Below are 143,426 nucleotides of genomic sequence, written 5' to 3'. Positions count from 1 at the left end.
CGTTGACCTCGTCTTCTGTCTAAGGTGGCACGACTGAGCTTCATCTGTGGTCAGAAGAAATTCTCCGTTCATGTGAGGTCCGTTTATTATGAGATGAAAACACATTGTCAGTGTGAACAGGGAGGGCTTTCTCTCTCTGACTGGACTCTGCAGGGTGCTCCAGGCTTTTCTTTAGCTGCTGTTCATTCATGAATCACAGCAGAGAGCCAGTTTATTACTACATGTTTGGACCAGATGTTGAAATTCATCTGCTAAATAGCTGAATAACATCCAACCATCCAACGATTACATTTAATTTTTTGGACAGCAAATCGATTATTGATCACACTTGAATTCAATAAGTTATTTTAAAATGTTATTTTATTTAAACCTGTACGAGGAGTCACATCTGAAGCAAAGAATCTCTGTGTGTCTGTTCGTTCATCACACACCTCCAGAACTGTTCTTCTGACCCACTTCACACTCGGCACGTTTGTTGATGAGGACTGAAGGAAGTGCAGCGTCCAATTTGGTGCAATTTGGACTCGAGACACATTCAGTATTTCAGCGGGGGTGTTGATGCTCAACCACCGAGCTCTTGTGTTTTAACTTGAAAAGCTCGACTTCCTGCCAAACTGTTTAATATTAATCAGCCGTAGCAAGATGAACTTTATACAGACTGTGACTGACTTGGTAAATCTTTCTCCTTCATCAACTGTAAATAAAAACACTTCTCATGGTTCACAGTAACTCATCCGCCAAACAAACTCAAATGCAGCCCCTCCCTCGTCCTCTTTTGCTGTTTCAGACACGCTGGACTGGAGCAGGTATTCCCTGGATTTGCCAAAAAAATAGGAAACCTAGCTGTTAACAAACAGAGGCTGATTGAATGAATACAGTGTGACACCAGCCTGTTCCCATCAGGAAAACAATCAAGTAAGAAGCTTATTGTGACTCAGTGTTTATTGTCTGGCGGCGACGGAGACCACTCGTGTTTATGTCCTGTGTGAAAACCAAAAATCAACGGTGAGAAATTTCAACTTGGCAACATATTTACCTTTATATAAAGTAGTTAGGCTAACGAAAATACTTGGTCAGGTTTAGGAAAAGTTCATGCTTTAGGTTAAAACTACCGTGTTCGCTGTTTTAACTTGTATAACGTCAGTTTTTGCTCGTTGGAAATTAAGAAAATTAGAAAGAAAACAAGACAGTTGTACGTAGTCTCCTGGGCATGATGGTAAAAACTATGTAGCCACATGAGAGGTGAAAAAGGATTGCAGTGTTCACTTTAGCTCAACATGTAGAAAGCCAGAATGCACTGCGCCTGCTGGTGGGTGTCATACTGCGAGTTTGGTGAGACTTGGTCAGCATGGTCACAAGATCTCCGTCTCAATCCCACTTCTATACTCTGTTCGGTGCTGGATAAAAATCAGCATAGCTTCCCTCCAGAGACCAGATCAGTGGGAGCATGTGAATGATTCATTGGAATAAAAGAGCCACATTAAGACATTGTCCTTTGACCCTGTGTTGCTGCCTGCCTGGTGGTTTACCATGGAAGGCTGCCATGATCACCAGTCTGTCCAAAGCTCAAACTTCAGCACACACGTCCTGACAGAACGGGTTGATGGGTAAAAGCCTAACTGTTGAGCCACACAGCCTGAGGAAGTAAGTGAGCCATTTCATCTCTTTCACGCCTTTTTGGTTCGTTTTGAATGTTTCAAACTTGTGACTGTTGGAATTTTTAACATTAATCACAGACTGTGATGAACACTGAGAAGATATTCTGCCCCGTGAAATGTCAAACCAGAATGTCGGCAATTAGTTTTATTATGATTATTTCTATTATTGTGCATCTTGCGTTTATTTTCTGTAACAGCTTTAATTTCCCGACATGCAGCCAAGTCGTTGTAGGAGCATCAACCTTTCTGCTGTGTCGATACGTCATCCTCGATCTGGCTAGATTTAGCTCTAACAGTTGAAACAGAGTGTGAGTAGACAAAATACCCCTGCGTGATCGTTGTGTGAAGAGGTTTTATTGTGCGTTTTAGAGCCACAGCACTGACCGTGACATGTGCAACGACTTTTAGTGGAAAACATTAAAAAAATTATTTAAAAAATAATCCACAGAATGCAAAGAAACAACGGTTTAGACATTATCATGTCTGTGTGTCATGTTGAAGACATGCTAAACAGCTAGCCTTGGCACGTCCCACTCCAAAGCTCCTGTGCTCACAGTAGGGACTGCTAGCTGCACGGCTAACTGAGCTAACAAGCTAACGGCATCTGGTGCTGCCGTCCCATATTTGTTTTGAGTTTGAACTCCACTGAACTCTGAAAGACGGGCGGACAGAGGCTGCTGCCCTCAGAATAGACACCGGAACGAGTTGCATGACACCTGAGTTTACAGTACAAGCTGTGATATTTAACATCAACACATGCTGGATAACTTACAAATAGGCTACTAGGTTAATTACAAATAGAGTGCGTCTGTAATTCAGTGCGATTAGAAACATGTTCAAGCTGGTTTTGTGGACGGTGCGGCCGTGTGACCGGAGCACAAGGACATGTGGGACACCGCAAAAAAAAGACGTGCTCGGCGTCCTGTAAAAGAAGGATGTGAGGCTGCAGGGTGAACAGGTAAGGGTGCATTGTTATGCTCCAGGCCACTTTGACCTGACATGGGTGAGACACATGTTGACTGTTGATTCGACCGACCTTGTGACTGTTTGGCATGATGTGTCCTGTCCACTCTGCAGCCGCTTCACAGCTACTGAAAGCTTCAGAATAACAATATCTGAGCGCTTTGCTGCCAGTGCTGTGCAGGAAAGTATCAGGAGACATTTAAAACTGCACAAAGAAGCATTTTTTTTTTAGCAGTCAGTACTTGTGTTTGACAAGTGTTAGTTGGTTATGTGATGCGTGTTTATCTGCTACATCTTGGGGCCACTTTAATTCATTGTCTATATTTGTTTTTGTCGTTTTGCTCTCTAGTTGTTGTTGGTTCCTCTGACGCTGATCTCCTGCTCGGCAAAGAGAATCATGCGTCATGAACGCCTCATGTTCTCGGTGCTGTTGGCGGGCTCACCTACATAAAAGGAGACGATGCAACTTTTGAAAGAAGAAATTAAACAATCTATTTAAATTCATATGCCATAAAATGCGTCCCTGCTCAATTCAACACACTCGTATCGAGGGAAATGATCAGCGGTGCTGTGTCGCAGTTTTGTCCCCGTCCCCCAGATTTGCAGAGACATTTATAAGTCCTCTTCATGATCAAATTTGGTCATTTACATTTCACGACTTTGGCCCAATAAGTTCCCCCTGGACCCCCAAAACCCCTCTCTATGACCAGCATATAATGTAATAAATAAAGTATCAGCTAACGTCTTCATTGTATCTCAGCTGCTGGGAGGGTTTTCTCTAGTTGTGACCTGGACGTCAGCTGAAACAAAGGATTTCATCGGTCAAGTGTATATTACCGCTGGCAGAAATCTGCTGACATCGAGGTCCGTCTGAATATTTTCTTCTTTTCTTATAGTTTTTTTTTTTTTTTTTAATTTCCATGCAAATTGTTTGGACAAGAATTTGTGCTCGGTGTAAACGGCGTTTAAGCTACTATTTAGCATTCATCATCACCCTGCAGTTGTGATATGTGGCCAAGTTTGTCTCTATTTAGCTAAACTATAGGCACTTACTTGAAATGAACTCTAGCTCGCCCTGCATGCTCTGTTCTTCTTCTCTCTTTGTGTTGGGGAGAAGGAAATTATAGCAAAACACCCAAAGACACACTTACTGTATGTACGCTGGCACCTTTCTTCTCGCTGCTGTGATGTTGATTCTAGCACTGATTAACTGAGCTGGTGTCTCTGGTGAAGTGTCGGTTTGGTTGCTGCACACACCGGCTCATCAGTCTTTGTTCTCCATATTGCTTCTTCAACAAGCGTTCAGTATGTGAGTACATACGTACGTAAGCTGCTGAATGGTTTGACCTGGGTCATCACACATCAGACACGAAGAGGTAGAACAGAGGAATGAAGAAATCAATAACGATGCCTGCAGAGTGTTTTCGGGTTACTCGGCTGCGTTAGTGCGTTTCTTCAAATTTGGCACAAATATGCACTTGGACTGATTTTAGGTTTTTGTGGTCAAAGGTTAATGTCACTGTGACCTCACGTCTGTCACACTTTTATTGGCACTTTAAGGATGATCTGATAAGAATAATCTTGAAACTAGTCTTGAATTGTAGAGATCTCCTGTGCAGCTGAGTCCAACGTGTGTGTGCAGCATCCACGTTTTTTTTTGCCCCACGTCCAGTCTTCAACGAAAGGATTTGCTGCTTTTATTGTGTATGAATTTGAAGAACATCATGTTTGGCTCTGGGAAAGTGTGATAACCTTTTTTTTTGACTAAACGATTAATACAAACTTGGTGTTTAAATGCATGTAAACCTCCTCCGGGAACAGTTCTTGCAGGGGAAAGGTCCATAAATGTGTTTTTTCTTGTCCACACGTGCAGCAGCAGGATCTCAGTTTGCCCTCTAACTGTGAGTCACTCAGTAAAGAAAACATCCCATTATCTTTTGTTTTCATGTGGACTCTTGAGTGCCCTTGAACGAAAGCATCATCACTGGCGATAGGAGGATCCCTGTTAACTCCCAATCAACTGCACTGAGTCACAACAGCAGAATATTGGTAGAGAGCCTCATGCAGACAACATTGAGGCGAAGCAATAATAAATGGACTTGACTCTACGTCTGCTCATTTTGAAGATAAACTTGAATTCATCATTTCCAGGAAAAGATGCGTTACCTCATCGTATTCATAAACTATCTCGGTAAATGTTTTTGTCAATAATGTCTGCCTCCACTCCAACGGAAATAGCAAGGGGACATTTCTTAATCTGTTATTGAGGGAAAAATCTGCACTTAAATGTTTTGACAGATATTAAAAATACACAACAATGAAGTGAATTATAAAGTGACAGGCTACAGTTACTTTACTGCGCAGGCAAAGAACAGACCAGGGTCTATCTTGGTCTAACTTAAAAAAATCTTTAATTCTTTAAAGAACAAGAAGTGCTTGCTAACATCAGCATGCTAACATTGCCACAATGACAATGCTAACATGCTGATGTTTTAACAGGTATGTTTAGCATTTGCCAGTTAGCACGAGGCAGCAGCGACTGTCATCACGTTTGCAGGTGTTTGGTAATAAATCCTGGATTTACAAGATCACGTGATCATTTCATCTCACAAATCCTTCTGCCTTCCGAGCATGTTTCAAACTAAGCGACGAACCACAGTGGTTCAACCGATCAGCGTCCTATGAGGAACTAACTACTGGCAGCTGACGAGCGTGACGACCAATGACGGACGCGACTGTTCATCTTAAAACAACAGTGGCAATAAGCATCATTTATATCAGAACTAGAGAGTAACTTTTATTGAAAGATATATTTGACATCATTTAAGTTTGACATGATGACACTAGACAAAAATGATTGCAGTTGTTCCTTCGGGAAACAGGAAGTTAAACAAATTGCAGCCACACTGCTACTGTAGTATATCAGAAAAAGGCAAGATAGATTTCAACCTGTTGTTAAGATCATTACATTTTCTCCAGTTTAACCAGTGTCTCTCCCCCTCTGCCACAGGACCTGTCCACACTAGAATATGCAATAGAGGAACCAGGTGCGTCATCACGTTCATCATCCCCGTCGACAGCAGCCTCCCCGTGACATGGCCTCCTCCCCTGAGCTGGATTCTCACTCCCTGCTTCAGCTCCAGGAGGTGGACTCCAGCAAACCCTCGGAGAAGCCGAGCTCCCCGAGGCAACTCTCCGCCGTGTACAGCCCTCCTCTGGGCATGGACGGCCACACCGTCTGCATCCCGTCTCCGTACACCGACAGCAGCCAGGAGTACAACCACAGCCACGGACCCCTGAACTTTTACAGCCAGTCCGTGCTGAGCTACACCCGGCAGCCCATCACCGACAGCCCGTCTTATCTGTGCCCCTCCATCAGCCCGTCAGCCTTCTGGCCCTCCCACGGACACCACAGCATGTCCTCGCTGACTCTGCACTGCCCTCAGCCTCGCGTCTACAATGAACCCAGCCCACATGCGCCCTGGCTGGAGCCCAAAGCCCACGGTGTCACCACCAGCAGGTAGGTGTACTGAGACTGGTGCATGGATGGAAATAGCATCAATGATACAGTTTTGTTTGGTAAGTGCCAGGGAAGCTAAACGCCTGAGCTCGAGGGGAAATTGTCTTTGACACTAGAAATTGTTCTGCTTTGAGGCTTTGTCTCACGGCTTTCATCAGACATGTTTTTGGAAAAAGAAAAGTGGCTTCACATTTGGATTGTGCAGACCGGTTACATGGCCTCGCAGTAATCTACAATCATTTCTGCCGTTTTGTTCTCATGGACTTTGACAGCCCAGGGCAGCAAAAATGTTTCCCTATAGACTCTCCTCTTCAATACACGACAAGCCAGACACAAAGTCAAGAGGAAGAGTGTTTTTCAGTGTAAGAATGATAGAAAATGGGATGAGAGAACGAGGGGATGACATGCAGCAAAGACCACAGGTCCAGTTTGAACCCTGGGCTGCTGTGGCCTCTGTACATGATGCTGTGTATGCTCCACCAGCTGAGCTACAGGGAGCACAAGCTGACCTCTGACGGGTCGCCAGGTCTGTTCCTGGCGTGGATCAGCTAGTTGGAGCTGAGAGGTTGAACCCATGTGATGACACATGTTGTGGTTCCTTATCTGTGCCACCAGTTGATGACAGTCATAACTGCACAGGTCGTGGATGCTGCAGATTTATAAACGCATTATGTTTCAGTGATGAAGGCTGTGAAGTTTCCTGATGCAATTTTCCAGTTGACTGAAATGTAATTGTGGAGAGTCTTTGAACAGAAGAGTACCTGTTGAAGGACTAATGACGGGTGAACGACGGGCTAAAACTCCAAATGTCAAGTTGTCCTCGTTCACACAGTCTGTGTTTCTTCCTGCAGCTCCGTCATCAGCTGTAACAAGCCGCCGGGGAAGAGATCAGAGGAGAGGGGGGAAGGCGTGAACTCCTCCTCGTGTTCCTCGGCGGTGGAGAAAGCCGACATGCACTTCTGCGCCGTGTGCCACGACTACGCCTCGGGCTACCACTACGGCGTGTGGTCCTGCGAGGGCTGCAAGGCTTTTTTCAAGAGGAGCATCCAAGGTATCCGCTCCGTCTTTCTGTCCACGTTTACTCAGCACTTACTCCTTCTCCTCGTCCATCGGAAGAATTCTGCAGCGTGTCGTTTCTTTTCCTTTTTCCTCAGGACACAATGACTACATCTGCCCCGCTACAAATCAATGCACTATCGACAAGAACCGGCGTAAAAGCTGCCAGGCCTGCCGCTTACGTAAATGCTACGAAGTGGGCATGATGAAGTGTGGTAGGTGCTCGCCTTTTATAATAATTGGGGTCTTTGACGTTCTGTCATCTTTAGTGCAGCTCGAAAGTTCAAGCGCTTGGAGAGAAAAAGGTTAAACGTGTTAGCTGCGAGCTCATTATGGCATAAAAACTGAGTCACTTCTGAAAACACAGGCTCAGAATCACATGAATACAGTTTATCGTCCAGTTCTGAGAGCAACATTTCAGGCACGAGTTCACCAGCGAAGGAAGAGCTGAAAATCGGACTCTTTTCCAGAAAAGTTAAAGGAGCAGTTTGAGATTTTTGGGAACTATTTTATTTCCTTTTCTTGTCTTGAATTAGAAGATCCTCATAGCTCGTTACCTTGCAGGTTACGTGCTGCATTAGAGTCAAAGTAGCTCATTTAAAGAAAATGTAAAATGTCTACAAAGCATGCACTGGAGCTGGCATGGACTCCACAAGCTTGTGCAAAACCTGATGACACATGAGTTGTCAAACTTGTGGAGTCCATGCCAGCTCCAGTGCATGCTGTCGGGGACAAACTGAAAGTATTTAGTGGTCTCGTACTTTTTGACCGCACATGTAAATATATGTATGATTTACTTTCACTTGTACTTTTGATACTTTAATGCTATTTTTCAAGTATTCAAGTAACATTTTAACACTATATTTTCCTCAGGTATGATGTGTGGGAACTTTTAGGAACGCTGCTTGTTTTGTTTTCTTTGTACAAAAAGTTGGAGTCTTCCTGCATGATTATGTCGCCTTCAGCCAGGCTAGCTGTTTCCCCTTGCTTCCAGTCTTTATGCTAAGCTAAGCTAACCATCTCCTGGCTGTATGAAAGGACAGATACTGTGAGAGGTTTCAATCTTCTCATCTAACTCTTGGCAAGAAAACGAAAAAAATTGAAGTTAAATTTGACAAAACTCCTCCTGTGATGTCTGGGCGCTGTAACAGACGAGCTCAGCGAGGCTCTCTGGGTACACGCTGTATTTTAAAAACAACTCGAGGCACAAACTCCAGTCCTGGTTTAATTTGGAAAATCTGCAAATGACTTTGCAGATTTGTTCTCATGCTGAAAAGTGGCACTCTGCCTTCTTGAAAGTAGCAATTATGTCTGCAGAGACTTCCAGGAAAATTGTATCTCACTGTTTGTAAGACTGAGGTACTGACCGTGACATCTTTATCCCATGGCTTCATAAAACATGTTTGTTTCAGTCTCTCTATGTTTCTTTTAAGGCTCTCACATTGTAGAAAGTGAGATTTCCTTTGATGATAAAGCAGATCTAGGGGCTATATATTGTTGCCAGCAGGGACATCACTGGTCTGTTTCCCTCGGTGTCTTCATCCACCAGGTGTAAGGCGCGAACGCTGCAGCTATCGAGGGGCCCGACACCGCCGCGGTGGACTCCAGCCTCGGGATCCCACAGGCAGAGGTTTGGTCCGGGTGGGACTGGGTTCTCGGGCCCAGCGGCATCTCCACCTGGAGGCTCCTCTCACCCCGCTCCCTCAGGCCAAACACATTCACCACTCGGCCATGAGCCCGGAGGAGTTCATCTCCCGCATCATGGAGGCCGAGCCCCCGGAGATCTACCTCATGGAGGACATGAACAAGCCCTTCACCGAGTCCAGCATGATGATGTCCCTCACCAACCTGGCAGACAAGGAGCTGGTGCTCATGATCAGCTGGGCCAAAAAGATACCTGGTAGGAAAATAGTGTGTTGTCAAATATTTTGATAAATGATTATTTCTTATTTTCTGTACTCAAACCACCGTGCAATGAGAACAAGGTAAAGCATGAAACAATCATCAATGTGAGTCTTTTACTTTTGTGTGCATCTATTATTGTAGTTGCAGTGAGTGCGTGAGTCTCAGTCTCAGTACAGACTTGAACTTGACTGAGGAATTTCGAATATTAGTCCAGTTTACATGTAATCAAATGAGACGTGGGGACGTGCTGCATGGCCATGCCGAGCACAAGAGCCGTTCAAGGTTAAGGTCAGGGTAAACACTCGCTCACGATAACTCTGGATCAGTGGGAGCAGTTTGTCTTTGTCACCATCAGCAGTGTGTGGAAGTCTTAAAAAACCAGAAGCCTCCTGAAGGTCATAAAGGTAAAAACAAAGCGAGGGTACAGTAAACACATCCTCCGCCCAGCTGTCATTTCCATGATGGTGAAATAAACAAACAAAGTAGATAACGGCTGCGAGGATAGACGGAGAACAGGCGCTCAAATTAATCATTCACCGTTTCTATCTAAAGTTATAGGCTGCGATTAGTGAATTTCATCTCTCCTGTCTGGCTGATCCTCACTTCCCTGTCCAGTTTTTAATGCCTCTTCCTCTCATTTTCTTTCTTCCTGACGCTTCCTGTGCTTTTCTTTCCCTCCTTCGCTCTCCTCCTCTCAGCCAGTGTTCAGCCCAGCAGGTAACTCCCCAGGAGAGGTGTTAATGTGACGGGATCACAAAGAGTCTTTTTTTTTATGAATAAAGACACATTTTCCCAGGTTTTTTCTTTTTCTTTCTTCTGCTCTGACAGAAGTAAAAATGAGAGTGTGCTTTGTCTGCTTTATAAAAGCACAGACAGGTGAGCAAGGTGCTCCGGGCCTCTGACAGCGATGATGTCATTGTTAGAGTTGTTCTCTGGAGGAGTGCTTTCTGAGGTTTGGGGGGTTTGTTTCTGTCAAAGATTTTACTTTTTACAGACTGTCAGAGAGAATTATATGTGGTTTTAGACAAATGTTCTTGGTAAGATTGTAGATTTGCAGTGTTAAAACACAAAGTGAACTTGTGTTGCTGATGGTCCGGCCTCACCTGTGCAGCTGAACCACCTGAGATCAGACCGAACAGAACAGAACCGCAGAGTCCTGATGAAAGTAACTTTGTCTGTTGCACCAAAGCTTCAGTTTGACAACATGTTGTTACTGAGTTCAAATGAATCAGAGCCTCCCCGGCACAGCTGTGTGAATTTCGGGAGGTTCGGACACAAAGTCACATGGGAAACATGTTGTTTCTAGGTGTTGGTTCTGTTGCTCCAGTGTTCATGTACAGAGGCGATTTAAAAATAATGTTGTAAATTAGTTTCTGGGAGAGCGTGTCCGATAACTTCTGTCTTTGTATCCACAGTCAGTCAAACGTCTGTGTGGTATGTCCTTATATCTCTCTGTGTGTCCTCAGGGTTCGTAGAGCTGAGTCTAGCCGATCAGATCCACCTGCTGAAGTGCTGCTGGCTGGAGATCCTGATGTTGGGCCTGATGTGGAGGTCGGTGGATCACCCTGGAAAACTCATCTTCTCTCCAGACTTCAAACTCAACAGGTGAGCAGGCTGGGCGACTCTTCTACCTACACTGACTGCGTGCTCACCAGGAAAGCATAACGCTCTGTGTCTAATAATAGCTGACGGCTGCAGCCTCTATTTAAGATTTTACGGTGCTTGATTCTCCAGAACTGTGAAGAGGTGAACCGCTCTCTCACGTGTGCAGCCTCCATATGCTTGCCACAACAGTGTTGGTGGTTACAGTGTAATCCTCCCACATTGTTACACTGGCGACGAGTTGACATCACACAGTAAACAGGGAGGCCAATCAGGCCTTGAACAGTAAAAAGATATCAGCAGCGTTCGCAGCAGATATATCTCTGGACTGCCGGCTCTTTTTCTTGCCAAACCTCTTTTATCACTCGCTGTTCCCTTTCACACCGACCTTCACCTTCGGCCACACAACAGTCGGCTGTTTCTGGCGCCTCACTTCAGCCTTTGTATTCACGGTAGGCGCGCTGTAATTAGGCTGCCACTTCACCAGCAGCTTGTTTCTCTGGTGAACCACAGTGAATGTGCTGCTGTAATTTGTCAGCGGTAGCTGTAGTTGATGAATATTAAAGTGTTCATTCTGGTGTTCAGAGTGCAGCGAGAGGATGTCATGTTCAGATCATTGGCACTGTTGTCGATGCACTTTGCAGAAAAGTGTGCATCACTGTGTCAAACAGATACAGATGACATCAGGCTTCTTTTGTGGCTGGATTTCCTACGAGGTGACATGTTTTATATTCATTATGGGTTTTTTTTTGCAAAATGCACTTTTTTCTAACGGAAATTTAGAAAAAAATGGTGAAGGAAGTTGTCAGAGGATTAACCCCATTAGATATGGTTAATGCACCGTATGAAGCATCATCTGCGTTTCCTCACAACATCGGCTGTGCTGGAGACTTGGTGACGGGACTAATTAGTGAAGTAACATTCTTGCGGGCCGAACATGCTAGCAATATATATCAGATGATAGATATAAAATGTACAGTTTCTGCATTAAAATGTCTAAAAACGACGAGGATGTTTTCCAAATGCTTTTAGAGTTTTGTTCTTGCATTATCCCAAATGTGTCCAACAATGTTCGATCCAAGAGAAATCCAAAAGTTCAATCGACGTAACGGTGCATGTCGTTTGGTCGCCCGTCGCTGCAGCAGATCCACTTCTTAAAAGTTAAAAATGAATCTTGGAGCTCTCCTCCCGTCGGTAAACGGCTCCAGATCCAGAGTTTTGTTTTGATTGAGAGCCCCCTAGTGGCAGAAATTACACTCTGTGCCTTTAACTTGGAGCGATGCAAGAGTAAATTCATTTGAGGACGATAGAAACAGAAAAAGCTGGAGTCGTTCTTCCGCCTCTGGTAGGTTGAGTTCACTGTTTGACCTTTCTTCCCCTGATCCCTCGGAAACTATCACCACAGGCTTAGGTTAACCTTGATGTGTTTCCATAACACAGCCTTATTTTCCTGCGTGGAGTGGTCCCCGTCAGCCTGTGGGAGCCGTTTCTCCTTGGACCGCTCAGGAAAACATCCTGGATGCAAATCCATCTCAACAAGAGACTCGAGCAAAGCCAGAGAGCAGAGTCGTTTTCTAGTTTCCTCTCTCTCATCGACTCTTTCTGTCCTTTCATTCTCTCTCTCTCACACATCAATCACCTTCACTGTTTCACCTAATTAGCCCTGTTTCTATTAATCACTTTGTCTTATGAAGGACTCAGAAGATTAAACAGGTTTTTTAGAGAGAAGTTGCCACAGTGAGAGTCGCCTGGCTGGAAGCTGTTGGTTGTCAGAATTTCAAAATCAAAGATCGAGGTGCAAACAGGACCGTAGCTGATGTTTCTGAAGCCAATCAACACGTAGGAAATGGTTCTGGGAACAGATGTGAGGAACCTGAGGAAGGCTTGTTCATCTTCAGGTCACCGCATAAATTATCATCACGGCGGTAACGCAAGTTTATTCTGCATCTTTAATGCATTAACAAAACTCCTGGGTTCATGTTGTTGTTAGTTTGCTCTCAGTGTGAAGTTATAAGCTGCAGTGTTATCAGGTGTTTGATAACACACCTGCCAACAAGGAAGTTGGAGACAGTGGAGGTGGGTCGTGTTTAAGATGTTTGGATTCTCGTGCCACGATGATAACCCGACCTTGTCCCAGATCCCAGCAGTAAAACGCCCACATCTCCAATTAATTACAGTGATTCAATCAGCCGACCTTTATTTATGCTCAGGAGATAATTGAGGAATGAGCCTCGTGCACGAAGAATCAAAACAAAGTAAAGAAAAGAAGGAAACAAATGAAAAGGAGACGTACTGACAAAGAAAAGGCGGGCGCAGAGTCGGGGAGTAAAAAGTCATGAAACACTTTGTTTTACATCACAAAATAACACAGTACAGACGATATTTATTTAACATTCAAATGGATAATCTTTTGCTTTTTATAAATATTAACTCACTCTGAATTTTTAAAAAAATTTATTCAACAAACTTGTTCATTTCTCAGGGAATGATGCATGGATCGTGATTTAATACATCTGGCGTATTTATGTGGCTGGTATCTATGAGGGATTGTAATAAAAATGTGGATCCAGCGGATTTAAATATGTTTTATTTGATATTGGATTAGGCTTGATTGAATTTACGGGGGGTCTTGGTGGTGTGGATGCACGGTTTCACTGGACAGGAAGGGTATCAAAAACTTAAAACCTGCATCTGAAAAGTAACTAACTGCATTGTTTCTCCCCCATGATGTCTTCCCCACTCGTCCTCTCTTAAACCTTTTTGTTGTTTTGTTTGTTTGTCTCTTTTTCTTCCATCTGTTTTTCTTTATCTCCTCCTTCTGTCTTCTATTTGTCTTGTTTTGTTCTAAATTATTTCGTCTCTCCGATTCAAATATGTGTTCATTGGCTTCATAAGCTGCTTCAGTCATGTGTTGATGATTATTCTCTCTTACTGTGTCTCTGTAGGGAGGAGGGGCAGTGTGTGGAGGGCATCATGGAGATTTTCGACATGCTGCTGGCGGCCACGTCTCGGTTTCGTGAGCTGAAGCTTCAGAGGGAGGAGTACGTCTGTCTGAAGGCCATGATCCTCCTCAACTCCTGTGAGTGTAACAGACGCAGACGAGATGCAGCTTTGTTCCCTCTGAGCCGGACCAGTTAGTTTGCAGAGAGCAAATAAATCCAGTTCGATCCCGTCCAATCGGTGCAGCGGAGTGTTTGTCGTTCTTGCATATCTCAGATAAGTTTGATTTATTGTGGTTACTTAACAATATCCGGACGCTGCCGTGTGAGTGGCTCAGGAGAGAGGAGGAAGAAGAGGGAGTAGGTCACCGGTCTACACGATCACTCATTGGCTGTTGTAGGATCGAGGGCGGGCGTATGAGCTCCTATCAGCTGTCAATCAAATGGCTGCCATCTCAGCATCTCCGGTGTAGAGGGATGACGGCGTTTTAGCCCCTTTGTTACCATTTAATGATAGAAAACTGTGTTTTGGGCTCGATATGTTACTGAAATGGATCTCGTTGGGGAATAAGAGAAGAGTCTGATGCACGAACACCCAAAACTTTGCACATGCTAATTTGTTAGCTTGTTAGCTTGTTTGTTGATGTGGTTTTATATTGAAATGTTTTGCACGAATAGAATCACGAGAGAATCTTTTTTTGTAGAAAAACAATGAACCTCTTTTCCAGTTTTCACTCCTACCCCTCATGTTCTCGTGTCCCCTTGTCCCTCAGATTAGTTGTCGATGGCCTTTCTGTAGACGTGATTCCCAGGAGTTGAATATTTTAAATTCACACTATCTATCACAATCTTTATTTTCATACAACTCTGATTAAGACATCAGAATATCTCCTGAGTTTGAGACGTGACAGCCTCAGTGGCTCTGAAGTCTCTGTGTGTTTCTTGTATTTCATTGATTTATAGTCGGTATTTGCCTCGTGTGACGCTTCGCTGCTCTTTTTGGATGCGACTCCATTGAACATGGAGGTGAATCCTCCCACAGAGGTCAGATCGGCAGAACCTTCAGCTTGTTTGAAGAAGATTCTGGATGTAACGACCCGTGCAGATGGACTTTTATTGCCGCGCAGCTTTTGTTATTTAACCTTTCGTTTGCTCTGGCGGTCACAGTGTCCTCGCACACCGGCAGCCGCCACTGTACAGGTTTCATCGAGGTGATCGACCTCTCGGCACGTCCTCGCAGAGTTTAACAAAGTTGCTCCCACACACACACACACACACACACACACACACACACACACACACACACACTCTCGGGTCCTCTGCCAGACTCTGTTCCCTCTGTTGACTCTGCTCGGCTGCAGCTGGGCTGAAAAAAGGAACAAATTGTGAAAGAAGTGAAATCGAGTCTGAAAAGTCAAACAGGGAGGGATTTCAGGATTTATGTATTTTGACAGATGGAGCGTGGTGGCGCAACTGCTCAGCCGTGTCCTCTGTTCTGGTGCTGGGCGGACAGGGCGATCCGCAGCTTCTCCTCTCCACTGCCCCCTAGTGTTTCATCCGGAAACGTCCATCACAACGCCATTAGTGGTCTTCGATGAGCTGAATAGCGAGATATGCAAAAGTGGTGGCGACTGTTTGATTGAAGAAATTAAGTTTTCAGAAAAAAAAGCTGAGCGAAAAATAAACGTTTTTGCAGGAGAAAAAAAACGCTCATTTTCTTCACGATGTAATGATTTACAAAAAACAAAAATACATTTTCTCCCGCCAAAAAAACCTCTTTCACACATTAAAAAAAACAAAAAAAAACGTATTTTTCCCCACTCAGTTTAACACATGGACGGAATTTTTTTTTTTTTTTCACTGATGGAAAAAAAACATAAGAAACTTAGAAAGATTATCCTGGCAAAACTTTTTTTTTCCAGTTCTCAAGTCATAAACACAGCAGAGAAAACAATTTAGATCAGACTGAGAAAATGGATCACCAGAATAAAATGTCCTCACTGGCCCCTCTGGGCTTCTGTACTTTGTCCTGCAAAACTTTCAAGGATTAGAAAAACACAGAGAAATATTGATGTTGCTCATAATTTTTTTATTTTATCTAACTGAAAACATTTATGCTTCTCAGAGGATGAACCCTTTTTATTTTCTGAAAATAAAGAATTACAAGTTTTGAATGATTATTACTTTCATCTAAAGCAGCCTTCATTGACTACATACAAAGATTAATAGAAGGTCAATATCTGCCCAGCACTCAGAGATCATTCGTCCACCTCTGATGTAAATATCCTGTTAAAACGTTGCCGTGCTTCGTGTTGCAGATCTGTGTACGAACTCCCCTCAGACCGCCGAGGAGCTGGAGAGCAGGAACAAGCTGCTGCGTCTGCTCGACTCGGTGATCGATGCTCTGGTCTGGGCCATTTCCAAACTGGGCCTGACGACCCAGCAGCAGACTCTGCGCCTGGGACACCTCACCATGCTGCTTTCCCACATCCGTCACGTCAGGTACAGCCAGAAAAAGAGAGGGAAATAGTGCGACTGCAGCAGAATCCAGAGGAGAGGATGGAAAAATACACACACGCAGACATTTTACTCACCAGCCGACTTTACGTCTCATTTATTTTGTAAACTTTCACAAATGCTCGTGTTCAATTAGTTCACTTTGTTTGTCCTCCATCTCTCCACAGTAACAAAGGCATGGACCATCTGTCCACCATGAAGAGGAAGAACGTGGTGCTGGTCTACGACCTCCTCCTGGAGATGTTGGACGCCAACACGTCCGGCAGCGGCAGTCAGGCCTCGTCCTCACCGAGCTCCGAAACGTACCCCGACCAGCACCAGTACCCGCAAGCTCCGTCTCACCTGCAGCCGGGCTCAGACCAGACGGCCGCCGACCACGCCACTGTGCCTCCACTTGGGCCCGCCGAGGCCCAGATACTGGACGGACACCTGCAGGCTCTGCCCCTCCAGTCCTCGCCTCACTTCCAGAGTTTAGAGATGACTCACATGGACAGCAGCGAGTGAGTTAATTCACAGTGGTGATACCAGCAGAGATCCAGAGAGTTTTCAACCATCTTTCAATTAAGTGTCACAGTGGAGAGGAGTTTAGTTTTGGGGAGAAAATTTTGTCATATCAAGAGTTTTGCGTAGTTTCATGCTAACAGATCATTTGAAGGAAGGAAAAAAAGGATAATAAGGGCAGAAGGAAGTAAAGAAAGAAGAGAAAAGTTGCAAAGAAAAAAGAAATGATAGCGGATATGAGAAGGTAAAAAAGAGACAGGATGGTTGTAAGGAAAGACGGGGACAGAGGGACGAAAAAGAAAAGGGAACGTTGGACAGAATTGCAGGAAAAGATGGATGGAGGAGAGAAAAGTAAAGAGAGGATGAGGAAAAGAAGGAAAGAAACTAGAAAAGATGAAACCAAAGTAGCAAGGAAAGAAATGACGGCAGCTGTAAGGAGAGAATTAAAGAAATGAGAGGTAGGAAAAAAAGAGGGTATGAAGGAAAAACTGAGGGAAAAGAAGAGGGAATGCAGAGAATGAAGAAAAAAGATGTGGAAGAGAAAAGTAAGCAGGAGAGAAGATAAATGGAAAGATGAATAGAGTAAAGGAAAGAAATGAAGAAATGTAGGAAGGAAGGGACTGCAGGGAAGAATGATAGAAATGATTACGGGTTGAAGGACGTGAGAAAAGTAAATGCAAGAGACAAATGAGGAAGATTAGAAGAAAAGAAATTAGGACGGATGTAAGGAGGGATGAGGGGATGAGTTAGGGATGAAGGAAGATGGAGCAAAGGAGTGGGGAAAAGGAAATTAGGAAGACGAGAGGAAGAACCGAAATAACATTGAAAAGAAAAGGAAATCAAAGACGGAAGAAATATTTGAGGATTAACTTCACGTGTGGTAATTGACTGTAACATCTTCCCTCCCAGGTTCATCCATCCGGAGCAGTGGTCACTGGATACAAGAGATGCAGGTCCGTCAGTGGATCCAACGGACTACATGAGCCCCGATCGTGTTGTCATGGAAACTGCCTTAGTGACGGGACTGTAAGAGACTCTGAGACTGAACCTTACGGCTCTCCGTCCCCCAAAGATCCACAGACGGAAACAAAAAAAAGGACGATAAACATAGAAAAGCAAAGCGCTGTTGTGAGGTAAAGTTCGTTTCCCTCTTGTTTTTAGTCCTCGGAGAAAAAAGAAAGTTTTTGATCGAATGTATATTTTGTGTGCGTAAAATATTTCTTGTGAATGTGCACTACAGCAGGTGTTCACGGGAACATCGCTGAACCTCTGCCAGTCAGTTTGAGCTCTTTTTTGATATCCAGTATTTGTATCTCTTTTTTCACCTTGGTGTCACATCCAGAACAAGCCGCCTACAGTCCGTCTGCAGGGACTTTACAGGAAGGTGCATGTGGTTAATACAGTTAACACTCATTTCCATAAGCTTTGGTAGTCACATGGCTTTAGAAAGGGCAGATGTTTTCTATCACACTGTGGTGTTTTTTCTCCTTCACAGCTACTGTGTACTTTGGTGTTTCAATCGGTGCCTGTTAATCCGGGATTTTCTACTTTCTATGTGCAAACTTCAAGTGTCAGTGGAGTCAAACAGCAGCAGTTTGTGGCCTTTTAACAAAACGACTGTTAACAGGAGCTTTCTCTTCTCTTCATGTGGTCGCACTAAGGCTGGATTTACACAACACACGTGGCACAGATTTGTTCTTAGTTCACACTCGGCACCAGCAAACCTGAAAAGTTCAAGGCAAATTTAACTCGGTAGACTGTTGATGACCCTAAACTGCCCGGCTAAGCTCTTAAAATCTTACATTACTTAAATTACGGAAAAACTATCTGATTTCACCTAGTGATGATTTACCATGTGTATTTAATATACATGTGTAAAATTCTTGACAACTAAAAAAGAAATTGTTTCACACAAGAAAAAAAAAAATTCAGGTACATTTTTTTTTAATGTCTCAAATTTTGTGTTTTTTTCAGAAAAGTGTAAAACAGTGAAATAAAATGTTTTATGGGAAGAACATAAAAAAAATTGCTAGCGAGAAAAAATACCTCTTTTCATCCATGAAAAAAAATTTCCCAGGATTTTTTTTCATGGGAATTTTTTTTTATGTGTCAAATTTAAAATGTTTTACGGGAAGGAAAAAAAATTCTCCCAGCGAAAAAAATTACTAATTTCACACATGAAATTTTGGGAGAGATCTTTTTTTTTTCATGTCTCAGATTCAATGTTTTTTTTGTTTTGTGTTTTTTTTTTTTCAGGAAAAAAAAACGTGTAAAACTGAGTTTAGTAAAATGTTTTATGGAAAGAAAAAAAAAAATTTCTCCAAATGAAAAAAAATTACTACTTTCGCACATGGAAAAAAAAATCTCCTGAAATTTTTTTTTCTTGTGTGAAACATTTCTTATCATTTCTCAAATTCAGAGGGTTTTTTATTTTATTTTTGTTTGTTTTTTTAAGAAAAAAACTTCAGGAAACTAAAAAATAACGTGTAAAAACTGAGTGAAGTAAATAGTTTAAGGGGGAAGAAAAGAAAATTCCTTGCGAAAAAAAAAACCACTCTTTTCATGCATGAAAAAAATTCCTGGGAAATTTTTTTCAGGGGAATTTTTTTAATGTGCCAAATTTAGTGATTTTTTTTTTAAAGAAAATAATAATTTAAAAAAATTAAGAAAAAAAAAATCAAGTGTAAAACTGAATGAAATGTTTTATGAAAAGAAAAAATAAATTCTCCTAGCAGAACAAAATGTAGTCATTTTCACCCATGAAAAAAAAGGGTTTTTTTGTCAAAATTTGGGTGTTTTTCTTTTCCAGAAAAAATAAATCAAGTGTAAAACTGAGTGAAGAAAAAGTTTTATGGGAAGAAAAAATAAATTCTCCTAGCGAAAAAAACCCCCACTTACTTTCATCCATGGAAAAAAACCCTCAGCAAAAAAATTTCAGGGGAATTTTTAAAATGTTAAAATGTTTTATAGGAAGAAAAAAAAAATCTCCCAACAAATGTGTTTTACTAATTTCACACATGAAAAAAAAATTTCTGGAAAAAACTTTCTTCGGGAGAATTTCTTTTTTTTTTTGTCATGTTCAAATGTTTTCAAATTCAGTGTTTGTTTTGTTTTTCAGGAAATAAAATTACATGTAAAACTGAGTGAAAAAAAAAGTTTTTCTTGTAACCCCCCCCCCCCCCCCCCTTTTCATCCATGAAACAAATTCCCAGGGGAAAAAAATTCAGGGGATTTTTTTTCATGGATGAAAAGAGTGGGGTTTTTTTCACAACTAGCATTGTTTTTTTTGTTTTTTTTTAGAAAATAAAGAAAACTTCAAGAAAAAAAATCAAGTGTAAAACTGAGTGAAATAAAATGTTTTATGGGAAGCAAAATGTTTTCACTAATTTCACACATGAAAAAAAAAAAACATGGAAAATGTTATTTTCAGGAGAAATTCTTTTTTCATGTCTCAAATTCAGTGGGTTTTTTTGTTGTTGTTTTGTTTATAAAATTACATGTAAAACTGAGTGAAATAATATGTTTTATGGGAAGAAAAAATAAATTCTCCTAGTGAAAAACCCCACACTCATTTTCATCCATGAAAAAAAATCCTGGGAAAACTGTTTCAGGGGATTTTCTTTTTAATGTGTCAAATTTAGTGTAAAACTGAATGAAGTAAATAGTTTTACGGGAAGAAAAAAAAATTCCTTGCGAAAAAACCCCCACTCTTTTCATGCATGAAAAAAATTCCTGGGAATTTCTTTTCAGGAAAAAAAAAAAAAAAATCCTGGGAATTTGTTTTAATGTGCCAAATTTAGTGATTTTTCTTTAAAGAAAATAATTTAAAAAATATATTTAAGAAAAAAAAATCAAGTGTAAAACTGAATGAAATGTTTTATGAAAAGAAAAAAGTAATTCTCCTAGCAGAACAAAATGAAGTCATTGTCACCCATGAAAAAAAAGTTTTTTTTGTCAAAATTAGGGTTTTTTTCTTTTCCAGAAAAAATAAATCAAGTGTAAAACTGAGTGAAGAAAAAGTTTTATGGGAAGAAAAAATAAATTCTCCTAGCGAAAAAAAACCCCACTTACTTTCATCCATGGAAAAAAACCCTCAGCAAAAAAATTTCAGGGGAATTTTTTTACGTGTCAACTTTAGTGTAAAACCGAGTGAAATAAAATGTTTTATAGGAAGAAAAAAAAATTCTCCCAACAAATGTTTTTTACTAATTTTTTTTACTAACTAAAAAAAATCCTGGAAAAAACTTTCTTCGGGAGAATTTCTTTTTTTTTCGTGTTCAAATGTTTTCAAATTCAGTGTTTGTTTTGTTTTTCAGGAAATAAAATTACATGTAAAACTGAGTGAAAAAAATGTTTTTCTTGTGAAACCCCCCCCCCCCACTCTTTTCATCAATGAAACAAATTCCCAGGGGAAAAAAATTCAGGGGATTTTTTTCGCAACTAGCATTGTTTTTTTTGTTTTTTTTAAGAAAATAAAGAAAACTTCAAGAAAAAAAATCAAGTGTAAAACTGAGTGAAATAAAATGTTTTATGTGAAGAAAAAATAAATTCTCCTAGTGAAAAACCCCACACTCATTTTCATCCATGAAAAAATTTCCTGGGAAAACTGTTTCAGGGGATTTTCTTTTTAATGTGTCAAATTTAGTGTAAAACTGAATGAAGTAAATAGTTTTATGGGAAGAAAAAAAATTCTCCCAGCTAATTTTTTTTTATAATTTCACATATGAAAAAATATCCTGGAAAAAACTTTCTTCGGGAGAATTTTAAAAAAAAAATGTTCACGTCTCGGATTCAATGTTTTTTTTTTTGTTTTTTGTTTTTTTTCAGGAAAAAAACGTGTAAAACTGAGTAAAAAAAATAGTTTTATGGGAAGAGAAAAAAACTTTCCTTTACCAACCGACTTCTTTCATATTCTTCTTTCAAATATTTCATGGGATTTTTTTTACGTGTCAAATTTATAAAAAAATACATTTCTGAATATTTTTTTTTTTTTACTGAGTCAAATTTTGACACTGAGTGAAATAAAATGTTTTATGGGAATAAAAAATTCTCCCAGCCCAAAAAAATGTACTGATTTCACACATGGGAATAGGTTTTCCTTGAAAAAAGAGAGAAAAAAAAAATTCTCCTGGAGAAAATCTCACAACAAAGAATTGTGTTTCATGTCTCAAATTCAGTGGGGTTTTTTGGTTTTGTTTTGTTTTTTTCAGTAAAAAAAAAATTATGCGTAAAACTGAGTGAAGTAAATAGTTTTGGGGGAAGAAAAAAACATTTCCCTTGCGAAACCCCCCACTCTTTTCATCTATGAAAAAAATTCCTGGGAAAAAAAAAATTTCAGGGGGATTTTTTTTTTCTGTCAAATTTAGTGATTTTTCAGGTGTAAAACCGAGTGAAATAAAATGTTTTATGGGAAGAAAAAAAATTCTCCCAGCCAAAAAAATATACTAATTTCACACAGGGAACATAAATTCTGGAAAACATTTTCTTCGGAGAAATTCTTTGTTTTCATGTCCCCAATTCAGTGGGGTTTTTTTTTTTTGTTTTGTTTTTTCAGGGAAAAAGATAATGTGTAAAACTTAGTGAAGTAAATAGTTTTGGGGGAAGAGAAAATCATTTTCCTTGCAGAAAAAAACCAAACACTTTTTATCCATGAAAAAATCTTCAAGCAAAAAAATTTTGAGGAATTTTTTTTAATTCAAAAATAAAAAATCCAGAGAATCATTTTTTATTGTGTCAAATTTAGTGATGTTTTGGTGTAAAACTGAGTGAAATTAAATGTTTTATGGGAAGAACAAAAATTCCCCTTGCCAATTTTTTTTTACTAATTTCACACATGAATAAAACGTTCCTGGAAATAATTTTATTTGGGATTTTTTTTTTTCATGTTCAAATTCAGTGTTTTTTTTTTCAGGAAAAAAATAAATCACGCGTAAAACTGAGTGAAGTAAATAGTTTTATGGGAAGAAAAAAACATTTTCCTTGTAAAAAAAAAAAAACCTTCTCTCCATCCCTGAAAAAAAATCCTGGGAAAAAAAATTTCAGGAGAATTTTTTTGTGGAAAAAAAACAATCAGGATTAATTATTTTTTTATTGTGTAAAATTTAATGATTTTTTTCTCAAGCATAAAACTGTTAATAGTTTTATGGGAAGAAAAAAACATTTTCCTTGGGACCCCCCCCCCCCCCAAAAAAACGCTTTTTATCAAATTTTGTGTTTTTTTTGTTTGGGTTGCTTTTCAGAAAAAAAAGTGTAAAACTGAGTAAATAAAATGTTTTATGGGAGGAAAAAAAATCCCCTAGCCATAATGTTTTACTAGTTTCACACATAAAAGTTCCTGGAAATAATTTTCTTTGGGAGAATATTTTTTTTTATGTCTCAAATTCAGTGTTTTTTTCAGGAATAAAAGAAATCACGCGTAAAACTGAGTGAAGTAAATAGTTTTATGGGAAGAAAAAAACATTTTCCTTATGGAAAAAACCCCCCCTCTCCATCCATGAAAAAATTCCTGGGGAAAAAAAATTCAGGGGAAAACAAAAATTATGCGTCAAATTTAGTGTATTTTCTGGTGTAAAACTGAGTGAAATAAAATGTTTTATGGTAAGAAAAAAATTCTCACAGCCCAAAAAAATAAACTAATTTCACACATGAAAAAAATTTCTTCGGAGAAATGTTTTTTTTTCCATGTCTCAAATTCAGTGGGTTTTTTCAGGAAAAAAAGAAATCACGTGTAAAACTAAATGAAGTAAATAGTTTTGGGGGAAGAAAAACACATTTTCCTTTTGAAAAAAACCCCCACTCTTTTCATCCATGTAAAAAATTCCTGGCAAAACATTTTTCAGGGGAATTTTTTTTTACGTGTCAAATTATGAAAAAAAAGGAGAAAAAAAAATCAGGAAATTTTTTTACTGTGTTAACTTTAGATATTTTTTTGGTGTAAAACTGAGTGAAATAAAATGTTTTATGGGAAGACATAAAATTCCTCTAGCCAAATTTTTTTTTTACTAATTTCACACGTGAAAAAAAAGTTCTTGGAAATAATTTTATTTGGGATTTTTTTTTTTTTCATGTCTCAAATTCAGTGTTTTTTTTTTCAGGAAAAAAAGAAATCACGCGTAAAACTGAGTGAAGTAAATAGTTTTATGGGAAGAAAAAAACATTTTCCTTGTAAAAAAAAAAACCTTCTCTCCATCCCTGAAAAAAAATCCTGGGAAAAAAAATTTCAGGAGAAATTTTACACAATGAAAAAAAATCAGGATTAATTATTTTTTTATTGTGTAAAATTTAATGATTTTTTTTTCAAGCATAAAACTGTTAATAGTTTTATGGGAAGAGAAAAACATTTTCCTTGGGACCCCCCCCCCCCGAAAACGCTTTTCATCAAATTTTGTGTTTTTTTTGTTTGGGTTGCTTTTCTGAAAAAAAAGTGTAAAACTGAGTAAATAAAATGTTTTATGGGAAGAAAAAAACATTTTCCTTATGGAAAAAACCCCCCCTCTCCATCCATGAAAAAATTCCTGGGGGAAAAAATTTCAGCGGAAAACAAAGATTATGCGTCAAATTTAGTGTATTTTCTGGTGTAAAACTGAGTGAAATAAAATGTTTTATGGTAAGAAAAAAAATTCTCACCGCCCAAAAAAATAAACTAATTTCACACATGGAAAAAATTTCTTCGGAGAAATGTTTTTTTTTCCATGTCTCAAATTCAGTGGGTTTTTTCAGGAAAAAAAGAAATCACGTGTAAAACTAAGTGAAGTAAATAGTTTTGGGGGAAGATAAACACATTTTCCCTTTGAAAAAAAACCAAAAACACTCTTTTCATCCATGACAAAAATTCCTGGCAAAACATTTTTCAGGGGAATTTTTTTTTTAAGTGTCAAATTATGAAAAAAAAAAGGAGAAACAAAATTAGGACAATTTTTTACTGTGTTAACTTTAGTGATTTTTTTGGTGTAAAACTGAGTGAAATAAAATGTTTTATGGGAAGACATAAAATTCCTCTAGCCAAATTTTTTTTTACTAATTTCACACATGAAAAAAAAGTTCCTGGAAATAATTTTCTTCGGGAGAATTTTTTTTTTTTCATGTCTCAAATTCAGTGGGGGGTTTTTTTTCAGGAAAAAGGAATCATGTGTAAAACTGAGTGAAGTAAATAGTTTTGGGTGAAGAAAAAAAAACCCCACTCTTTTCATCCATGAAGAGAGAAATAAGAAATGAGAAATAAATAATAATGTTTCATGGGGAAAACAAATTGCTAGGAAAATAAAATATCAGGGCAATTTCACTCAAAACAAAAAAATGTGTCAAATTTAGTGTTTTTTTGGTCTAAAACTGAGTGAAATAAATTGTTTTATGGGCAGAAAAAAAATTCTCCCTGCCAAAAAAATATACTAATTTCACACATCAAAAAAATTCTGGAAAAAATTTTCTTCGGAGAAATGTTTTTTTTTCATGTTTCAAATTCAGTGGGGTTTTTCTCAGGAAAAAAAGAAATCACGCATAAAACTGAGTGAAGTAAATAGTTTTTGGGGAAGAAAAACACATTTTCCTTTGGAAAACCCCCCCGCTCTTTTCATCCAGGAAAAAAATTCCTGGGATAAAAATTTTCAGGGGAATTTCTTTTTTTTTACTTGTCAAATTATGAAAAAAAGGGAGAAAAAAAAAATCTGGATTTTTTTTTTACTGTGTTAAATTTTGTGATTTTTTTTGGTGTAAAATTCCCCCAGCCAAAAAAATTACTAATTTCACACATGAAACAAAAATTCCTGGAAAAAATTATCTTCGGGAGAAGAAAAAAACATTTTCCTTGTGAACTGAGAGGACTGAACATGATGGAAATGTTCTTTTACATTCTTGTTTAATTTAATGCACGTTGTCAAATGGATAACAAGTGAAGAAAAATATGAACATCGGTCCAGGATTGGCTTGTTTTTGTCCTCGGCTTCAAAAGCAGGATGAACTATTACAACTCTTTGTCTTCTCATGTCAAAAAGCCTCGGACATGTTTCCCGTGGTGTTTTTCATTATGTTCTCATTCATCACGCCACTGGCACGAGAACAGTCGGCCATTTGGTATCATCCCAGTTCAAAATGCTTTGCTGTGACGCGGCCAAACAAACTGAAACAGTGCGTGCTTCAGAATTTTGGATAAAATCCTCCAAACGCCTCATTTAGGTCGATTTGTTTGGACGTCCGGTCGCGAGCTGTGCCACTCTGCTGCCAGTGTAAATTCAACCTTAGTGTCAGATTATCTCACTGCTGCTCATAGACAGATTCATGTTCACTATCCTTTTCTTTCCTGATGTCTGTGGCTTGTACATGCATGCAAACACACACACACACACACGCACATCCCTCCAAAATCATGGTGGTTTGTGCACAACAACACACACACATGTTCAGATTGTTGTCGAAGTTTGTGCCTGTCAAAGCTGTCAGCTCTCTCTAACACAGTGATAGTGAAAAACATACAGCCCCAGCATCATGGCAAACACGGTTTATTGTCATCAAAAAAAAGACAATCTATACATCCCATAAATAAGAGTTCACAAAATAAATCAAACTTTACACACTTTGTCGTTTTGTTTCTGTTCTGCTGTCGCTCTGCGGAGTGTGAGGTCGAGTTTCTGTACAGATCGGTATCAAACACTGAGATTCAAATCAAATCACACACTTTTTAACATTTAGGATCAATAATATTAACAAAAGGTAAAGTACGTACATTTAATGTTCTTTGATTGTGCAGGTACACAGTTTACATTCAATGCCCAGAGGATCACTTACATTCATGTTCTACTCCGAGTGTGGCGTTCAGGTGAATCCCACGTGAACTTTACAGTTAAAACAACAAACTGTATTTTTTATACTTTGTTTTTTAACCTGTCTACTGCATGGGGCCGACTCAGACAGCACTGGGTAAGTTATGAACATCATTAAATCATAAATAAAGGAGTATAATTTAGATATAAAGAACACTTTGCTAAATGGCAGTGAGATATGTTTTTGCTGCTGTTGATCTCTTAACACAGGACTTCCTGCCTAATACATCCCTTTAAAGCTGCCTCAAATCAACTGCGTAACTTTTAGCCTCTTTAACTAACCGTTTTGATTTTACAGCTGCAAATCAAGCCCTCGAAGTGAGCGCGAGGCTTTGACGCCACCCTGCGTAGTGGCTAATCCGTCTAATTACAACATCACATGATGCACTGCCGCCCAAAATGCTTAAGTTGTGAAAGAGGCGTCTGTAAAAATGCTGGGTACATTTCAGTGTTGATTAAAACTTGATCCAGTCCGTCTGGTAACACTTGGAAACATTAAATGACTTTATTCCCAGTCAAATTAGTGGACCAGCCAAAAACAGCAGAACTCCAGTGGCATGGTGATGTTGCTCAGTGTCTGCTGGATGTGTGAACAGGCAGTATTTATGCTATAATGTTGGCTTAAAGCAACTGTTTTATCACTGATGTGCGCCCTCTAGTGGTCGAGAATCGCCTCATGCAGCTTTAATTCAAGGATCTGAGCCTTTTTTTTGCAAAAGTTTTAGGTTTGGTGCTAAAATATTCAAACATGACCTCAAACACTGGCTGTATAGTTTATATCATTAATCATAGGAAAATATCAGTCATTTAATTATATCAGCTCTCACAAAAAGGGAGCGCCAAAATTCAGTGTAATAATCTGGTACAACTTTGAAAAGCCACAAATATACAAATACAAAAGCATTTCAAACTATTTTCCGAGTTAGATTACTTCCTCAGTGCCACACTCACACGCAGAAACAATAATTTACCTAGTATTTTTCTCAGTAGTTTGCCCTTATATACAAAATTCATCCATTAAAAGTACATCATCTGATAAAGTTATTGGCTACAGAAAGGCATGTCTGCAGACGAGTCACTGCCATCATTTAAAAAAAAAAGTCATATCTTACAGACCTTTATATCTTAAATAGCTCTAAAACAGCAAAAACAAAACTTCAACCTTTTTCTTTTCTGTACAAAATGTTCAACACTTGGCTCCTGCTGTGACAAACAGTAAAAATAGCTGCAGTGGTAGAAAAATGGCTCCTCGATCACTGGGTGCTTTGGTAATAACGGTCCTTTGTCCATCGAATTAGATCTCAGACTGTAGCGAAGTACAAAAAATGAAAATATTCTGTCCGTATTAAAATAAATCTTGACTTTTGTGATGTTCTGTGGGGACGTTTGATGGCAAATCTACATATAAAAATGACAAAACTTTAAACTAAATCAGTGATATGGCTTCTTTTTTGTTTTCGAACTGTGGAGCGCCACAAACAATAAATACATTTTTAAATACACCAATAAAATTTAGTCAAAAAACACAGAAGATGAAGCCTTCAGACGTGAAGGGGCGGTGCTGGTCAGGGTCCGTTCAGGATTTCAGCCTCGAGTTTTTTCAGTCCTCCAACTCGGAGACGACCGGGCGGTGTTTTCATGTGGGCGGAGGGCCGTTGGTGTAGCGCAGCATGGGGTAGAAGGAGCGGGCGAAGTTGTTGGACAGGGTACAGCTGTAGTCCTCCTCAGACAGAGGCACCAGGCAGGCCAGAACCAGCAGCACGAAGAAGAGCAGGTGGAGGGGGAAGGCAGCCCGGAGGACCCGGTAGAAGAGGGGTCGGCGTGGGGAAGAATCCCTCCGCTCCTCCCTGGAAGTGGACAGATGAAATCGATCGTCACGACGGTTTATTTTTGACTTTGCAACAATAGTTTAACAACAAAACCTGAACTCATGTCCTCTTAAAAGTTCATTATGAAGAGGAAATCTAAAAACCTGATCTGCATGGCAGGACAACACAATACTGTTTTTTTTGTGTGTGAACTGAGCCCTAAAAAAAAAAAATCAAGCAACACACAAAGTACAGTTTATCTTCAACATACCTTCTGGTTGCTGGTAGTCCAGCTGCAGCTGCTTGTAGACCGGCCTCCTCCTGAAGCAACAAACAAATCAGAGGTGTTAATCACTTCCGTCCTGACGTCTACAACTAAAATCAGTGTTTCCCCACTGCAGTACAGCCACAGGTGAATATTGAGGCGTACTGTACCTTGTGCAGCAGCAGAGGAGAGGTGAGCGTTCCCAGACCGATGCTGTCCATCTCAGCGCTGCTCGGGCAGGTTTCCTGTGACACACACAGACAGCAAACACACCGTCAGATAAACCTGAGCCAGCCGGGTCAAAGGTCACAGTCCATGGCCTATGTTTTGTTTTGAGGAAGGTCGTACACTAGGCTGCATTTCCCTCTGATGCAGATAGACAGATATTTAAACAGCCAATCAGCTATCTTTTAAAAAAAAAAACTTAAATTGTCTTGGCGATGTTTGATTTGACAGGTCTGCAAATTCCCAATGATTTCTTAATAATTTCCAAGAAACTTCCTGGAAAGAACTTTGCAATTTGGCAGTATTTACGGTAAAAAAAATGGGAACGTCTTTGAAAAAAGGCTCCAGTGATTGTTCGCCAGGAGGACGTCTCAGGATTTGGTGACGTGAGAATAAAGATCTTAAGCGTTGTGTCAAAGTTTTGTGTTTTGTGTTGTTTTATTTCACAGCTCTACATTCAACATCAAATAAAATGGTGCATTTGAGAAGTTCGTCTAATTGTTTAAAAAATTAAATAAAGGGTTTTGTAGAAAATGTTCATGAATCTTCTGGTATCTTCACTAAAACTGCCAATGAAATACTGATTTCTAAATTAATTTACTCTCTGGTCGGCTCAATAACTTGTTTTCACGTGCTACTTCTTGACGTGACAACGAGGTCGATCATCAGCTGTGAGAAAACATCTCAGACCGAGATAAAGAGTTAAAGGACGTACCAGCCTCCCGTGCAGCGTGCTCAGGTCAGCCGCCGTCTGTCGCAGCAGCAGACGCAGTTTGTTGCAGATGACGTGGACCTTCTCCTTCGCCTCGATGCTGTCTTCTCCCGTGGCCTCCAGGAGGAGCTGAGAGGAGATCTCCTGCAGCGAGGACACCTGCCGCTGCCGGCCGCACAGCTCCTCCTGCAGAGTCTGCAGCAGGGGGCGACAGAGAGCACACAGTTACTTTATACCCACTGAGATCTATGTAGAGTGTCGATTTTCATCATAATTATGTAATTCTTGCCAATTTAAACACCAAGAGACTGCAAAAAAGATGGTGAAGGGATCGTTTCACATCCAACAATGAGAAATTTTTAGGTTAAATGAGTGTTGGTGTCGATGAAACACCAGATTATGTTGAAAGTCAAGCAGCAAATTTGTATTTACAGACACATTTTCACTAAAACAGACAGCACTAAAGTCTCATGCCGGTGATGAAGTGATCCGTGTTCTCACCGTCAGCGTGTCTCGGTGCTCCAGCAGGACGGAGCGTGGCGTCGACAGGCCGCCGACGTTCACGGCGCTCAGTTTGTTCTCGGCCTGAGCGAGCCACAGCAGCAGAGAGTGCAGCGTCTCGTGAAACTCCTGCAGAAGAAGAACACGGAGGTCAGAGGTCACGGAAGCTGCTCGTCTCTCATCTCCTTCAATTTAAATGTTGGAGTCAGATCACTCTTTTTTCTCTGATGTAAATGTCTCCATGTCTCACCTGACACTGCATGAGCGCAGAGTGCAGCCTCCTCTCCCAGCTCTCCAGGCCGCCGCAGGCCTGCGTCCAGCTGTGATTGGCTGAGCTGAGAGCCTCCTGGAGCTCCTGCAGCTCGGCGCTGTCGCCCCGCAGGAAGTGACGGCTGCTCAGGTTGACGGAGATCATCAGACATTTGTAGCTGTTGAAGGTCTTCTGCATCTCCTGGACAAAGAGACGGAGGAGATGAATGTCAGCATTTCACTGGCTGCAACAGTTGAAGTTGTTTTCATGTCTTCAGTGTCTGAATGTTGTGTTCAATAAATAAATATCTCATGTTTTAAGAGCAGAGAGGACGACATCATGCAGCTGTTGTCATGTTAACTACACATTAAAAACTCCTGCACGAAGAGAGGAAAAATGAAAAAACTTGGCTCCACACTTAAAAAATATTTTCAGGAGAAAAAAATATTTTCTTCATGTCTGAAATTGAGTAAAAAAAAAAAATCAGTAGAATGATTTTTTTTCTCATGTGTGAAACCGAGTGGGGAAAGAAAATCAGGAGAAGAGTTTGATGTGTGAAGCACATCAAACACAGATGAAAAAAATGAAGGAACCTAGAAAGATTATCCGGCAAAATGTTTTTTCAATGTGTGAAACTGAGAAAGGAGAAATTAAAACTCACCTGGATGAAAACATGAATGCTTTTAAAACACGATAGTGGGGCACAAAACCAAAAAAGCCTAAACTTTTAATCACTCGGTTTCACAAAATAATTGTCCTGAAAAGAAAAAATCTGGATGTTTTATTTCCAGTGGACAAAAAAATTTTTCGTAAGATTTTTTTTTTCACTTGGTTTCAAACATGAAAAACAAATCAACCTGAATTGAATTTTTTTTTTTCTTGTAAAAAAAAAGTTTTTTTTTCTCCGCTCAGTTTTACACATAAAGAAGAAAATTAAGAGTTTTTCTCGCCACTTGATTTCAAACATGAAAAAAGTTATTCTCCTGCCAAAACTTTTTTCACAAATGTTTCACTGATGTTTAACAAAAGTTTTTCGCCAACTTGATTACACACATGAAAAAAATAAATATCGTACCATTACAACCAACTGAATTGGAAACATTGAAAAAAGGAAAAGTTTTTGTAGGAAAAAAAAAATTGAAGAAAAAACCCCATTTTTTTAAGAAAAAGAATTTGAGGAGAAAGTTTTTTTCCCCCACTCAGTTTTACACAAAAAAGAAAAAGAAAAATTCAGGGACAAAGATTTTTTCTTAAGGTGCGTTCACACCGGACCTTTTATTTTTGTCGCTGGCGACAAGTTTACATATTAAGTTAATGCAAACGAGCGACTGAGCGATTAATCGCTCAGGCGAAATGTCGCTGGGGCTCTGAGCGACAGCGTCCGAGCGACGGAGCGAAAAAACGCTCTGTCGCTCGAGTTGAGAAACCCCAACTCTCTGGCCGTCAGTCGCTTGTCGCTCAGCGCTGACTGGCTGCCGTAATCTATATGTAGGCCTAATTATGACAACTACTGAAACCATGTCAACGTAATACAACTCCACCGGTCCGGAAGAGCAAAGCCGGCTTTACGTTGACACACACAAACACCGGAGACAAATGGCCAGGCGCTCTGGGATGGAGCGCCTGTAGTTGGTGTCCAACCGGGCAATTCCTGCCTCCGATTCTCGCCAACAGCTCGTCAAACTGGGCCGTTGTCAGCCGCGTATACCGTTGAAAACGGGAAGAAATGAGCGCCTCCGAGCGACGTGAAATTCACTGGAATCGCTTGAATGACGTTATCAGAGCGATCTGTTGAATTGTGCCGACGAGCGACTGCAGCTGAGCAACAGAGCGACTTTTTTGGAGCGACATGAGCGACAGCGACAAAAATAAAAGGTCCGGTGTGAACGCACCTTTACTCAGTTAACACATGAAAAAAATGTCACTTTTATTTTTGTTAAAAAAAAACGAAAGGGCCTCCCCCCTTTCGTTTTTTTTGTCCTGCTCAGTTTTACACATAAAGAAGGAAATTATATTTTTTTTCTTGCCACTCAATTTCAAACATGAAAAAAATAATTCTCCTGCCAAAACTTTTTTCACTCGGTTTCATGCATGAAAAAAATGCCCTGAATTGAATGTAAAAATTCACAAGAAAAAATGTTTCACTGAAGTTTAACACAAAGAAAAAAAATTAGAAAAAAAGTTTTTTGTTTTTTTTTTTGTAAAAAAGGTTTTTTTTAAAGAAAAAGTGTTTTTTTTTTTTTAGAAAAGTGTTTTTTTAAGAAAAAAGTTTTTTTTTAAAGAAAAAAGTGTTTTTTTTTAAAGAAAAAAAGTGTTTTTTTAAGAAAAAAAAGTTGTTTTGTTTTTTTTTAAAAGGGGGGGTTTTCTTAAGAAAAAACTTGTTTTTTTAAGAAAAAAAAGGGTTTTTTGAAGGGAAAAAAGTTTTTTTTAAGAAAAAAAACTGTTTTTTAAAGAAAAAAAAAGGTTGTTTTTGTAGAAAAAAAGTTTTTGTAGAAAAAAATATTTCAAAAAATTGAAAAAAAATATTTCAAGCATGAGAAAACCTGAAAACATTTTCTTCCACTTGGTTTCACACATCTCAAGAAAACATTTGTGGGAGAGAGAGATAGAAAAAGCATTAAGGAACTGAAAAGATTATCCTGGCAAAACTTTTTTCCCTCCAGTTCTCAAGTCATTAATCAGGAGAGAAAAGAATCACCAGAAAACAAAAAATCCTCACTGACTCCTCAGGGCTTCCGTAGTTTCGCCCCTGCAGTGACATGATCTACACTCTACACTATCTTCAGAGTTTGGTGGAGTAGTAAATCATTTCTGGGGCCTTTAAACCGGAAAATGATGCTGATTTTGAATTGGAATTGAAAAAAAAACTACAACCCACACAGCTCCTGTATGGAAGTGAAAGAGCCTGATTTTTCTTTTTAAAGCAACAAGATATGAATTTAAGGCTCCCGGGATATATTTGATGATTTGACGATGACTACCTTTAGTTTCCTGATGTTGACTTCGATGTCTCTGATGCTCGTGGAGGGCGCGATCCGCTGCAGCCTCTCGAGCTCTGGCAGCACTCTGCCCAACCAGGAAGTGACATCACAGAGGTCAGAGTTGAGCTTCTGCCACTGCTCCAGGTCCTGCTTGATGTCCGTGTCGCTGGTGAACTTTGTTGCTTGTAGCAGCTCCCAGCGCTCGATCACACCTGCAGAGGAACGTGAGACAGACTTATGAAACACTGTGGAACTTAATACAGACAAATTTAAAGTGAGAGTGACACCTCCCACTGTTTTTTTTCCATCTCTGTCTGGACCTGTGCTGGTCTGTTTGTCGGCCGTGCTGCTGGTCAGACCCGGATCCTCCAGCTCCTCCTCATCGTTCAGGATCAGTTTGACCCTCTTCACAGAGTTGATGCTGCCGCTGCACTCTGACATCAGCTTCACCTGAACACACAACAAAACACACAACGTTAAACCTAAAACTGACTCAGTTTGAATTCATCACGCTGCATCTGGAAGATCTTCATGTCCTTACGTATCCCCGCTGGTGGAAGGGAGTGCTGGTGGTGTGTGTGGGAGACGAGTTCAGTCCTCGGAGGATTTCTCGGGGAACTCGTTTCCTCTCCGGGGAGCCGGGCTGGTGCCAGCTGGGCGGGTCGGTCACCGACTTCACTGAGGAGAGAGAGAATAGAAATGTTGAATAAAAAAGAAGAGGGATGAAACCAAACTCTGTAAGTGAGGTATCACAATCTAACAAACCACCTGACACATGCATGAGAGTCAAGCATCTGTCAAATACATGCAAAAAAAAAGACAAAAGAAAAACACAAATGGATCGCAGAAGTAAAAATCATCAGCAACATGCAAATTTCACGTTTTTGTGAAAATTTTGAAAATACAAGTTGCAGTGCAGCATATCCACATCTGGAAGTCAAGGTGCAAATGGGTCAAAAACAAGGTGTCTGTGAATGAACTGAGGGATGGGGGTGTTCAGGGCACAGCTGGATGGGTTTGGGATGTGGGTCCATAAGCACACAGTGAGGCAGACGCATGCAGCGGGCAGAGCGCCTACCAGAGGCTGCTTTCACTGCGCTGACCGTCGCTTTAACGAACGACTCTGAGCTCTCTGTGACCTTCACATCTGGAAGAGAGACATCAGCTTAGCCTGAAGAAAATTCTCCTGAACATGTTTTTTCCCGCCACTTGATTTCACACATGAAAAAGAAATTCTCCTGCAAAATCTGTTTTTCACCTGGTTTCATGCATGAAAAGAAAATGTCCTGAAATGAATAAAAAATGTACAAGAAACAATGTTTTTACACTCTGACCATCCGTCTTTATTAACCTTTATATGAAAGTCCTGAGGGGCAATGAGGATTTTTGTTGTTTTCTGTTTGTGTTTACGACTTGGAAAGATTTCCTAATCTTTTTAAGTTCCTTATTGTTTCTTTCATCTTGGAAAACATGAAAAATGATTCAGGAGAAAAAAACCATTTTGTGAAAAAATATCTAGGAGGTTTTTTTTCCATGTGCGATCTGGGCAAAAAAACTTTTCAGGATTTTTTAATTTTTTTTTTTGAATGTTTTGTGGAAAAAAACAAAAATAAATTTCAGGAGAAAAAAGTTTTTTTTAAACTCAGTTTTACACCTAAAGACGAAAAATCAATTGAAATCACTAAAGTTTTTTCCCCCACTTGGTTTCATTCATGAAAAAATGTCCTGAAATCAGTAGAATTTCTTCACCAGTTTACATTAAAAAAAAAAAATCCCCTGAAAAAAAATTTACAGATTTTTTTTTTTATTCTCCTGAAAACATGTTTTATTCACTTGGTTTCACATGAAAAAAAATTGTCCTGAATTGAAAAAAAAAGATTTTTTGTAGGGAAAAAAAAAGAGATCTTTTTTGTAGAAAAAATAAGTTTTTTGTAGAAATAAATATTTTTCTGTAGATTTTTTTTTTGTAGAAAAAAAAGAGATTTCATTGTAGAAAAAATGATTTTTTGTAGAAAAAAAAAATTATTGTAGAAAAAAATAAATTTCAGGAGAAAAAAGTTTTTTTTAAACTCAGTTTTACACCTAAAGACGAAAAATCAATTGAAATCACTAAAGTTTTTTCCCCCACTTGGTTTCATACATGAAAAAATGTCCTGAAATCAGTAGAATTTCTTCACCAGTTTACATTAAAAAAAAAAAATCCCCTGAAAAAAAATTTACAGATTTTTTTTTTTATTCTCCTGAAAACATGTTTTATTCACTTGGTTTCACATGAAAAAAAATTGTCCTGAATTGAAAAAAAAAGATTTTTTGTAGGGAAAAAAAAAGAGATCTTTTTTGTAGAAAAAAGAAGTTTTTTGTAGAAATAAATATTTTTCTGTAGATTTTTTTTTTGTAGAAAAAAAAGAGATTTCATTGTAGAAAAAATGATTTTTTGTAGAAAAAAAAAATTATTGTAGAAAAAAATAAATTTCAGGAGAAAAAAGTTTTTTTTAAACTCAGTTTTACACCTAAAGACGAAAAATCAATTGAAATCACTAAAGTTTTTTCCCCCACTTGGTTTCATACATGAAAAAATGTCCTGAAATCAGTAGAATTTCTTCACCAGTTTACATAAAAAAAAAAAAATCCCCTGAAAAAAAATTTACAGATTTTTTTTTTTATTCTCCTGAAAACATGTTTTATTCACTTGGTTTCACATGAAAAAAAATTGTCCTGAATTGAAAAAAAAGATTTTTTGTAGGGAAAAAAAAAGAGATCTTTTTTGTAGAAAAAAGAAGTTTTTTGTAGAAATAAATATTTTTCTGTAGATTTTTTTTTTGTAGAAAAAAAAGAGATTTCATTGTAGAAAAAATGATTTTTTGTAGAAAAAAAAAATTATTGTAGAAAAAAATAAATTTCAGGAGAAAAAAGTTTTTTTTAAACTCAGTTTTACACCTAAAGACGAAAAATCAATTGAAATCACTAAAGTTTTTTCCCCCACTTGGTTTCATACATGAAAAAATGTCCTGAAATCAGTAGAATTTCTTCACCAGTTTACATTAAAAAAAAAAAATCCCCTGAAAAAAAATTTACAGATTTTTTTTTTTATTCTCCTGAAAACATGTTTTATTCACTTGGTTTCACATGAAAAAAAATTGTCCTGAATTGAAAAAAAAGATTTTTTGTAGGGAAAAAAAAAAGAGATCTTTTTTGTAGAAAAAAGAAGTTTTTTGTAGAAATAATTTTTTTTCTGTAGATTTTTTTTTGTAGAAAAAAAAGAGATTTCATTGTAGAAAAAATGATTTTTTGTAGAAAAAAAAAATTATTGTAGAAAAAAATAAATTTCAGGAGAAAAAAGTTTTTTTTAAACTCAGTTTTACACCTAAAGACGAAAAATCAATTGAAATCACTAAAGTTTTTTCCCCCACTTGGTTTCATACATGAAAAAATGTCCTGAAATCAGTAGAATTTCTTCACCAGTTTACATAAAAAAAAAAAAATCCCCTGAAAAAAAATTTACAGATTTTTTTTTTTATTCTCCTGAAAACATGTTTTATTCACTTGGTTTCACATGAAAAAAAATTGTCCTGAATTGAAAAAAAAGATTTTTTGTAGGGAAAAAAAAAGAGATCTTTTTTGTAGAAAAAAGAAGTTTTTTGTAGAAATAAATATTTTTCTGTAGATTTTTTTTTTGTAGAAAAAAAAGAGATTTCATTGTAGAAAAAATGATTTTTTGTAGAAAAAAAAAATTATTGTAGAAAAAAATAAATTTCAGGAGAAAAAAGTTTTTTTTAAACTCAGTTTTACACCTAAAGACGAAAAATCAATTGAAATCACTAAAGTTTTTTCCCCCACTTGGTTTCATTCATGAAAAAATGTCCTGAAATCAGTAGAATTTCTTCACCAGTTTACATTAAAAAAAAAAAATCCCCTGAAAAAAAATTTACAGATTTTTTTTTTTATTCTCCTGAAAACATGTTTTATTCACTTGGTTTCACATGAAAAAAAATTGTCCTGAATTGAAAAAAAAGATTTTTTGTAGGGAAAAAAAAAGAGATCTTTTTTGTAGAAAAAAGAAGTTTTTTGTAGAAATAATTTTTTTTCTGTAGATTTTTTTTTGTAGAAAAAAAAGAGATTTCATTGTAGAAAAAATGATTTTTTGTAGAAAAAAAAAATTATTGTAGAAAAAAATAAATTTCAGGAGAAAAAAGTTTTTTTTAAACTCAGTTTTACACCTAAAGACGAAAAATCAATTGAAATCACTGAAAAGTTTTTTCCCCCAATTGGTTTCATACATGAAAAAATGTCCTGAAATCAGTAGAATTTCTTCACCAGTTTACATTTAAAAAAAAAATCCCCTGAAAAAAAATTTACAGATTTTTTTTTAAATTCTCCTGAAAACATGTTTTTTTCATTTGGTTTCACATGTGAAGAAAAAAAATTCTCCAGAAAAAGAATGTATTGTATATACATTTTTCTTCTGGAGAATTTCTTTTTGTATGTGTCAATGTGTTTTTAAAGAGGGAGAAGGAATCAAGAAACATGGAGAGATTATCCTGGTAACACTTTTTTTTCCACCAGTTCTCAGGTCATAAACACAGGGAGGTCAGCGGTGTTGTGAAGACTAAATGTTATCAGAAGAGTGGAAGACGAAGAAGACCTGCGAGTAATTTGTGAAACAGTTCACCCAAAAACAAAAATTCAGCTGCTATCCTCATCGTAGTCCATAAAACATCTCTGGAACCTCACAATGTTTTTACACAAATAAATAAAGAACTTAATGTAAAACATTTGCAGAAGTTTTTAAGTTTCTCCTCTCAACAACTCTCAAAATTGCACAATCTTCTGAGGAAGTCTGGGGAGATTGCGGTCGCTAGTTCAACGCTGTGTTCACAAACATCTGCTGCTAATATCGGCGACAGACGCACAGCATGTCTGTAATAACAGTGAATAATGAGCTGATGAGAGTAGTTCCATTATTACCTGACAGAGCGCTGAAGAAGGTGGCGTCCTCGTCGTCCTCGTGCGATGAAGATCCTCCCACGTCGACCGTGTGGTCCCACTCCAGCGGGATGGAGTCCACGCTGACGGGGGTCTCCCGTCCCGACCGCTCCAGAGGGGGCGCCAGGAGGTGACACATGACCTGCCGTCCAGCTGGGACGCCGCCCGCTGCTGGAACCTCCTCCTCCACCTCCTCCTTCTTCTTCCTCGACTCCCTCCAGGAGGTCCCGTTGGTCAGATCGGGCGAGTCTTCCAGGTCTGTGTCGCGGTCTGACAGTTCCCTCTCCTCCTCCAGGACCTTCAGAATATTCAGGGAGAAGAGAAAGACGTTAAGCACCACAAAGTAAAGAAGAACTGTACGGTGGAGGTTTGTCTCTGCAGCACTGACCGGGCGTCTGTTGACGAGGCGGTGGTGGAAGCGAGCCACTCTGCCGAACACTTCCTGGCAGTAGGAGTGAAGCTCCTCCAGCTCGTCTTCGATCAGCACGGCGTCCAGCGGAGCGCTCTTCTGGATCAGGTTCTCCCCGAACACGATGAGGGCGTCGATCTTGTTGGTGTTCAGGGTGATTTCCTGCTGGAAGCCCTGCAGACGGAAGGAAACACATTTTAGTCATGAAGGGAGCCACAGACGAGGATTTTTTCGTTTCTCTGGTCCATTTTCTAATTGTTTTCTCTCCTGTGTTTATGACTTGAGAGCTGATGGGAAAAAAAGTGTTACCAGGATCATGTTTCCATGTTCCTTAATACCTTTTCCATCCCCAAAAACACATGGAGCAAACCCTCTCAGGAGGAAAAATGTGTTTTTCATCTGTAAACGCAGTGGCAAAAATTTTTTCCTGAGATTTTTTTTTCTTCACGTGTGAAACCAAGTGAAAAAAAAATGTTTTCATGAAAATCAAAATATATATTTTAGGGGAATGTTTGTGTAAATTCTCCTGATTTTTTTTTTTTGTTTTCAATTTTTTTTCCCAATTTTTTTTCATGTATGAAACCAGGCGAGAAAAAAATTTGATAGGAGATTTTTTTCCCCAAGTAAAAAAAAAAAAATTCAGGACATTTTTTTTTTTCATGGAGAATTTTTTTTCTTCTTTGAGTGTAAAACCAAGTTAAAAAAAAGTTTCTCATGCATTTTTTAAATTCAATTCGGGATAATTTCTTTTCATGCATGAAACCAAGTGAAAAAAAGATTTTGTGTGAAATCAAGTGGCGTGGAAAAAAAAATCAGGAGAATTTTTTCTTCTTCATGTGTAAAAAATTATTATTTTTTCAATTCAGGACAATTTTTTTTTTCCATGTGAAACCGAAAAAAAAAAAAAAAATTCTCCTGAAACTTTTTTTTACCCAGATTACACATGAATAAAAATCCTCCGGGATATTTTTCACAGAATTTTTTTTTCTCCTGAATCTTTTTTCACGGTTTTGGAGATAAAAAAAAGGGGAACTTAGAAATATAATGAAGTCTTTTCAAGTCATAACCACTGGAGAGAAAACAACAAAAAACTTCCTCACTGCCCCTCAGGACTTTCACATAAAGAGTGTAACCGGGTGTTAACGGGAGCAGACTTACGTTGAGCTGTCTCATCTTGTCTTCGATGTCGCTCTCGGAGAAGTGCTCCACGTTGGTGAGCTGGAGGTCCATCTCTGTGAGCCAGACCAGGATCCCCTCCCGGGTCCCCTCGAAGTCTTCTCTCTGAGAGGTGAAGTGCTGCACGAGCACAGAGCGAGAGGAGGACGTCAGAATTTAAAGGATGTTAGATATTATTTATTTAACAGCAAAACTTATAAAAATACTGCCATCACTTACACTTTATTATTGACTATGACCTTTGTTGATTCATTATGTGAAATCCATTGTGTAACATGAATAAAAACCTTGTTGATATGTCTCAAGTACATATTTTCTTTTACTTTATACTGTATTTAAATCATGCCACGTGCATATTATACTTCCTTATGTGATATTGTACCCCCATCCATATGGTCACTGTAGGGACTAAAAAATGTAGTTGTGTTTTCACCCAGAACTTCAGATCCATGAACTACTTTTCAAGGAGATGTAAGGAACCTTTAGCTCCTTGTTTCTTTGCATTTCCACCGCAAATATCAGGCAAATTAGCTCGCTGAGGTAGGAAAAATCAACGGCTGTTTTTGAACATGACAACGACAAGGCCTGGACTTTTTTTGTTTCAGTTCCTCCAAAGATTCCTTGTATTGCTGGCAGATGAAATTGAACAAATGTTGAGTGAATAAAGTCAGTTGTGAGTTCTGAGTCATTTTTCATCTCCGCTCTGGGTTTTAACCCCTGCGACTGTATATTTCTACTCTCTACAGTCTAAGCACTGTTGACCCTCTGCTGATGTGAATGTGGCTTATAGTGACTGAGCCCTCAGAGGTCAACCTGCACCAATCGGCTGGCTTCCTTGATTACATGAAATCTTTATAAAGCAACATAAACATGCTCCATCTGCTCGCCGCCACATGCCACGATGAAAACAGCTTCCTGCCAACGTGACGCCTCGTGCCTCGTCACGTCTGAGAGGTGACCTAAATCCTGGCGGCTTAGCGAGCAGAGCGGGAAGACAGATCAGCCGGAGAGGTCCGACACACGCTGATGTTTACTCTCTGATTGTGGTTCTGCCCCGCCTCACCTTGAGTCTGCGGAGGACGGCAGCCACCCTCCTCTGCAGGCAGTCCCACCTCTGGTTCCCCTCGTGGACCATGACTTTCAGCTTGCTGGCGGCGTCGGTTCGGTTCTCCCGGGCCAGACGGCGGTACTGTTTGTTGACAAGCTCCAGCTGAGTGAGACGCTCGTGAACCTGCCGCTGGAACGCCTGAGAGGACGACATAAATGAAGAAACAGCAGTGAATATGATGCAAATATTTCATGTACCAAGAACATGTGGAGAAGGATATGTAGGAACAACACAGAGACTGATTCAGTCAAACAAATCATCTGTCTCCTTCATCACAGATGTTAGAATTTACACATTAAGTTGGTCAAAGAGAGGCAGATTTAGAGAAGCTGCTCGTTAACAGAGAAGCTGCTCGTTAACAGAGAAGCATTAAGTATCAAGGTGATGGAAGTTTCTTGTGTTTTAAAAAATGATGTTGAAAGAATAAAAAACGGTGTTTATCAGAGACTACTTGGATTGTGTTGTAGTCACAACCACCAAACATGGATGACAATGATGATGGATGGACGATGGACGGATGGATGGATGAATTGGTTAATGTATGGATGGACTGACGGACGGAGGGACGGACTGATGGACGGATGAGCAGCAGCTCAGGAGGATTAACAACCTTTTCCAGTCACTTTACAGATTTGAACCTTCATCACCATCACGCTCCCACAGCTCCCATTACAGCCACCAGTATGTAGGTCACTGGTCCTCCACAGGATGAAGTGTGTGTTTAGTTAGAAACACCATCTACACACTGAATCCTTGTCGCCATGGAGACCAGATTACCAGATGCTAATCTTAGTTTCTAATCCGGGATGACACATCAGAGGTTACCTCTGTGTCCACGGCAACAGCACACCTGAACCTGACGCTGCACTGAGACACACTGAGCACAGCCCTGTTTACAACTGTCTTAATGATCCACGCCCTCTCCTTTAGCACTGATCAGCAAACATCATATTTTTTAGGTCCAGTGAGGTTCTGACGACCCGACCACTGCCTCAGAAGACAGGACGTGTAACTGATCCTCCTGTTAACTGTCTTTAGTCGTGTTTTTTCCAGCATTCTGAGAGAGAAAGATTTATTTTCTGACCTCGAACTTCTTCAGCTCCTCCTTGGCGCTGGTGTAGAGGACGTCGGCAGAGTCCGGGTTCGCCGCCGTGAGCTCAGCCGTCTTCAGCCAGTCTTCGAAGCGAGAGAAGTCGTCCAGGAACTTGCACCAGAGACGCCAGGTCTCCTCGATCCTGACGACAACAGAAGAGATCAGTTCTCTTAAGAACAAAGATTTTATCGTAAGATTTGTTTGTTATCTTGTATTAATAATAAATCCTTGATAAACAGTTGGTGTCCCTGAGCGCTCACCTCATCCTCCTCTCCATGGACATGGCACAGATGTTCCTCCAGCGTCGGTCCAGGCTGCGGGTCGTCTGCTGGATCGAGTCGTTCTCCGAGTCGCTGCCGCAGGCGTCGGCATCGTGGAGCAGGACGTCGCAGAGCGTCAGCACCGACGCCACGCTCTCCGTGTGCTGCTCGATGTCCCGCTGCAGATCCTGCGGGTCGAACAGAACACAATGATCTTCTTGTGCAGGTTAATTGGCAGTGACATTACAAAGTGAGCGTTTGATCGGCCTCCAAACTTATTACATCTTTTTCTGTTAGAATAAACTCATGTATGGCGCAAAGTCAACCACAGCGTCAGCGTGGAGTTGGGACACGTCTCTGACAATAACCTCCACAGTACGGTCTAAATGGTTTTCACTGTCAGCCACAGAGTCATCCGGAGGGTTTTTTGAAGCCTGACAGCACTTTGTGTCGGCGCTCGTTTGTTCAAAGTTACCACTCTCTGGGTTGCCACGGCGACGGCTGAAAGCTTAAAGAGCCCATCCACACAGGAGCCATTTCAGCCGTCCCTCATCTGCTAATGGTGAGAGCTGCAGCCTTTTTCTGAGGGGACCGTCTCTTTCAGCCGCCGCGGCGCTCCACTCCTTCCTCACTTTTAACAAACTCACTCGTGTTTTCTTTCTTTCTGTCGTCTGTCTCTCGCTTCTCTTTCATCCACTATTTCTTTCTTCAGACTTCGGCTGTTTTCGGGTGCAGCTTCTCACATTGTAAACATTTTGTGATATTAATGCGTCCGCGCTCTGACCGTCATAAATCCAGAACTAACCCAGAGTCTCCTGGAACCTGTGGTGATCAACAAAGGTTCTGGACAACAAAAGTTCACATGCTGCCATTTCTAACTGTCGGGAGTTTTTTGAGGTTTTTTTTTTTTGTGGCGACATGTTTTTGGCAGAGTGGAGCACTTTCAAACTTTAGAAAACCTTGAGCTTCTCAGAAAGGCAAAGACTTTTGGCAACCAGTCAGTGGTCCCCTCTACGGAGAGACGTCAAGAAACCATGTTCATGGTCGCTGTGTTGTTTAAGAGTATCTTAAGAGTTCGTCACCAAAATATTCAGAAGGTCATCCGACTGACGCTAGTACCAACTATTAAGAAATGTCTCCAGAAATCAAAAATTCAAAATCAGAACTTCTCAGGATATTGGGAATTTTGCTAAGTGAGCAGTTACTTGAAAACACTTCTTATAAAGCATGCCAAAAGTCCAAAAACTTGCACAAGTGCTGGCAAATTTGATTTAAATAACAGGGTTGAACTTTCTGTGTCGACAAAATGCTTTTGATGCAACAACTTCGCCCGCATTTCGTGCTGTGCGTCACGTTTAAGGCCTGTTGGTTGATGTGTTTTGACAAAGAAGCTCTCATCAGAGCTCGAGAGATATTTTGGTTTATATTTTTCTTGACTATTGCAAATTCACCCATTTCCTTCCATCCTGTGTCGACACACACTTTGCTTTCTGAGGGTAGTTACTTCCACTGCGCCGAAAAGACTCTGAACCTTTCGATCCTGCCACTTCCTCCCCTGCCAGAAACTTTCCTTGTGTTGGTAAAGTAGCGGTGGAGTGGACTACAGATGGACTAACAGAATAAAATCAATTTCCTCTCCTCGGGGGCCGCTGGCTGAGGCTCGGCTCTCAGTGCATTTACCGTCTCTCAGCCCAGTGTGGCAGCTTCCTCCTTCGTCCAGCAGCTTGCTGAGATTTTACTTTGCGGCGCACATTACTTTACTCTTGTGTTATTATGCTGTTGACCACGGCAGGGTGGCAGCAACATAAAGGCTTTAAAAGCAGGCGAGCGTCACCAGAGAGTGAGTAAGGTACTTCCTCAAAGTGCCCTGCAGTGGTTACCCTCGGAGTGGACTCTCCAGCAGCTTTTTTTAGATGGTTAACTTAACATTCACCAGGTTTGACACTTCATACACACTTTGATGATTAAGTAAAACTTTGCTCAAGCATTTCATTCAGAGCAGAGGTCTTTGCGTCTCGACCCACCTGCTGCTCAACCAGTTTCCTCTGAATCTCGTCGCCGTGGCACACGTTGTAGACCACCGGCTTGGCCAGCTCCGCCTCGATACGAGACAGCCACGTCCGCAGGTTGCTCATGTTCTTATCGAGCTGCTGCACCGTCACCAGCGTCTCCTTCAGCTTCCTCACCCTGCGGAGAGAAAAGACGTTACAGAAGGCGTCGCCGGAGTTTCGAAGGCCAGCAGGTGTATCTGTATGTTCTGGCAGTGAACTTTTGTAGACTGAAGCGAATGTATGTGTGTATTTATCTTCATCGTTGTCTTGTGCAGCTTTTAAAGAGTAAAATTCAAACACTTTTCAAGAACTTTCAAGGCACCTCCACCAACAATTTCCAGACTCAAAGCCTTCATATCATCATCAAAATTATGTTAGTTATGTCATGATCACAATTATTTAATTTCTGCTCATTTCGACACGAGGAAACAACAAGAGTTTCATGATTGTGATGATAAAACACCAGATTATGTTGAGAAATTGACCATTTTTTAAGGACTATATATTTAAATTCAAGCAAAGTCCTAACTTTGAATAAATGAAGGTTAAAACTAAACATTTTCCAAACTTTCAGCACTTTGTCAGAACCTTGTCACACTGCTCAGAAAGACTCAGGTCCCTGTAAACGCTCCTTCTGATTTCAGTATTCAAATAAACTTTTTCCATTATCTCTATCACGTTCCCATCACTGACACTGAAGATCTGCAGCATGCCTCAAAATATTCACCTCCAGATGCAGCGTGAACACAACCGTCACCGAGCAGAAATGTTGAACATGGCCGTCCACACTGAGAATCACACGCACCGCCCTGTTATCGCTGCACTCTGCTCGTCTCTACAGCACAGATCAGCGGCGTGGTGCGACAGTGCTGCCATCGTTCTCACGTGCGACACAACGGGAGCCGTTACAGCGGAGCTGCAGGCTGACCTACATCTGACTGTTGTCTGGGAGAGAGGCTGCATTCCAGTTCAGCTCGCAGGTCGCTGACCTACATCACTTCATTCTCCTGCACACACCAGCACAACGCTGCACCGTCAGCCCGCCAGCATCCACCTCTGAGTGTCAGCGCTCAGTCTGTCGCTGCACTTCAACCAATACGCTTTAGGTTATGTCATTCTGGTATTGATCAGTGCAGTTTGGTTTGTTCTATAAATACAAGACTGGTATAATATTGGTCTTTTGAGGCTGATATTGATCAACTTACATCACACTAAACATCTTTGGTGTTGATCTCAGTGTTGGACTCTTGGTTTTATAACGTTGTCACAAGAATTGTTACCGAGACATGAAGCGACCGAAAGATAAACTTGTCAGCTCCGTTTGGTGAAAAAAACACAGTTTCCATTTATCTCAACAGATCTTTTCAGTTTCAGCAGTGACATTTCTCGTTACAACAGAACAAAAATACACAGATAGCGGTAAATCTGCAGTCAGCGCATATGGGACAAATCGATACCTCCACTCTAAACACCTCAAGTTGGAAAAAAACTGTCAAAGAGGAAGATAAACCTGGTGGTCGTCTGTGTTGAAGACAAAATGCGACACAGATTGTGAAATTTTGGGTCAATATGATGTTTGAAATAACAGTTTGGCTCATAAAGATGTTCTTTTGTTGTTGTTTATTTGTTACTAGTTCTTCCCTTTTTGTCAGAAAATTCAAATTCGATCGTAAAATTGTATAAATCAACCCTTAATATAACTTCTTTTATATGAAATAGATTGTGTTTCAGAAATGAAACTGCTTCAAATGCCTTTTTAAACGTGATACAACTACCTGATGATGATGAGGATTTTTGAGTGCTTACATTGCCTTTCAAATGAATGGCACGGACGTCATGACTCGAGTCAGTAGCTCATGAATGTGCCAGCACTAAAAATAACAGATAAACATCAGAAAAGCAGCCAACAAGGCAAATTCTGGCTGATCAGCTGTTAATCGGCTCATCCCTACATAATGCACAGCTTATCAGCATGATAACGTGTGCAGCTGCGCTTTTTCTGTCAAAGATCTTTCTCTGAAGGTACAGGGGACTTTTTATTTTAATCAATTTTGCTGACAAGTGAAAATCACCCCCCAGAAAAAAACAAATCTTCTGATACTTCTACTGAAAAGACTTTTATCTCTAGTTCAAGAGGTCTTGATGGAGACTTCTGATCCTCCAACAAAGCAGCATGTTTTCCTTTAGCTGCTCTGAAAATCACCAGACTCGGAGAAACACGAGTCTCACAGGACAGAAATATTATGTTGTGTGCATCCTGATGTAGAGGAGGCAGCAGGTTGTGTAAGAAACGACTGCGCCTTAACCAACAGATGTATATTTTCATGGTAATGCTCTATCGATGCTCTTTCCATCTGTGTGTGTGCAGGTTTCATGCCAGTTCAGACACTATTCAAGGTGTCAGCGTGGCTGAATGATGCAACACAGACGCCAAAGCAGCAACAAGCAGCTTTCATCGCTGAAGCTGCGTCCTGGACACTGAAAACTGCTCTGTGATCTCCACAATTATCAACTCGAGATGCTGACGCTGCAGGAGCAGACCGGAGGGGGGAAGCTCCCGTCCTGTTTCTGGCTCCTGACGCAGCTGCATGCACGTTTGTGTCTGTGTGCGTGCAGATGTGAGCTCCAGGTTGCATGTTCCTACAGAACGTGAGGACGCAGCAGTAGATGGAGGGGCGGAGAACAACATCCATGACATGCTGCTGCGATCAGAGACATGTACAGGCTAACTGCACACACACACACATCCACACACACACACACACACACACACACACACACACACACACACACACACACACACCTGCTGTCCGAGCTGCCCCTCGGTTAAATACCATCACACACACACACGAGACGACTGGAGCTGCCGTCTGAATTGAATTAGCTGTGAATGACTCGCCGTGCACCGACAAAGCTCAGCCCATCCCCCCTCTGCTCCTGCTCGCCCCGTCTCCACCACCACCTCCTCCTTCTCCTCCTCGTTCTCATCACAACAAAACACCCCATCTACTCCCCTTGCACCCGTCTGCCTCCTCAGACTCGCACCGGCCGGGTGTGCCGGGACGTGATGAGGTCTCGGGATCAGCACGAGAGGTACTTACGAGCTGGTGAGGAGGCTACTCCATGGCGATGGCTCATCCGCTAGCAAGTACTGCCCCCCCCCCATCCTCTCCTCCTCTTCCTCCATACCTCCCTCCCTCCTCTGTAGTCCCCTCCTCCTCACATCTGGATACAGTAACAGGTTCACTCAAGGATACACAGCAGGAGCTCAACTAACAATTATCATTATTATTGGAAAAATTATTGAAAAATGCACATTACAGGTTCCCAGCGTCCACAGAGACGTCTTCAAGTTGCTTGTTTAGTCGAACAAATTGTCCCAAACCCCAAAATGCAAAACTTTTAATGATATAAAACAGAGAAAAGCAGCAAATGTTCATATTTAAGAGGCTGGAAACAGCACTACTATACTGGAAATATTGCTTAATTAAAGACCGTATCTGAGGCACTTGAGAGTAGAAAAGGAAACAAAACTGTAAGATCACGTTACGACCGTCACAACCAGAGAAAAACAATCAGAGACAAAGCAACAGAAGCCCATTAAAGTTAGTCCAGGTTCTGAGCAGATTACAGGTGCAGCTGTCGGCCGATGTTACTGTTACGAGCTCGGACATTACCGCCGACGGGGCCGGAGCCGCTGACACAGACAGACCCAGCGGGGAACCTCTGTCTGGTAAACCTCCATCTGCCACCTTCTTCCATTTCAAAATAAACCAGCCTGGGGTTCAGGGTGCTAAGAACAAGTAATGTATGACAGGACTGAATGATGGAGACGGATCAACAGGTGAGGAGGAGACGCACAATTACACACAAACAGATCTCAAATCTAAAGCGCTTTTCAGACGTGGAAAACATAAAACTGTGACAGAAACGGCTGCCGACACTGAGACAGGACTGAAAGCAGAATCTGGGCTTTTTGTAAAACAAAGACAATTAATACACAAACACACAGGAATCACAGAATAGCCTGAAAACTAAAGGCCCAAAACCTCAAATCCATCTTATCTGCAATTAAACACACACACACACACACACACACACTTATATTTCAACTTTACTGCCGCACAAACAGAAACACTGACTCGCAGGCGACTCCATCTCCAGTCTCACAATCCCCTTGTTCAAACTTAACAAATCACTGCTGTAACCGAGACAAGCCGGCGGCACAAGGAGTGAGCCATTATCACCATGACGACCACCTGAAAAAAAAACAGCTGAGGGTTGTAATTGAGTCCTGTGTTGATTCTGTGTCGGCATTAAACTGTCAAACAACACGACGCTAAATAAAAAGTGAAAGCTCCACTCGAAATTAACGACTCGACAAACTGCGTTTAACTGTGCGACCATAAAAGACGTACATGAGCTGTAACAGGTGTGAGGAGGAGGACAAGGAGGAAGAGGAGGAGGAGGAGGGGGGAGATTGTATTTTAAAGACAAACATCTGCCCCGGATGCATCTTCTTCAGACAATGAGGAGAGAGGATGGTGGCCCCCAGGCGGCCCCCGAGGCCGAGGGCCCGTTCGGCACAAAGGCTCATGTCAGCAGACGGCAGCTGCTGGGCCGGCTGACGGAGCACCCGGTTTGTTTTGGGGGACAAAGGCGAGCAGCGGGCCAGTGTCAACGAGTCTAATCCCTCGGCAAGTCAAACCCCAGCAGTCATCTGCCGTAAGTTAGTGAGGCGAGATGCGGACAAAGGCCGAGGGACGCTGCGGTCATCACCGACTCTGAGTCAGCTCCTCTCAACTCTTCTACAAACATGTGACACACTGCTGCAGGACTCTGGGCGTGAACGGACCGACCGGTGACGACACTGACTCACTGCATGGCCGTCAAGTAAACTGCTTCTTTTTATGTTGTAGAGAAGAGGGACGTAGAATAAGAAATGCTGATGTAAGAGGTGAAATGTCTGTACGAAGAATTAAGGGACAGACCAACACTTTAGGTTACAGACGTAACCCTGGTTCTCTGAAAACATGAGTGAGGTAGCTCGGATCACTGCTGCAGTCAGGTTGACAAACAGGAGTGAAGATAAATCCACTTTTTAATCCCAAAAGTTAAAAAGTGGCAGAATCTGATGCGACTCTGGGTGTTTATTCCTCCAGAAGGTCTGGCTCTGACCAGCTATCAGTGGGACTGCATGTTTGGACATTTCTTGTTTTGGTTCAACTTTTAACGGTGGCTTGATGGTATAAATGTTTAATATCACTGTGAATCAGACCTGGGAAAACAAAGTGCAGGTGCAATCAGATCCTTAACACTGGTTTCGTTGGCTTAGAGACTTGGGTCTCTCAGCATGTGGAGCCTGGGTGGATTAGTCTCATCTCGGGGGGTTAAGTTGAAGGCTGAAGCCCAACGATCTACAAAGCTATTTTCAGCCCCATCTCTATGTTTTACCCTTCACACCAACACTAACGCTGAATAATCTTATTTCATCCTTGACCTGCACCCCAAACTGCTCCGGTGTCTTCAGTGTTGAAAAGGTTTCCTGATCATGTTAAGCAGCTTGAGGAGAGACACTCCTCATGTTTATCAGCTTAGTTCACCCCTCACTGCAGTCTGCAGCAGGAGATCCTCAGCCTCAAATCCCACAATGGGTTTTGGCTTTCGAGATGATGATTAATATGTCCACAAACTTTGGTCTGTGGCTGTTTGTTCTGAACACAATAATCCTTTAGACCATCGTGTTCTTCCAACTTTGTGTCAACTTTTTTGGAGCGGGTCTCTTCCTGTTTCGACAGTTCAACTCTCCAGTGCACAAACCATAAAGAAACGGTTTCCACAAGCTGGTGCAGAAGAACTGGACTGGACCTGCACTGAGCCCTGCCCTCGACCGCACCCGACATGTTTGGGATGAACTGGCACACACACAGAAACAAGTATTTTCTGTGGCGGTGGTCTAATAAAATCTAAATCAACAATGTGACAACTGCACATTCCACCACAGACACGAGGCTCGTGCCTCAGCAGCGGCTCATTAACGGGCTTAGCCTCGTTATGCTGGTCAGTCCCTGAGGGGACGGGGGTGGGGGGGAGGCAGCTGAGGGGAGGGGAGAGGAGGGCAAATCCACTATTGTGTGTCACGCTCCCTCTGCTCTCTGGACCCCCGTCTATTGTTAAAGACAGAGGGCTCGTCTCTGTACTAACAACCTGTTAGTCATGATAAAGACCCTCACCCTCCACACTGTGGACCACTGGCAACACCTTACTAAGTTCAGTTCTTCTCAGTGTCCATAGATCTTGTGAAACTACCACCAAAATCATATTTTCCAGAGCTGATGATGGAAGAAGCTAACGAGTACGGCATCGTGCTTCTTTCCCATCGCTGTTGAGGCTTGCACATGCGCAGAACTGATCGGGCAGTCGGCAAGGATACAGTAGAAAGATAGAGTTTGTACAAGACTACAGCCGACTAGCATGTACATCATTCAGAAAGATAAACTGAAAGACTCAGGACTGCAGACAAAAAATGCAAATGGCCGGAGTGAAGAGGCGAAGGCAAAGAATAAGGAGAAACCACACTGAATTGGTGAAATCATGGGACTCTGGGCTGCCTCACGCCACACTGCCTAAACTAGAGCCACGGAGGCTCGGGGCTCTTAGAGGCAACGGACTGTCTGCCTGTTTGTGTCTTTATGTGCGAAGCTACCATAAGTGTAGCTGTAGGTGAAATGATCATTCTACAAATCGGGGATTCAGAATCGTGAAGCAAACATTAAGTTAGATGAATCTAATGTGAAAACTTCCCCTTCCAATACAAAAGTGTGAGGAGAAGCGCAGCCCGAGCAGAGACAGAGCAGCCTCGGTCACTGAGCAGTCACCATATGGCAGATCTAAGTCCGTCATTCTCACGGAGGATAAGTCACCTCCACCCCCTCCGCCCGGATTGGTTTAACCCATCTGGCCCTGAGACAACATTCCACCGCTCAGCTTGACTCAGCTCGCCGTATTTCATGAACTTGCCATCGATGAAAACACAGAGTCCTCTAAAGGTCAACAAACAGGTGATTATGAGGAGGCAGAACGCAGCATCAGTTCAAACTCACTGTCCTGTTGTTTGCTGGAGATGTAGCAGTAATTGTTGTGCACTCCCGCCCTGCATCCACTCTGCAGCTCAGCGAGGACACGGACGATCATAATTACCGTTCTGTTTGACGACGGGAAAGCCGAGTTGCTGAGGGTAAAAAAAACCCTCCGCTAATGCATGATACATGTGTCTGAGATCAACCTTGTTAGTGCTGAGGACACATAATTACCCACAAAACCAGAACATTCAAACCAAAACAGACTCCGGTTTGAAGACTGGTACGATGGCATCGGTTCAACAGCGAAGCCATTAGTCACACTGAGATTGACGGGAGTGTGAAGAGATCCAATCTGGAACTTTTTATTGTCGAGTCGTGCTCTCTGCTAATGAGAAGATACAGCCTATTCACACTCGTGACTGTCTTTCCCTCTAAAAACCCTTAAATCACATGGAATTGGACCAGCCATGTTTCCATCTGTCAAGCAAATTTGAAGTTAACTTTTAAAATGTTGCAAAAAAATGTAAATATCCGGGAAACAGCTTCTTCTTCTCCTCTCAGAGTGAAAACAGCTGAAATGCATTAACTCTTTTTTAAAGAAGGGTGTAGAAACTTTTTTGCAAACAAACGGTGCAGCGCTGCTTCATGCAGCTCGGCAGTAAAGAGACACTGAGCGGATGCGTGGACGTTTCAGCAGCTCGCGGCGTGCAGACACCGCTCCTCTGTGTGTCGGAATGAGATTTGCATTTATGGATTAATAACAATATCACTCCATCCTCTGTCGGCTCAGAGGCTTTATACTTTAATCTGCAGCCACAGGAGGAGAACAGCTGTGCTCTCAGAGGGGAAACCAACAACGCTCAGTTAAAGCTGCACATGTTGCTCTGTCAACAACAACAACAACAGTTTGGACTGCCACCCCGCGTTTACATGCTAAATGCTAAAGCTAACACGTCTGTTCCAGTCACATGCGTTCTCGTCTTACCTGGCCTCTATGTGGTCGAACAGATGCTGCCAGCGGTCGTTCACATCCTTCAGCTTGTCGTTGATTTCCGTCTCTTTCGTCTTGTTGCTGGCTGTGATGAGTTGTTCCCCGAGCTGCTTCAGATGGGTTTTATTCTCGCTGAAGAGATTGATCTCTTCCATACAGTCCTGAGTGAGAAACGCATGGAATAAGTAGCTGCATGTTCACATTTCAAACCACAGGAGTGACTCAAATCACATACTGCTTTTATCACAGCTATACGTCTGCCATTAAGGACGGGGTTTCCACTTTAAAGTCTAAAATAGGACAAATAAAAACATTTTAATATTAATCTAAAAACACAAATCAGTTCAACTTTAAAAGTTTTATTTAAAATCCCAGCTTTTCATGGAACATTTTACAACAGATTACTACAATTTCAATCAGAAATGAACCATATTAAAATGTCTGTCAGCTTAAATAAACTCTACACCGAAAACCAAAGAACAAATGTTAACACCTTTCACTTAATTTACCCCTCAGTTTGCCAGAGAGTAACTACTCTCCCGCCAAGAGTCTGTGTTTCAGGGCAGGACACTAAATTTAAAGCTCCAGCAGCCTGAAAGGGTTCAAACCCCCCGCCAGGGCAATAAGTTTGGTTTCTATAGAGCAATCGCCTTCACTCCCCTCCACTCCGCTCTCACACACCGTGACAAATGAAAGGGGCTGCGAGCTCGACACAAAACAAACCCACGTGGTCCTGCTGGGGCTCCAACAGCTGTCCACTCTTTAACAATCAGGAGGGAATTCACAGCTTTTCTGAAAAGCCCAGACCGGCCCTGCACCACCAGCACCAGCACCAGCACCAGCACCACCCAGCCCGGCTCAGAGTGACACGGCAAAACAAACACGACCACAGCAGCGAACACGTTCCTGTGTCAAACTGTTTTCTTCTGTACTTTGCTGATGAAACTTTAAAGGTTTTGTACATATAGAGCTCATACTCTGAATCTTATAAACATATTATTCAACAATACAAAAAAGGAGAAATTTCAAATCTGTATTTGGGTGTTTATTAAAACACACATACTGATATGCAATCATAGGATATATGTGCCTGATTTTTTTTAAATCAAAGCACCAAGAACTGATCAAAATGTTTGTCTGCTCGTATCCTTAAATTCTACCAAAGCCCATTCAAATTTTCTACGTTTTTAAAATCATTCTTCGACCAAAAAGCGCAGGTAAATGGGACACAAACAAAATCTCCTTGAAACTTTCTGGAGCCACTTCTTTCATCAACCAATAAATAAAGTGTCTCATTCACACAGTCAACTTCGATCCTCAGCTCTGCAGGACGCTGGATTTACAGCCATCCAAACGTGTCGAGCAACATTAATCTTCCAGCCGCTGTAACTGGTGCGTTCTCGCCGCAGCCTCCTACCTTCTTGAGTTTCTCCACCATCTCCTCGATGTTGAGGTCGGAGTTGTGCGCCACCTTGTTCTCCATCTGCGTCAGCCACTCGCACAGCTCCTTGTTCTTCTCGTTGAAGATGATCCAGGCGTTCAGACGATCCGCGATCTCTTGTTTACGCAGAGACACCTGAAACAAAGAGGATTCAAGAAAGAAATTAAATAAGCTTTATTTCTTTAAGATGCTTAGTCTGACCTGTGTGTGCATAATCTGCTTCATTAATAATGAAACACAGGCACGCATCAGTTGAATTTCATTTGAGCCGATAGCAACTTGTTGTTGACTTCTTCTTCTGTGCACCTCTTGTTTATAGTCTGATCAGCAACTTAACACGAGAATGGAGCTGGAAATGAGACTGTTTAACTGAATACAACTAAACCCTGCTCAAACTAAAGCGGTCAATATTACTCAGACAGCAAATGGAAACCAGAAATCTTGTCGCTTGGCTTCAGATTCTGCATTCATGTGCAGATATCTGTTCCTAGAGATCAGGTCCTGTAAGTAAGAATGTGTGCTGAACTTCCTGTCTAGAAACTTGTCAGAAGATCAGCAACTCCAGCATGGAAAGTTGGAAAGATGCCGTCTCATGACATGACTAACGTCTGATGAGGGTCGAGCTGAAGTGATTGTTTTCCTTCAGTAAACACAGGATATTTAGAATAAATGTTCACTATTACAAGAGAGGAAGCTCCATTGAAATATATCTCATTTACTTTCCCACCTCCAGTAAAGAACAACAGTTTAACAGGTGTGATTCACCTGTGAGTCAGACACAAACAGTAAGAAGTGAAAGTCAGTGTGATCACTGTGACTCCCCCTCCTCCCCTCCTCCCCTCCCCCCCCAAAACTCATTTCAATACAAAGCTCTTCCTCCTGAAGTCTCTCGGCTCATTACAACATTTCTCTCCTGTCACCATCTGTTCCCCCCGATACCCACAATGCCCCTCACCCCTCCACTCAGACCTGTCGGTCTCTTCAGTCGCCCTAAAAGGACTCACAAGATTTACTAACTTAGCTCCTCATTAAAGGCTTAACAGTCATGAGAGGAGGACGACAAAGAAACCATGAACTCTGTGATGTGAACGCGGATTCGACTGCAGATGTGAGAGCTGCTGCGAACATGTCAGACGACGGCCGCTCGGCTCGGAGACAAACTTTGATTTAATAAAGAAAATGAAGTTCCTGCACCGGCTTCCCTCCACCCTCGCTCTCTTCAGCAGTTGGAGGAGCTGATTCGTGTCAGCTGACCTGCCGCTCTCCCAAAACACACACAGTCACCAACAAAACACAAAGTGTGTGACACATGTTCGCTCTTCAATGATTAACCCTCCACAGCCAGCAGCCCTGCAGCTGGGCTTGTGTGTTTTAGACCCAGAGGAACACAAGAGAAAGATCAGCGACAGTTTCCCACAGAGAAGAAAGTTTGACGAGCAGTCTCTCATCTTTCCTAACACTTAAAATACAAGTTTCTCCTTCTGTCCCACGATCAGGACAGTAAACACCGACTAATGCTGGGCAGCTAGACGCTGTTAAAAGTCACAAAGATTTTATGTTTCCAGAGAAAAATATCAGGCTGAATTTTGGGGAGAGAACTGAATTGAATGGAGCCGCCACAAAAACACCAGTCTTGAGTTAAATAGTTGACTTTGTGCAGCTTCAATGAGAAGCTGGAACAAGCTGATAAAGAATATAAACATGATGCTGTCGCATATAATCAAATAACTTAAAGACAGTTAAAGGAAACTGCACTTCACGGCGTTAGAACTGGATCCCTAAAGAACAAAAAGTTGGGTGACAACACTTAAAATAGGCGATTTTTCAAAAACATATTTAGCAAAGCTGCTGATTGACTCTGTCATGTTTTGCCATACTTCAAAACAATGAGTATGGTTGAAACTAATGATTATCGTCACATTTAATTAATCTGTTGACTGTTTTTTTGATTCAGCGATCAGCTGTTTGGTCTATAAAATGTCAGAAAAAGGTGAAAATCAGTGTGTTTATCAGCGTTTCCCAAAGCTCAAGATGAAGTCCTCAAGTGTTTTGTCCACAACCCAAAAGATATTCAGTTTACTGTCACAGAGGAGGACACCAGCACATATTCACATGTAAGGAGCTGGAATCAGAGACTTTAGACTTTTGTTTCCTTAAAAATGATCAGTCATTTATTAAAATAGTTGCTGATTGATCTAATACTTGAAACCAAATCAAATAACTGCCACAGCTCTACTACAAAGTAAAGTACTTTCAGGCTTTAGACACTCACTTGATGTCACTTTCAATAATAATTTTGTGTTTAAAAGAAGTTTAAGGATTAAAGTCAAATAAAACTCAAAGCAGAGCATCCTGTTTGTGACTGGAGGACAACCTGAGGGACTCCATGTGGAGATGAAGCCCATCAGACTCACCTTGAGGCAGAGTTCCTCCCACTGACAGTGCAGGTGCTCCACCTGCTCCTGCAGCAGCAGGACATCGTCGGCGATGATGTACTGGGACAGGTCCGTCTTCATGGTGCTCAGCTCCGTCAGGCTCTCAGCCCAGTCCTCCAGGGAGTCCTCGTTCTCCTGCATACCATAACACACCGACCGGCACAACAAACCGTCAGGGACCCCCTCAACAGCTCGCTCTCTCACAACTAATGTCTCTCTCTCTCTGCCCGGCCCCTTTCTCTTTCTCTCTCTCTCTCTCTCCCCGCCCAGAGAGGATTATGGGCCACCGGCTGCAGGCCGGGCCGGGGGAGGGGTGACAGTGGAGGGGGGAGGGGAGGGGATTGAGGGAGGGGTGGAGGTTAACGGCTGTGATGGTCAGAGAGGATGAGTCCAGACGAACCCGTTTCAAACTTGGCTTTGCTTTAGAAACTTTAGTTCTGTTTCCTCCTTAAAGTGCCTGAAGGCAACACGTCCGTCTCTGCGACTGTTTCCTGTCTATCAGTGGCACTATGGAAATAACTACAAACTACTTAGATGTGACACAAAACTCCAGCTGAAGTTACTTTGGGGGCAGAAATAAATAATAAACAGTTTGAGGTTCTTTTAAATAAGCAAAGCCAAAGACCCACCTCGCCATTACACAGAATTAGTCCTGGACAAAATGTATGAAAATGTCACAATCAAAGATTTATTCAGTTAGTAAAAGTAACTTATTTAGGCTCCTCCCACTAAGGTTTTTACTCAGCCAATCAGATTACTGCCCTGCGTCCCCACTGAATTACAGATTTAAATTCATAATGTATGTCAGCGCTCAGTGATATTTTGTGTGTTGTGATTCGTACCTTGTTGAACTTCTCAGCGCTCTGCAGCTCCTCGTCGCTGTCCGGCATCGACTGGTTCAGTCTGGTCTTCATGTCCTTCAGCTGCATCATGCTGTCTGCGAGTCCGGCCTCGCAGCGCTCCCAGTTCTGACACACAATGAATAAAACTCAATCAAACAGATCAATGCCGCAGGTTCTTAAAATACACTGAGTGGCTTTAAGAACTCCTCCTCCTTTGTCTTTGACTTCCTAAACGTGTCCACTGTCATTAATTAGAGCTGAGTGGATTAACTCGGCCGCTCTCAGGCAAACACAATCGGTCAGAGGTGACAGGGGCCAGATGGAGGAGGGAGGACTCAGACCTGCAGTCAGACACTCAGGTGTCCGAATAAACAAAAATACACCTCCTGCATCAGGCTGGAGGTAAACCTGCAGAGGATTCAGGCCAGAAGAAACCCTGAGAGGGCGGCAGATGTGGAGAACTATGTTATTTACTAACCCCGTCTAATGAGTCTTTCCTGCAACATCTAGTTATATAAATAACTCTAATACATTTCTAATAGAAACAAAGAACAAGAGAGATGATGTCACTCTCTCGGGGGAGCGACGCTGCAGCGCTCTCACTGTAACTCAGATAATGTTGCTGAAACTGTATTGATTTGGTCTCCACTGGAATCTGACCCTCAGATTTAAATCGACTGGAGGCTGCTGGTTTGGTTACACGCAGCCGAACAGATGATAATTCACAGGCCACACACACGTGGGTAAATAACTGAGCAGGATCTGTTACAAGATTACATTTCTACTGAGAGGAACACTTGATAGCTGCTCTTAGAAAGTGCGACTATGGAGAGGAGCTCAGAGACAAGCCGACAATGATTCTGTACATTTTGGTTAATAAAATAGTGAAAGGATGCCGTGAAGATGTCTCTGAACAGCTGTTCTTGTCTAACCAACTGTCCACAGCCTGAAAACATCTTCAAAGACAGATCATTCAAATTTGATCCCAGGCCAAAACCAAGACCAGAACCTTGGTGTTTGTGTCCAGACAAGATCCAAATAAAGTCAGTTTAAACAAAGACCAAGATAAATCCAGGATAGACGATATTCAGTATCCACAGCGAGGTACATGAACCTGACAGGGAGAGACCGAGTACCTTGACGATGGCCTCGGTGAGGTCCATCCTCCGGCCCAGCAGGCTGTGGAGGTTGTCCCACTCTTCCTGCAGGGTTCCCAGGTCCAACTGCAGCTGAGTCTGGATCTCCTCGTCCCCCATGGAGAAGAGCTGGCGGCCGACGTCCAGAGTGTGGATGAAGCTGGACTGATACCTCTGGAACAGCAGCTCGGTGTGCTGAGGAGCGAGGCGGAGAAGAAGAGTTGTGGTCTGATCTTTGTAGTAAAGAACTGGTGCTTTTAAATGAGAGGCAGCTTTTTGTTCATGGTATCTTCACTGACAATCAATTCAAATCTCATCTCCTCTTCTCATTAAAGGCTTAAAAGAATCAGAATGGAGACTCTGTTCCTCGTCTCTTTTGTCCTCATCGTCTTTTTGATGTAAATCTAATCAGCAGCAGTCGTTTGTCTATCTTACAGCTGTTTGTTCTGCCTGTGGAGATGACTGAGCTCAATCTGAACTAACATCCATTTATCTGGGACTTCATGGTTAATGTTTTTAACTAAAATCCAGCCCCGGCGCTGTCCGTCTCACCTGGAGGTCCTGCAGGGAGCGTCGGAGCTGTTGCAGGCTGCAGCGGGCCGGGCCGGCGGGGGGAAGGAGGGTCTGCGTCTCTGACAGGAACTTCTGCAGCTTCCTCAGGCTGCGGGTGTACAGGTGCCAGTGCTTCACCAGCCCCTCCACCAGGGAGCGCCTCTGATCCGCCCGCTGCACCGCCCCCTGCCAGTGCTCCCGGAGCTGGGCGAGCTTTAGGATGAAGTCGCTCCTGGAGATATAAACACAGTCAGATGTCATTCAAGATGAGATATTTTCCCGTTTTCATACCGGATCCTGTTTAACCATGACAACGATGCACAAAATCCAGGAATGCTTAAAATATTTCAGCTGCTCTGCAGTTTGATCTTCTCACCTGTCCTCCACCTCTCCTTTCTGCAGCAGCTGAAGAGCTTCAGTGACCACTGAATGAAGGATCTGGTGACCGATGGACAGCTCGGCCTGAAAGCGCTGAAAACACCAGGAGACGATTACACATCTCTGCGTGTTCGTATTGAATGTTGAAGTCTGTCAGTGAGTGTGTTTGTCATGTTTCATACCTTGTGCGTGCAGAGCTGCTCTCTGAGGCCGATGTAAGAGCCGGCCACGTCTACAGTCAGACCGTCCTCCATCCGCTGCAGGAACGACATCCAGCTCTCACACTTCTGCTCGAAGCTCTGCCGCCTCAGTGCCTCCGTCTGCAGCTCGCTGCACATCCAGAGACACAAAACAAGACAAAACACACTGTCAGAGGACACTTGTTAACATGATGTTAATATGTAAACGTTTCCTTGGACCTCCTGCCACTTATCGGTTACCAATATTTGATATCAGCACTGTGTTGGACTCAGACCTCTTCTGTGTGAACAGGCACAGCGTGTCACATGATATTGATATCTGAACATGGTATTTATTGAGATCTGTGTTACTGAGAGTGTCTTTCCTGGAGTTTTGTCATAAAACTAGGACCAGAGAGTCAGTTTTCACAGTTTGTTCACACCACAGCAGGTGATCATGAGCCACTGTCACTGATAAATATTCATGTCTTAAACAGATTGATCGACAATGAAAATAATCATGAGATGCAGCCCTCGTATGCATCACCACGTCTGTATCATGACATCATTTAATCACGTAGAGATCTCGGGTCTGACCTGCAGGCCTCCTCAGCTCGGGCGGAGGCGTCGGCCCAGCAGCGGTTGAGGCGTTGCAGGCGGCGTGCTGCAGCGTCGCCCGGCGTCAGGCTGCGGCTCAGCTCGTTCAGCACATCCAGGTCAGCAGACAGGCCGCTCAGCTCCAGGAGGCCAGACTGGAGACATATGGTGGCATCTCAGATCACAGGAGATCACAACGGTCTGGACTAGTTCACACATGACATCACCTACACGCTACACGCATGTCCTGTGATCTTCTGCCCCCGTTTACTTTTCCGTCAATCAAGTCACTGATCACAAAAACCTCGTAGATGCTCTGAAGCTTTCAATATTTTCAAGCTCAACAAAAATGAATATTTAACACCCACAATTTCATGAAAACTGAGCAACCTACATCCAGAATAGCAACAAAATTGACTTGTAGACTGTTTTGAAGAAGATTCAATTATTATTTAGCATCTTTTTACAAGACGGAATAAAACAATGGAATCACTTGAAACATGAAAAATGATATTTGCTTTTTGTAAATTCTTAAATCAAGTTAATTTCTACAAAAATAGTTTGAAAACACTCTAATTTCCAATAAGAAAACCTTTCCAGCTGCAACATATTCAACACAATGCCAATTCTTGTCTCTTGTTCAGATGAAACTGAACTACATTCATTCATAAACTCCTCTCGCTGTCTCACCTGCTCTGCTGTGCGAGCCTCACCCTGCAGACGCTGCTGCCAAAGCTCCAGGTTCCTCTCCAGTGATCCCAGCACGTCTCCGAACTCCTGCAGCCGCCCGAGCTCCTCCTACACACACACACACGACATGAGACCATCTGTGAGTTAATTTATAGGTCACTGTCACACTCGGGTCAGGAAACAGGTAAGCCCGACCCTGACAACAGGGTACCGTCTAAAAATAGGAACTAGAGCATACATGTATTTGACTTTTCCCTTGATAAACAATACAAATGTTATAATATTGTGAATATAATCATTTTGGATCGGCAGTAAGACATCAGCTCTGACTGAGGCAGTCAAACTGAGCAGGTTGCAGTAAAACCAACACATTTAGGTTTGTACACATCAGTTAATCATTCAACAGATCCAGCAGCTGATGTGTTCACTGACAGCTCACATCACAACACTGTCCTCCAGTCAAACACTTCTTTACTTGAACTGTATTTTCAGGAAGCAGTTTCTCTGAGTCACTCTGGATGAAAACAGCTCCAGTCCGACTTCACTCACTCCCACAAACACACTCCTTCGTTCATGAAGTCGTACCTGCAGCTGACCCAGCTTCCCAGCCAGAGTCCTGCTGAGCTGCTGGACCCCACGTGACAACAAGCGGCTCTCCGATTGGACCAGACTGGCAGCTGAAGGTTCCAGGTGGCCAATCAAGTCCTTGGAGGCCTCCAGCACCCCCTCCAGGTCAGACTGCAGAGTGTCAGTCCTCTCCTGGAGACTCTGGAGAAGAAATAAGAGGACTTCAGCATGTTTCCACAGCATGTCGTGTTAGTGTAGAGACTCGTGAGACTGTTCTGCAACTACAGGGTCTGGATTAATTAATTTATTTATATAGTTTTTGCCTGTAGAAGCATTAAAACTCTCCACAAAGGCTAATAAGTGGATCTTTGAGCTCACATCTTCATATCTTGTTAAGGTTTGTACAAAAACAGTGCAGTGGAAAAAGAGGATTCTTCATCAGTGCATCAGTTTTGATGTTGAGAAGTTTCAGAATTAAAAAAAAAAACTCTCCAAAACTTTGAAAATGTGACATGAACGTGTCACTAGAATCTTTAAACTCTGACAGATGGTGAGTTTTGAGAGCGACGGATGATGATGAGTCACTGAGAGTGAAAAACAAACTTAATGGATGTGTTTTTGATGATTTTCACGTCTTTAAATATCCACTTTTACTTTCTGTGATCCACACAGCTTGCTTTTTATGAACTTTTTATGAACCTGAACAAATTCCTCCTGGAAGGATTTAGAAAGGAGGATTCAGGTTTTATTTTTGACAGTCACTTTCAGACAGAGTAAGAGCCCCTCACTCTGCAAAACGTGGAAAATATGACATGAAATTGTCCACGTTAGACAAGAAATGTGACAGACACTGGAAAAGAAAAGTTCTCTTCCTGTTTTTGAGTTGTTTTTCAGGTTGTTTCCTCACCTGAACGTTGTGAATCTTGACAGCGATCTGCTCCACGGTGTTATCATCCGTCGACGCTCTGCTCAGCGCCGCCTCCACGTCACTCTGCAGCGTCTGCAGCCGCTCGGAGGAAGACGCAGCCAGCCGGCCGTAGATCTCCCACACCTGCAGGACGACCCGACTCCTCTGGAGCTGCTCGCTCAACGCTCGGGACACAGCTGTCCAACTGGAGGACACAAAGACGACTGATTAGTTAAAGAGCGTGACTGTGTGTTAGAGGCTGCTTGTAGTCCGTCTCACCTGTCTCTCTGTCCGCCCAGCTGCTCGGTGAGGAGGGCGGCAGCAGCAGGACTGATGGTGTCTCTGAGCGAGGAGACGGTTCGTCTCAGTTCGTCCCACTCGGCCTCTGAAGCTTCTGTCTCCTCGTGAAGAAGCTGCTCACAACACAACAAACACCGTCAGTCATCACAGGTACAATGACATCCATCAGTGTGAGGTGACAAGGTGACTTTTGTTGAACTATTTTAATTCCTTCTATCAAATATGTCCGACTCCACCCACTCCAAGCCGGCGATGACAAATAAATACATGCTACCTGCAGCCGTTCATGGAGATCTCTGTGTGCCTGCAGGCAGATCTGAGGGCTGCCGTGATGATCGAGAGTCTGAGACGTCCTCACTGTTTTCTGCATCATCTGATTAAGTCGCCTCATCACACAGTCCCACAGCTGCTGGGCCTGAATCAGCCTCTGTTTGACTGATTCATTCTGGTAAAGACACAATGATCCAAGAACGAGAGGAAAAAGACAAACAAGTAAATAAATGTGTCTGATATCGTGTGTCGGTTTCTACAAACATGCGTCACTTTTTTCTTTACAACCATTAAACATTTCATTTCTACGTGTCCCTCTGTGTCGCTCACCTGTAGCTTCAGAGCTGCACAGGCCTGGATGCATTTTTCTGTCAGAGAGATGAAATCACAGCCGCTGTTTTCTCCTCCAGCCTCAAGTTTGTCTCTCACCTCCTGAAGAGCTGCAGACCTCTGCCTGATCTGCTCCTCAAGATCCTGACAGAGCAAGAAGATGGAAACCTTAATGAGCAGACTGAAAAGGCATGTGTAGCTTTTTGTGGTTTGTTACTTGGTCCAGGTGCTCTGACTGTGACCTCTGACCTGGCAGGTGTTGATGCTCCTCTGCAGCTCCGTCCGGCTGCTGGGCGTCTGAGCCGAGTCCATCCAGAGGTTTTGATCTGTGATCCAGCTGCTGATCTGCTGCAGTCGGGCCTCCCGCTCTGTTCTGCTCCTCAGCTCCTCCTCCACCACCTGGATCTGAACACCACCACAACACAGCAACAGCAGATCAGACATGTTACTTCTGAGCGTCGAGAACTTCAGAATATGAAAACTCTGGTGGCGACGGTCTCTGACCTGAGAGCTGAGGGTTTCCTGCAGACTGAACCACTGATGGTTCACCCGACCCTGCTCCTCTGCAAACCTGGTGTGCTCATAGCGCCTCCTCTGCTCCTCCTCAGTACTGCAGGTATATAACGGCTGATGCACGTAGTCCAGTGTGGCCTGATGGGCCGACATCTCCGTCTGACACTCCTGAGAGAAGAGAGGCGGTCAACCAGATGTAACCAAACAGAAACATGTCTACTAGGACCCAAAGATCCCTGGTCCAGAACTTAAATTACTACAGTGAAAACATACGACTGCTGGCAGAACATTTAATATTGATTTCAGGCCACTGTTCAGTCCTTTTCTACCTTGCAGTACTTCAGCAGCTGACTCAGGTCACTGTTGTTGGAGGAGGTTTGGTTGATTCTGCTGCGATGCTCCTCCAGCCGGGACTCAGCAGCTTCCAGCCAGGCCTGCAGCTCCAGCAGAGCTCCCTGCTGGGTCAACGTCTTCATCCATCGCTGAGGAGACATTGTCAAAAAATTACAAACTGATGACTGTGCTCTCTTTGACCTGGAAGCTGATCCAGAATGCTGCTCCACCAGCAGCCTGAGAGCCTCAAGGTTGATTTAAAACTTTTAATCATGTGATTTTTTGTGGAGTCTTTACTTTAAATTGTGTCTTTATTGAAGATCTATAAGATGAATGCATCTGAAGTAAGCTTTAAAACTAAAATTGGACTTGGAAAGGAACAGAGTGAGAGGGGAAAAGGCTGTGAATCAGAAGAGAGGATGAAAACTGAGACGAGGAGAAACAAGAGGGGCAGAAAATAACAAGAACAGAAGGATGAAGAGGAGATGAGAGGGGATGAAGAAGAAAAGGAGGAAGAGGAGATCCACACAGACAGACAGACAGACAGACAGACAGACGGACGGACGGATGGAGGGGAGAATGGCTTCACACCAATCAGGGCGAGAAGAGTCCTCGGGGTGGCTTTGTGCTGCACAGTGGGGATGTTTAAAACTAATTGGTGACAGAGACTGCGGAGAGGTTTCTGAAATACCAAACTGCTCTCTACTGTACATGTGGGCATGGAGAGGAGGATTTAGGTGAAACTTGGACATTTTAGAAACACATCAGGAAAAAAAACTCCATTCACTTTGTTATTTCCATCACTGTCGAAGTAAAACCTGGGCTGGATGTTTGTGATCCTGCATTATAGCAACTGCAGTTCATGGTCCAAGTGGTATATTTACCTCACAGAAGTCACAGACTTCACAGGGAGTCTCCTCACCTTGTGCAGAGCTTGTTGGACGACAGGAACATCAGCCAGCAGACCGGACCAGCCCAGCTCTATCTGTGTGAGCCGGGAGTGGACTGAGTCTGAAGCCTCCCCGTCCTCAGTGTTTCTCTCTGAGTCTCCATCTGCTTCCCTCAGCTGGACCAGCTGAGCTGCAGTACCGAGCACGGCCACCTTCAGTCCAGATCTGGCCTCCAAGTCTTTGGTCAAAGCCTAAAAAGTTTATATTTTGACATTCTTAACGCACTTTTCAGCTTTTATGACTTAAACTTTTATGAAGAGAGAAGTCAGTGATCCTTCAGGTTCAGATGAGTTTCTTATTTGCAGTGAGTGACTTCTCACCACAAACTGGAGGTAGGTGTCCCGCCTCTGTTCAACATCCATCTCCTCTTCAGCTGAGACGGAGAGCTGACTCCATCTGTCAATCATCTCTCTGGCCCCGCCCATCCAGTCAGACAGTACAGCAGAGTCACGAAGAAACCTGTTTATTGGTGGAAAGTCAGTAGTATGGTGAGAGATTAAAATTCATGTCCAAAAGCTAAATGTTAGCATTTTAAAAACATTTGCTACACTGAGAGAAGTCGAAACATCTGCAGTCTAAACCTAAAAGCAGGAAAGTTTGATCTCTTGCTCATCTCTCACCTGCTCCTCAGCTTCCACTTCCTGTCTACGTTGGTGCGTTCGTGCTCCAGCTGCTTCTGCAGGACTCTCCAACGCCGCTCCAGCTGACCGGTGGCCACTCCCACTCCTCTACAGCCCGCCTCCTGAAGCCAGAGCCCCGCCTCCAGCATCCGACCGAACCGCGCTCTGTTCCCGTCCAGAACTCCACGCAGCTCCTGTCAAAAGCACAAAACTGTACGAGACTCTCCTCCACAACATTTGAACCTTGTTCTTTAAACTGAATTTAAACTTTAATTCAAGAAACATCAGAAACTGTGCAGGGAAGATACAGATGCTGGTTTCTGTTTTTTCTTATTTAGCACTTATTTTCAGTGGGCTACGAGCTTTAGCGTGAGCTTGTGTAACACTCTTCACCTGAGTTTTTGAAATTATATTAAATTCTGGTGCATGCAAAAAAAAACATGTATTCAGACATATGAAGTCTAAACTTGAACCGTTGGCATAGCATGCTAGTATTATGCTAAAGGGCTAGCTCAACATTTTGGGATTAAGCTTACATGTATTTGCTTTCTGAGAGTTCGATGAGTAGATCAATATGTCTATCTTTAATAATAAGTATAGTAATACATTAGCATATTAGCCTGAAAATTAGCATTAAACTCAATGTATCGCCAAAGTTGATAAAGTAAATGAATGTTGAGTTTTGTGGTGAAAACTGAGCGTGACAGTGTGAGTCTGAGACATCTTAAAATGTCTGTCAGTCCCTCGTCCCTCGTCTTTAAAGTCCATTTCAGATAAATGAGGATGATTTCCAATCCCACAAGAAAGCAACAGGGAATATGAACCAAAATGAATTCTCCTTGGAGGTCTCCGCTTGGCTAATAACTCACATCAAAGCCGAGGAACATCATGTGCTCCTACAGAAAACAACCCATTTGCTTGTATTTAATTGAGCCAATTAGGTTTTTTGAGTGCTGTTCACAAAGTACAGCGTGGAGAGCGAAGAGCGTGGAGCGAAGCCCAACCGTCTCCAAACGAGCAGAATGGAACAACTTAAAAACACGCTCCCTGTCCTCCGGTTGGTAAATCACCATCATCCCCTAATGTTCAGAGAGAGCACATGTATTAACAAAAAAATACCTGGTAGACGGAGAGCTTCTCTGATATCTGCTCCTCAGAATCACCCCCCTCGTGCATCTTGGGAAATGAAGTCTCGATGCCTCTCAGCAGGGAGTCTGACCAGGTGCTGTCCTCCTCCCACTGTGACCACATCTGAGAAAGTCAGACGAGATGTTGTAGGAATCTATTCTGTGATTGTTAGTAAGTGATTATTCTCAGTCCTGGTGCTTTTATGTAACGTGTCCCTCATAAATAAACTGCACTTCATGCATTACCTGTAATTTCTCCTCCATCCTGATCCCTCTCTCCAGTCCGTGCTGCTGCAGTCGGGCCACCTCACCCTGCAGGCCTGTCACTACACCCTCCCACCTCTGGAGGGCGCTCTCTGGGACTCTCTGGGTCAGGTACTGCAGGATCTTAAAATGTTGGCCCAGGAACTGGAAGAACTTCTACCATTAAGAACAATATGTCATGTTAAAAATGATATTTTTATGTTTACATACAAATGACTCAGCTGTATTTCCTGTCTGACCGTGTGGCTGCTGAGCTGCTGCTGGAGCTGAGCTCTGCTGTGGAGCTCTGTGTCGGGCTGCTGCGTGAGGCGTTGGGAGGCCAGAGCGAGCAGCTCCTGCAGGCTGTGGACCAGCCGCTCGTACTGCTGCTGCAGATCCACACTGCTCTTCAGCTCATCAGTGCGGGACAGGACACCACCCAGAGCACCGTCCAGCTCCCCCTGCAGGGCAGAGACAAGACAATGTCAAGATTTAAACATGTTTGTGACAACTGTTTCCCTACACACCTGACCAAGATACACCAGCTAGCGTACCTGCAGCTGTGCGGCCTGGTGGATAACAGCAGCAGGCAGGTTGTGTCTGTCGGCCTCCTCCAGCAGGGAGCTCACCTGCGCCACCTGCTGCTGCAGAGACTCCTGCACCTGAACCAGCGCCTGGAACATAAACACATGCAACACTTTGACAGTTAAAAACTTTATAACTGCGTGTTAAAACACTCGTCTGAGCACATTTACTTTTCCTCAAGTTGTTTACGAGCCATCATGTTTGCTGAGTCCGAACTTCTCTCCTTCTACAACATGGGACCTTTAGAAATATCTTTTGTAAATCGACTTTAGAAGACAGTTTACTCTAATCACTCTGATTATGAGCAGCTTCTTAAAGTGAAACATGTCCATGGAAACAGTACCTGATGCTGTTCGTTAAGGCGCGTGGTTCCACTGAATTCATTAAGTATTTGGCGAACGGTCGTCTGGTTAGAAGTGAAGGCTGCATGCAACTCATTTAGTTGAATCTGCAGGTTAAACACACGACACTGGTTCACAACATCTGAGCACTGAGATTCATCTAGCTCACTTCAGTTTGGTTTGAATGTTGCTTCAAAGAGTAGACCGGTAGTTTTTGCAGCACAACTCTCGTTTCTTTGCCTGAACTTTTTGGGCTTTCTTGTTTTTCATTTCTATCTGAGGTTGATTCCAGTTTAAAATAAATACAAAGTTACAGCCATGTTGTTAGAATGAATAAGAATAAAAGGCGACTCTTTCCATTTCAGCCATCATCTCATGCTTACTGAGGTTTTATTCCTCTTATGACTAAAATTTCTCGTACGGTCTAAGGTAGTTTCACCTTTTTATCACGATCTTTGAGTTAATCCTTCACTGAAACTGTCTGTCGGACGTCCCAGCATGTTACAGTTCAGGTTCACATGCATAAATGTTCAACATGAGCGCAGTCTTTTGTTAAATGACCACCATCGATGTTTAGATAGCTAAAAGTTATTCTGCAAGTGCAAATGCAACCTGACAAAACCAAACCGAACATTTGCATTTCAACTGACAGGGCTATTTGGGAACCACTGAGCTTAAAGATCCTCAGATTAATCTCGTTGTCGTTCAGGTTATGAACTCTCTCTCTGGTGTCCAGGAGTCACATGTCCCAACATACATATCCTGTGATAAAGAGGCTGCTGTGTGCACCTGATCCGGGCTCTCTGCCGCCGTGTGTCTCAGCCCTCTCAGGTGGCCGATGTGAGTTTGGAGCTCTTTCAGGGTTTGTGTGCCAATCATACGTCCTGCTGTTCCATCACTGCGCCTCAGAGATGAGTCTGTCACCTTCAGAGAGAGGGAGAGGCCCAGAAAAACACACAACTTTCATGAAGCCCTGCAGGAGTCCCCATCACACCAAAAGACACAACAAAGTGCCTTCTGCTCAAAGAAGGTGATAATCAAGCATGGCGAGAGCAGCCATTTTTCCCTTTCTCTCTCTTGTATTTGAAAAGTGATAATCAAGCTCTTCAGCTGTCGTGATGAAGGTCTTACCTCAGAGGGAGGAAGCAGCCAGCTCTCCTCCACACTCAGCAGCCGACTGTGGAGGCAATCCCACTTCTTCTGAGCAGAGTCGTCCTCCACATCAGGCTCAGCAGGAGGACACCTGCAGGGAGATAAGAGGCTGAAAATTAACTTCTTCTTCTTTCTTTCTTTCTTTCTTGGAGGTATACTTTTAAGTTTTATGTGTATTTCTCTCTGCAAATTGGAAAATAATCTAAACCACTGGGGCTCACACACGTCAGTAAATGGCATTTCCATCACAGCATTATTCTTACGTTGTGTTTATATAATAAGAATTTGAATTTTTAGGAGTCAATAAAAGCACAAAACTATGAAGGACTTTTATAAATGATTTTATAATATGTGACATAAATGTATTTTTGTATTTTAATTTGTTTCTGTCTGTATTTCCCAATGTATTTACATCTACTTAAAATAATTTTTTGATTATTGTTCAGGAAAAATGAAATTGAATAACAGAGTTACAAAATACATCTCACACGCAGTAATATTAAAATACACAGTATGTAATATTATAACAGAGTAGGGATGCAGTGCGTTACCTTGGCGACGGCTGGCTGTGGTCCTCTGAGTCCTGGCTGTGGAGTCGAGCTCGGCTGCCCTGTCTGGCGATGGCCTGAGTCAGTCCTCTCTGTTCAGTCAGCTGCTGCTCCAGCTCCTGCACAACAGACAGACAAAGAAACACACAGTCACATCTGCACAACCCCTATAAATAGTAACAACATACTCCAAAGCACTGGTTTGCTTTTCCATAGATGATGATTTTGGCCATTTATGTGTACATTTCAGAGTTCTGGCCTTCAGTGAAGGTCTAATAAAGCTCGACTTGGATTGATAACCCGTCGGTGAAGCAGTCAGTAGAGTCCGGTACCTTCTGCTGCTGCAGGCTGCTCTGTCGGAGGAGTTTGTTTCTCGGTGAGGAGAAGATCTCCTGAACGCTGCTGCTGCGCTTCAACTTGGACTCCTGGTGGCGCTCTGGCTGAGGTGAAGACTTCTGAGGATGAGACAAAGAAGAGACACAAAAAGGTTTATTGGTGTCATCATAACTTCACTGTTTGTTACTTTGGTCATGGGTTGAGACATGAAGTCGTCAGGTAAAGCTCTGGACTTTTCACTTGGACTTAACTTACAACATGAGGACTTCTGACCCGGTTAAACTTGAACAATGAATACAGTAAACACAGCAGCAGACAGGCCGTGTTCTCAGCCCTCAGACTTCACAGACTTTCATTTCTATTTGTATTTTTCTCATTCAGACTCATGACTTGTACCTGAAAGACTTGAAAACAGCTCTGCATCACACTCACATGTGTCAAACTAAACAGACCTGCCCCCATGCAGAGTGGGAAACCTCTAACGAGGCGCTCGTGAGCCTGTAATGGTTTTTATTTGCAAACGTGTTAATAATTATCAGGGAGTGACTTGGCGCCATGTGCAGCGTCTGCTCTGCAGCCGGCAACACAACACAAACACCTTCTTACACTGTAGAATAAATACAAGGAAAATGAGAAAGGAAACAGTGAAAGAGATGAGATGGACATAAGAAAGCAGAAAGCCAATGCAAAGATGCAAACATAAAAAACATTTTATTTTAAGTTACAACTTTAACACTTATTGTTTCCTGTGTCGTTGACTCTGCAGATACAGACTGTCGTACCTGTTCCTGGTCTCTGTGTGTGACGCCTCTCTCCTCCTGGCGGTCCTGCAGCAGCTGTTGGAAGCAGACCAGGTTGTCCTTCAGGAGCTCCAGTTTGGATGAGAGCAGCTCGGCCTCTTCCTGCTGGGATCCCACAGCTCCCAGTTCATCTTGCTGCTGGTCGGCGGCGGCAGGGCCGAGGGCCGACAGACCGGCGACCTTCTGCTCGATCTCCAGGAACATGGCCTGTATATGAACACACACAGACATGGACTACAGGGCAGCAGCTACATGTTCAGCTCATGCTTAGTTTAGCAGTTTGTGTGTGAATGGGTCCGAGGTCAGTTGAAGCAGCACACAGCTTCATATTTAATGTTTCAGTCGTGCATCAGGCGTCTCTGTGATCGAGGCTCTCCAGTAGATTTGCATGAGAGATGTGATCTCATCAGTTTGTGTTTGTTTGCTCACAAAGCTTCATTCAAACACGACGTGTGACTATGGGATGGTTTAACTCCTGAAACTTTAATGGAGGCTCCGGTTACACTGTCAGGGTCAGCGGGGAGTGAATCCCGGGAGGAAAATACCTGCCAGAGCTTTGAATGAGGATCGAGTAATGAAGCTGTGAGGGCTGAAAACTATTAGACACACATCCTGAACCATCACATGTTTTATACTAGTGTGAGAACAGCAGCCTGTTTTCATGTGTTTGTGTGGTTGTCAGGGAGCCCGGCCGACTATAAACCAACAACATTTGATTCCTGACGTCCTGATCTGTGTTGTTTGGTCACCACCTCTGCGGCCACGCTGCGCCCTCAATGCAAATACAAATACAACGACTGACATGCTGCGTTTGTTAAACTTTGTCCTGCTGACGTCCTGACAGACAAACGCTGATATTTCACTAAAGCATATGTAAGCAAAATATGTAATAAATAAAAAAAGGAGACAGTGAATTCAGAAAGTATTAAAAATGTTTGATATTAAGAGAAGAGCACTGTGAGTTCATGTGTAGAGAGGTGATCCTTCTTTCACCTTCTCCAGCCGTCCTGGTTTGAACGAACAGTGAAGAGGTCATAAAATCAGAACAGGTGACGTTAATGAACTCTGCTCTCTGAGACTCACCTGAGAACAAGGAAGTCACAAGAGCAGCATTCAGTGAGGACAGAGTGTGTCCAGGAACGCTGATCGTATCTACACCTACGATATAGTTTAGTGTTTATGTTTCGCTGACACACGAATAGAAAATCAACTTCATTCAAATGAAGATATATTTACTTTAGTCATTTCTTAAAGTATTTGGCAGGCAGGACAAAAAGCAAAACACTATTTTTGAGACTGTTGAGTAAATATATTGTGTTAAATATCATTATTCATCAGTTCTGGTAACTATTCTTGTTCTTGGATGAAACTACCAGACAGACTGCGTGTGTCACTGTGCAACTGTTCAACTTTATCTGACTGATCGCTGATGAACTTTGACTGAACAGAGTCAGATGTGTGAACATCATCTGAGACAGAAATCTGAGCCTCTGAGATACCAGAACATGTTTTAGGATCTTAAATAAGTTGCAAGAATTCGGAAAAGCGTCAGATTCTCTGAGTGACATTGTGCAACTTGACACGTCTGTAAGCTCAGATGACTCGAGCGGTGACCTCTGACTGTTTCTGCTCTCAGCTGCTTGTTTCTCACAGACACAACAGAAGAAGATTATGATCTCAGACTGAGCGCTGATAAGAAAAACTAGTTTAACATCTTGGTTACAAACTCGACTCTGAATACGTGTTTCTGTAATTAAAGCTGATTGTGTCGGCTGACCTTTGCTTTGTTTTTCTTTTATTGACCCTTCCTAGATAATAGTTGCCGCTATCTAACACTCACACTATCACTTTCTATTTGCAACTTGGGGATAGGAGATACAATAAATGGCCAGAAATATGTGGACACTGGGGACAATCTTCATGCTCCAGCATACAATAATACTTTAGGCAGTAGCGTTCTTCTTCAGCCTTTTTAAATAAACGTATCAGTGCAACGGTGTGTGCAGGAATGACTCTTTTTCACTGGAATTGGACTATTTTTGGGGGATTTGATTCCCAGCACCACAAAAGAAAAGATAAAGCAAGTAGTGTGCATGTTGTTGTTGACTCATTTTGCACATCGAATTATCTTTAACGTTTCCAAAAATGTTCAAACCCAGAAAAATCCTAATTTTACTCAAGGTAACAGCGTGTTTTATTTCGTCATGTGTTGCTTTAAGTTGGGAGGAAAGTCAGAGTGTGAGGAAGGAAGTCAGCGAACAGGACTAAACGTAACATGACTAAATATTACCATGTCTGTGAACATTTCTACCTGAGTGACATCAGATAGATTTTAATCTTACGTCTTGAGAGCTCTTGACACGTAACATCATCAACATCTTCAAGGTCTTTATGACTGAAACTTTTTTAATAAATCTATCTATGCTCTTCACTGGAGGGTCTAGGATAATGTAGGTACGCGACTCAACAATATATGTAATATATAAAGTTGTCATCACTTTAAAGACATTTTGATGCAGAAATGTTACATATTATATCTTTAACTGGAACAAAAGAAGTCATTTAAATGCCGTTTAAACGCGAGCTAAATGCGACCTAGATATCTGAAGACATTCACTCTTTGACCTCATCTGGCCTGGTTTTAACTCACTGTAGATATGAGCCGAAGATCCCGGGGGCGTGACCTCGTCCCCTGGTGGGCGGAGCTTACCTGGCAGGTGAGCAGCTGCTGCTCCATGCTGTTCTGCATGGTCTCTGAACCGGCAGCTACCAGGCTCCTCTGGGCCTTCTGCAGCCACAGCTCCAGCTGGCCGACTCTCTCCAGGCACACATGGAGGACACCTTCACTGGGGCGAGACCCAGCTGAGCGAGGCTCCTCCGGGGCCTGGGACACAAACACAACACACCCGGCTGAACCTCTGTGCTCCAGGGTCACAGATGCAGAGGACAGAGGGAGGGAGGAGGGAGCTGAACTGTCACTGTAGCTGTAACTCTACCTGAACCGGTTGTAGCGCTAATATTTAAACAGATTTGCCTCTCACACCTCCACTCTCTTTCCCTGCCTGGTTATCTCCCTCGCTCTTTGACTCTCTGCTCTTTTCTTTCCCTCTCTGCTCCACCCACCTGTGGCAGAAAACCACTTCCTGGAGCGGTGGCAGGGCTCCAGTGACAGCGACTCTTTATCACAGGAAGAGCGCGAGAGAGAGTGACAGAGAGAAAGAGAAGAAAGAAAAGAGGCCTCAGGCTGCAGGGGTGGAGCTGACAGAGGACCGGCCGAGCTGAGTGAGCAGTAAACACACAACAACGCTGATCGTTTGTTCGACCACAACCTCTTCTTTTACTTCTCTTCTTTCCCTTTGGAGACTCAATTATGAGCATTTTGCAAGTTCAAACTCACAATGCATCAAATGACTGAGCAGCCAGCAACCTACCGAGGACTTGGTGCAGCTTTAACAGGAGGGGAACACCAAGAGTCAACTAAACCTGCTCTGAATGTGCACATTAATCACTCGACTCGACCATTCCTAAGACTTTGATGTCACTTTAAGCCAATGTGAATATAAAGAGCCCTCTGTGTGTTCAGAGAAAGTATTTCTGCAAATAGTTTTGAGACAACCTTTATGAGGAAGTTTATTTTTAGTCACTTGTACTGTTCAGCTGCTTTAATTGCTCCTTCAAATGAATAACTTGTGCCTGTGAAACATTAAGTCATGCTCAGAGAATAATCCGGCCGCTCCCATCTTTGTTAAGTAGGGCAGCAAAACATCGATACAGAGAGCACAACGTGTTGTTAAACAGTCAGGACTTGGAGTTTATGCATTCATCTGTCGAAGTTAGATATATTAACTGCACAATTTTGTTATTCAAGCACACAAATGATTCATTTAAGAGTATAAATGACTAAATTTAGGCAACTGAATGAATAGAAATTAGATTTCAGGTTTAAAAATCTGCAAGTTTGTGAAAAACATTAAAAATGTGCTCCTCCTGACGCTTGCTGGGCTCTGAATGAATATAAATTCACAAATATAAATGCAAAATGTGCATAAAATTAATTTAAGGTGCATTAGTAAGAATTAGCCATCTGTCAAATTAATACTTCAGACAAATAGGAATAGGGCATACCACCAGAGAACCGCTAACTGCTGCCAACTAAAGTGGCTAGTTAGCTCAGTTAGCTGTGCAGCTAGCGGTCATATTGGCTGACTCTGGGAGTCTTGGTGCTGCTGAACCCCAAGTTGTGTCAATTCAGTCCATCAGTGAGTTATTTATATGCAACCAGACCCCAACTCTGCATCCACCCCTGCACAGTTAGAGAGTTAGGAGGAGGACGGTGCTTCTGTTTGTGTTTCATGCTGGAACCAGTTGTTTTTTGGCTTTTTTTCTGCTGATGTTGCAGTATGGTTAAGAGGCTGCATATGTGGCTGTGGTTGCTGCTGTTTTCTAGAGCACTTCTATATTTTACCAGAACTTCTCCAGATGTTGGCAGAACTTGGTTTTGAGACGTCTCCGCTGACTTGACCGCTGTCCATCTCACCGTTTTCTGATCTTACGGCTATAAAGTCCTAAGATTGTCCTTTTTAAGTGATTGCGTGTCTCTTGTGTATCTGTGTGTGAGCTCCTGACACAGAGAAAGAGAGACGGAGGAGTGGATCACTGATGTGGGTTTATTCGTATTTGTGCTCTTGTTTGGATATGTATGACAGAATGGAAAGAAACAAGTGGAACAAGGTACAAGTACAGCACATGCCATGTAATTTAAGACATCTCAGTACCACTGCTTACAGGTGAAAACCTTAAACCTCCAAATATGGCAGCTTCTTGGGTGTTTTTACTGTTTTTAAATTGAGATTGATGAGTTGCTGAAATTAAAAATGAGCCTTAAAAAATCTTTTTGGACTTTTTGAGTACAATCCTTAATCCTAAATTTGGAGTTATGTGGTTTTCACCTGCCAACAGTAGCGTGTTAATCAGTAATCATGTCAAACCAGTGCATTTTCATGGCCAACAGTCATTGTAGAAAAGGGAAAAGGTAATCTTTCTCCATACTCTCTCCTGCTGCCAGGCAGTGACTGAGCAATTAATTAAAGTACTTAATTACTCAGTTAATCAATCAACTCTGTACAAAACCAATCAATTATCATGTTCAACTTGTGGAAATACAAATAGCAGATGCGTATAAGCAAGCAAACAAGAGTTTATTTCAAAAGATCTGCATTTGCTGGCAAATGAGCTCAGCTAATAAATGAAAGGCAGACAATCATGAACTATTTTAAACCACCAGTCCCTATATGATACATTATAAAACATCATTCACAAAATATGTCTATTAGTACACTTTGTTTCTGCTTTTTTTTTTATAAAAACATATTAACCATCACAATTAAGGTCCATGCAGAAGCTTATTACAGACTGTTAAAAAAACGTCCACCCCACATGCTGAATACTATCAGTCTGCTTTCAGTTTTTGGTAAAATATTAACCATCACCCTGACAACCACTTCTCACATAGTTGCAAATAATGTGCTGCGTCGTCTTTAACCACATCTCAGTGGTGACCACTTGTGTCAATGACTCGGCAGAATTACTCTGAGGATGGGCGAGCTCAGTAGTCCTTCATGTAAACACACAAATATACTTGGAAAAACTACATCTTTGGCACACATCACTCAGTCTTATCCTCTATTTTGTTTCGTCATAATACAGAAAAAACACTGATAAAGGATTCAAATATCTAATGTAAACAAAATATACTGTTGGAAGCCAATATCTGGAATTCTCTGCCATGTAAATGCACTGAAGGTTGAGACATTTCTAGAAGAACCTTAAGGTCTAGGCTTGGTGCAAGATTATTTTAGATGATCTAGACTCGGTTCTAGGAAAATTAGTGTCTTAGGTTTTGGTTCTACAAGGAGGTAAGAGTTTGGTTCGAGACAAAATGGGTTTAGGGAAAGTGTGAAGCAAGTTTCAGGTCTTGTTCTACAAGATTCTACAAGGAACTTGAAATTAAGTCCAGATTCTAGAGAGGATCTACAAGAAGGTTGGAGATCTAAAGCAGGGAGGCGTGACGAGTTCTGAGGTTTGGCATAGGGAGCTCTAGAATGGTCCAAGGTTGAATCAAGAAAAAAAGCTCTAGAGGAAGCCTTGTTTCTAGAAGACATGCCGTTCTATGGTTAGAACTAGAACCTAGATTCTAGATCTAGAATTGGGAGTAGAAGAAATTGGTGTTGTGGGTTTTGCTTCAGCAGAACTGTATGAGTTCTGAGGTTCTGGTTAGTAAATAAAGGCTTGAGAAAACTTGGAAGTTTTACATTTGAATCTACAAAAATTTGGTGTTCTAGATTGAGTTCAAGAAGATATCTTCTGAGGTTTGATTGTAGCGAGGCTCTACAGTTGGCTCTACAAGACATGGGGAGCTCTAGCTCTGTAGATCTAGAAGATGAAGCTATAGACTTTGATCTACAAGAACTTGGGAGATCTAGAAGATTTTAGATAGACAGACAGTCTTGACATCTAGGCTTGAGTCTAGAAGACAGGGAGTTCTTGGTTGAGTCAAGAAAAAATGGCCACAACCCTTGTTTCTAGGTGACATTTGTGTTCTATGGTTGGATCTAGAAGAAGTTTGTAGAAATTGGCGTTCTAGATTTGTTTCTGGAGCTCTAAGGCTATGTGGTTAAAACATTCACCTTCAAGACAAAAATCAAGGGTTTTGGTTTTCTAGAAGAAGTTGGGACTTTGAAGGTTTGGTAGGAGAAACAAGCATGCTTCCTTCAGAACATGGCTCTAGACAAAGCTGGAAATGCAATGCTTGGATCAAGAAGAAGTGAGAAGTTCTAGATCTAGGAGACTACACATTTCTGCTGGGCTCCAGGGTCGGATTTGGAGACTTTTACGGTGGAGGCTGTGTTTACCATGCTGTGAGGCAGGGACTGAGTTCTGACAGTGCCCAGCGGTTTTGATAAAGCTTCAGATGAACTTGCTTCTGTGGTGTCAGTGGGGCCCTCAACATCCTGAAGAAACATGAGCAGGGTTAGAAGATCAGTCAGGTCAGTCCGTTAAATACACTGATCATTTAGTGTACGGGGTTACCAGGACAGATAAGCAATCACACAGTTAACTGATACACTCTGTTATGGAATTATACATAATACTGTTATTCACATGTTTGTGTTATCTGCTGTATCGTAAAACAATTTCAATGGCTCTCCCTGACAGTTTTCAAGTCTTATTAAAGGATTTTCCATGAATATGAAAGCTGGCACCAACAACATAAGAAATAAACAAATGTCTATAATAGAGATTAATTAAAAGTTAAGGCTTGTCATGTTAAGAATAAAACCAACAATGTGTATTTTCTGATTTCCATCCCTGCCTGTGGACCCAAGCCCATTCCTGTTCCTACTGAAGACGTAAATCTTAAAACCTGGTCAAAGATATCAGATACACAGCTGCAACATTAAAAGAAACCAACAGGTTAAATGAATAACATTGAGCATCTCAGTACAACGTGTACTTGACACGCACCACCCAGCCAAACAATGTTGCAGACCAAGTACACACCCGAATGCCGCAGCACTCCCCAATGGCCTCAGAATTCCAAAGAACTCAAACCCGATCAAGCACCTGTGGTACCTGCCATCAGAAGTCCAATCCATGGTGGCCCACCACGCAACACACTCAAAGGACTCAAAGGATCTGCCGCCAGTGCCCTGTTGCAAGACACCACAGGAGGTCCTGTGTCCATGCCTCAACAGCAGGTCAGAGCCGAACCCAATCCACAGTCTGGCCTCCATGGATCAGACTTGGTCCGGCATGTCCCATGGATGCTTGAGCAATTGGGATTAAGGGGATTTCTCACGTTCTTCAAGCTCAGAACCTGAGCAGTTCTTGTAGTGCGTTAGGATGCACTGTCCTGCAGGGAGGGCCTCAACCGTCAGGCCACGAGGGCCCATACTTGATCTCCAACAGTGTTTGGATGGGTGGTGCATGTCAAGTGGCATCCAGTAAATGCCAGGCCCCAACGTTTCCCAGCAGAACATTGCATTGTAACGAAATGATCAACGTTATTCATTTAACCTATTTGTCTTTTCAACGTTGTGGCTGATCTGTGTATATCTTGCGTTTTTCAAAAAGTCTAAATAGTTTCCCCAACAGCTAAACACTAGTTTAAGTATTTACTCCAATAGAACAACATTTCTGTGTGTATAAATAAACTATAATATGTGTTTGTTCATGGTGACGAGTGCAAAGTTGTGTTGTGGATGTTTTTAAATGCCGCTGCATAGAATAATATATATCAGGCTTTGAATACTTGTTAGTAGGATCGATTCATTGTTGGTTTTAGTCTTTTTGATTCGACTGGAGCCAGTAATGATGTCTGACAGTGCTGAGAGTTGACTTACCAGTTTATCTTCTCCAGTCTGTTCAGTGCGTTGTCCAGTGGCAGCCTCGGTCTCTAATGGGACAGCCACCATGGGTTCCTAACACCAACAATGCCAAATATTAAAACAGTCTATATACACACAACCAAAGCAAAATGTTAAATGGTTTTAAGAGAGAACACTGTTGTTAACCTTTCATGACTTAACAGAATTGAGTCGTCTATGGTTGCTGTCAAACACACGTTACAAACACTGTTCAACACTGCCCTCTAGAGGAATAACACAATCCAGAAACAGATGTGCAAGGAGGTTGAAGTGGAACACATGGATATTGACTGAAGAGATGTATTAAGGATCGGGGAATGGTTGGAAGCAACAAGCAGCTGATATCCTGAGTAGGGAGACGTTAAGTAGAGGTGAGGAATTCATTGCCAGCAGGGATGTAGAGAGCAGAGTGACCCAAGTCAGAAAGGTCCAATTAAAGACATATACAGACGTTTTAGGTGTATTTTAATCTAAAAGAATATTTTGCTACCAGGCGGTGTGGTGAATACCTCCCACTACATTGTGAGTAGCTGAACTTGGGTCACAAGGATCTCTAAGGGGAAGAAGAGGGGAAAGAGAAAGAAAATGGATGAAAGATTCTTCCACAGCAGCTCTCGATCATTGTTACCTCTGGAGAAGAGCCCAGGAAAGCATCCCAGAGCCACCAAAAAACACCTCCTCCACCTTCTTCCATTCTGTGCTCCTCATTCCCTTTTTTCTCTCCGGCTTCTTCAGCCTGGAGCACGCCTTGATGCTCCCGCTGCTGACACGGAAACACGCTCATGTGCAGAGTCACACGGGGGGGGAGGGGGTTGATCAAAAGTGCATCTGGGACACTGAGCTGTAAGCCGTTTCTGCTGATGACTGCTGGTCTTTACTTTTCGAGTACAGCTTATTGCTAAAAGGTAAATATGATCCAGCAGATAGCCATGAAATCTCCACAGACAAACATTTAGGATTCAGAATGTGTCTTTAAGGGTTTAGTAACTTCAAATGTGGCACTGTCAGAGGATGTCACCTTTGCCAAAAGTCATTTTTGTTAAATTTCTGCTCAATTAGATGCCCGAGCCGACTGTAAGTGATATTGTGAAGTTGAAGTGCCCGGGAGCAACAACAACTCAACCATGAAGTGGCCGACCGTGCAAACTCACAGAGCGGGGCCAATAACAACCTATCATCTCACTATCACTCTCTGCAGACTTCTAAACTGTCTCTGGAAGCAACATCAGCACATGAACTATGCCTCGGGAGCTGCATGAAATGGGTTTTTCATGGCTGAGCAGCATCAGCTGGAAGCACGCCACAACTGGACTCTAGAGATGTTGAAGCGTGATGAATAACGCCTCGCTATCTGGCAGTCTGATGGACGGTTTTGAGCTTGCTTCCTTTACTTTAAAGTCTGGTTGGATAATGGTATGGGGCTGTTTGTCAGGGTTTGGACCGTGCACCAAGCTCTAGACGGAAGCCGCGACAATGCATAGAGCATCTGGTTGATTTTCAAAATAAAACACCCTGTGCAGACTCAGGATCTACAGCACAACACAGTCAGAATTAACCATCAATAAACTCTTTTAAAACATACGAAAAAAGAAAACATTTAACTACGTAGCCCACTCACTCGTCGTAGACGCACAAATTTCAAGGAAAAAAGACAAAATAAACTAAATCTGAGCACGTCAACAATATCGGGCAGGCATAACCCTCTACTTCTGATCCCCAGTGGGAAATGAAGCCGGGTGGAGGACAGAACAAAACTGCATCACACATGCCAGGTAACAGAGACGTGCCCAGTGAAATCAAGTCTTCTTGAGGATATGAAGTCGATTCTTCATTGAAAAAACATGTGTATCACATGCATGAGAGTTTTACAGTTTGTTTCGGGACACTATTGCATGTTGCATATAGTTCTCTAAGAATTTACCTCTGAACATTTCTGGTACTTTCAGACATTGGAGAATGAAAGCACCACGATGACTTCACAGCAAACCACAAACTTCAGCTTGATGTCCCACTGCACTTTTAACAGTATGAAATGAATTCATAACAACTTCCAATAGAAACATGTAGGAGTTTAAAGCATGCAGGGAAACACACAACATTTGGAATATGTTAAATCACTTTGTTAAAAACACATAACACAGAACGGGAAAAGCAGGAATGTTAGTACCGTCCTCTCCACTTCCTCTTCTCACACCCCAAGAGTCACATTTCAAGGCTACAGGTGGTAAATATCTGATATTCAAAACACAAAGTTTTATCATCCAGTGCTGTTAATGTCATGTAGTTTATAATAACAGTGAGAACAAACGCGCTGTGGTGGCACATCACTGAGGACTGTGCACATGTAAAGATACAGTGTTCATTAGTGTGGGTGCTTCTTTTAGTGTTCAGAACCAGCGTGACGGCTCTCCGGCCTCCTTACCTCAGCGCTGTCAGGTGTCCAGGACTTCCTCTGCTCAGGTGTGGACTGCTCCACAGTCAGCAGCTTGGCTCCGGATCTCCTCAGTACGTCCGCTTCAACACGGGCGATTCTGATCTGGCCCTGCTCCGCGTCGGCCTTCTGAGACGCAGCACAAAGTACCATTTTTTTATCAAATACATTATTTTTGATAACCTTGGGACTGCAGATAATAAGACTAACAACTCTTAACTCTTTGTAATAAAGTTAAATTAATTTGAAGGCAAAGCTTGGACCTAACTCACCTCAGCCTCCACTGAAGTGGATTTCAGGAGCTGAGGCTGAGAGGTCGTCTGGTGGGCTGTTGGAGCTTTGGCTTGGACCGGAGTCGGAGGCTGCTGGATGAACAGAGCAGGGACCTTCTACAAGAGGAGTAAAATAAAAGGTTCGGTAAAGTTTAGAGGTTCAGTGAACTTCTAGTAGATATATCTGACTGACTGACTGATTGACTGATGCTTTGACTGACCTTCTCCAGTTCCAGCAGCAGAGTCTGGAGCTGGTCCACGACAGTAAAGACAGTCAGAGTCTCTTCAGCTTTGTCTGGGAGACAAAGGCCTGGTTTACACTTCTGGATCTCCGCTACAGTTCTCCTCATGGACTGGATCTTCTGCTCAACAGCCTGCAGACATAAGAAGGACATTCAGAAAAACAGATTGATAATATTTTTGGCCGATGAAGTGAAACAGTTCAGAAACACATTTCTTTTTGTCTTAAAACAAACGTCCACCATTTAGCATTTGAAGTTTTTAGTCTTTTCTTATCCTGAACATCACCACTTCCTTCGCCCATGTCTTACCTTGAGGCTTTCTTCTCTGGGGCTGGGGAAAGTCTCTGGAGACGATAAAAAGGTCTTGATCTCAGCCACGTCATTCTCCATCTGCCTGACTTCGGTCTCGATGGCTTCCACCTCCTAGACAGCAAAAGATCCATCAATACTCACAAAACACAAGTAGATAGCAGCAACAGATTTCTCGGTAAAGAGAGATAAGTTAACAGAAAGACAACAAAATCTGTGGAGGAGTTTGACGACTCACAGCAGCAGCGTGCTCCAGCTGAGACAGAGGAGCAGTGAAGTTGTCTTGAACGTCGGCCACTTGGCGATCGGCTTCGATCAGCTGTTCCTGGAGAGCTGTGATGTCACAAACCTGCGACATTTCCTTCAGGACTGAGCTGAAGCCCTGCAGGGTGGATCGGATCTGTGCCGAGTCGTCCAGCACCGTCTGCAACACAAGACAGACGACAATCTTTGTCAGTGAAGATCCATCAAGAAGAGTATTAAAGTAAGTGCGGCATTAAGAGAAGGACAGAGCACAGGTCAGTGTCCGACCTGCAGAGCCTGAACGTGACTGCTCAGACATTTGGCTGTGGTGTAGGTACAGGGGGCAGCGAGCCACGACTCAGCCTCGTTCCTCCAGCTTTTAGCGCTTTTGATCATCTCCTGATGCTCCTGAAGCCACGTATGAATCTGAGCAGACACACAAACAAGATTTAGTTTAAAATCAGTAATCTCAGAAATCATACACAGCGATTCAGACAGGTGACATTAAACAGCTTCAGATCTGAAAGGAGGACTGAGGGACCTGAAGTCCTTCTCACCTTGCTGATGAGGGTGGTCCTCTGCTCCGCCTGTTTGGCCAGCTGTGAGTGGAGCTGCTGCACCTCCACCAGTCTCTCGGTGAGGCTCAGCGCCTCCTCCGGCTTCTCCAAGTCCTGCATGGCCACCTCCAGCGCCGCCAGACACGAGTGCCACACGTCCAGCTCGTCCCACACACGCTGAGCACACACACACACAATAATATGTGATTATTATATTACTGATTGATTCGGTCATGACATTGTACTGCAGGTGGACATCATAACAGAAACACATGAAATATAACTTTAAAAAACAAAAAATCAGAAGAAGAAGAAGGTAATAAGGTCATAATCCAGCCTGGTCACCTCCACGTCACTACTCACCTTCTGAGTGATCTTTGCGTGAGCCACACCGGGGCTTCTCTGTTCAAGTCTTTTCTGAACTGACCTCAGGCCAGCCTGGATCTCAGACAGCTTTGCCCCGAGCCTGTGGACCGGACCGCTCCTCTCCACCACCTTTCCAACCTGATGGATGAATCAAGTACAAACATTTGAATGTGGCCAGTAGGAAACAAGTCAGTCTTTGATTTGTTATCGTCCCAGACTGCAGACATTTCTATGTAATACAGATTTTTTTTATATTTCTTATGATCAAAGTCTTGTGTACCTTCACTTCTACTTGTTGCATTGACTCTTTGACCTCCTTCAGCTGCCCTTCGATCTCGACCGGGACCAGAGAGTACATGTCTGAGTACTTCATCTTCAGGCTCTCCATGATGCGCTGGACCAAAGCCTTCTGGGTACACAGCTGGCTGTGAAGCTCCTGAAACCAGAGAGAGGAAATGTGAAAATGACAAAAAAGACAACAACAAAAAAGAGAGCAATAATGCAGCAATAATAATCTTTTTGACATTTCATTGTAAAGTGCCACAAACTTCAGCAGTCAGAGTATAATGCTTATGAAACTGTGTATTTTTTGAGTCAAATAGTAGAATTCTTGCAGCGTTTCGTAACAAAAAGACACGACAGAGACATCTCATCCACATCGCTCCCTGAACAAACTGCTTCTAAGCTCTCAGTGCTTTGTTCAGCAGCTAGCTCTCGTCTCCTGCGCTGCTTTCATTAAACAGAGTCTCCCTCTTCAAAGTCCTTCAATTTCCACAATAACAAAACAAACTCTCTGCACCTCAACAAGACTCTGCTCTGCAATCACAACCTACATTAAATAAGAACGAGTCAAAATGTGACAGATAATGCAGAGGAGACTACCTGGTCTGAATACGTCCGATGCTCTGCTGAAGAGGGAGGTGAACCTTGTTATCACTACGGGAAACTGAGCATGTTTGTGTGTGTGTGTGTGTGTGTGTGTGTGTGTGTGTGTGTGTGCGCGCATGCGTGTGTGTGTGTGTGTGTGTGTGTGATACAATGAAAGAGAGAGGAGACGGGACAGGAGACGGTTTCTTTGCAGCGGGACATGGTGAGTGTGTGTGTGTGTGTGTGTGTGTGTCTATCTTTATGAGGACCAATTTTCATTTGAAGTTTTTGAAAAATGATGACGGATTTTAAGAAAAATAAGCAATTTCAAGCAAGTCTATAAATATTTGGAAAGTGAGGACAATTAAGAACATTTTCACAATTGCATGGAGAGAGGACATATTTGGAAATTTTTAAGAAGTGGGGACGTTTACGTCTTAAGGAAGGTGAGGACATTTTGTAAACTGAGCACATTTTCTCTTGTCCTTCCTTCTTAAAAAGCCTATTTGAGGGTTGAGGTTGAGGTTACAGACTGAAGTGAGGGCGCTGGGAATCTATCATGTCAATGAGTGTCCTCATAAATACAGAAGAAGAAATGTGTGTGTGTTTGTGCGTGTGTGTGTGTCTGTGGAATGACTCGGCGACAAAGGCCACCTGGAAGATCCACTTACAGCGCAGAACAAAAGGTGTCTGGTACAAGAGGAGGGTGAGGGTAGTGGGAGTGATGGGGAGGGCGATGTGGAGTGATCTGGGGGGGGTGTTCAGGTCTTTCATCAACTCAGACCCTCTGCAAGGGGAAGGGAAATGTGTGTGTGTGTGTGTGTGTGTGTGTGTGTGTGGAGTGGATGAGGAGATGCTGGCCTCTGCTCAGGTTTCGGGACAAAGGGCAGAGTGATTCTGCCGGTTGGTGGGTTCACACAGTGAACACTAAACAGACTTCGGGCCCGAGGCCAAACCAACGGTTAAATTCAGATGCTTCATATTTACTGGACACTTGCACCACACAGGCAACAGCCTCCGTCGCTCGGCATTTAGTTTGGATATCATCACAACAATCTCTTTGTGTGAATATTTCATTTATCTATGAATAAGTAACAACAGTCATCCAAACAGTATTGTCTCAATATCGAGGTACTTGGTCATTTGTACTTTTTGCAATAAAGCCTCAAAATATAGCAATACTATTTAAAGGCCATACTGCCCAGCCCTAATGTAGCTGAGCATTAAACAAGTGTGTTTCATGTGCTGTTAAAAACAATAGCAGTGACCTGTAATGTTGGGCACAGTGAGCACAATTGCATCATTGTGTTTTCAGTTCAGACGATGAATCTGTCCCATCTCATTAGAGACTGATTATTTACACTCCACTGGCTGCAGGGACAGACACACTCCAGCTCTGCGCCCACTGTCATGGTTCTGAAAGTGAATTTGGAGACACCCAGAGGTCCTACAGATGGTCCCGGGGGGTCAAGTCCAACTGAAACTATTTGTTTTTCTGCTCTGTAAATCACATTTACAGAAAATGAATGGCTTCATGATAGCGCCTCTTTGCATGAATCCATCAAAATCCTGTAAAGTGTCTGTACGTAGAAGGAGAACTTGTTTCCACACAGCCAGTTAACACTACAAGTGCAGAGAGACTCTATAATCTCTCATGATAAATGCCCAGTATACAGAGTAATGCATTTATTGTGATGGGATATCTTTAAAGAAGTCACTACAGGTGTATAAACTGATATCCCCCTCACAAACACTCAGGTACTCGCCGGTCTATATGTTCCTCAAAGATGCAACAGAGTGGAGCTGACCTGCATCAGCCATGACATCTGGCTGATCCTTCTCTGATGAAAGTGGTTGTTTTCTGATGATAGACAATGAGTGTTGCCAGGCAACCGAGATGCATCTCCAACCACGCAAAAAGGTATCAATTTAACCACGGCAAAATCTGTGCAGCCAATATGAACGTCTGTGGCCGAAGTGATCACATTTTCTTTGCCTTTTGTGTGATTTATGTAAAAAACTTTTTAATGAGTTACAGCACATATAAGTATAAAAAGTCAAAATGACCAACATGGCCATTCTAGTGTTAAATTAATTTTAAACAGTATTTGAACAAATAAGTAAGGTCACTGTTTTTATCATATGCAGAAGGTCACACTGACTTAAAGACGGGCAACAGTCTGCTACATGAAAGGACACCGCAGACTCTGAACACGTAGAGCAGACAGGTCACTTTAGTTACAAGGACTGGAATCACAAAAACAAAGAAGTGCCCAATTAAATCTGAAAAACTGTGCAAAAAAACTACCAACAATACAATGTGACAATTGTTTTTCATGTCATGGGTCACATAAAGTCGCCCAAATGAAGTAAAATGTTTATTTTACATAGAAAAGATGACAGATTGAACTTTCTCTTGTATTTTCCTGAAGCATAAAATACAGAAAGTTCTGTCGGTACATGAAGTGAAGTGTGTAGACACTAATCAATGTATGAACATAAGAAAACTCCCACCAACGTGGAAGCAAAAGCATCTGAAAGGATACTTTCTACTCAACCAGAAACACTCTGCTGTAAAGTTACGATGAAACTTTTTCTCTAGGATTCAGACGATGAAAACAGTCACTGATGAACACCGGTTTAGACGAGCATCCTACCTGAAGCTCCTTCGTGCTGCCGCTCTGCTCCATCTCCGACAGAAGACCGTCTGCAGCCTCCAACCAGACCCGGGTGCCCTGCAGCTCCTCCCGGACCTTTTCTCTCTCCTCCAGCTCCATCCTGGTCGCCTCCAAACCCTCCCCACTCTTCTGCTTCACACTGTGAAAACACACACACATACAGGGATTTACCTTCAGTCTATGAAAGTGACAGTTTGCACTGAGAGCTACATCCACCATTAAAGTCAAAGCACAGGGCTGCATGGTAGTTAAAGTACTGTCACTGTAAATGTATTTAAATACTGTATAACCTCGGAGGCACTGCAGTCTACGTCCGACCCACTTTACCCTGATTGTTTATCGAGGCGTAGCAGGGCTTGTGGGTAGTTGAGTTTTTTGTGTCAACAGCCTAATGCTGCATTTACACGGACTCAGATGGTAGACAGCAAACCAAATAATGTTTTAGTGGACGAGGGCAGGACGATAAAATTAGGTGAGGCCGGTGGGGAATACTTAAGGTAATGGTTGCCATCCAAAGTTTTAATATTTAACCTTCCTTCCTCCAAAATTTGCAACCAACACATTAAACTCCACCTTACCTGCCGTATCGAGCCTGCATCACCTGCAGCTTCTGACAGAGCGGAGTGGGAGGAGCCTGCTCCAGGTCGGCGGGGACACCCTGTAGCCTGGCGGTGCGCAGCTCCAGTGCGGACAGGGCTCGATGTTCACAGTCCAGTCTGTCCTGGTACTGTTCCCAGGACTGCAGCAGGTCGTGAAGCTCTTCAGTGGTGGCCTTTAACCCCGTGCTGTTAGGAAGCTCCGCCTCTACCTGCTCCAGGACAACAGCAGCCTTCTCCACCTGAGAGGAGGGACCACAAACAGTATGGTCTCAGTAATGCCTCACAGTGACAGTAATGTAAGCAAACAAACTAATATAATATAATACATAGTGGCATTTCTTTAAGTTCAGTTTAATTGGGGACTTGGGTGTATTGTAGTTTTACTCACACTGCTGGTGATTTCGCTCCATTCTGAGATCCTCTCTTTACTACGAGTCGTCAGCTCTTGTGTGCAGCGAAGTAATCTTGATATCCGTTTCGAGAGAGCAGTAACGGCGACCACCCTGCCTCCACAGCAGCTCTGCTCCGGGCACCACTCCTTCAGCTCCTCTAGACGCCCCTGCAGAGACTCCACCTCCTCAGACAGAGCCTGAACAAGAGACAGAGGCATGTCGAAAAGCATTAAAGCATTTTTTTATGCTTCAGTTTTCTTGAATACAAACAACAAAGTGGTGGAAAGTGCGTATCCCCGGAGCAGTGAACCTCCAAGAGGACAAGCCTCATACATACTCGGAGCTTGTCGTGCTGGTCGGTGCAGTCAGCGAGACAGGTGACCTTCTGACGGATGACCTGTAGGAGGCTGCTCGCTGCACTCTTCACGCTCAGGATGATTTCCTCCTGGCACTTGATGTATTTTCTGTGATTTTCTGCACACCTGAAACACAGAAACAACTTTGCTCCCTTGATGTTCTTCGACTTTGACGAGTTAAGAAATCAGACTTTCATCTGTGAGCCTATTACCTGCTGAGACACTCCAGTCGTATGTGGCCCTTTGCCTGGAGGGTGGACATCCTCACCAGGAGCTGGCTCAGAACATTCTCCTGGAGCTGCTCCACCTTCTGTGGGGACAGGTAAGGATGCAGGGCAGCCTGGCTCTGGAGCTGCTCCACATGGGCCTGGAACTGCTGCTGCAGCAAGGCCAAAGCCTGCTGGGTCTCCTCCAGCCTTTCAGAGCAGAGTCCAGCGGAGCCTTGCGGGGGCAGCAGAGCGATCTCGATGTCCCTCAGGTATTGTACCGCTTGTTTGACAGCAAATGTGTAGCTTCTAAAAGACTCGCTGGCCTGAGAGATGGTCTCCTAAAACAGAAAAAAGACCATTTCTTAACTACATACTCAAATCATATCAGGACTACAGCATCCCAGTCTTGGTTCTTAGTCCATTTTGTAGACGTTTTGACAATATTATCTAACTAATAACTAACTTCAACCAATCAGAATCACATTGGTCTGTGTTAAGATTTTATCGAGGATTGCCATAAATTGACCTTGGTGAATTTAAATTATTTGTAAAGTGGGATAAATGTAAATATGCTCACATTAGTGGCTTGAAACAAATGTCTAAATGTATTTTGGCCAGGATAATTATGAATCATGTAAAATTGTTAATGTATTAACACCTATAAAAACATATATATAACTAATAATGATGCTACTTGCCATTTTTGAGTCACATTCACGGATAGCTGCATTCTTCAGGTCCATCAGATTTTGGGATGCACTTCCTCGTCTGGTTCCCTTCTTTTGCTGCAGAACCTCCAGTTCTCTCATTTTCGACTCTACGCTCTTTCTCAAAGACATGATTCTCCTGAATTCGTTTTTAATTGCTCTTTCGTTTGGCTCGACCATGGGGACTTTCTTGAGCACCTCCTGGACCCTCCAAAGGAAAGCCTGAGTGGCTTCCTTCTCTGACTCAAAATCTCGATCCTTCAGCACGGTCCTCTCTATGATGCTGAGGTTGTTGTTGAGTGTCATCTCCAAGATCTCAAGGTTCTCCTCGTTTTGTTTCAGCCTCTGTTGCTCTGCCGACAGCTGTGAGGGGTAAAGGTCAGCAGAGATCATCTGGAGTTTGGAGTGAGCCTCCCCAGACAAATACTTTATCAGAGGAAACTGGATGAGGAGGTTCTGACAGAGTTTGTACTTCTCCTGCAGCTCCTTGCTGTCTTCTTTGGTCTCAGGGACTTGGTCCTGTATGTTCTCCCTGAGGTCCTCCACACACTGCCTCAAGTACAGGTACCTTTCGTGATCTCTGGATTTAATTTCCAGGGTGGCCATTTTGCTGTGAAGTTCAGAAATGACAGAGTACAGTTCCCTTGTCTTTTCCTGGGGAATCCATGGTTGCAGAAGGTCAACCTGGGACTTGTGCTCCAAAATCATGTGTCGGAAAGGCTCCAGAGCTTGCAGGGACTCTCTTGTGATGGGGTACCTGTGTCTACTCAGATCTATTAACGTCTGTGTGAGACTTTTTTCTATTGTAACCAGGTTTTTCTTGCTTGACTCTACAGTCTTTGTGAGTTCCTCCAGGTCATTTTTGTTTGCCTTCTCATAGCTGCTGATGGCTTGGATGTCTTCCTGAAGGTTGGTGAGCTTGTCAAAAAGCTGACAGTTCTCTGTGACACTGAGTTCAGGGGCAATGTCTTTACTCTTCATCAAAAGGGCCTCACAGACAGCAGTCTGCTTCTCTGCCTCAGCCAGGGTTTCTTGGATCTGACGAACTCTGCGCTCAAGTTCAGCAGCGCTCCTGAGCTCATAGTCTGGACACCTGGAGGCCTCTCTGTGCAGATGAGCCACAACCCAGGTGTCGAGGTCAGCTACCTGCTCTGACAGCTTTTCTCTGGTCTGCAGTCCTGACTCTGTCTCTCTCACAGCCTTTGCAAGCTTCTCAGTGGTCGAATGAGAGAGTTCTTCAAGGGACTCCAGAGAAGAGCGCACCATGGGCACCTCCTCTGTCTGGTCCAGCTGTGGAAGGAGCTCTGTCACCTCCTCCACCAGTGACTCCAGTTGGCCCTGCTTGGCCATGACCTCAGACTGCAACTTCCTCAGATCTCTGAGCTGCCGGTGCACCTCCTCAGGGAGGAGAGCCACCCTCTTCCTCCTGCCCTCAATGTCGCTCTCTGTCTGCTTTGCCCAGGCGAGGCCGTCCCTCATCACCACGATGATTTTCTCCATGATGGGGTTGCTGCTGCTCTGAGTGTGAGAGGACACTAGTTCCTCCGTGTGGCAAAGTTGGTCTTTGACCCTCAAAAGCTCCTGCTGTATCTCTTTTGTTTCCTTCTCCCACTGCGAGCTGGGGAGTTGCGCCTCTGCCAGGTGCTGCAAATGAAGGTGTTTTTGCTGGGCAGCTTTAACCTCAGCATTTGCCACCATCAGCTCCTGTGCCTTCTTGCAAGTCCATGGAGTAGCTGAAGGAGACTTGGCTTCAAGGTCTTTGCCAATTGTTTCCAAATGTTTCTGAAGACTTGATATCGCAGACAGAAGGCTGCTGGTCTCTTGAGAATGGGCATTTGTGTGATACAAGGTCCTCTCTACATCTCTTTCCAGGCCTCTCCACTTCCCTTGGAGGTTCTTCTGCTCAGTCTGTGCAGTTGCTCGCTCGGACCGGCTGAGGCGTGGGCATAACTTGGTATGACTCACGAGCATCTGCCCAAGAACGGTTCTGTTCTCCTCCATACTTCTCTGATGGGACGATAGTCGCTCTGCCGCCTTGGAGCTGCTCTCCTCTGGGGACCTGAAAGAAAAATGGTTTGAGTTTAGAAATCATGAACTTTACAATATTACAACTGTGAGTGTTGAGAGTTGAGATTTGAGATTTACAATACATTTAATGTTAATATAAAACCTTTAATGCAACCTTTAATCAAGAAATTAAAATTAAACCCAAGATGATAACTCACTTTCTCACAGCGTCCAGTTCTGCTGTGAGTCTCTCCAGTGTGTTCTTGGCTGCTTCGGTCTGTCTGCAGTAATCAGTCACCACCTGCAGCTGGGCCTCTTTACTCTGGATGACAGCAGCTGCATCCTGAACCACAGTGTACCACTGGTCCTCTGCAAGCTCCAGAGCCTCCCTGTTCTCAGCATCAGTTTCTTTCATCTGAGAGAGCAAGGACATCTGTGCCTGGGCAGTCTCGTGGCACTCCTGTACTCAGCAAGCAAAGGAAACACACAGAAATTCAAAGCTTATAATTTTATCTGATTATTACTAAACACACATAAAATGATACGAGTGATTTATTGCAACAGTAACAAATAGGTGTTGATGTATTTTATACTGCCAATGGGTGCTTGTTTTTAATATCCACCTTTGGAGCAGGCTGGCACAGATATGCAGTGTAGATGCCATTGCTGGAGGCACTTTGACATTATTACCTATGCCAACCTGCTGTCCAACTCCAAGCTGCAGCCATAAAATATTATTAAGTTCTTTAGTGAGTCATGCACCCTGTCACTTTAAATCGCACCTGAGCCTCCTCCAGCTGCTTGGTCATGGCTGTTGGGTTGAGTTCAGCTGGGTGGTTCTTGCAGCTCAGGACTCTCGACACCAGCCTGCTTAGACGGATGTCCGGATCACTGGTGGATTTAATCAGAGCTTCTGGAGTATCTTCCAGCAGTTTACCCTGAAGACACAGCAACACATCAGAGCCCAGAGTCTCAAAATTTCCAGTTGAGGCCCAGAATGGGTTTTGGTGAGGTCAAAGCATGACCACAGTTCAACTTGCTACTAAATTATTTTTTAATTCCATGTAACTTGACCCCATAAAAGTAGGAAGTAAAAGTTCCTTGTATTAAAAAAAAACATGCCAATTTTTGGCAAATCACTGTGTATGTGTCGATACACAGTCAAATGCAAAAGGGAGGATGTAAAAAAGACAACGTAATGTGAAAACACAAGCTAGATTCAAACCAACAATGCTGACATGACATGCTCATAATATTCCTGACAATTTTAAGTTTAAAATAATCACGATACCTCAACTTGTTGACTGTTGGGTCCTGTCCCTATGAGTAGCTGTACTACTGTGAAGATGCCTCCCATGGCAGATTCCTCTGGCTCCTCCAAAACAAGTTTCTCAGTCTTCACAACAGTCGCTCCGGCTTGAGCGTTGTCCTCCTGATAGGGAAATCCTTCCACCTGGGTTACCTCACCCCAGGTAATGCTAGATTTCTGAAGTGTTGAAGGTTTTGGTGAGATCTTGTCACCCTCGTCAACCTGCACCCATTGTGAAGACAACACGCTGTATTAACGCAGGAACAATTCTGACATACACTCCTGATCGTCTACTGTTTCTGTTGTGCTGAGAACAGCACATTGTGAAACAAGACTGTCCCATTTGAATGATACGTTTTCTCTGGAAGTATACCAAGCATTACCTTGACTTGTAAGAGAGTGAGAACATGTATGTGCATGCTCATATTGCAACCCTGAGGCACTACAGCCTTTGGTAGCACAGGTGTTTACGTCTCTGGCTTTTATTCTTTGTTTTGCATATAATACTAATAAAATGAAGAGCTTGTGAAAATTATAACCTTTTACAAAGCTTTGAAAGATACGCTGCCCAATCAACCATGCACCCAGTTAGTTGCAAGAATCTTAGGAAGCAAGTAGAAACAAGTAAGTCAAAGATATTTTTTCTCATTTTCACCTATCTCATTCTTTCTCACACTCTGTCTACTCTACGTGACTTTAAGTATGTAATATCATCTTCTATTGTACTCAGAAAGGTATGCTGCATTGTTAAACTGATGTTTCTTGATGGGTAAAAGTATAACAGTGTTTTCTTCTTCTTTTTAAAACTAAGAAATATCATGATGTAGAGTGGGGGAATACATTTGAATGTGGTAGGTATTAACCATGAACCAGTGGAGATGAATGTGGTATTAAGAGCACAGTGTTGAGCTACTTTGAATTTATTGTATACTACTTGATCTTTACTTGAAAAGTGTTTCACCAAAAAACTGCCAAAAATCAGTCTTTCCCTCAAACTAAACACAATGACCTCGATGTGAGCAGTCCAAAATAGTAACTTTAATTCAGTATATTATATGTAACAATCTGCGACCCCGTGTCTTACCTGTGGTGAATCCGCACTCTGAAGCCTCACTCCAGTGGTGGTGGTTGTTGCCATTGGGAGCGGAACATTTTGTATTTCTACTTTAACCATTGTCTCCCTTTCCATTTCCTGAATTGCCTTCTTCTTCCCCTCCGTCTGGTCTTCTTTCTTTTCTATTGCATCTAATGCGCTTTTCTCTGTTTGGGTTTTAGGGATCACACTGGGTTCAGACAGGGATTCAGTAAAGCTTTCTCGCACTTCTACTCTGGTCATCTTAACTGTAGACTCACGTGGTGACACTTCAGCATGTTTTTCATGGACAACCTGCTCCTTGACCTCCTTGGGTCTGTCCTGTGCGGTTTTGACGAGTTCTAGTTGAGTCCCAGTTTGGCTCGGTTTTAACTGGTCTTGTTCAGATGAGCTTATTATTACAAATTCCCTCCCTGGATCATGTGGCTGGGCAGCTGTAAGAATGGCAGAGGTAGGCAGACAAATGGAGTCACCTTCAGTCACATTGTCTTGCCTTTCAGTTCTGATTTCTTGCACTTCTACTCTTGTCTCAACTGCAGCCTTCTTGGGGTGAACAACAGCTGAAGTCTTATCTCTGTTTTCAGGAACTTTTTCACCCTGTATAGTAGTCTGAACCTCAACTTTCCTGGGCTTCTTTGTCAACACGACAGAGATGTTTTCCTCCTCCACAACCACAGGTATATTCTGTTGTAAAGCATGCTCATCAGCCTCCTTGTGGATTTTCTCCATTCTGACTGACTTTTGATCCATGCTCTTGGGTGCACCATCCACATCATGTGTCAACACTTTAGGATGCTTATCCTGCTGATCAAGTTGCTTAGTCTTTACTTCGACCATGGTCATCTTGACTGTATCCTTTTCTGGCTGAACAGCAGCTGAAGTCAGGTCTTTGTCGCAGGGGATACTTGTTTGATCTGCATCAACTGTTGGCGTCTTTGCTGTTTTAACAGATGTGATTTCGTGCTCCTTTACAGTGGCCTGTGTATCTGTTTTTACGATTTTCTCCATCTTAACAGACTTTTCATCCATGTGCTTGGGTACACCGTGCATACCATGTGTTGGCACCTTAGGATGCTCCTCTTGGGGCCCATGTTCCTTGACCTCTGTAGGTCTACCCTGTGTGCTTTTCAAGAGCTCTATCTTAGTTTCAGTTTGGCCTGGTTTTAGGATGTCTTGCTCATATACATTTATTTCTATGAATTCTGTCTCTGTCACATGTGGTTGCTTGGGTACACTGTCCGATTTCTGTTCTTGGACACCATGTTCCTTGACCACTTTGTGTTCCTCCTGTGTGTGAGTTTCAGTTTGGCTTGGTTTCACCAGATCCTGTTCAGAGAAGCATATCTCTATACATTCTGTCCCTACTTCATCTATGGGCGATGCCTTAGAGGCAGTAGAGGGTTGGGCAGAGTCTCTTAGAGCCATATTGTCTTGGCCATCAGTGCTGCTCTCTCGTACTTCTATTGTGGTCATCTTAATTGCACCCTCCTCTGGCTTAACTTCAGCAGAACTCATATCTTTGTTTTGTGGCACTCCTCCCCTCTGGATGCTTGTCTGAACAATATCTATGCCTTTCGCTCCTGAGACAGATGTGTTTTCCTCCTCTGGCCTGGTCTGTATGTCTATCTGTAGAACAGACACTTCAGGCCCCAAATGGATTTTCTTAGCAGACTTCTCATCTTGGCACTTGGGTTCATCATGTACATCATGTGTCAAAACTTTACCATGCTTGACCTGGGCATCATACTCCTTGACCTCTTTGGGTCTTTCCTGTGTAGTTCTCAAGACCTCCAACTTTTGGCTTGGTGTTACTGTGTCTTGTTTAGATGAGCTTATTTGTAAAACGGTTGTCTCTGCTTCACTTGGCTGCACTGCTGTAAAAACAGCAGTGGTGGGTTGTTTGGAGCCACCTTTAGCCACACTTTCCTGACATTTAGTAATACCTTCTTGCACGTCTACCCTGGTCAGCTTGGCTGCAGCCTTCTCTGGCTGAATATCAGTGCTACTCGTTTCTTTGCTTGGTGGTTCTGTCTTACATGGTATACTAGACTGGTGCATATCAATCATTGTCTGCCTTTCTGTTGTCTCTTCCAGGCTCTTGGGTGCATCGTGAACGCCATATGTTGATACTTTGGCATGCTCGTCTTTTACACCCGGTTCCCGGTACTCTTTGGGTCTTTCCTTTGTGGTCTCCAGGAGCTTCAGCTGACTCACAATTTCAAGTGTTTTTTCTTGCTCAGTTGAGCTTATTCCTGAAAACTCTGCCTCTGCCTTATGAGGCAGTGCCACAGCAAACACAGTAGATGTAGGTTGAGTGGAGTCACTGTCAACCACAGTATCTGCCTGAGGCTGATGTGGCTTTATCTCACCTGTCTGAGTGACTCCTGTATCAGGCAAATCGAGGACTATATATCTCTTCTCAGTCTCATCAGTGTTTTTCCATAACTCTTTAATATAGTCTGCCAAATTTGGTGTGTCAGTGGGTTTGGTGGAGAGAAGTGGCTGTGTTTGAGCCTGACTGTCAGGCTCTTCCCTGCTCTTTGCTGGCTCTGCAGTTGCAGATTCTGGGGAAAGTTTCAGACTCTTTGACTTTCTTTTGGTTGGTGAAAGCACACTTTTTTCAACAACACTAATTTCAGTTGTTGTAGTGACCACCTCTTCAGTTGAAGGTGGCTTCTGACTGTCAGGCTCTTCCTTGGTCTTTGTCAGCTTTGTGGTAGCAAATTCTGAGGAAGGTTCAAGACCCTTTGACTGTGTTTCGGTCGGTGATGGTTTTCCTTTTTCCACAACAGTAATTTCAACTGATTCTTTGACCAACTCTTGAGCTGAAGATGGCTTCTGACTGTCAGGCTCTTCCCTGCTCTTTGCTGGCTCTGCAGTTACAGGTTCCGGGGAAGGCTTCAGGCCCTTTGACTCTCTTTTGGTTGGTGAAAGTGTACCTATTTCCACAACTGTAGTTTCAGATGTTGTTGTGACCACCTCTGGAGCTGAAGATGGCTTCTGACTGTCATGCTCTTCCCTGCTCTTTGCTGGCTCTGCAGTTACAGGTTCTGTGGAAAGTTTCAGACCCTTTGACTTTCTTTTGGTTGGTGAAAGCACAGTTTTTTCAACATCAGTAATTTCAGTTGTTGTAGTGACCACCTCTTCAGTTGAAGGTGGCTTCTGACTATCAGGCTCCTCCTTGGTCTTTGTCAGCTTTGTGGTAGCAGATTCTGATGAAGGTTTAAGACCCTCTGACTCTTTTTTGGTTGGAGAAAGTGTACTTTTTTCCACAACAGTAATTTCAGCAATGTCAGTTGATTCTTTGACCACCTGTGGAGCTGAAGATGGTTCTGTACTCTTTGACTTTCTCTTGGGTGGTAGAAACTTAGTTTGTTCCACAGTAGCATTTTCAGCTTGCCTTTGAACAAATTCTGGGATCGCAGGATCATTTTCAGGTTCTTGTTTTGTTTCCTTCGACTCCACACCAGTAGTTCTTCCATGGGGAGATACTGACTCTGGAAGTGTGGAAACCTCAAGGCTCATTGACTTTTTCCCAGTTGATAGAACTTCAGTTTTAACAGGGAAAGAAGTGAATGGCTCTGAAACATCTAGAACAATGGGTGCTATATTCTTTGTTTCTTCAACAACAGTTTCAGTTTGCACTCTTGAGCCCAATGAAAGCTTCTGACTGTCGGGCTCTTCCTTGGTCTGTGTCAGCTCTGTGGTAGCCAGCTCTGGGGAAAGTTTCAGACCCTTTAACTTTCTTTTGGTGGGTGAAAGATCACCTTTTTCCAAAACAGTAGTTTCAGTAATTTCAGTTGGTTTCTGGCCATCGGGGCCTTCCTTTGACTTCTTCCTGGTTAGTACAGCCTTAGTTTCTTCCACAACAGCAGCTTTAGTTTGCTCTAAAGACTCTGTCACATCCTTTGTAGCAAGTTCTGGGGAGAGTTTCAGACCCTTGGACTTTCTTTTGGTCGGTGAAAGCTTACCTTTCTCCAAAACAGTAGGTTCCTTAATTTCAGTTGTTTTTTGACTGTCGGGGTCTACCTTTGACTTTCGCGTGGTTGGCATGAGCTTTTTATCTTTCGAAACAGCTTCAGTTTGTTCTGTAATGAATGGCTCTGAAACATCTAGAATAATGGTTGCTATATTCGTTTCTTCATCAACAATCATTTTAGTTTGCACTTCTGAACTCACTGAAGGCTTCTGAGTCTTAGGCTCTTCCTTGGTCTTTGTCAGCTTTGTGGTACTAAATTCTGAGGAAGGTTTCAGAGCTTTTGACTGTGTTTCGGTTGGTGATGGTTTTTCTTTTTCCACAACAGTAATTTCAGATGATTCTTCGACCAACTCTTGAGTTGCAGATGGCTTCTGACTGGCAGGCTCTTCCCTGCTCTTTGCTGGCTCTGCAGTTACAGGTTCTGGGGAAAGTTTCAGACCCTTTGAGTCTTTTTTGGTTGGTGAAAGTGTACCTGTTTCCACAACTGTAGTTTCAGATGTTGTTGTGACCACCTCTGGAGCTGAAGATGGCTTCTGACTGTCAGGCTCTTCTCTGCTCTTTGCTGGCTCTGCAGTCACAGGTTCTGGGGAAGGCTTCAGGCCCTTTGACTCTCTTTTGGTTGGTGAAAGCACAGTTTTTTCAACAACAGTAATTTCAGTTGTTGTAGTGACCACCTCTTCAGTTGAAGGTGGCTTCTGACCATCAGGCTCGTCCTTGGTCTTTGTCAGCTTTGTGGTAGCAGATTCTGATGAAGGTTTAAGACCCTCTGACTCTTTTTTGGCTGGAGAAAGTGTACTTTTTTCCACAACAGTAATTTCAGCAATGTCAGTTGATTCTTTGACCACCTGTGGAGCTGAAGATGGTTCTGTACTCTTTGACTTTCTCTTGGGAGGTAGAAACTTAGTTTGTTCCACAGTAGCATTTTCAGCTTGCCTTTGAACAAATTCTGGGATCGCAGGATCATTTTCAGGTTCTTGTTTTGTTTCCTTCGACTCCACATCAGTAGTTCTTCCATGAGGAGATACTGACTCTGGAAGTGTGGAAACCTCAAGGCTCATTGACTTTTTCCCAGTTGGTAGAACTTCAGTTTTAACATGGAAAGAAGTGAAAGGCTCTGAAACACCTAGAACAATGGGTGCTATATTCTTTGTTTCTTCAACAACAGTTTCAGTTTGCACTCTTGAGCCCAATGAAAGCTTCTGACTGTCGGGCTCTTCCTTGGTCTGTGTCAGCTCTGTGGTAGCAAGTTCTGGGGCAAGTTTCAAACCCTTTGACTGTCTTTTGGTTGGTGAAAGCTTTCCTTTGTCCACAACAGTAATTTCAGTTGGTCCTGTGGTCATGCGTGGAGTTGAACATGGCCTTTGACTATCAGTCTCTTCCTTGGTCTGTGTCAGCTCTGTGGTAGCAAGTTCTGGGGAAAGTTTCAGACCCTTTAACTTTCTTTTGGTGGGTGAAAGATCACCTTTTTCCAAAACAGTAGTTTCAGTAATTTCAGTTGGTTTCTGGCCATCGGGGCCTTCCTTTGACTTCTTCCTGGTTAGCACAGCCTTAGTTTCTTCCACAACAGCAGCTTTAGTTTGCTCTAAAGACTCTGTCACATCCTTTGTAGCAAGTTCTGGGGAGAGTTTCAGACCCTTGGACTTTCTTTTGGTTGGTGAAAGCTTACCTTTCTCCAAAACAGTAGGTTCCTTAATTTCAGTTGTTTTTTGACTGTCAGGGTCTTCCTTTGACTTTCGCCTGGTTGGCATGAGCTTTTTATCTTTCGAAACAGCTTCAGTTTGTTCTGTACTGAATGGCTCTGAAACATCTAGAATAATGGTTGCTATATTCGTTTCTTCATCAACAATCATTTGAGTTTGCACTTCTGAACTCACTGAAGGCTTCTGAGTCTTAGGCTCTTCCTTGGTCTTTGTCAGCTTTGTGGTAGCAAATTCTGAGGAAGGTTTCAGAGCTTTTGACTGTGTTTCGGTTGGTGATGGTTTTCCTTTTTCCACAACAGTAATTTCAGATGATTCTTCGACCAATTCTTGAGTTGCAGATGGCTTCTGACTGGCAGGCTCTTCCCTGCTCTTTGCTGGCTCTGCAGTTACAGGTTCTGGGGAAAGTTTCAGACCCTTTGAGTCTTTTTTGGTTGGTGAAAGTGTACCTGTTTCCACAACTGTAGTTTCAGATGTTGTTGTGACCACCTCTGGAGCTGAAGATTGCTTCTGACTGTCAGGCTCTTCCCTGCTCTTTGCCGGCTCTGCAGTTGCAGGTTCTGTGGAAAGTTTCAGACCCTTTGATTTTCTTTTGGTTGGTGAAAGCACAGTTCTTTCAACAACAGTAATTTCAGTTGTTGTAGTGACCACCTCTTCAGTTGAAGGTGGCTTCTGACTATCAGGCTCGTCCTTGGTCTTTGTCACCTTTGTGGTAGCAGATTCTGATGAAGGTTTAAGACCCTCTGACTCTTTTTTGGTTGGGGAAAGTGTACTTTTTTCCACAACAGTAATTTCAGCAATGTCAGTTGATTCTTTGACCACCTGTGGAGCTGAAGATGGTTCTGTACTCTTTGACTTTCTCTTGGGAGGTAGAAACTTAGTTTGTTCCACAGTAGCATTTTCAGCTTGCCTTTGAACAAATTCTGGGATCGCGGGATAATTTTCAGGTTCTTGTTTTGTTTCCTTCGACTCCACACCAGTAGTCCTTCCATGGGGAGATACTGACTCTGGAAGTGTGGAAACCTCAAGGCTCATTGACTTTTTCCCAGTTGGTAGAACTTCAGGGTCGGTTTTAACAGGAAAAGAAGTGAATGGCTCTGAAACATCTAGAATAATGGTTGCTATATTCTTTGTTTCTTCAACAACACCAGTTTCAGTTTGCACTCTAGAGCTCAATGAAGGCTTTTGATTTTCTGCCTCTTCCTTGGTCTGTGTCAGCTCTGTGGTAGCAAGTTCTGGGGCAAGTTTCAAACCCTTTGACTGTCTTTTGGTTGGTGAAAGCTTTCCTTTGTCCACAACAGTAATTTCAGTTGGTCCTGTGGTCATGCCTGGAGTTGAACATGGCCTTTGACTATCAGTCTCTTCCTTGGTTTGTATCAGGTCTGTGGTAGCAAGCTCTGGGGAAAGTTTCAGACCCTTTAACTTTCTTTTGGTTGGTGAAAGATCACCTTTTTCCAAAACAGTAGTTTCAGTAATTTCAGTTGGCTTCTGACCATCGGGGCCTTCCTTTGACTTCTTCCTGGTTAGTACAGCCTTAGTTTCTTCCACAACATCAGCTTTAGTTTGCTCTAAAGACTCTGTCACATCCTTTGTAGCAAGTTCTGGGGAGAGTTTCAGACCCTTGGACTTTCTTTTGGTTGGTGAAAGCTTACCTTTCTCCAAAACAGTAGTTTCCTTAATTTCAGTTGTTTTTCGACTGTCAGGGTCTTCCTTTGACTTTCGCCTGGTTGGCATGAGCTTTTTTTCTTTCAAAACAGCTTCAGTTTGTTCTGTAATGAATGGCTCTGAAACATCTAGAATAATGGTTGCTATATTTGTTTCTTCATCAACAATCATTTTAGTTTGCACTTCTGAACTGACTGAAGGCTTCTGAGTCTTAGGCTCTTCCTTGGTCTGTGTCAGCTTCTGTCTGTCGGGCTCCTTCATGGTCTTTGTTATATCCTTTGGAGCAAGTTCTGGGGAGAGCTTTAGCCCTTTCGACTTTCTTTTTGTTGGTGAAAGCTCACTCATTTCCTTTTCTGCAACACTACTTTGAGTTGGCCCTGTGACCACATCTGGAGTTGAGGACTTTTGACTGTCAAGTTCTTTCTTATTTTGTTCAGGCTCCACATCAGGTGATCTGACTGTCTGAGAAGTTGTAGAAGAGTCTCCACTCCTTGACTTTCTCCTGGTTGGTACAAGCTTCGTTTCCTTTGGCTCCACACCAGTAGCTCCAGCAAGGGGAGATACTGACTCTGCCACTGTGGACACTTCATGACTCTCTGACTTCCTCCTGGTTGGCAGAACATCAGGATCAGTTGTTACAGGGGCAGCTGTGAATGGCTCTGAAACATCTAGAATAATGGTTGCTATATTCTTTGTTTCTTCAACAACATCACTTTGCACTCTTGAGCTCATTGAAGGCTTCTGACTGTCAGGCTCTTCCTTGATCTGTATCAGCTCTGTGGAAGCAAGTTCTGGGGGAAGTTTTAGACCCTTTGACTTTCTTTTGGTTGGTGAAATATTACCTTTTTCTGAAACAGTAGTTTCAGTAATTTTAGTTGGCTTCTGACTGCCAGGGCCTTCCTTTGACTTCCTCCTTGTTGGTACAACCTTAGTTTCTTCCACAATGGAAGCTTCAGTTTGCTCTAAAGACCTCTGTCTACCAGGCTCTTTCATTGTCTCATCCTTCATAGCAAGTTCTGGGGAGAGTTTCAGACCCTTTGACTCTCTTTTGGTGGGTGAAAGATCACCTTTTTCCAAAACAGTAGCGCCTGTAATTTCAGTGGGCTTTTGACTGTCAGGGTCTTCCTTTGTCTTCCTCCTGGTTGGCATGAGCTTTGTTTCTTTCAAAACAACAGTCTCAGTTTGTTCTGTAGTCAATGGCTCTGAAACATCTAGAATAATGGTTGCTATTTTCTTTGTTTCTTCAACAACAGTTTCAGTTTGCACTCTTGAGCTCAATGAAGGCTTTTGATTTTCTGCCTCTTCCTTGGTCTGTGTCAGCTCTGTGGTAGCAAGTTCTGGGGCAAGTTTCAAACCCTTTGACTGTCTTTTGGTTGGTGAAAGCTTTCCTTTGTCCACAACAGTAATTTCAGTTGGTCCCGTGGTCATGCCTGGAGTTGAACATGGCCTTTGACTATCAGTCTCTTCCTTGGTTTGTATCAGGTCTGTGGTAGCCAGCTCTGGGGAAAGTTTCAGACCCTTTAACTTTCTTTTGGTGGGTGAAAGATCACCTTTTTCCAAAACAGTTGTTTCAGTAATTTCAGTTGGCTTCTGGCCATCAGGGCCTTCCTTTGACTTCTTCCTGGTAAGTATAGCCTTAGTTTCTTCCACAACAGCAGCTTTAGTTTGCTCGAAAGACTTTCGTCTTTCAGGCTCTTTAATGGTCTCTGTCACATCCTTCGTAGCAAGTTCTGGAGAGGGTCTCAGACCCTGTGATTTTTTCTTGGTTGGTGAAAGCTTGCCTTTTTCAGAAACAGTCGTTTCAGTAATTTCAGTTGGCTTCTGGCTGTCGGAGCCCTCCTTTGACTTCCTCCTGGTTGGCATGAGCTTTGTTTCAGTTTCAGTTTGTACTCTGGAACTCATTGAAGGCTTCTGACTTCCAGGCTCTTGCGTGGTCTCTGCCACCTCCTCGGCACCATGTTCTAGGGAGAGCTTTGTTCTTCTCTTGGTTGGTGAAAGCTTCTTTTCTTTCACAACAATTGGTTCTGTGACCACCTGTGGAGTTGAAGAAGACTCCAGGTCCTTCCTGGTTTGTATAACTTTAGTATCTTCCTCCACAACAGCAGCTTCAGTCTGCTTCTTTGAGCTGAGTGAAGATACCTCACTGTCAGGCTTCTCTGCGGTCTGTGTTTTGTCTTTGTTTGAATCCTCTGGGGAAAGTTTTGGTCTCATCGACTTAGTTTTGGTTGGCGAGAGGTTACTTTCTCCTAAAATAGCAGTTTCGACTTGTGTCATCACCTGTGCATCTGAAGAAGTCTTCCCATTCTTAGGTTCTTCCTTAGTTTCCTCAACCTCTGCATGATATACAGTCGTTTTAATCTGGGTAGCAATTGACTTGGGTTGCTGAGCATCCGTTTTTGTGATTGGTGCTGAAGTTAGGTTGGTCATCAGATTCTCTGCGTCGCCCTTGATCTGTTTTGTGACAGTAATATCTACGGACAAGTCTGGACTCTTTGATTCTGTACTGGTAGGTCCAAGCTTGGCTTGCCCGTCAACTGTGGTCTCAGTAATTGATTTAGTAATGGAGGATTTCAGGGTCTCATGCACTTTCTTGGTGAGTTCACCTGCATCATCAGTTGTTACAGAACCAGTAGTGCATGGTGTGAACACATTTGGAGTCACAGTGGCTATATTCTTTGTTTCTTCCACAGTAGCAGTTCCTGTACTGGGTGACACTTGGGTAATTATAGTTTTCACGACTTTAGGCTCAGACTTGCTCTGGGCGGGCTCTGTATCCACAGCCGAAGTCTTGGACTTTCTCCTGGATGCTACAGGTGTAGTTTTCTCAACACCAGATGCAGACTGCTCAGTGACCTTTTGGATCAGTACAGGTTCCTCAGCAGCAGCACTGGACGTACTCTGAGGTTTCAATTTGGTTGGTTCAACTCTTGTTTGCTCCACACTAGTAGTTTTTGTGTCTTCCACAACTGTCTCAACTTTCTGTAGTTCCACTTGTGTTTTCTCAGGTGAGCGCTTGTTTTTTCGTGGCGGTGCTACTACAGATGTCATCGTCTCCTCTAGGTTACCATGGGGGACCTCAGGCAGCTTTGGTTTACTCCTTCCATCAAGTTTCTTTAATGAAATGATGAAAATAGCATTAATTACTACAGGGTTGCGTGCAATATTTAATGAGTAATATTATATGTAAATCTATTTAACATGATTTAAATACCTTTAAGCTCTGTTTGAGAGAAGCCTTTTGTGCATCTGCTTCTCTGAGTGCCTCTGAACTCTCTCTCTCCAGTTTCTTAAACAGGACTGGCATCAAACAGTCTGTTAGAAACTGCTGGTGAGAAAGCGCCTCCTGCAGGTTGACCTGCAGCTTTTCACCTTCCTCTAAAGTCACCTAACACCAGAAGTAAAAAGAAGTGTTTGTAGTGATTAAAAATATGTTTGAAAAATATGTGTGACACAATACCAAGAGAGCATAAATAACCTACTGACATGTTGAAATGTTTCACTGCACAGATCCCTAAACTCACCAACCTTTCTTGAATTTCTTTAACTGTTTCCCTTTTAATTAACATATATTTCCCCAACAAACTTGCAACATAATTTAACTGCTTATAGTTAAAGGTGATGTCCAACATCTACTAACTACAGTAGATACAACTGATGGAAAAGACTCGATATATTAGGAAACTCAGAAGTATTGCCTACAAACAGTTAAAGTATTAAAAGACAGAAACCTGCACAGAAGACTTGGACTCTGATGGTTTGCGTTGGTTCCATTCCTGCAGGGCGTGAAGACTGTCCATCAGACAGCGAGTTGTGTTTGTAGAGCAGGTACTCTGATGCTCACTCAGCCTGGATTTCAGACTGTAGAGATAATTGAGTCACATTTATTGCAAAAAAACAACAGTTTGCTTGGTATCTGCAGGTATTATATGAGATTAGATCAAAATGAAAACGGGTACAGGAAATGACAATAGCAAAAATCTTATGAATAGATGTGAGTGTTATTGCTTGGTTCAAGAAACCAGGGATTAGATGAGATGCCATTTTTGGATTATAGATCAGGAGAACTCTGTGTTTCCATGTCATTGTCAAGAGCAGAATGAACCACTACGGTATGTTGCTGGTATTTCAGAATAATTGAAAGCTAATTTGAAATAGAGGGACGGCAGCTGAGGACTTGTCGTGTAGAATTTGTTTCAGGGAGGCTATATACAATTTTAAGAAGCCCTCGTGCTGGAGCGGACAGATGTGACTGCATGTAATGTGAGTTTGTTTTGGTTTTCTTGTTTATACAAAACAGACAAAAATATGTGTATCATAACAAAATTCATTAAAACAAATCAGCTGTAGGGTATGCTACCTGTCGTGTTGCTGGGACAGGGACTCCACCACAGTGATTATTTCTGTGGGCAGCTCGTCAGTGGCAGGTGTAGACTTTACTTCCTGGAAAAGGTCACGAACTTTGACACCCAAATCTTCAAGTGACTTCTCACAGTTCTGACAGGAGAAGGACGTCAAAATCATGTTAGTATTATTTTACTTTTTTCCTCAGGTTTATGTAGTCCGGTCAGAAATTGAAATGTACTAATCACCTGGAGGCTGTGATAGTGCTGTTGGAGCTGGTCGATGTTGTTCTGTGGTTCACTGTAACTGAGCGCCTGGTCCAGAGAGCGGAGCTCCCACTGCAGTGCTGCAGCTCTGTCCTTCAGCCCCTGGGCCTTCTTGGCCAGCTGACCGTCCAGCTCCCCCAGCCGCGTCTCACAGGCCGTCAGCCGCTCCTTCACCTCCTGCTCAGAGGTGGCACAGAGGTCATGGAGATGGCCGACCTCCAGGGTCAGGGCATCGCGACCTCCAGGGGTGCAGAGGCTCAGCAGTTTGTCCCTGGCAGAGTCCAGCTCCTTCATCTCTCTCTGCTCCCTGTTCACCGTCTGGAGCAAAGCCTGGCATCAGGAGGGAGAAAGAGGAGAGGCAGGCTGTTAGATTACAGAAATAGTTTTCCATGTTGTGGTTAAGAACTTTTGGCTCTAGTTTAGAAGTTGTTATGAACTAAGAATTTCAAAAAGTCAAAGATTTGGGGGTGTTGCTCAGCTGCAGAAATGTCATGACATTTTGGTTTGTTACTATTTCAGGGATTTTGTGAGTTTGATACAACATGAATATTTTCAGTGGCAGATCAAAACATGTGCCACAGTCCACTGTCAGGGATCCAACCAACAATAGTGTGTTTGTGTTTTACTATCTGACCTTCAGAGTGTTGATGGTGCTGTGCAGACCCCGTCTGTCTGCTGGAGGAGCTCCCAGGCCTTTCACCTGCTCCCTCAGCCAGTCCTGGGCTGCTTCGTGCTGCTCCACCAGCTGGGTGCACAGCCGCTCCGTCAGGATGCCCTCCTCCAGGTCAGCTACCGCATCCTGAAAACAACAATACTTTTATTTTCACAGACAGATGAGGTTAGCCAGTGATCAAACTGTTTTGAGGATTAGTGTGTATTGTCTCTCTGACAGAGTGCTGAACTCACAGTCAGCTCTTTGAGCATAGCAGGAATGGACTCCTCCTTGGCTGTCCAGGAGGGATCTGACCAGCCCGGGTCCTTTGTGATGTCAAACAGCTTTGCAGCCTTGAGGAGAACAGTGCAATATTATATTAAACCTTATGTTTGTTTCACAGAATTAATGATACTCCAAAAACATATAGTCAAACTCATTTTCCTGTAAGTGCTTTACCTCCGTGCGGACGTCTGAGAGGACGGGGGCCAAAGCTGTGCTCTGGTCCAGCAGGGACCGGGCCCGTTCCACCGCCTGCCTCCGCTCTCCCAGACCCGGCCAGGGGAAGACACGCGGCAGGTCGGACGTCTGCTTCTGAAGCTCGGACAGACGGACCTCAGCCTCGTCCCGCTGCTGCTGACAGGACACCAGGCGCTTCACGACACCCTGCAACTGTCTGATGGGTAACAACAGATGGAAGATGACATCAGTTTGGATTCAACCTTCAAATTTAAGTGATTGCAGACTGTAAATACACATGGATACAGTAACGGGTCAGCTAGAAACAGCTTTCTGCACCTCTGTGTGTCCTCGGCAGCCTGCAGGACCGTCCTCCACTGCTGCTCAGTGTCTCTGACCGTCTGCTGGACCTCCTGTTTCTTGTCTCTCTCCAGGTCTTTCTGCTCACACAGACTCTGTGCTCGTTTCTTCAGCTCCATCACTTGAGCCTCACCGTTGGACTTGGAGTTCAAGATGGACTAAAGACACAATAATAGATACTATTATAGTTTTTCTTCATCCAATGATACTTATCCAATTCTTATATTTGATATCTTACCTGTGCTGTGTTGAGCCTGTCCTTTATCTGAGCCCGGCTGCCCTGAGCGCCGCTCCCTTTGGCCTCGGCCTGTTGCTGCAGCTCTTTGACCCAGGTTTTGGTGCTCCCTGCTTGGGTGTGGAAGGCCTCCAGCTCCCTGGAGAGCGAGTACTGGACCTCAGCTTTCTTCAGGGTGTCCTCAGCGGCCTGCAGGACTGTCCTCCACTGCGCCTCTGAATCTTTTACAGTCAGCTGAGCCTCTCGTCTGGCGTCCTCCTCCAGGTCCTCCTGGTCAGACAGACTCTGACTCTGTCTCCTCAGTTCTGTCAGCTTGGAGTCTCCTTCAGGTTTACAGCTCAGGATGGTCTGAGGATAAATAACAAAAGTTCATTCTCTGTTTGATTACAGTGTTTTATATTAGCACAGATGGGTAATTTTTGCTTCTATTGTTCAAACTGACCTGTGCAGTGGTAATTGTCTTCTCTGGATCTGTCTGACCGCCCAGAGAGACGAGGCTCTGCTTTTTGTCTTCCAGCCAGGTTTTGGTGTTTTGGCTCAGCTCTTTAAAGCCTCTCAGCTGGCCGCCCAGAGCACACTGCCTCTCAGCCTGATCGAGTGCATGCTTGGCATCCCGCATCACTCTCGTCCACTGCTCCTGAGCGCCTCGTACTTTCTGCTGAAGCTCTTGTTTTTTGTGTTCCTCGAGGTCCTGACCAAACAAACTCTGGCCTCGTCTCTTCAGCTCCCGGAGCTTGGAGTCTCCTTCAGGCTTGGCGCTCACAATGGCCTGAGGAAAAGAGACATAATTGAGACTTGTATTAGTATTTAATATTTTTTGGGGGGACACAAACCTGCTTATTCAGGTCATTTTAGCATGTGACTGACTAAACGTGGGTTGGTGAGAATGCAAAGACTGAATCAAATGGTTATAAGATGTCTTACCAGCAGCTTGAAAAAACTTAATCCTAACACACAGGATATCCTCTTTCACTATAACATGACCCCTCAGCTCCTCACCTGAGCTGACTGCAGTCTGTCCTCAGGTTTGGTTTGCTTGGTCAGTGAGTCCACTCGTTGCTGGAGGTGCTGAAGCCAGCTGCTGGTGTCCTGCTGACGGGCATCAAACTCTTTCAGCTGAAAAGGGAAAAAAGACACTCTCACAATGAGGTGGCTCAAAATGGATGAATGAAGTAAGGGCTCGTGTAAATGTCTCTTACCTCTGTCTGTCTCCTCTCAGTCCTCTGGGTGAGCTCAGCTCCTGCAGCAGCTTCCACCTCCTTCGCGGCCTGCAGGACCGTCCTCCACTGCTCCTCTGTGTCTCTGACCGTCTGCTCAATATGACTCTTCCTGGCCTTGCCTGCATCGGGATGGTCACACAGAGTCTGACCTCGCCTCCTCAGGTTGTTCACCTGACAGTCACCTTCAGGTCTGGAGCTCAAGATGGTCTGCAGGCAAAACACATTTTCATTTGAAACAAGGAATTTGGTCAAATCTTCCTAATTCTGCATTAACACAAACATCAGGGAAGTCTGGATCCATTGATACTAATATCTTGTCAAAGCCAACTCATCAAAGTTTGAAGCTCAAACAGACCTGAACTGTTTGACTTCTCTCTTCAGGTGGTGTGTGAGCGCCCACAGATTGAAGCTTCTGCTGTCGGTCTCTGATCCACGACTGAGTCTCTTTACTCTGAGTGTCGAAGTCGTCTGAAAGAGCTCGGACCTCGGCCTGCTGGGCTGCCAGCAGAACGGTTTTCCACTGCTGCTCCGTGTCTTTCACCAGCTGCTGGACCTCTGATTTCCTGCTCTCCTCCAGACGCTCACACAGACCTTCAGATCGTCCCTTCAGGTCGAGCACCCTGGACTCTCCCTCAGGTTTAGAGGCGATGAGAGCCTGAAGGTGAAGACACAGACATGGTGTTTTTTGAAGTGGTGCAGACAAAATAATAAGAATCCAGGTGAAATTTATAAACATTTATGAAGTTAATAATTTCATTCTATCTGCTGCTTATGAAGGTGTAACTCCTGTAACTCACCTGTGCGACCTGTAACCTCTCTTCAGGCTGCACATGACCACCTGGTGACATCATCAGCTTCTGCTTCTGCTCTTTGATCCAGGACTGGACGGTTTCACTTTGGCTTTTGAAAGCTTTCACCTCCTTCTCAGTGGCAGCGTCAGTGTCGGCCTTGTCGAGAGCCTTCTCAGCATCCTGCAGGACTTTCCTCCACCGCTCCTCAGTGTGTCTGACTGCGTCCTGGACCTCTCGTCTCCTGCTCTCGTCCAAGCTCTGGTTGTCACACAGACTCTGACATTGTTGCTTCAGATCCTCGAGCTTTGAATCTCCATCGGGCTTTGAGCTCAGAGTAGCCTGAAGAGAACAACAAAACAGCCTTTATAAGATGTCCTACAGATTAAATTAAATTAAAACTGCTCCACAGCCATTTTAAACTCACTTGTGCAATCTTTGGCTTTTCTTCGACTTGCATGCACCCACCGAGCGACTGCAGGTTCTGCTCCTGGTCTCTAATCCAGGACTGAACATTTTCATTCTGGGTTTTGAAAGCGTCAAAGTCCTTGTCTAACTGGACTTGTGTTACCGCCTTGTTGAGAACCTCCTCAGCTGTCTGCAGCGCCGTCCTCCACTGCTCTTCTGTCTCTCTGACTGACTGCTGAACCTCCTGCTTCTTGCCCTCCTCCAGGTCCTCCTGCTCACACAGAGTGTCACTTTGTCTTCTCAGGCTGCTCACTTTAGAGTCGCCCTCGGGTTTGGAGCTCAGGACGACCTTTTGGAAAACAAACATACACTTAAGTGATGTTCATTATCATCATCAGTCAGTCTGTTGGTCCAACAGGTCCTGGTCTTTATACTCTAATGTCGATCTGTCCTTTTACTGACCTGTGCTTTGTTCTTCATCTCCTCTGTCTGGGTGTCTGTGCCAGGGGAGGTGAGAGGTTGCAGAAGGCCACTTATCCAGGTCCTGGTGCCCTCAGCCTGGGTGTTTAACTCGTCACATTGGCCCTGCAGGGCGCTCTGGGCGTCCGCCTGCTTCTGCAGCCTGGCCTCCAGGTTTCTGTAGCGCTGTATCAGGTTATCACCGTCCTTCAGGAGGCTTTCAGCTCTGACGCCTTGTCTGCGCACTGATGCCAACACCTCTCTGAGGGTCTCAGCTCGACCACTGTCACACGGAACAAGCCAAGGAAGAATTATTTGTACAGCACTTTTCAACAACAAGGCAATTCAAAGGGTTTTATATAAGACATAAAGGCATTAACATGAGATATAAGCAACAACGTTAATGTTGAACCATGCATGTAACATTTTAGCTTTCACAGGAGGCGCTTATTCAACATTTACTGTTTTTATATCTATAAAATATCCTCCCTCTGATCAAACCTGACAGTTCAGGGAAGAAGAAGTGTATGACATGTGAGTTGAAATATATTTCCAGTTCTGGTTATGTGAAAGCTGCAGATCACCTCTCATCCTGAAGGTCTTTGAGAAGAAGTTTGGCTTTGTCTGACTCCACAGACCGTTTCTCTTTGGTCTGCAGCCAGTCGCGGAAGCTGTCGTGTTGCTTCTGCAGACTACAGAACAAATGCAGAAAGTCAAAAAAACATGTCTTCTAACTGGTTACAATGACTCACACTTTTTCTAACAGTGTGACAGTTGCATAGAAGTCCTAACCTGTTCAAGTCACTGAGGATAGACTCCAGTTGTTTCTGCCTGTTGAGGCAGTGCGTTCTGAACGTTCCCACCTCCTCCTGCTGCTCCTTCAGCCAGTCCTTGAACTCAGAGAGCTGCTGGGGAGGAACCTGCTGGCCGCCTCTCTCCAGCTGATCTCTCAGCTGCTCCAGACGTCTCTCTGCATCCTTTGATTTTAAGAAAGCCTGATGGACATGAGAGAACCTGTGAGAACCCGTTCATCATCCAACAGCGTCTATCTACCTTTCAAGTCAGCCACTCACAATGAGTCTCTGCAGCGATGTTTCAACATCTGTTCTGCTCTCGGGGTTCTCGAAGCACTCGTTGACGGACACCTGCAGGTCCTGGAACCATCCCTCGAACGACAGCTTTTCATCTGGAGAAATGAAAAGTTATTGAAAAAATGAAATTCATACATTTCCCACTGGCAATGCTGCCAGGTAGACATAAATACAAACAGCACTATCTCCTAAAACAGGAGAGATAAACTCAACACTGACCTTTGATGACCTTGAGCAGGCCTTTGTCTCTCTCCTCTCTCTTCAGGTGGATCATGTCTTTGGTGCGGGAGAGGGCCTCCTTCAGCCGGCTGCAGTCTACAGACAGCGCCTCTATCACCTGAGGACTGGCCACACTGGAAACCAAACCCACCTCCTTCAACACAGCCTCCGCCTGCTCCTCCTGAGCCTCCAGATCATCACACAGATCCTGGAGAGGACGAGAGGTGAAACAGTGGGTATACGTAGTGAGACTGAGTGATCGTCCCGACAGGTAAAAAAGGAGTTACAACAGTCCAGGTGTGATGATATGAAAGCATGTCGAGGTAGGAACCGTCTTGTACCTGTATCTGGTCTTCCACCTTTGGTTGTGAAACATCGACCTTGCTGAGAGAGCTCTGGATGTTCTCCACAGCTGACTGACACTCCTCTATCTTCTCAGCCAGGTGTGTCTTCACAGCCACCAGCTCCTCAAAGACGTCGGTGCAGTCAGTGAACAGCTCCTTCACCTGCTGCATCCTCTTCCTCAGCTGGGTCTCCATCACCTTATTGGCACATTGTAGAAAGGTTACAGATATTGTAAAAGAAAATAATAGAAGATCAATAATCTTTCAACTCACCTGCAGCTCCAGTGGAGCCTCCTGACTCTGCAGCATCTCCTGGATCTCTACAGACTTCTTGTGGAAATGCTCGATGTTCTCCTCATTGGCGTGGATCTCATCCTACACAGCAACGAAAAGTACATCTCTCATCTTCTACATGTTGATGACGTTTATTGGGGAAATGATAAGAGCTGCGAAGACTGTTTGGGAAGTTGCTGAGGCTGCCTGTGAAGTAGTAACAGTTTTACTTCCATGGGACTCTTACCCTCATGTCGAGGACTTGTTGCTCGTTGTGGAAGGGATGGCTCTCAGCAAACAGGGCCAGTTTGGCCCCCGCCCAGCTGTCTACCTCTCCCCCGAGCATCAGCTGCTTCTCCCACAGCTCCAGCCCCACCCGGAGGTTGTCCACGTAGGCATCTGTCTTCTCTGTCACCTGCAACGACACCAACAACATCCAGTTAAGTTAAGATGAAGTGTTTCAGCCAGGGTTTCCAAGCTAGAATGTAGTCCTGGTTGATGAATACGATAAATAATTACACTATCGATATGTTGGGAATGCGTGCATAGATGCTTACATCCAGCCAGCTGTCCATGAGCGAGTCAGCCTCTGCTTCAAAGGAAGTCTCACTGCAGTCTGGGAACTTCTTCAGTTGGGACTGCAGCTGCCTGCAAACTCCCCTCATCTCCTCTATACGCTCCTTGAGTCCACCCAGCTCCTCCTTAATATCAGTGACCTGTACAAACACACACACGTAAACATACGGTACACCTGAACGCACAGTGGCTGATCTTACGTACAGTGCACATTATAGATAAAGTTTGTTACTGTGTTTGAATCCTATCAGCAGCACATGAAGGAAGTCAGCAGATAAACCAGCTTGATCGTAGAATTATGTCAATTTTGGATTCAGACAGAACAATTGGTCATTTTGTGGACTAACCTTGGTAATGCTTCTCTGCAGGTTGTCCTTGCCCATGTAGGAAGCCTGATCACTGATGGTCTGCTCTGCTCTCTGCATGGTGTTAGTCAGGTGGCCGCGGCAGCTCTGGAACTTCTTCAGAAGGTCCAGCAGGACGTTGCACTGCTTCTTCCTGCAACATAACAGGGGGGATTTCAGGTGATGTCTTGCTTTCTGTTTGCTATACATTAAATCCTTTCAGCCAGCAGAAGCTATGAGCAACTGTCAGTGCGTTAACCAGTTCAGGTTTACACTTAGCTCAGTCTCAGCTGCCAGCAGTCACTTATTCTTGATAGTGAATTATTTACCATGTATGTACTAATTTCATGTCTTTGCTAACCTACCTGTCAGAAAAAGCTCTCTGTGTGTCCTTCCACTGGGTCTCCAGCTCCTGGAAGATGTGTTCGTCTCCACCCTGTTTCTCTTGAAGTTCACAGAGGTTCTGGAGCTCTGCGTGCTGGGTCTGCACCTGACCCTCCAAATCTGACAGGCCACGGAGCCTGGAGAGTACAAGATTATCAAGACATTATTTTAGACATTGTTTAGATCTACACTGAGTGTGTACCAACTCACACAAAACATTTAAATGACAAGAATGTCATGAAAAGCACAAACAGCAAAGTAAAAATCCTAACTCTATATAACAAGTAAGTGCATTTTTCACACAAAGACAGCTTAAGTATTGTTGCATCAGTGTAAAGACATACAACACACCTCTGTTGTAGAGCAGGCATGGAGGGCTCCTTCAGGCCCTGCGATTCGATCGTTTCCTGCAGCTTCCTCAGCTCTCCCAGCAGCGTCCTCTTCCTCAGACCCAGGGATCTGTTCTGTGTCTCCTTCTGGATGCCTTTCTGCTGGTCGGCCAGCCCGCTGTCAGCCTCCTCCAGCCTCCTCAGCAGGGCGTTCACCATGTCCAGGCAGGAGGCTGGGACACCTTCCCTGGTGACCGTCAGCCTGGCCCCCTGCAGGAGCAGATCCAGCTGAGGCGCCTTCTCTTTCAGACTGTCGATGCTCTGCCTGATCAGAGACAGCTTGGAGCGACAGTCCTGCAGTACCTGAGGGTCACTGCAGGGGGCGCCTTGGACTCCAGAGATGTCTTCATCCACAGTGCGCAGTGACATGAGGAAGCGGTCGAGGGCGCGTGCGGCTGCTTCACTCTTGCGGACCTGCTGACGGAGCTGATCCAGGCTGGTCTTGTGAGTGTTGACCTCACGGGACAGAGGGAAGCAGTCTCTGGGGTCCAGATCAGTAGATTCGGGGTCCAGGCGGGACACCTGGTCCAGCTCGCTCTGGATGTTCTCATCCAGTTCCTGGTGCAAAATGAGACAAAATGTTAAGATGCTCTCAGTGTTTTCTGCATACATTTCTAGTTAATCTGAATCTGGACTGACAAAGTTAAACACAAAAGAAATATATTCATGGCCGACAGAAGACCTTAATGTCTTTCAGGATGTTGGTGCTGGCCAGGGTGAAGCCACTGATGTCTTTGGGTTGTCTCAGGTAGCGGTCCATACGGTCGGTGAAGTCCACCATGTGGTTCTCGGTGGAGTCGATCTGTCTGAGGGCGGCGCCCAGCGAGCTGCCTCTCTTCTGAAGGTTGGACTGTTGACCGCGCCACTGCTCCTGTAGCTCCGCCTTCTCCTGTTCCAGACCAGTGTTCCCGCTCAACTGGGAACACTGGGTGCACTGGTTTGCATACTCAGACCACAGAGACTCTGTCTCCTGCCTCAAGAACTGGGAAAGATGGAGATCAACACAAATGTCAACTCCTGACATTCATACAATCCTTTAGTAATTGTTTCATATTTAAACTCCATCTGTTTCTGACACAGACAAACTTATACCATACCTGGATCTCCTGGAGCCGTGTGTGGAGGCCTTTCAGAGAGACGGAGTCAGAGGGGGCGTCCTTGATGCTCTGTTCATTTTTAGCCAGTTGGGCTTGCAGAGTCCTCTTACAGTTGTCATACCTGAAGATTTTATCAGTTGAACAAAGAGTACAACGTTGAATAAAATGACCTCCAGATAGTTCTGATCAGTACAATGTGCTGTATGTTCTGCTGGTTTAACAAAGCACAGACTGTGCTGAATTCAGCCTACCTTTCTAAAGCCTCCTTTTTGGTGACTTCTTCCTCTACAGACGGCTGCTTTTCAACCTCCTTCCTCTCCACAGTCACTGGCTTCATTGTCACTTGAATTACCTGAAAAAGAGTAAAAGCATTTAATCTGTTGGTTCAAAACTCTGAGCTGCTGACTGGCTGTCTGTAGAGGACAGTAGGCTATATGTTTGCAGGTATAAACACAGAACAGTTGTGACTAAAGAATTGCTTTCCATGCTGAAAAAAATGGTTTATAGGAGCTCTGATTGTTGACTTGTATCTAAAGAGCACACAGTGTTTCAATGGTAGTGAGTCATACCTCAGCTGAGACTTGAGGTTTGTCACTTGGTCTTGTGGGCTCCTTTTGTGTGGTCAGATCATCACTGAAGGCAACGGGGATCCTGTGAGACGGAAATGAGCATAACTTTTATCTTAACTGGCACTGTAACGTTCAGATAAATTATCTGAAATGACAAATGACAGTACTAAATATCCTTATTTGAATAGATGTCAAAGTCGAGAAAGAATAATAATATCTCACCTAGAATCAGGGAGCGGTGCGTCTTGGTCACCACTGAACTGGCGCTGGATGGCAGCCAGCCTGTTCTCACACTCCCTCAGCTGAGTCTGGGCCAGGCGGTGAGCATCCTCAGGGCTCAGGGTGTCACACAGATTTCTCAAGGCCTCCAGGTGCTGCCCTGCCTGGGCAAAGCTGCCGTCCTCTGAGATGCAAGCCTGATGAAAGTTGACGAAGTGAAAAATAAACAGGCATGTTAATAATTCAATTTGAAGCTGACCAATTCAAACTCCCTTCACCTCAAACTGAAGCCTGTTTTTCTTAAGTTTTTAAGACTTCTGCAAAAAAAGCTGCAAAGACGTTCAATATAATTTTTACCTTGCTTTTCCTGCTTAATAGCATAGCAATATTACAGAATCTCATTTATACCTCAAGTTGAGTTTTGACATCTTGACGGACAAACTACACCACATAAGCCAACCCACACATGCGACCAGCCCACTGATATACTGCACAAAAAATACAAGAATGCTGTTTTCATGCTTAGTCAAAGGCATTCTGAGCATTTAAAGGTGCAGTACAGAATTCTGGAGAAAAGACATCATTTTGCATCATATACCTTTAATAATGTTAACTTTAATTGTTGATTTGCTGTTTTTTTGTATGTTTACAGGCCCTGCAAGTTACAATAAAATCATGATTAAAATATATATTACTAAATAGTATTGTATGTTACTGTAATTAAAAGCCCAGTAAAAACAGTACTCTCTTAAAGAGCAACCAGAAGGAAGTAAGACATTTACCAAGTCCCATTGACAGAATCTCCTTTGAGGCAGACAAAGAAGAAGGAGGAGGAAAAAAGGTTAGAAGGTCAGAGCAGATAAACTGGCTGCATACCCATCCACCAAAGCACACCGACCTAGAGTTTAGCTCTGGCTTTAGCTACCTGTGCTTGGTTTTCTAATTGGGACCTTAAGTGCATCTCACACTGCAGGGCAGCTGTGTTAAAGTCTTTCCTTGTTACGTCAAAACGTAATTGCTGCAAAAAGCCAGAGATCTCAACTCTCGCAGCCTGGGAAATAAAATGAATTCAAGAAAACCACATGACATGTTAGAACATATGAATGCTGTTGCAAATGAAGATGTTGCTGATATTCATATGTTAAAAAAAAAAGACATGCTGACAAATGCAGAAAATGTTGCAGCAGTAAACTACATTTAGTCCTGACATGCACAAGGAATCATCTGACTTATTAAAACTAACAAATGTGAACAACCCCCTATTAGCAGCCACACACATTAACACTAGACTCCCACAGTTTAAGTTTGTGTCTTACCTCCCACTGTGCCCTGACAGACTGGGTGTAGAACTCCATGTCTCTGAGCTGAGAGGGGGTACAAAAGGCCTCCATGCCCTTGGCTGCTCTCAAGAACTCCTCCAGCAATTCTGGGTCCAAGGTCCTTAGAGTCTCCTAAAGGGACAGACCAGTATATAATTGGAGACTGGCTTCTTGAAAATCAGTTAACTTCGGTTACAAACTTCAGCTAAAAAATGTAACAGGAAAAAATAGAATTGCCATGCTCATTTTGGAGTATTATATATGAAATATCTGCGCTTTTATATGTCACACATATCAATCATGTAGCAATGCAGTTTACCAAAACTGGCCTCTAATTGCACAAAGATCTTGGAGATTAAATCTCACTAATTAAACTTACTGAGAGTAACATTGCAACACAGAAGTGATTACATTTACCTCTTTCACTGATGCTGGCTCAGCTGAAAGACGTTTGTCTTCAAAAATATTCATTGTTTCCCTGATGTGCTCTTGTAGACAGTGCTTGGCCTCCTCAAATCCATTTCTGGCCAAAGCCTGGGCCTTGGTGTAAGCTTCTGTGTAGGCCTGGGGAGACACCTGGGCCAGGGCCGGAGGTGTAACGCACAGGTCTGGTGACTCAGCTGGGGACTGAGACAGTACATTGACATGGGAGACGAGAATAGTTTGGGGTTGTAGAGGTTTAGGTTGCGGGGGAGACTGAGTTTGAGGCTTTGACTGTGGAAATGGTTGGGTCTGAGGTCTGCCCTGTGGAGGTGATTGAGCCTTGGATAGCACTGCAGTTTGAGCCTTGAGTTGTGGTGGCAACTGAGCCTGAAGATGGGGTTGTGGTTGTGTCTGAGGTTTGGGTTGTGATGATTGGGCCTTGGGTTGGGTTGGTGACTGAACCTTAGCTTGAGTTGGTGATGGAGCCTTGGGTTGTGGCGCGGTTTGGGCCTTTGGTAGTGGTGGTGACTGAGGCAGAAGTTGGGGCTGTGATTGTGCTCTGGGTTGGGTTGGTGACTGAATCTTAGCTTGAGTTGGTGGTTGAGTTTCAGGTGGTGGTGCAGTTTGGGACTTCGGTAGTGGTGGTGACTGAGCCTGAAGTTGGGGCTGTGGTGGCAATTGTGCCTTAGGTTTGGGTTGTGGTAGTGATTGGGCCTTTGGTTGGGTTGGTGAATGAACCTTGGGTTGAGTTGGTGATTGAGCTTCAGGCAGTGGTGCTGTGTGGGTCTGCAATTTCAGTTGTGGTGCTGATTCGGTCTTGATTGGTGACTGAGCCATGGGTTGTGGTGGCAACTGGGGCTCAGGTATTGGTTGTGGCAGATGCCCAGCCTTGGACTGGGTTGGTAATTGAGCTATAGGTTGAATTAGTGACTGAACCTCTGGTTGTGGTGCAAATTGGGCCGGGGGTTTGGGTTTTGGAGCTGATTCACCCTTTGGTTGAGTTGTTGACTGAAACTTTGGTTGTTGTTGGAACTGAACCTGATGTTTTGGTTGTAGATGTGGCTGCTGGAACTGAAAATCGGGCTGAGGCTGCTGAATCTGAGCCTGGTGCTTTACTTGTACTGATGACTGTGCCTGGATGTGTGTTTGAGTCTGGGTCTGCAGCTGAGGTTGGAGCTGGGGTTGTGAAGGAAGTTGAGGATAGGCTTGGTGTGGTGGTTGCGACTGGGGAGGTATTTGAGCTTTCATCTGAGGCTGAGGGTGATGCTGAGTTTGATGCTGGACCTGGGAAAATTGCTGAGATTGAGACTGGGGGTGAGGCTGAGGATAAGGCTGGGGATAAGGCTGGGGCTGAGGCTGAGGTGGTGCCTGAACCCAAGTCTGTTGCTGAACTTGGCCTTGTTGTGTCTGGCCATGATACATTTCATAACCTCTTATCTGAGGTTGTTGTTGCATGGAACTCTGGGGTCTCACTTGGGGTTGTGTTTGAGCCCAGGGTTGGGTTTGTGTTTGTGGCTGCATCTGAGGCTGAGTATATGATGGCCCCGTGTGAGGATATCCAGGATGCCCTATCTGAGGTCCTAACTGGGGTCCAGCTTGGGGCCACGGTGGGAGAGGCTGTGCTGTTGGATAGGCTTGAGACTGTAGAGCTTGACCTGTTTGTTGAAGGTATGGTTGGGGAATTGGATGCCTCTGCTGGGCAATGGCTTGGTTTTGTGACTCTTGTTTAGGTATCCATTGCTGGGATGGAGACTGACCCTGGGAGTAACCTTGGGGGTAATGTGGAGGTTGGGCTGTAGCCTGCGGATGAGGGATAGACATAGGGGATGAGGCTCTAACTTGAGTCCAAGTGTGGATTTGGCCCTGGGAAATACGGCCAGGGTGCTGTGCTGCTGGCTGACCATGTGTGGGATACTGAGTCATAGGCTGAGAATGACCCTGTGGCTGGACTACAAGTTGAGCTTGGGTATGTTGAGTTGAAGGTTGAGTGTGACTTGGCTGAGCCACTGGTTGAGCATGGGTTTGAGCCTGGACCATGGACTGGGCATGTATTTGAGACTGAGGCATGGACTGAGGATGGGTCTGAGGCTGAGCCTTCAACTGAGGATGGGTTTGAACGTGGACCATGGACTGAGAATGGGCTTGAGACTGGGGCATTAAATGAGGATGGGCCTGAGACTGGGGCATTGACTGAACATCTATTTGAGTCTGGGTATGGACTGGTGGCTTAGGGGAGGGGGGCCTGACAGGGGCCCATGACTGTGGATGACTACGAAGCTGAATGTGAGATGGCACAGGAGGCTGAATATGGCCCTGCAGTGGAACCTGCATGGGGGAAGAAGGTCTGACTTGAGCCAATATCTGCACATGCGCTACAGCTGGGCTGTGGGCTAGACCCTGTGGCTGCATAGAAGGCTGAGGTCCAGCTGGGACACATGTCTGGGGCTGAGTATGAACCTGGGGCTGAGTCTGAACCTGGGGCTGGAACTGTAGTTGTGTCTGTTGCTGGGTCAATGATTGTGTCTTCATGGGGCCATGGGGCTGTGGAAGAACTTGTGCCTGTGACTGACTTTGGCTCATGCTGGTTTGGGACATGGTCTTCAATGGTTGCTGACTGTCTGTGGTGGTATGGGACACACTTGTTGACTGCACCTGCACTTGGACTGCTGCTTGAGAGTGAGGGTGGACCATAGTTTGGGGTTTTGACTGAATTTGGCCCTTCGTTTGTGGGCGAGGCTGAGATTTAACTACAGTCTGGGATTTGGCCTCTGTGTCTGAATCAGGTTCTGCCTGTTTTACTACAGGCGGTGGTTGCTGTTTTTCAGGGCGCTGTTGTTGTTGTTGTTGTTGTTGATGATGCTTCTCTTTTTGTTGCTGTTGCTGAGGTTGCAGTTTTTCTTTCTGCTGCTGCTGCTCTAGATTTTGAAGTTGCTGTGTTTGTTTTTGTTGCTCTCTTTGCTGCTGTTGCGGCTGCTCAGTAACCTTTGCAAGTGTGTCAGGTTGTGGGCTGGGAGTTGCTGTATGCTGAGAAACAACCTGAACTAATCCCACTGTTTCTCTGTCTGACTCTGGCTGTGTCTGTCTGGTTCGAATAGGTTCCTGAGTAGAATCCCGTTCTGGATCTGGAGCTGAAGTTTCACGCGCTCCTGAAGCTGGCTTCTGAAGCCATGGGCGGTTTCTCATAGCCTGCGCCTTCCTGCTTTGAAGCTCCTTGGAGCTCAGTGGTGGTTTTATTTTAGGTGGTTGTTGTGGTGAAGTCTGCTCGTGGTCCTCTGGCAATTGTCCGACTTGTGGTTGAACTTGTATGTGAGTCACCACATGCTGCTGAACTTGATATTGATGTATTTCTAGCTGCTGCTCCACCTGTTGTTGTCCCTGCCTTTGTTCTTGTTGTGGTTGTGTTGGCATCAGCTCCTGATGTTGTAATTCTTGTGGTTGCTGTTGCTTGAGTTCTTGCTGTTGTACCTCTTTTACTGTTTCTTGTCTCACATGTTGTTGTTGTTGCCGTGGCTGTTGCTGCTGTATCAATCCTTGCTCCTGATTCTGCTGTTGTTGTGCAGTACTCTCTGTCCAGACCTGTACCTGGACTTCTGGTGGTGATTTATTTCCTGTCACAGCTTGTGCGTAGGTATATGGCATTGGAGGAGATGTCGTCTTTTCGGTTTTGTATTCCTGCACCACTATTTTTGGCACAAAGGTTCCACGGTGCTGATGAGAAACCATCTTTGTCTCGGTCTGCAGAGTCCGGTGCCTGGTGTCTGACTCTCTCAGATGTTGAGGCGTTCCTTTTGCCTGGATAAAGACTTTTGATGGAGGAGACTCTTCTGGGGGGCTTCTGCTTCTGTCTCTTCTGGCTCCCAGGCTGCTCAACATACCTACAGCTTCCTGGAATTGAAAACACAAACATTAGAAAAAAGTGACATTGTAATTATATTACATGAGTATTCTCTGCTGTGCCTCCCCAGCTGTCTCAAGTAAGAACATGCCAAGCTAAATGGATTTCCCAGTGAATTTACAAAAAGAGAACTTGCCTGCGACTGAGCAACAGCAGCTCGCACTCGGTTCTGCATGGCGGAGGCGTGGAGGTACTGGATGGGAGAGTTCTTCTGACTCGTCATTACCATCACTTGCAGGTCCTGCTCCTCTGTGACCACCTGACCCTCCAGCTGTAGACCACGGGATATTAGGGCCTGTGGGAATAAATGGTGTTGAACAACCATTAGCGTTTCCTCAGTTACCCTTCAGGAGCTCTTCATGAAAGCACAATAGGCTTGTTATTGGAGCAGCAAAAAGCTTTCTATTCTGTGGATCATCGTACCCTGGCTCGTGGGTCTTGGCCCCGCTGTTGTCGCTCTGCGGCCCTCAGCAGCTGGTAGAGCTCCCTGGCCTCAGTCTCCCAGTGTAGGAGTTCAGCCAGGCGACTGTCCAGACCTGACACACTGTGCTGCAGCTCTGCACATACCTGTTCTGCCTCAAGCATGGTCTGCATCACCTGGTGGGAAGGGATGGTGATGAACGGATAAACTTACAGTGCATACTGTTCATTCACGAATGGTAGCTGTGAGTGGCTATTTTGTTCTAAAATTTGAATGCTTATGAAAGCTGTATGAAAGATGAATAAAAAGGAAAGAAATCATTCATACTTCCGGTATAGCAAGCTTCACTTTCTGTAACTGATCTGCTGGGCATTCTGGGGAGGGAGCCAGAGCATCCAGATCCACTTCCTTTATCTTTCTCATTATGAACTGAAGGAAAGAAAGAAATAAGTCATTTTAAATGAAAATTGTCATAAGTGTATAAAATGAATACTTGGTTCTCACAGGCTAATGACTGCTCTTAATTTTCTGATTTCTGAAAGCAGTTCTTCTGGGCTAGTTGTTTGGCTGACTGACTTAATCTTGTACCAAAATCATTTTGAATCAGTGTTTTAAGCAGAATAATCTATTCTAGAGGTATACATGTAGCAGCTGAGTGCTTAGCAAGACACCAAACTTCATTTTATGCAAACTGTATGCTGCTTTTTTGATTACTGATCCATTAATCCATTACTCCTACCTGTAATCGTTTTCTGTAGGTGCGTAAGGGACCTGCCATGGCCTCAAGAGGCTCTTTTAGGATGTGAGTTGCTTCTCTGATTAGAGCTTGGGTGTCTTGGGATCCTGCCTGGGCATCAGCACTGGGCTCAGTCACATTGTCCTGGAAAAAGCAGATAATGAATTGCTTTTAGCACATAAGCCAAGATGATCAGAAAAGGGTTTGGACTGTTAGGGTTAACGACAGAACAACAACACGCCTCTGTTTTTATGGCAATTTCTGCAAGCATTTTAATGCAAACTTGCTTCCTGTACTTTAATACCATAGTGGATGTGATACAAAAGCCTCATTGCCGGTTTTAATAACACCTGTCCAATATGCAACTCAATAAAGCCGTATCATAATACCCTGTAATCAAACGCTATAAAAACATGGAACTATAATTGTCTTCACACAATGAGTAAAGGCGGAGTGCACCTTTCAAACTTGAAACCTCTCCTTAATATCACAGGGTGGGAATAATTATAACAATGGGACGATTACATCTCAAATTCCAAAGGCCTGACGCGTTAAGTTCTCAAAATCCCTGCTGTCACTTGTTACGTGACAGCAAACAAACACAGATGAAACTAGGCCATCATGCTAAGACAACAAAGCCACTTGTCCCAATCAAGCTCAAAAACGGCAGAAAGCTAAATATATAAAGAGTGACAAGGTACAGGCTCCAACAAATATATCTTCTGCATTATTTTCACGGTGGGGAAAAATACTGATTAATCCACTGCACTGGAAATCAAAGACAGCAAACACATCTTGGCGCCTTAAATCTGAGCAAAGCAAACAGCGCTGATCAAGCAGCATCAGATTTCCTCACCAACTAGGTTTTTCTTTATTCAGTAACTTACAAATGTGTTTCTCTTGATGAACTCGGCCCAGTGCATGTTCAGTCTGCGCAGCTCCTCCGCCAGGCTTCTGCTCGTCTGAGGGTCAGTTGACTCCATCAGGAAGTTACCCACCTCGTTCAGGTGGGCCTGTCGGGAGCCCCACTCAGCGATGGACTGAGACGTCACCTCCACAAAAACATGAATATGAAATATCTTAATCAATCTCATTTTTATTTAATAATTTTTGTGATATATTTGAGCAGATATTTTAGAAGATTTCTGCACCAACATTTCCACTGGAGGAAGGATTATTCTCATTTTTTGCATTGAGTCTTAGTAGGCAGAGCAAAAAAAACATAATTAAGCTCGTCTAAAGACTGAAGCCCAGTGAAAAACACAAGTGTGGGTCGCCTGCCACTAATGCAACAATACACAATTTCTTGTAACTATGTGTAAATAATACCTCTGATCTGTGGCCATGGCTTTGTGTTACAGAGTCCTGCTGCAGCCAAGCCTGCAGGGAGCTGAGGCAGTCGCTGTAGGAGTCCCAGGCTGACAGGACCCGTCCCATGGTGCTCTTTGTTGTTGTCACTTCTTCCAAAACCAGGGCGGTGTCCTCCTCCATCTGTTTCACCTGCTGACTGACCTGGGGGTAATCTGCAGCTGAAGATCAAAGAGGAAGCAGTCTGGTGACGAGGGAAGGTTTCAATCTAACTACAAGCCGCAAAAATGTAAAATTTACGCCTGCTTGATCTGTTCATTCAAATTCCAGGTTAAAGTCCTGCATAGTAACCTTTCATTAGTTATAGATTAAGGAGTATAATACACTAGCAGTCATAAAACACTTACCAAGGGCAGATTTGCTGGAATATCTCTCAGAAACCTGCTTCAGCTTATGAAGAGTTGCTTCCAACAAAGAAGGCAGCTCCTGCGTGTTTACCAGCTCCTGCATTCAAAAATATATTTCACATAACAGCAAAGCTCATCTTTGGAAGACTGTATATAAAAACTGAGATGAACCTATTCGTTCTTCTTAGGCCTTTAACAATAGAGGGGAAGGTATGAAGCTGTTTGTAGGTTTGTCCAGAGAGTGGCAGCAGAGGAAAAGCCATGCTGTTATCGACATTTAAAAACATTTTCCCTCTTCACAGTGGCCAGTTTACAACACAAAGGCTCATGTTAGCAGTATCACATTTAGTATAACCTTAGCATTAGCATTAGGATACTATCACCCAAAATCTAACACTTATAATGTGTAAATCACCCCTGCACCACTACCTTCAACCCGCCCCCTTTTTTGTGGTAATTAATGTGCAATAACAAGAAGACATGCTGTATATTAAACATGACAAGACACGGTAGTATACACAGAAAGGACAGAAACCACTCCCAACAATAAAATCCTATTCCAGAGATGCCAAATCTGAACGAGGACTACCCACATGCCATTCTTGCAGCAACACCCTGACAGCCTCCGGGGAGATATAAGGCCTCTTCCAGACCCGGAGCTTGGTCCTGATCTGCCCCAACAGATCCAAAACTGTGTGGCGGTGCTCCCTGTACTCCAGCTTGATCCCATGGTATTTGGCAGACACTCTAACACTGGTGAACCTGGTGAGGACGTCCACAAATAAAGTTGTGAAAGTGCCAAACAAACATCAGTAACTGCAAAAGATTCACACAGGTTAGAAGACACACAGAGCAACTGAACGCTTGAAGCCTGATCAGAAGTATAATGTTAGAAATATCACCGGCCCTGGAAATCTCACATTTCCATGATCCGTAGCCAGCGTTCCTAAAATACACCGTCATAATCCATGATCTTAAAGTTCATTTTGCTTCTCTTGTGTCATTTTCTGCAAATCAAAACTTTCCAACTGAAACAACATCTGACACTGTTCTTTACTGGCACACGGCAGCAGCATGTTGGGTGTGGTGTGACTCTCACAGATCTTTTCCTCTTTTGTTTCCCAGTGTTTGTATTCAGGTCATGTCATTAGATTTTCCATTTGGATGTTTATTTTCAGAAAAGTAAACTATTTAAATAAAATACTTACACTACATAGAATTTCACACATGTACACACACACACACACGAGCACACAGTCCACCAGGGAAAGTACCCTCACCTCCTCTTTAGTTCATCCATCTTGTCAGTGGGAACCATCATGTTTCCATATTCATCCACATTCTGGAAGGACTGGAAGGTCTTCAGGTGCTGCGGCATCTCCTCCAGACAGACCTACAGCAACATTAAAAGTTTATGTTCAGATATCCAGCAGGATCTGTTAATAAAGGTCTTTATTGTAATGCCTTACAAAGGTATCCACATTATCCAAAAAACAAATATACTCCAGGAAGTGACTTATATGCCACTATGTTTGCCACCTTTCTGAGCAGTGGATTAAAAAATGAATACTATCTATATCTTAAGTGTGGAAAACCCTGCTTGTTCATGTTCATTTCACTTCCTGAAGTCCTGTAGCTTGAGGGATGGACGCAGTAAATATTCACTTTGAGCAGCTCCTGTTTCTCCCTGGCGTCATCGGCGGCTCGGCCGTGGTCCTGTGGGTTGCCCTCCTCCTCGGCCAGAGCCCCCTCTGTTTTCAGCAGCCAGCGAGACACCGTGTTCAAGGGGGCCGGGAGACTCATGTCCAACTCGATTTTGTATTCACGCAGCTAAATTTAGAAAGAGAAGGAAAGAAGGCGCATTTCATTACAATAAACTCAATGTCTTTCAAATTAAAATGCATACAGAAGCAAAAATACATCTGTCTAGTAGCATTCATATATACATACTGCAAGAGGGATTAAGGTTAAGGTAATGTTTTAATATTAATTGTGACAATAATTAAATTGTATAGTATTGCAAGTAGATTTAGAGTGTAATAGAGATTTGAGTGTAGCTGACCTTTTCAGTGAGAGCGTCCCACGCCTCTCTCAGCGCTCGCTGCTCCTCGCTCAGTTTCTGGGCTCGTCTCATGGCTGTCAACAGAGGCATGATGGGACGCCGCTGCTCATTAAAGGACACCAGAAATGTATGAAACACCTGGGGGATGGAGAACGTCATCTTTAGTGCCACTCTCGTGAGGTCAAGTCAAACAGGAGGAAAACAAAGATGAATGATTTTTTTTTTTTGCAGGACGTTTATAAGACATAAACATTCAGCAGGATATTGTTCAGATTTGTTGGGAAAACAGGATGAGTAGATAAGACATTTTGGCAGAAAACAGGATGAGGCTAAAAATAAGCTCTTAATAACAGTTTTGAGATATCAGCTTTTGCAATACCACTGGTGCATTTCTGTGATTATCATTGGCCTGTTGTAATAATATAATATGAATGTACAACTGTTAATCTGATGCAGTGACAAATGTTTTAGCGTAATGTCTCTACGCACATGGTATCTCTCTGAGTAGCTCTCTCCCTCTGTGGAGTCCCATCCCTCCAGCAGCTCGTCGTACGCCTGAACCAGCCAGCAGGTCACTTCCTTCGCCTTTTGATCAGGTGTCGCCTGTTAACGTGGAAGACAATGAACAGTTATTGACCGAAGACCAGTCGACTCAAAACGCACCTCACACACTCCGTTACAGGCAGACAGGACGTGGATGTTTTTAGAACTGACCTGATGAAAATGTTTTGATGGTGGGTGAAACCGGACCACCCGGGGAAAACCCACACGGTCAACTGCGACAGTGCTAACGGATTAAGATGTCAAGATAACTTAATTTTCTATCTGCACTAAGAAAAACTAGATTGCAACTTAATACCCAAACACTGAAGAAGTTGTGCGAAAATAACTGCACCTTCTGTTTTGTTCATTTGCATCTATATCAGTGAACGTAACAGTAAACGATGGAAACCAGAAGAGGTGGCAAAAAAACATTGTCTGCAGGGAAAGAGCTTTTCTTATACATATATACTTAGTGTAAACAGTTATTCAAGAAAGACATTAAAGAAGGTATGAAGCCAAACAGCTCAGCAAAAAGCTTTCCCACAAGGCACCAACAGCAGTCATGAGATACTTTACACAACACACACCGGCAGCAGACAGTGTGCCAAAATATGCTGTCCTCAAGCAAGCCTGTGCACAGCAGAGCACCCAGCCCATACAGAGGTTTGTTTTGGCCACAAAGTTGCTTTTATACTCATGAGAACACGACAAAACATATACGGGACCCACTTTAATCTCCCGCCCTGTAAATGGGGTTGTCTGAGGCCATATAGTTAAATATTCTTTAATATGAGGTCTAGGGCCTGATTTGAAAAACACTGAACTGCCAAGGGGCCGGACATTTACATTCCCAATGTTTAAATGTGTTAAAAAAATGTATACTTTGTTTACTAGTTTTCACAAAAAGAAACACCTTTTTACTGTTGTTGGTTTGATTCTCGCAAATTCCCTTCAAACCTTTTTAATTAAATAAGAGAATTTATGTGCTTGGCAGCAGACATAACTAAGCAATGAGCCAATTAGCCTCCTAATTAAATTATCAAAGGGTCGGAATGAGGTTGCTAAAGGGCCACGTTTGGCCCACAGACACTCAGCTGAACAAGTCTGGTCTACGGTATGTATGTACTGTAAACAACTTCCATTTGTGGGGGCATGAAGGCGTCAAAGAGCCACTACTTTCAGATGTATTTTCAAATCCAGCCTCTTAATCCCTGTGTTCTCCACCCTGCAGTCTATGTTGCACAATCACTGCAAGATTCATCTCAATTCTAAAAATCAAAATCTCTTAGTACCAACATAAGAAGTCGACTAAAACCTCAAATGTCTGCAGCAGCCACATCCAACACGCTGATATCTTGTCAGAAACCCGAGCTGACCGGTGTGTTGTCCACTGTGCAGCAGGTGATACCAGCAGAAGGGATAGCTCCCATGAGCGCTCTGCTCATCTCATGGGAGGCTGAGAACCACACCCTCGCTGTGGCGTTGGATTCCCTCCCACAGAACAGGGAAAACTAGTTTGATTCTGCATGATCAGTCCTGCTTTCTAACCACCACATGATTTTCAGGTAATCTCTGCTTTTAGAAACAGACTTCATTTTATTAGCTGAGGTTTCATCTCCATAAACAGCTTTCCTTGGCGTGTTTTTACGAGCTAAAATCGTCAACAATATAATCTAAAGTTATTAGCGGGTGCTTTTAAATGTCTGGTGCGGCTGATTCGCTCCGTGTGACACCACAGTAATGAGGCTGCAGTTATAAACCAGGAAGCCGGAGGGTTTTCCAAACATATAACATTAACCAGGGAAGGTTCAGGGGGGTGTGGCACTGAGGGAGATACAGCTCTTTGTCAATGCACTGCTGGAAAATCAAAGTGGTTGAGTTGCTTACTGGAAATTGCATTATCTGAATTTCCCCATGACCACTCAAAAAGGTTGCTGAAAATCACATCTTTTAAAAAATTGTTGAAAGCTAAAAAATGATTTCTTGAAGAGACTTTAATGATTTCATCTCAGGTGTTACTGAACCTACTGCAAATGTGCTGTTACCGGAAGGTAAGTAGGTGGATAAAACATGCAGTGCGGTCTACCTGTCGCAGAGGTGAAGCAGAAATAGCAGGAGTGTAGTGAATGGGCAGGTTGATAGGAGAAGGACTTTTAGGAAGAGTCAGGTATTGTGTCTGAGAAGAAAAAGGGAAGGAAGGAAGGAAGGAGAGAGGGAAAAGTCAGAAATCATTACAATGCAGACTCCATTGTTGAAAAGACTGTTTGCAGCACAGGAGTTGGCAGAGGAGCATCACAGATGAGCAGACGGGGTTTGGAGTCGGTTAAGGACAAAACATTTTATTGTTCCACTGGAAAATACTCTGCTTAGGAAAACTCTCCGATGACCAGATGTAAAGGATTCCTACAACGTCTGTATGATTACATACACGTGGCACAAATATTTGTCTTCATACTCAAATATTGATTCTGGCATCAAAGCAAAACCATCAGTCAGACTCTCGCAAATATAAGGATTGGAAAAATAATTCATTAAGCATTGATTTCATGATCTGCAGGTCAAAAATATCTCACATAAAAATAGGTCAAAATTGGACAAAGTCTGGTTGAAATATAAAACTTCTTTTTAGATTTGTAAGTTGCAGATAACTGTTGTTTCATCAGTGCATCAGCGACTACATCTCAAAGTGTAGTTTGATGAAACAAATACTGACACTACATTGAAACAGATGAAAACATCTTGCACAGAATCCTAAACTCAACCGGAGCTGGCTGTCAGAAATAAGAGCTGCATTGTCATTAATACTTTCCTGCAGACGCTGCTGCTGCTGCAGGGAAATACAGCGCCCCGAGAACAAACAGAGGGATACCGACCTGCATTTCTTCTTCCTGCACCGGCAGGTCTCTGGAGTACTGCAGGAACTGAGCCACGTAGGTCATGATGGACTTCTCATCGGGGTCTCGAACGTCCACATCTGCAGGGACATCAGAATCCTCCATGATCAGTGTCACACCACCAACACCACTGTCAAGAAGTTTGGACTAACACATGAGTGAGCTCCTGAAGCAGGTGGAGTTTAACACTGGCATCTGAGGAATGGAGGTGTAACTGCTCTGTCTTTAAAAACCTGCGGTCGATGAAAGTCTGCTATTAAACTAACAGGCAGAGCGGAGAGAAACAAGCAAGGGTTTTATATAAGACTGAAGTAAACAAGCTGCGAGTGAGTCAGCAGACTGTCAGATCGTCATCAGCTCGCCCTCGGGCTGGCTGGGCACGGCTCGGTCACAGCTACTTTCACAAAGATTCACATGGCACCACATCAATTACTGCTCCACCAGTATGTCGATGAGATACGTAGAAAAAATCAGGTGAATCATATTTGGAAAAGACCGCAGCAGATAAAGAGGCATGTGGGAATATAGTGACATAGAGACAGAGATTTCATGGAAACTGGTAAAACTGAGGTCAACAGGAGTAAATTGATTTTGTCTGATTGGCCAGTCGGTCAAATTAAAAGGTGGAACACACGGCCGATCCGTGTGACTGTTTCCTGCATCGTCATTAACTCGGCTTATTGCATTTCCTGCACTTTAGATGAACCGAGTTGTTTTTGTCAACAGTCTCAAAAAGGAAAAAACCTGAGTTGAATTTTACACATGTTGGTTTTTCAGTCTCAGCTCATCATATTTACTGAAATGAACTTGAGGATATCGGCCTCTGGTTTCACGTATTAATCATTATTGTAGATGCACTTTTTTTTCACAAGTGTGAACAGCATGTGATAATTTGCTAACCCTTCCTGACATTAACTCAATTAAAAACAGTGCAAAGACACTATATGTAATGTTTTACCTCATCAACGTCGTTGATTTTGGTAAGTAAATGCTTTTTTCTGAATTTGCTGGCAGCAACTCGTTTCATACAAGTTAGGACAGGAGCAACAACAACTGTTTTTACGTATATGCATCGTACTGACCTTAAAAAACTAAACTAAATGGTGCACTACTACACATAGCCAGTGTTCAGTGACAGTGAGCTTAACTCTACATTATGATTGTTATTTCTACCACAGCAGTATAAAATGTTTGTAATATGACTGTGATATTTTACAGAAATGCATTGATATCACTGTTATTCATTCCTCATCACTTTATCCTCGTGATAATTATCATGACATATATTTAATTTTACTCACACCTTCTGCAGCGGTCAAACCTGACTGTCAGGTCTTAAAACAATCCGAACGTGAATAAGGAAACTGGAGATCTGCGCTCTGATTTTCATGCTGCATTAACAAACAGAAACACAGGAGAGAATCTGGCTGTCGAGCGCAGTAAAGCTGATTTACTCACCGTCAGGATCCAGCAGCCTGGGGATCCTCAGCTCTCTCTCTGCGATGCGGAAGGCCTCTTCCAGGTTCTGCTTGTTGCTTCTGGTTCTGGCTTTGGACAGATCCACCAGGTCGGGCCGCAGAGCGTACAGGATGGCCAGGAAGACCACTCCACTCCTCCAGCTAGCTTTGAAGTCTTTCACATTTAACGTACAGCCGGCTCTGAGGAAAACAAACCGTTGTATGACCGTTATGGAACAGTGTCTGTTTTCATGCTTAAAGATGAATGCAACCACAGATCAAAAAGACAATGAAGAGACAGATTTTTTTTTTAAGGCAAAGCATCTGACTCTTTCAGCTCAGACAGTGAAGCTCTGATCAGGTTTTGGTCTTTAGCCCAGACCTGGACAGGACCACGAGGTCCCAGTGTGAGGATATTTCCCTCCTAACATCACATACTTGGCTCCTAACAGAGGAGTTGCACCATGAGAAGATTTGCGAAGGCTTTGACAAGCCGATGTATCAATGTGACAACCCTCTATAAGTCCTGCACAACACATATAGATGTATATTTGCTCAAAAACACCATTCGGTTGATCCGTTCTTACTTGTGGCACTGTTCCCGGACCCAGAGCAGCAGGGCCTTCTTGGCAGACACTCTGAATCTGTTGTGTAGCGGCGAGCCTCGGGGAGGAACAGGACTGCTGCTGGCCGAGCGGCTCGACAGGCTGGAGCGAGTGTCCAGACTGGTCAGAGACTCCATGGAGGACTGACGGGAGCTGAACGAGAGACCGCTGGCCAACTCCTCGATCTGAGAACACCAGTAACACACGGTTCCTGTTGAACTTTTAAGGCAGTTATATTTGGAGACTGGCTGAAAGGTTTAAAGATCATGACTATATAGAAGTGTTGCATGTAGATTAATGTTTTTGGTGTCTGGTGTTTGTCATGTGTTCTGCCCAGGGACTGCAGATGGGAACAAGCTCATAGCATAAATCATCTCTTCTCATTTTCAGATGTTTAGACACAAAAGTGGAAGAAACAACAAGCACGACAAGGGAAGGGAAACCATTCCTTATGCAGAGACTAATACAATAACCATCACATAAATGACATCAGAATCATGGGGGCATCCCTGGCCTACAAAACATCTTTTTGTTTTTAAGGGGTCACTCTCCAATAACTTGATCTAATTTGGTATAATTTCTTAAAATTGACCTCAGGATGGCATTTTGCAAAAATCAAGAAGTTTCAAAAGTTCAGTAAATACGTCAACAGTGCGTGAGTGTTTATCTCGGTGAGTTGAGAAGGAGAAAAAAATGAACCGACGAGAAAATACGAAACACAGCAAACACTCACATGATACTGTAGGATGATGGTCCATATGAGGCCCAGGATGATGGACGGTTTACCATCCATGATATCAGGAATGTGTATGTTGACGAGTTTGATCTGAGGAGAAAACAGCACATTTTTCAAATTGATTAAATTGAATAATCTCATAACTATCAACACCAGCCAAAATCAGACAAATGGTGCAGCAGTTATTGCATTTTATACTTGATTATAACAATTAGTGTCATGTCAGTCTGCTTCCTTCAGTATGGGTTGTAAAGTTCTGGCTACGTGGCGGCTGGTGATTGTATTTCAGTCAAATTGTTATTCACCGATTTCTTCTTCAGGAAGGAAAGGGCTTTCTCGATGTTGCTCCTGTGCTGAAACATTCCTCTGCCTCTCTCCCGACTCTGCAAAACACAAGCAGACAGACAGTCGCTCAGTTGGGTCTTTAGACTGTCGGCTGGTAGTCGGATGTTGAGTGCCGACCTGAGAGAGGACTCACCACACGCTGGCCGCTCATCACCTCCAGCAGGTCCAACAGTCTGGATCCATCCCGGAAGTCATTGAACAGATCCAAGACCATGCAGGGAGGCCTCCGCTGTCACGACACAAACATATACACATTTTATTTTATCTTACTCGTGTTTATGATTGCAGTTTGAAAGACTTATTTGGTTACAACTGCTCAATACAGTTGAAGTTTTTGTAAAATAATACTGACAAGGCAAGATGATACTAACAACTTTACTATCACTTTTATTAAAATAAGTTGATGAAGAGGTGTGAGAGATTTGTGTTAAACGTGTTTCTGACAGAAATCAGTGAGGCCTCGGCTGCAGGACGAGCTCCTTGTGACACTGAATCAAAAACTGATCAGCTAATCTTGTGCTCGTGATTTAGTAGTTTTAGGATTTGCATCTGGCCATAGATCAATGCTTTCATCTTTGTGAGAAAAGAATTGCAGAGATCACTGCCCCACTTCTGAACCAATCAGGACAGAGCTGAGAAACAACACCTCCCACAGTCTGCTGCAACAGGCCCCGACTGCAGTCGGACAAAATTAAGTCCTTCAAATTAAATTCCTGTGACACTGCTGGCACTCGTTGTTGCAATTCAAATTTTAATGATGAATAAGTTTGATGACGCAGAGCCATTATGTTTTTCATTTGCTTATCACTTATTAAGTTTTTGTTAACTACTAAATTGTTTGATGTTTTTCCACTGACGTATCCAAAGGTCACATTAGCCTGAAAGTTGCCAGACTTTAGCCGATCAGAGACATGTTTGTGTCAACGTATATGCCGATACATAAGAAGACGTTTCAAAGAGCTCTGACGACTTTATGTTACAAATCAAAAATGTCCAGAGCAGTTGTGGTACATATCTTGATCGTATTCAAATGTTTGCAGTTGCTTATTTAATTAATTTTTAGACTAAGACAGCTTGGAGAGGTTGTCGTTGCCCTTGCTGATTTCTCCAGTCCAGTAAGATACAGACTTGTTCTTCTATCCAACCAAACTGCATGCAAAATTTGGCCGTTTTAATGTGTCCTTGCCCATCAGCCAACGTAAAGCTTAATCAACATCGCGTAGAACAAGTAAAAGGAAGAGTAGGAAGAATCTTATGAAAACAAACTAACAGGTTATCTTCTTGCACACACTGTAAATGTCCTGTAGTATTAGTGTCACTCTTTCTGTCCCCTGAAGGTTTCAGCATCAGGTTTCCTACACCACAAAATAACCTTTGTTTGAATGTAACCTAAACTAACGCAGCCTGCTGAAGATCAGAAAAGTTTGGACTTTCCAAAGCGGACCTGGAGCATTATGAAAACAAAACTGTTCACATGACAGACGGTAACGCTGCAATGTGAGCTCTAATGTGAACAACCACCAAAGGATTAACAATGATCTCCACAGTTTGGTTTACTGCCAGAGTGAGTCCGACACTGAGCCCTGAGACGGGTGGATCGAGGGGGGCGTGGACGGTGGGCGGAGGTGCGAGGAGAGGGGAGGGCGGTGGCCGTCTGTTGCTGTCTGTCTGTGTGCTGTGAACCTTGCTCCTCAATGCTATATTTATGTGCACGGTTCCCCACCTCCGCTGTCCTCCACTGTCACAGCTGACCTCCAACATGACACAGAGCTGCTGACTCTTGTTAGGAGCTGGTTGGAGAACAACACAGTGACCTTTTTGCAACGACTCCACAAAGTCTTTTGCAAAATTCAAGCTACCGGCTGGGAGAGGGCCTGTCATGGAAATTAAACGTGGAATGTGTTCTTGTTTTATGCAGTTTAATAGCGCTTATTACGAACATTGTGGATTTCTTCTGGCTCCTTTGGCTCCTCGAGGTCTTCCAGAAGATTTAATAATGTCAGCTGATTATGAAATGTCCCGCAGACAGATGAGAAATGAGCCACAGCACCATGGATAGTGTTTGTGCAAAGTATTTCAGAGATAGCCAATAAGAAGTCTAATGTGCTGTTGTGATGCTTTTCCCCCAATATAATAAGATTAATAACAAAATGACTATTTATCATTATAATTCATTGATTTTACTTGTACAAGAGTAGAAGGATTTTCATACTGAGTTTACACAAGAAGCTGCAGAGATGCTCCTGATGTTTTGTGCACACAGTGTAACTTTGCACTGGAAACGATTATTTTACAAACAATGATAGTTATTGATCGCAAGCGTTTCTTTCAATATTCTGCGTGTCTACACATTAAAAAGAGCGATTCTGGATGTTAAAACATGTTTACTCTGGGCGGCTCATACAATATCAGATGAATCGTCTTCTTAATGAAGCTTTTTTTCATATTATGAGAATGTGTGTGCACAGCAGTATTAGTGGTGATCCATCAACACATGTCCTCACATGTTCCTGCTCCTCCTGCTGCATTTCTTATCAAGCTGCATCGACTGAGCTGAAGGAGTGGAAAGTTTGGTTAACCATAATTAATAATGACATTTATTTATCTCTGGGGGCAGGCTGGGTCACACGCAAAAGCCACTATGTTGATGATTGTTTTATTTATAGCTTCTGTTTTATTATCTGGTTTTTGCCTCAAGCCTCTTACAAAGCTTACTATGTGTGTAAATATCACAAGACTCACTGACAGGTTGATCATTTTCTATAAAGCTTTAAGTCAGGGATGCAAGTTTCTTTCACTTAAATGTGGATCAATCCTTTAAACACACAACCTGCTACTTTAGTTATTTAGGAGAATGCTGCAACGCTGTTTTGCTGTGAAGCTCCAGAAATGTTTTGTGGACTAAAATATTTCACCCGACTTGTCATCGGCATGGAGGTGAGGACATAATAACTGATTTTTCTTTTACTGGTGGACTGTTTCTTCAGCTAATAACGACCAAATCATGTTAAATGTCCAGTCCAGAGACACGGCTCACCTTTGCCAGCTGAGCGTTGACCCAGTTAGTGAAGGTCTTCTTCTGGATCTGTTCTTGTTCCACTGTTGACGAAGCAGAAAACACACAATGTCAAGTTTAATTTACATTCAATCATCACATCAAAACTGAATTTAGATCGTAGGCATTAAGGTCATGATGCTTCAAAGAACTATTTATACAGAGCGCAAGAGTAGAGTAGTCTCAATTTCTTAGATTACTGATATTATTAGCAGCAGCTTGTAAACTGTGCATCTCGCTGGCTGAGAGAGCGGTCGACTGCCGGCACCATGAGATGGACGTAGACTGGACTTCAGCAGAGACCGGTGTCAATGTGCATTTAGGTGTACGTGAAGGTAACATAACAAGAGTCAAGTCAAGCCAAGCCACCAGGATATACGTTGTGAAAGACTGAGTGAAAGCACAAAACAAAGCACAGTTTGTGTGTTATTTTCTTCAGTTGGCGGTTAGAGGTTTGTAAAAGCTATTGTGAAATGAGCCGTGTGTTTACGACTATAATAACCTTGCCCTTTTAAAAAGCAGGTTATTACCGTGGCTCAGCTAACACCCAGAGGTTTGGCCAATCACTTTGGATAGCTCTCGGCATAACAATCCCCGAGAGAAGTATCTGGTCTGTGTGTGTGTGTGTTGCCTGAACAAGCAGAAAAGCCTCAGTGTGATAATGAAAGCCACAGAAAATAATGCAGCACAAGCGGAGCTGCAAGGCGAGCGAGGAGTCTTCAGATCGAGCACATAAACGAGCATCGCACAGAGTTTTTTTTTAAACAAATCTATACATTTGTGTCTGACTTCTGGTTTTAAAGCTACTACAAGGAACTTTATTTATTTTATTTTTTATTGTTCCTGCCTCTGTGGACAAAAGATGACGACATAATGACAAAATATTTCAGATTTTATGACTTATCCAGCCTGGATAAGTCAAAGAATACCTAATAATTATACAGGAATAGCCCGTCTTCTCATGATGGTCTCGTTTGCTTATGTAGGTCAAACAGAGGGATCAGTAATAAACAGTAGTTGTAGTTCCTTTAAAGTACTTTCAAATATGTTTGAAAGAGAAAAAACAAGTTGTTGTCACTTTGCAATACGTTTCTGGCGCACGTTCAAACATCTGCAATAAATATTTAAAGCCCGTTAAAGTAGATTTGAGGTATAACTGGAATGTAGTTAGATGAACAGGAGCTACGCATGACCTGACTTCATCTCCCCTGCGAGTGCACGTCTCGTTGCCACGTTTACTGCAGTTATTTAATGAATGTGTTCATCAAGAAGCAAAGTGAGTTCCTTATACAACAGAGTACATGACGCTGAGGCTTTCATCATACAAATACGCCAGAGTCCGCCATGTTGAACTGCCATGTTTCCATAGTAGCCGAGAATGGACAAACCAAACGCCGGCTCTAAAAAGGGCCTTTTGCATTTTTAGCAGCCACCACAGGAGATTTTGAGGTGAGGGGTGGTCAGTTGGTTGCAATCTGCGACCTCACCGCTAGATGCCTTTAAATCCCACACATCTGACCTTTAAAGGAAGCTAACACAAACTAAAATTGTATCTCAATGATCTGAAACAAGCTGCAGGAAGGTTTCAGCACTCAGATGATTTAAACACGAGTGTAACGACAGACTCGATCGTCCATCACTCACCATCGTAAGGCTCAACGAAGTCATTCAGGTCAGTGACGGTGTGAAGAGTTTCACATAAAATGCAGTCCTCAATCTCCATTTTCCTCAAAAAGTCAGCGTTGTCACTCAGTCAGATCTTTTATAAACTTCCTCTAAACCACCTCATCATTTAGATCTTCAGTACTTTAAACTACGTCCCAGTTCAGCTTCAACAAAGATCCAAAAGCTCACTTTGTTTGCTACAGTAGATAAAGGCTAGTTGGTCCTTTCTCGTCCATGTTGAGCTCCAGCTCTCCTTCAGGCTGTCTGGTCCTGTCAGATGTAGTTTACAGGCTATTTTCTGTCTTAATATGTTTAACAGCAGGCCACCTCTGGCTCCAGCTCACTTACAGTCTAATCTTAATCATAGGGAGCCCCTGAGATGACTCAGACATCTTATTATAATTAATCAAGTATCATCAAACGAGGATGACAGAGACGGGGAAGGACAGAAACACTGCTGATCACTCAAAACAACTAAAAGGTGGAAAAAATGATGAGCAACCGAACGTTCTCGAGAGTTCCTGCGCTGGCAGGTCAAGAGGATGAAGAAACCGGAGAGCTGTGACACACTTGAGAGTTCGCCAGGATAATTATTTTAAACAAAACCCGTTTGGTGACTGTAACCACAGCTTCAGGGTCAGTTCCTCAGTGCCTCCATTTAAGTAGCTGCATAAGCTGCTGAAATGAATCTCAGCTACTTCAATAAAAGGATTTATTAGAAACAGAAAGAGCAAAGATTTATAGGAGAAGAGACGGAGGTTCAGTGACATTCACAATGTTTGCATCACGAGTTCGAAGATGTCAAGATGTCTTGTATCTTTGTACGTTATTGGAGTTAGCCATAGATTAGATACCGAACGCAAAGATGGCACCAATTCAATCCAATCGCACAGCTGGCGCGTACACCTTAAAGGTGTTCTAGCTTCCGGGTTGACTTCCTGGTTATGCTAATCCAGATAGCAATATTGTTGTGGCCCAGATCTGGCCCACACCAGACACAGTTCTGTTTTTTATCAGTTTGCTCTTGGTTGACATGCGACCATGGTATGGCAATGACCACGAGTGGACCGCCAAAGTGCCATCAGTCAATGCCGGACGAGGGTGTCTGTTACCGCTTTGCTATCTGGGAAGCTCCCTGGAGGAGCACCAAGCTTTGACGCCAGCTTGTGAAATCACAACATCACGTGATGCACCGGGGCCCAAAAAGGCTTTTTGCCATAAGCTTAGCCAGAAGTTAGCCGGCTCAGTCAGTGGAAGTCTCTAGTGTGTTTTATTGACAGATCTGTTAGCGATCACAGTTTGTTACACAGCTAATTCACTAGTCTTAATATACAGTGGTCTATTAGCATCACTTCACTCACTAAATTAGCCTGTAAGCTCGTTTCCAAGCTAGCTGCACCTCTGAAAAGCCTCTAAACAACTAATTACTTTACATCTGATAAAGTGGCAGCATCAGCAGTTACAGTCCCAGAAGGACCTGACTGGTGGCTGATGATCATTTTCCCACAGTGATTCTCATATTTTCTGCCACACAGAGATTTACTTACTCTTAAAGGTCACAGCGGAGCTTTTTGCCTTCAGGGCGATGCTCTGTTCAGTGTTCAGTAGTTAAGGGATTCAGGTGCAGTCTCTGGATCGGAGCCAAGCTCTCACTTTGAGTTTCGAGTTTACCTTTACTGTGTTTAAGTAAACCTAAAACTTATACATCACATGCCCACAAATGGACTTACTGGTATATTTCCTTCAAGTGTTTGCATGCATGACATTGCTGGAAAAATATTCTCTTCCTATCAGGTCCAAAATCAACCCTGGCCCTGAAAACAAACTTCCATTCAAAAGAGAAAGAAGCCTGTATTTGATTTTTGATTTACTCAGTGATAAAACAACACTGCTTAATGGAAACGACACAGTCCAGAGCAAAACTTTACGGCAAGATAAAACGTCTTGGCTCCCACTGAAATCTTTCATTTGAGATTTCCACCTCTCAGTTTGTGTGCATGGCTGTAGATCCACTGTACTGCTTTAAATATTCTGATAACCACGTCCATGACAGCACACGGCTTGGTTTCGCTCCACATCACTAGAAGTTACAACCACAGAGACAAATAAAGACACTCACCCATGATGGGAGCACTCATGATGATTCAGCAGCAGTGAAAGTTACCAGGTCAGAAGCCTCTGGCGCATGTCAACTCAACTCACACTTCTCTATCTAATAAACACATAGTGTACCACAGGGACTCTGTAATGCTGCAGATCTGTGATTTCATGAGAAGAGATGTGAAAAAAAAAACAGTTAACAGTCTACATTTCCAGCCTGCAGGAGAGCAGGTGAGCTCCACCTCTTTTAATTCAGACCCACAGAGGCTGCAGGCCTGCCCAAACAAGACCTGCAACACGCCAGCCCTCCTGCAGCCTCCTGGGTACTTTATGCTACATAAGCTGGAAATTGGGCGTCAAATTCAAATGTCAAGTGCTGCGAAGAATTTTATCTCTTACCTAACTTCACCTCTGCACATGAGTGAGCCACAGAAGTGGTAACTAGGACGAGGAAATGAGAGATGGGACTTTGAACAACGTCTCGTTGAGTGTTAGGAAGTGTTGTTCTAGCTTCTAGTTTGATTCACTGTTTAACCTCTGGCTTCATTTCACATAATGATTTATCATGTTACAGTATAAATAAAGTTTTGGGCTCCTCTACGTCATGACTCATGAGTTGGTTCTGGCCACTTATGATCTTTGGACAAATCAGGATAGTAACAACAACACATGACACAAATTAAAGCAGGATCATAGCTGACACTCACGAAAACTGTCTGAGTCATTGCTTGCTATTAACAATCACCTCAGACCGGCTGCCTCATCTCACTTTTCAACAGGACTTTTTATAAATATATTTATGTTGTTTGTTGATAAGAGTTTGCATCATATGTATTCCAATAAATGCTGGCATTGTACATTTCTGCAAACCACGGACATGTTTCTTTACGTCTCTCAACTTTATTTTCTTTCTTTACTGCTTGGTTTCCGGTGAGGAACAGGTCATGTTTTGGTTTAAAATACCTGGTTTGTTGCCTTTAAAATGTCCCGACTTCTCGTTAGAAATACTCAGATGATACAGATTGTGGAAATGTTGATATCATACAAATTGAACATATCTGTAGTTTGCTACAGTGATGATGATGATGATGAATATTTATTAATAGAGTGGTTTTACTTGAACCTGAACAATCTCGTGAAAAGGTTAAAGTGGAGTAATATTCACAAAGTCTACTTAAAACATGTTTGACCCCTGTGAGACACCGTCCTTCTGAAGCATCCTTGAATCATTTCGACAAAGTAAATCAATTCAGAAGCATCGCACAATAAAACCAGATCACATTTTCTCTGGACAAGGAAGTTTTCTTCCCGACCCTGCGGGTAAAAACACCGAACACACCCGACATTCACACACAGTCTGAGTTATTTTACTGACATTCTTTGAACATTACAACTTCAAATATAAAGAGCGAGAACACAACTTTCCCACTTCTTTAACAAGCTGGCTTGTCATGGGGGTGTTGGGCTTACATCATCCATTCTGCACAGTGTACCAGCTGGAAATGACATAGATGGAAAAACGTTTACAGATACGATAAAGAGAAAAAAGGAGAGGAAATGTGGGGTTGTAATGTGCTAAAAATAGTTAACTGGAGAAACTTACAAGAATGAACCCAAAGAAAATGTGGGAACTGTCGACAGAGACTCGTTAACATCCTGAAACAACCCACATGACAATTAAAAGACGGCTGTATTTGAAGCAGAGAAGCTTTGGATTTTTGATAAAATGCATAAAAAAGAAATAACCAATTATCAAAACTTATCTGTCAGTGAACAAAAATAAATAGTGTCACCATTGATCAATTAATCATGACGCTGTATAAACCTGGAGATCACAGTGACACTGCAGCTGAAAACCAGTTGTAACAGTGAGACAACGAGAACATGATCAAAGTGTTCAAAGACGCCCTGGGAGACAGCGACTTAACGAGCGAGCAGCCTTCATCCTCCCCTCCACCCTCCTGCTCGCTCCCTCCGGACGGCTCTTTGCAACACGACTCAAGTCTCTCTGAGAGCGGCGGCTCAGCTTCAGCAGATTAAACTGAGCACGACCCCCCAAATAAAGTAACAAAAGTGAAACAGGACGGAGCCAGCAGCCATCACACCGCTCCCCTGAGTCAGACACATAACTGAGGTTTAATACTTATTATGTTGCCGTGGTAACCAGGCTAAAACACTGAAGTCAAGACACGAGGCTTTTCTTTTTACAGTAACATGACCTCAGACTTGAGGGCGAGCAGAGAGCAGAAACAATGAGCGTTTTTTCAGTTTGGCTTGAATTCTTCTTGACATACATCATTGTTGCTACAATCACTGAAAACTGAGACCAAAAAAGCACAAACAGAGATAATCCAAAAACACTGCACTGTAATGTTTGCTCGAGGCGGAGGGACACTGACCCTGCAGCAGCATGTGGACGTTGTCGATGTCCAGGGGGATGGACCCCCTCTCCACCAGATCATCTCTGGAGTAGAAGTCTGACGACATCGTGTCTCATCCACAGCCCCCCGGCAGCATGGCACCGCTATGAAACAAAGAGAGGACAAACACCAGTGTCAGTGTATCTTAGAAAGTGATGCATGACACCGTCTCTGCAGGGCTGAAGGTTTGTCACACATCAGTACAGATCTGAAAAATGCTGCAGTGGAGCAAAGGCAGACGTCCTCAGCATGTTGTGAACATCAACTCATATCATCGCAGGATATTTTACATGATCGACAAACAACTAACCAAACACGCTGCGTCTGCCTCAGGCCGACCTTTGATATGCACTTATTAACCGCCAGCTATGTTAAAGTTTAATATTTATAATAAACGTCTTAGAAGCCTTTTATCAAAATTCTGAAGCAGTCTATAAACTGTTCCTTATAAATGTCTTATAGTCCAACATAAATGTGTTTATGATGCTATCTTTAACACAAAAGGCCCCATTACCTATTAGCAAACGCTTATCGCACCTTAATATGAAGCATTCCTGACTTTTTAAGAAAGAACAAGAAAACATTTGTAAAACACAACTCGGGGACGTTTAATGAACCAATGAAACACATTGGTGCTGGATGAGGCGCGTCGACTCGTCTGGTTCTGTCTCGCCCCGGGGATACGAAGAAGTGAACTGAGAAAAATGTGTGACATTTAGACATCTCGAGCTCGCCTGCCTAAACCAATCACACTGTCAAAAACATACAGGCGCCTTTGAATTGGACCAAAAAGTCTTGAACACAAACGTGAGTGACAGTTCAGGAGAGCGGACAGGTGAGCGAGGGAGGCTAAAATAAAACAGCGTGAAATAGCACCAGGCCTCGCCGGCGATGGCAGGAGCGAATGTCAGACCGGGTCAGACGGTGGCTGTTGGTTCGGTTTAACCTGAACTTGTCGCCAGAGGGGTGGGATCTCATCCACATCGGAAAATATCCAGGTATTATCAACTTCCTGATGCCTCGCTCCCTGTAGCGCTGAACAAGTCTAAAGATGTATATATACAAGAGCAGTATTCTTCGCTAGCGGCTGACAGACTTGAGGCCAATCAAGGTCAAAGCTGCATTCTCATCAGGCTGAAAGAGGTCAAAACTCAGACATCACAGTGTCGATAAGAAACATTTTGATATGCATTTGTTTGTGACTGAAATGATTCATCAGTCGTCACCTGACTACTCAAATAATAAAGTAATCGTTGCAGCTCTTAAAGGCTCCTTAACTCACTCATCACACAGTTTGTTTTGGAAATGAGAAAAGCCACCAAACAGGCTGCTGTAACGTCAGCTGCAGATAGTCAATGTGGCTGATCTGTCTTCTTACAGCTGATTGGGCAACAA

General features: G+C 43.2%; 2 protein-coding genes across 6 annotated transcripts in view; one reads left to right on the top strand and one right to left on the bottom strand.

Annotated features, from left to right (window-relative positions):
- The window catches only part of esr2b (estrogen receptor 2b), a 23,042-nt gene extending 4,220 nt beyond the window's left edge, over positions 1-18,822 (top strand). Inside the window, exons 2-10 of the mRNA XM_084380732.1 lie at positions 5,632-6,141; positions 6,993-7,192; positions 7,296-7,412; positions 8,747-9,097; positions 10,569-10,707; positions 13,650-13,783; positions 15,962-16,145; positions 16,328-16,660; positions 17,571-18,822. Coding sequence (XP_084236858.1) covers positions 5,717-6,141; positions 6,993-7,192; positions 7,296-7,412; positions 8,747-9,097; positions 10,569-10,707; positions 13,650-13,783; positions 15,962-16,145; positions 16,328-16,660; positions 17,571-17,691 — 2,004 coding nt within the window. The 5' untranslated portion in view covers positions 5,632-5,716 and the 3' untranslated portion in view covers positions 17,692-18,822. The remainder of the gene's footprint in view (positions 1-5,631; positions 6,142-6,992; positions 7,193-7,295; positions 7,413-8,746; positions 9,098-10,568; positions 10,708-13,649; positions 13,784-15,961; positions 16,146-16,327; positions 16,661-17,570) is intronic.
- Positions 18,823-26,139: 7,317 nt separating this feature from the next.
- syne2b (spectrin repeat containing, nuclear envelope 2b) lies at positions 26,140-142,101 on the bottom strand. 5 transcript variants are annotated; one of them, XM_084380669.1, is made up of 125 exons: positions 142,011-142,101; positions 135,829-135,890; positions 132,925-133,020; positions 132,752-132,829; positions 132,444-132,536; positions 131,693-131,895; positions 131,107-131,306; positions 129,628-129,728; positions 128,841-128,930; positions 126,701-126,814; positions 126,212-126,349; positions 125,815-125,979; positions 125,430-125,542; positions 124,743-124,911; positions 124,150-124,246; positions 123,764-123,963; positions 123,322-123,486; positions 122,438-122,578; positions 122,026-122,127; positions 121,701-121,874; positions 121,410-121,572; positions 117,377-121,263; positions 116,957-117,091; positions 115,644-115,837; positions 115,422-115,503; positions 115,104-115,204; positions 114,853-114,973; positions 114,438-114,737; positions 113,718-114,313; positions 113,348-113,503; positions 112,986-113,136; positions 112,620-112,778; positions 112,310-112,477; positions 112,063-112,164; positions 111,787-111,987; positions 111,446-111,653; positions 111,209-111,321; positions 110,928-111,130; positions 110,720-110,827; positions 110,139-110,418; positions 109,696-110,025; positions 109,278-109,610; positions 108,836-109,135; positions 108,460-108,687; positions 108,260-108,376; positions 107,703-108,029; positions 107,264-107,608; positions 107,005-107,183; positions 106,666-106,882; positions 106,461-106,559; positions 106,189-106,353; positions 105,537-105,884; positions 105,305-105,441; positions 104,676-104,805; positions 104,159-104,332; positions 93,598-104,058; positions 92,496-92,735; positions 91,987-92,142; positions 91,423-91,664; positions 89,189-91,256; positions 88,494-88,828; positions 88,263-88,407; positions 87,922-88,122; positions 87,513-87,772; positions 86,914-87,073; positions 83,670-83,825; positions 83,387-83,527; positions 83,024-83,200; positions 82,755-82,892; positions 82,462-82,647; positions 82,224-82,337; positions 81,894-82,046; positions 81,673-81,789; positions 81,392-81,529; positions 79,598-79,732; positions 78,946-79,023; positions 77,455-77,553; positions 73,254-73,427; positions 70,526-70,750; positions 69,740-69,862; positions 69,411-69,526; positions 68,839-68,950; positions 68,497-68,631; positions 67,336-67,455; positions 67,042-67,242; positions 66,785-66,958; positions 66,531-66,662; positions 65,412-65,605; positions 65,112-65,250; positions 64,764-64,982; positions 63,838-63,990; positions 63,500-63,676; positions 63,245-63,400; positions 62,996-63,139; positions 62,670-62,840; positions 62,375-62,508; positions 62,096-62,300; positions 61,207-61,389; positions 60,622-60,729; positions 59,932-60,086; positions 59,338-59,485; positions 59,154-59,248; positions 58,778-59,009; positions 58,226-58,420; positions 57,090-57,215; positions 56,227-56,382; positions 53,789-53,947; positions 52,366-52,532; positions 44,272-44,434; positions 42,248-42,435; positions 41,979-42,129; positions 40,850-41,032; positions 39,769-39,906; positions 38,590-38,784; positions 38,184-38,499; positions 34,297-34,365; positions 33,760-33,896; positions 33,539-33,668; positions 33,219-33,430; positions 30,238-30,438; positions 29,988-30,116; positions 29,490-29,681; positions 28,720-28,794; positions 28,556-28,605; positions 26,140-28,323 (listed from the first exon to the last, which is right to left on the bottom strand). In XM_084380669.1, exons 1-125 carry the CDS (start codon positions 142,096-142,098, stop codon positions 28,113-28,115), a joined length of 37,014 nt encoding a protein of 12,337 aa, XP_084236795.1. In that variant the 5' UTR covers positions 142,099-142,101; the 3' UTR covers positions 26,140-28,112. The 5 variants fall into 5 exon arrangements, with proteins under 5 accessions (XP_084236795.1, XP_084236796.1, XP_084236797.1 ...); XM_084380670.1 differs by having other exon boundaries at positions 79,598-79,729; XM_084380671.1 differs by having other exon boundaries at positions 81,392-81,526.
- Between the last annotated feature and the right edge of the window lie 1,325 nt (positions 142,102-143,426).

This window comes from Pagrus pagrus (assembly GCF_965226575.1).
Source record: "Pagrus pagrus genome assembly, chromosome: 18".
Taxonomy (NCBI): Eukaryota; Metazoa; Chordata; class Actinopteri; order Spariformes; family Sparidae; genus Pagrus; species Pagrus pagrus.
This window is presented reverse-complemented; position numbering and strand designations above follow the sequence as displayed.

Coding starts and splice junctions, on each gene's coding strand:
- syne2b (XM_084380669.1), bottom strand. CDS start 142,098: ATGTCGTCAGACTTCTACTCCAGAGATGATCTGGTGGAGAGGGGGTCC. Junction 121,875..122,025: donor TGAAGCTTGCTATACCGGAA/GTATGAATGATT, acceptor CCTTCCCACCAG/GTGATGCAGACCATGCTTGA. Junction 52,533..53,788: donor TGGTGGAGAAACTCAAGAAG/GTAGGAGGCTGC, acceptor TTTCTCACTCAG/GACTGTATGGAAGAGATCAA.